Here is a 144,179-nt window from a genome sequence, read left to right on the forward strand (position 1 = left end):
ACCCTACCTTGAAACTTTCCAACTTACCCCAAAATAATCTTTATTGTCAATCTATGGCATTGGGGGTGGGAGGAGGAAGGGAGAAAAGCACTTTAAATAAGGTATTTCCTCTCATAGAAGAGGTAAATGTTCATTCTTAGGACTCCTTACAGTTTAAGGCAGAATTGAATTATTTGCAGATATTTATTGCAAGTAAGTTTTGGCTACCACCAAGCTGGAAACTAAGGAGAATGAACATGTAGCTTATGCAAACTAATTTTGTCAACTTGGGCCAATGGAAGTGTAAAGAATTAATTATTATTTGAGCTATGATTATACTAGCATAGCAAGGTCCAAATTTAGCTATAATGTCTCCAGTAATATTAAACATGTGCTCAGTAGGAAAGATAAACTCTCCCATGCCATTGTTCAAAAGATTTTTTACTGTATTTGTGAGGAGGAAACCAGTAATACTATGAATAAGTATTGAGCAGGCTAATAGTTTAAATCTGGACAATATGCTGTCCCAAAATATGCCAATTAGAATATACAAGGCGGGGAGCCAAATATTCTATCATGGTACAATTTATTTTTATTTAAAAAAAAAAATTTTTTTTTTACAGGGCAATGAGGGTTAAGTGACTTGCCCAGGGTCACATAGCTAGTAAGTGAGGCTGGATTTACACTTAGGTCCTCCTGAATTCAAGGCCAGCGATTAATTCACTGCACTACCTAGCTGCCCCCATGGTGCAGTTTAAAATGGACCTGCTTTTCTCTGACCAGCAAGATAAATGCTAAGGTTTTTTTTTTGTTTTTTTTTTTTTAGTGAGGCAATTGGGGTTAAGTGACTTGCCCAGGGTCACACAGCTAGTAACTGTTAAGTGTCTGAGGTCAGATTTGAACTCAGGTACTCCTGACTCCAGGGCCAGTGCTCTATCCACTGCGCCACCTAGCTGCCCCAGTGCTAAGGTTTTTTAAGAGCAAGGGAGATGGGCAGCTAGGGCTGAAATAGGAACTTAAAGGATAACCTACATCTCAGGATTTGGCCCACCTAAATGATACAGACATACATATAGATGAATGACCACTCAAAGACAACAATAACTAAAACATAAACAAAAACAAAAACTGAACACAAAGAAAGAACAGGCTCTGGATAAGAATGACTGTAGAAAGCCACATGGGTAGCAGAAGACCTCTGAGACCTTATAATCAGGAGTTAGCTGCAGGTCTCAGCAATCTAGGGATAAGTGATGCTGGGCCTATCAGAGCCTGCTTGTGTTTCTTATATTGTGTTTTTTGATCATTAAACTGCAGTAGCTGTGGATCTGGGATTGGTTGGTTGGTTGCTGTTCTTCCTTTTCAAAGAGGACCAAAATGACATCACTATGTTGGAGTCAAGCATACAGTGTGTCCGACTGTGACTTATCAGACCAATAAGAACTCAGAAGGCTCTACCACGGGTTGGGCAAATAGTCCATATGAACATTTGGAGTGAAGATATTTCTAAATCTGTGCATCTCATGTTCCTTTTGAGCTACAACAATTCTGCTTCACTCATAAAGAACAGCTCTTTCTTTAATGTAGGCATGCTTTGTCAGTATCTCTCATGTCATGCAATAAATTCCAAATGTTTCAAAAAGACCTTGAGAGTGTCTGGGATAGAGACCATAGAAAGCATTCCTTCCACAGGGAAGGCTTGGGAAAAGGCAAAAAGAAGCTAGCCAGAGATCTCAATCTCCTTATTTCCAGTGCAGGGGTCCCAGTCACCTAACCGAGTGCTGTGGCCAACAACCTACTGAAGGGAGCAGAGGTATACTGCCAGAGTCACTGAAAGAAGTCTTGGGGGTAACAGAATACATACTCACTAGTCATATTTGAATTGTTTACTTGGAACAAGGTGTCCAGAAAGGTTGGATGGATGCAAGTCCTAACAAGTTCCATGGCCTGTAGTAATTCTATTACTCACAGCTTAGTAGTGAGATGAGTTAGGCCACTTTAGAAGAAAAACCCAAGGGAGGAAGGCTGGTATAAAGAAATTGATTCCTTAACCATTTTTGGTAATAATTCACACTTAGTATTTTAAGTTTTACAAAGTGCTTTCCATACATTCTCATTTGATCCTGAGGCAGCTATGTGGATAGTGTGTAGAGTTGGGGTCAGGAAAAAACAGTTCAAATCCTGCCTCATATATTTATTGTGTGACTCTGGGTAAATAACAACCTCCTTTAGTCTATTTCTTTAGCCATAAAATAGGGATAATAACAGCACCTACCTCCTGGGATTCTTGTGAAGATCAACTGAGATAATAAATGCAATGATGTGCTTTGATGATGATGACTATAATCATCATCATCCTCACAACCCTATGGGGTATGTGATACATTCTAGCAGGTACAGAATCATTCAAGCCAGGCAATTTTAGGTATGGTCCATATGGCTTCTCATAGGAGGGAATATTTGGGCTACAGCAGCTTGGACTGCTCACTTCTGCCTCTGTTGGAAACCAGGCTGATGCAAACATCTCTGAACAAGGAAATTAACCTTTCTTGGCAGCTGGAGACCTGAATCAACTTAGCTTGGGAAAGAAGAGCCAACCAACAACTTCCTGGTTCTAAAGATGGTAGTTCATTGGACCATGCTTATGAGGGTGGGGAAATTCTTGATGGATGTGTTTTTTTTCAATTTAAGCCCTTGACCTGAATTGGGAGGACTCAAAAATAGAAGATGTAAGAGCTGGCAATTCATCCCTCTTGGCAGGACCCTGAAACTACAAAGCAGGCAAAAGGATGAAGTGGAGTGACAGCTGGAACAGAGTCCTTTTAGAGAAGGGCATGAAGAAAGATCTGTTGGAAGGTACAGGGAATGCTAGAAATGAGAGCATTAATAGAGACCAGGTCTTAACTTGGATAGAACTGTTGATACCAGGAATGATAGCTAACAAGGAGGCATAGGAATGAACTGAGAACTAATTTTGGATGTTGGGGTGAGTATGGATAGAAGTAGCAGGAGAAAGGGATTTATACCAAAACATGGGTTTTGGGTGACAGGCATTAGAGAAGTAAGAGTTTATAGAGGAGAGGTTGAACTGGAGGGATTTTCTTTTTTGGGGGGGTGGGGGGCAATGAGGGTTAAGTGACTTGCCCAAGGTCACACAGCTAGTAAGTTGTCAAGTGTCTGAAGTCAGATTTGAACTCAGGTCCTCCTAAATCCAGGGCCAGTGTCTTATCCACTGCACCACCTAGCTGCCCCCAAAGATTTTTTTTTTGTGTGTGAGGCAATTGGGGTTAAGTGACTTGCCCAGGGTCACACAGCTAGTAAGTGTTAAGTGTCCGAGGCCGGATTTGAACTCAGGTACTCCTGACTCCAGGGCCGGTGCTTTATCCACTGCGCCACCTAGCTACCCCAAAGATTTTTTTAAAACAGGTTATTATTTGGGTTTTTTGTGAAGCAATGAGGGTTAAGTGACTTTGGGATTTTCTTTTCTTTTCTTTTTTTCGGGGGTGGGGAAGGGCAATGAGGGGTAAATGACTTGCCCAGGATCACACAGCTAGTTAAGTGTCAAGTGTATGAGGCTGGATTTGAACTCAGGTCCTCCTGAATCTAAGGCCAGTGCTTTATCCACTGCACCATCTAGCTGCCCCAGGGATTTTCTAATATAGTGGTGTGAGAATAATGGATTGGAAGAATTTTTTTATAATAAATCAGCACTAGGTTCTAATTAGAATGTTAGTAGGATGTAATGTACAGGACTGACATCTCTCAAGTGACTTCTGGAAAAAACCATAGAAGTCATCAAGGGTTTCCCAAGTGCCTTTGGAAAGCAGCTATTGTGTTTAGATCATGTTTTCTTTAACTCAGAAATAAGAAGTCATGAGTGAGAAAAGGCAAGTCTCTGGGCTAGTTGTTTCAGACATATAGAACATCTGCAAGAGTTGAGAAGAACCAGGGCTGTAAAGTGTTCCAATAGATATAACTGTGTATTAATAATGGAAAGGCAGCAATAGTGTTTAAAGGGGGAGGAAATTGCCCATAAAGGTGAGAGTTTTATTATTATTATTATCATTATCATTATTATATTAATTTTTTTGTGGGGCAATGAGGGTTAAGTGACTTGCCCAGGGTCACATAGCCAGTAAGTGTCAAGTGTCTGAGGCTAGTTTTGAACTCAGGTCCTCCTGAATCCAGAGCCAGTGGATTTATCCACTGTGCCACCTAGCTGCCCCAAGGCGAGAGGTGTTTTTTTTTAAATACAAGTATTTTATTATTTTCCAGTTACATGTAGAGATAGTTTTCAAAATTCGTTTATATAAGATTTCCAATTTCCAATTTTTCTCCCTCCCTCCCCTCCCTCGCCCCCTCCCCTAGACAGCAGGTAATTTGATATATATATATATATATATATATGTATATATATATATATATATATATACACACACACATATATACACATATAATAACATTAAACATATTTCTGCATTAGTCATGTTATAAGAGAAGAATCAGAGCAAAAAGGAAAAACCTCAAAAAAGAAAAACAACAGCACCAAAACCAAAAGAAATAGTATGGTCCAATCAGCATCCATATTCCACAGTTCCTTTTTTTTTTCCTGGATTTAGAGAGCCTTTTCCATCATGACTCCTTTGGAACTTTCTTGTACCGTTGCATTGGTGAGAAGAATCTAGTCTATCACAGTTGACATAATGTTAATGATACTATGTATAATGTTCTTCTGGTTCTACTCATCTCACTCATCATCAGTTCATGCAAGTCCTTCTAAGTTTCTCTGAACTCCTCCTGCTCATCATTTCTTACAGCAGAATAGAATTCCATTACATTCATATACCACAACTTGTTCAGCTATTCCCCAATTGATGGGCAACCCCTCAATTTCCAATTCCTTGCCACGACAAAAAGAACAGCTATAAATATTTTTTTACATGTGGGTCCTTTTTCTTTTTTTATGATCTCTTTGGGAAAAAGACCCAAAAGCAGTATTGCTGGGTCAAAGGGTATGCACAGCTTTATAGCCTTTTGGGCATAATTCCAAATTGCTTTCCAGAATGGTTGGATCAGTTCACAGCTCCACCAACAATGCATTAGTGTTCCAATTTTCCCACAGCTTCTCCACCATTTATTATTTTCCTTTTTTGTCATATTAGCCAATCTGATAGGTGTCAGGTGGTACCTCAGAGTTGTTTTAATTTCTATCTCTCTAATCAATAGTGATTTAGAGCATTTTTTTCACATGGGAATAGATAGCTTTGATTTATTCATCAGAAAACTGTAAGGTGAGAGTTTTAAGGGAAATAGTGGGAACACTCAGGTCACATTTAAAGCCAAATCAACCTCTAGAGAATAGATTAGATGACCAGGTACAACAAAATACCCTAGAAACACTTCTCAAAATAGTCAGGCAAAAAAAAAATAGATACAAGAAAATAAATGATTATCAAATGTCATCATACTAAATTTAAATATGTCTTCTAAGCATTCATTCAAAATCAACTAGGATGTTCAAGCAACCTTTTTATTTTTGGTGAAGGGCAAGGGAATATGACTGTGTAATTATAAAAGAATTTGAGGAAACTTGTAAAGTTAAACAATGTAAAAACAGTATAATTGAGAATAAAATGAAAGAACTTCTAAAAGAAGTTTTGAAAGAAACGACACATCTTGCCAGTTACCTGGGTTAAATTAACAGCTGTATTTGGGTGCTGAATTTGATTCTTATTCTACCTAGCAGCCATGGCCAAAAAGGGACATTTGTCAGATTACAGAGCTTTCAGTCGCTGACAAAACAAATCATTTGTCTACATAGAAAACCTTTTTTCAGGGAACTAAACTCACAGGAGAATTTATGCAGGTCCTTGTTAAAGAGACTTTGGGAACCAGTGGACAATGGCTTCAAATGTAATCTTGTAAAATTCAGTGTTCAAGTAAGTATTACTTGTGTCAACCTGCTATAAAGATCAAAGACATACTATGAAACTATAATTTTGTGAAGATACTTCTTAGGGAAAAGGGGAAGAATCAGGTAATAATATTCAACATCATTATAGTGCTTTATAGTTCACAAATCACTTTCTTCACAACTTTTTGAAATAAGTAATACAAATAGGAATATCCTCATTTTCAAGATATGGTAATTGAGGGTGAGCAACTAGGTGGTACAGTGGATAAAGCAGCAGGGCCTAGAAGCAGGAAGACCTGAATTCAAATTTGGCCTCAGTAACTTACTAGCTGTATGACCCTGGACAAGTCACTTAACTCTGCCCCAGTTTCCTCATCTGTAAAATGAGCTGGAGAAGGAAATGACCAACCTTTCCAGTATCTTTGCCAAGAAAACCCCAAATGGAGTCAAGAAGAGTTGGACATGACTGAAATGACTGAACAATAACCAAGATATCTCACAGCCTCAATTCCCTTACTACACACCAAATCCTCAGTCCTCAGCAACTCTAATCAAACTACTCTCTCCTAAGGTCAATAAGGACCCAATTTCCAGATCCAATAACTTCTTCACATGGTCATAATCCTTGACCATTCTGTAGTATAAACATTGTTAATCATTCCCTTCTGGGTTCTGTCTCTTCCCTAGGCTTTTGAAAAACTCTGCACATGGTCTTCTTTCTCCTACCTCTCAAAAAACTCCTGTCTCCATTAATGGCTCATTTTTTTTAAGCTCTTTATTTTTTTATTTTTTTAATCATAAAAGTATTTTATTATTTTCCAGTCACATGTAAAGATAGTTTTCAACATTTGTTTTTAAGATTTTTAGTTCCAAATTTTTCTTCCTCCCTCCTTTCCCTCCTTTCCCTCCCCACTCCCTGCTCAGAACCTCAACTTCTCAATTCCCAGCTAGCTCCTGTTTTTTATGCAAGTCCTATAGAGTGTGACCAAATCCCTCAACCAATCTGAAAAAAAAAATACCTTTAATCGACTCCTGGAGGTATCTAGGGTTTGTTCACACCTAGTTCAAAATCTGATTCAATTGAAATGAGTTCTTGCTTGATTAAAGTTATCAAGGTAAATTAGGTGGTAGTGGTGGTGGTGGTGGTGGTGGTGGTGGTGGTGTGTATGTGATTGAATCAACCCTCCCTCTTCCCTTATGTCTGTAAAAGGGTAAGGTTGAACTAGGTAATCTCCAGATCTCATTCAGTTCTTAGAATCTATGATTTTTACATTAGGAGACCAAACAATTGTTTCTAATGGTACTGTCTTTACCTTAATGTCTTTTATCTTTTATTTATTTATCTATTTAAGTAATAAAAATTTTTATTTATAGTTTTGGGTTTCAATTTTTATCCCTCCTTCCTTCCCTCCGCTTCCCACTCCCCAACATGGCAAGCAATCAGATATATGTTATACATGTACGATTATGTAAAATGTTACCATATTAGTCATTTCTTAATAACTTTTAAATTGCTAGAATAAAAGCATAGAATCATAGGATTGATCAACCAATCAGTAAGCTTATATTAAGCACCTTCTATGTGCCATGTATTGTGCTAAACATTGGAATTACAAAAAAAAGGGGAGGGGGACAAAAGACAGTCCCTGTCCTCAAGGAGCTCATAATCTAAGGAGGGAGACAATGTGCAAACAAATATATACAAAGCAAACTATATACAGGAAAAATAGGAAATAATTAGCAGTGTCAGAAGAGAGAGTGTATTCAAGAGATGTTGCAAAAGTGAAATCAACAGGCCTTGGCAAAAATTTGGATATGGGGAGGGAGGATGGGGGTTGAGAAAATAGTGAGGAATCCAGGATGACTTCTAGGTTGAGCCTGAAGGACTGGGAGGATGGTGTCGCCCTCTATTGTAAGAAGGTAAGTATTGAATGGGTTGTTGCCTCAGACAAACTGAGACCTGGGAAAGACCTTACCTTAAAAAGGGCAAGGTCTCACCTAGACCATTGCTAGTCATCTTGACTTATGTCTTGCCCTTGGACTCCAATGACTCTGGAGGAGAGAGCAAAGGTGATGCTTTTGCATAGCTCTGCCTCACTTAAATCTAATTCACTTGCAAGTTAAAACATCATCCTCCTGATGTCACTTGTCCTCTTCAAGAATGAAGGATGAAAAAAGAAAAAGAATGAAGGATGAACAACAACAATAAGGACGGTTGGTTTAGGGGAAGAGATAAATTCTGTTTTGGACAAATTGAACTTAAGATACACCATTCAGTTTGAGTTGTCTGAAATGCAGTTGGAGATGTAGGAGGTCAGGAGAGAGATTGGGGAATGATAGGGAGAATGAGAAAATAATGGGTTTTGGACTCTTTTTACTAATACTTGGTATGCTTTAATAAATGCTTAATGCCCCCAAACTAGTGCTAAAGCTTCTAATTTACAAGCATATATTATATATTAGAAACCCCAGCTAATTTTCCCCAAACTTGGGACAGAAATAAGGCGACCACATTTAGTTTTACTCGTCACAGGAGATATGAAAATCATCAGCATAGAGATGTGTTGAAAGGAACCACAAGAGTCTTTTTAGTCCACTAATACTTGAACAAAAGGGAATATGCTCTAAGTCATCCCTGACAGGTGGTCACCGAGCCTACACTCCAAGATTTCTAGTGATTAAGAACTCACTAACACCTCCCACTTTTGAACAACTTTCCTATAAAAACATTTTTCCTTATACCAAACTGAAACCTGCTTCTCCAACTAACTCCTATACATTGCTTCTCATTCAGCTTTCTTGGGCCAAGCCAAATACCTCTTCATCCATTTTTCACATGAAAGTACTTCACACTCATAAAGACAATGATCATCCTCTCCTCCCCAAACCCTGTGTCTTCTCTTTCTTCAAGTAAAACATGCTCTGTATCTCTTGGAATTGCCCTCAGTAACTTAGCAACACACAAATCAACTTCATTACTTTATATTCGTATCTTTTGAATAAAAAATAGTATTCCCTTATGGACCATGCTGGAGAAAGAAATGGTGAAACACCTCAGTATCCTTGCCAAGAAAACCCCGAATGGGGTCAGGAAGAGTCAGACATGACTGAAATGACTGAACAACAACGGACCACCAATACTATTTCTAAGATTTGCCTTTAAATAACTTGGACTACTTCCAAATAGCATATCTGCTCTGAAGGGACAAATTTTATTCAAATCATTAGGAACATTCCAAAGAATGTATTGTAGTCTTTGAAGGGACTTGCGAAGAAATTGTTCCAAAAATGTGGTGACTTGCATCATTGGAATAATTGTATAACTTTTCAAGGCAATGATTCTCATTTGTATACATTCAAGGAAGTTCTGATGTGCCTGTTAAAAAGCAGTCTCATCTTACCAGTATATCTTACATAATGAACTCAATTTAAAGGGCATAGTTCTCTATTTCTTGGCTCCTGAGTGAGTTCTGAGTGTAAATATGAGACACATAAACTCACCTTTTATAACTGAATTTTATCATCATACAAGAAATCCCTTGACACCAGAAGAGATGCAGTTAGGTCTATGAGACGGCTCTCTTCTGTTTAAAATCTAAATGCATCCAATGAGTTAAGGATAAGCATTGAATTTAGACAATTACCTTCTTTCAAACCCCCTCTTGATTTTAAGCCAACCCTGCTGGTACTGTGCTTTATTGGGCTAGTTCTTCATAAATGTCTTTTCCTGAGTGTGAAAGGAAAAGTCTACGAGAGAACAAAATAACAGGAGGGGAGTGTTAGGAAAGGGGAAATGGGAATAGAGGAGTCTTTTGTCCACAGCTGACCTGTTACTAGATAACATCAACAGATGATATTTACAAAGTAAAACCATTTTAATTGCATGTAGCTCAGAGACCTAAATTATATTAGTAGAATTGATGAAATTGAGCTAAAGTTTTCAAGTTTATATTATGTAAATTAGGAATTGTTAAATACCAGTCACTTTCTCAATTTAACAGGAATCACACCTTGAAACACTGTCTTGAGGTATGTCATTGAGTGACGTATTCAGCTAGTAAAATATAGACTATATTGTTGTTATAGCGTCCTGTTATATGACAACAATAATTATTTTTATATTTACTGGTGTCTTTAACAAAAAAGCTGCATTTTATTTCAATGAATAATTCAAATTGAGTATAAAATTCAGTCATGCCTGTCATAGGGACTTAGTTGAAGGTTTTATGTTTTTAAAGAGATGTGACAAGATCATGATGTGCATTATTAACACCCACTCTTATCTTTTGGGTGATGAAAAGACTAGAAGAGTTTTCAACACTATTCTAGGTCTCAAACGTAAACATTTTCAAAGGCCCAAAACCTTTAATAATAAAAGTTTTGGTTGTGTATGGTACAATTGCCTGTTTACCTAAATAATTCAAGGAGACCACTGAGTCAAGCAGACACAGATTTATTTCATTCTCACGAGAATGGGTGACCCCCATGCAAGGAATGAGGAACACACCGATGAGTTCAGGAGTTGAGTTTTTATAGAAGTTTGAGGGGGCAGTCCCCTCGTGCACTAGGTGGGCTCACAATCTAACATCCAATCCTGTCCCACCTGATACCCATGTTAAGCTCCTGATCAGGGTATGGAGGCATGCTCAACTAGGTCTGAGAGCTGGGGCAAGGGGAGGGGTGGTACCAGTGTGGGGTTGCACTAACAGGAGACAGCAAGGAGGAGGGGGGTGTTCAGTAAGGCAAACTGTGTTTCTCAGGGAGATTGCTACAACACCCTGTTTGGCCAAAGAACAAGGTGGGGGGAGAATGGAGTAAGGACAGAGTGGTCTAACAATAACAGGGACTGGGGGCTAGGTACTTTCCAGACCCCAGTCTCAGAGTCTAAACTGACTCAAGTCCACTATATCCCACTCAGTTACCAAATGGCTGTTCTAACTTATTAACCTTAGAGCAGAATGTCAGCATTCCTAACAAAGAATAGCAAAGAATACACTTAAAAGTATCTTCTATCTTGATGTTTTTAGTATGTCACCATGCTTATAGATAAGACTTTATCTTTCTTTAGAATTGTAATATCTAACAGAACGAGCAATATTTAAAGAAAAATATTTGATTTTGACCTTAGGCTTTAATTTTAAAAATTATCAGCTTCTACCAGCATACAGACAAAATCCCTATTAAATGTCTAAAGGTTACAATGTATGAATTTTGCTGAGAGAATATAAAAAGTAAACTCTGAAGAAATCAAAATGCATAATGACAATATTTCAGAACTTTCCCCTCTTCTCTCTTATGGACTATATATTTCCCTATCTCAGTAAGATGTCAAAAAGGAATTCTCTGCCCAATATTCTAGCTCCTTCTTCAGGTACACTTCCCCGTGCCTTATTATGTTTTTAAATTGCGTATTGTTCTTCTGTGAAGTTAATGAGTGCAATGAGTTTCATAAATATCTCTTTAACCTTAGTATAGAGGTATCCTGGAGGCATCTCTAACTAGCTTGAAAGCAGATTGCTAAATATTTTCACTTACCACTCAAAAAAACAGCAATAGCCATATGTCAGGAATTGAATTATTTTACCAGTTGTCTAGACTTAAGAAATCATTAATGTTGCAGATTAAACTTAAATTTAAAAGTTTGTGTATACATTCCCCACCGCCACCCCAACCCCTCACCCCTCACCACCCTATTAAATAACAGCAAACTGGTACTAAATTCACTTTCTATAAACATTGCTTGAACTCAGTAGGAGTACAGTAGAAGACTCAAGAAATGAAGTCATGACCAGACCAAAATCCTGGTGACTGTAGACTGATAATAAAAACTAGAATTCATATAGTGCTTTTAAGATTTACAAAGTGCTTTAAATCTATTATCTCTTTGAGCCTCACAATCCCCCTGCCTCAGTAGTATATCTCTTTGTGAGTCATGTAGGTAATAAATGACACTCTTAGTATATAAGGGAGATTGATGTTTTATTTTTCCCCCTAAGAACCATTATTCTCAGGGATCCTATGACGCATATGAAGATAACCAAATTCAGTTTTCTTCAGTCATATTGAATTTAGTCATTGACACCTTCAAAGAATGAGTGAAGGAGTGACTGAGAAAGCATTGTTGAGTGCTTCCATTTGTAAAACACTTTTCTAAGTGCTGGGGATACAAATAGAAAAGCATAACAGAACCTTCTCTCAGGGAGTTCACTTTCTATGGGGGTGGGAGAGGCAACACATACAGGAAGTTATTGCTTTATGTAAGATGTCAGAATTCCATAGTCCATAGAATACAGTGGCAAAGGAAGTAATGAATCTTCTTTAATGCCATTTCAATTAATAAAATTGTATCGAATTTCCAATGTTTAATCACTTGACAGTGTTATGAGTCTGGGGTACCTCAGAAGTTTTCTGGGGAAATCAATGAACCTTCTCCTTGAAACTAAACCAAAGGACAGACACACCTAAAGAGATGAGCAGCACAGGATCTGGACAGAGTTAACTCTAGGACCACCTCCCTTCACTCCAGTCTCCCCTACCCCTTGAGAAGATAATCCTATCAGGCGTGGCTGCTGCCGAAGTGGCAGGAGGGGACAGACCAACAGCCCCTCACCAGACTGCTTCCAACCCACCACCCAATAAGGGAACTTTCCAGTCAGATGATCACCCCATTGGACCACCATCCATCCTCTATAAAACTATCTGCCTGTCTCCTGCTCAAGGAGAAGGGTATCTCAGAGAGCCACACCTCTGTGCTATGCCTTCTCTCTTGCTTCCTTTCCCTAGCGCCGAAATAAAATATTTTATTCTAATTGGATTTGTGTGCAAGAGGGTGTAATTCTTTAAAGAGGAATTCCGAAGAACCCCTACCCCAAACCCTCATCAATTTCCCCCATAAAAGCAGCAATAAGGACTTTAGAATCAATGGCCTGCCGGTAGGATTGCCTGCCTCAAGTCTCTCCGCACTTCTTTGACTCAGTAAGCTTTTTAAAAAATGAGCAAATTTGTCTTAGCAAATATGCAACTATTAAGATGAGAGATGTAAGAAAATAACATCTCTATAACACTGGAAGCCATTAGGAGGTAGGAGGTGGGTAGACTCAGAAACTGAAGGGGTTACAAAGAACTTTATAATGACAGGTAGTAGTACACAGAATATCATATTAATACATAGATATCTGACCTTTAAGTAGTTTATAGCAAGGACATGGGCATTAGAGCCTATGCTAATTTGAGGGTGACACACTCAATAATGTCATTTCTTTAAATCTGAAAGATTACATAGTAATTGTGCATTTATCAAATTGCTAAATTTTGAGTTATTGCATGTAAATATACACATTTACACAAATGCACAAATAATTTGTAGCCTATTAACACAGTGAGAGCTCTTTGTACTCTGTTTCTAGGTAAGCCAGTTATATTAAGCTAGTTAAGTCAGTTATATTAAAAAAGTCATTAAGTTGTCAACAAAAGACTCAAGCATATGTGCTATCTACCCATTTGCTGCTTAGCTGGTATTAGTTGATCATGGATAAATTGTTTAAATTCTATTCAACTTAAAAAATATAATAGTAGAGACCATTCTCTTGGTTCTGATTAGCTACACTAAATCAATTCAAAACACTTCTATGAGAATCACAAGACACCTGTTACTAAATTATGCATACTCCTTGATCTAGCAGTACCATTACTAGGTTTATAGCTCAAAGAGATCAAAGAAACAGGAACCGGTCCATTATGTACACAGTATTTATAGCAGCTTTTTGTCGTGGCAAAGAACTGGAAACAAAAGGGTTGCCCATCAATTGGGAAATGACTAAACAAATGACAGTATATAAATGTAATGGAATACTGTTTTGCCATAAAGATAGCTTTAAAGATACTTGGGTAGATTTGTAGGAACTGATGCAGAGTGAAAATGAACAGAACCAGGAAAACAATTTCTACTATAACAATACTGCAAAATACTGACACAGGCCCTATGTTAAGAACTAGGGATACAAATACAGATGAAAAGAAAGATCATACCTACCCTCCTCAATGGAGTAAGATAATATACAAAAACTGAAAACTGGGGAGCAGGGGCTTGGAGAAGTCCTGGTGGGACATAAGGAGCTGACTGTTCTGGGACCCCTCCTTAAATGGAGGATTTCGACCACATGGCTACATCTTATAATCAGAAAGAAATGATGAAATGTGTACTAAGGCTGGTTGCCTTCAAAGACTCAATAACTAACTCTGATCAACCTAATAACCAAACATGTTTCTAGAAGACTGATGATGAAATATGTTACCCACATCCTAATTGAGGTATAAGACAGTGCAAAACAAGACATTTCTTGGACAAAGTAAATGTAGGAATTTGCTTTGACTGTGTATTGCTATAAAGATTTTGATTTGCTTTTTTTTCCTGGGGGGAGAGGGGGTTGATTAGCTGGGTGTGGCCAGAGGAAACCAACCAGAATGACAAAAGGCCTTGAATCCATACGGGGTGCATTAAAATTGTAGTTAATTAGTTGAAAGAGGATATTGTTATGGAAGAGTGATTAAACAGGTTTTGTTCAGTTCAGGAGATGCAAAGAGGCAAACAGAGGACATTAGGAAAAACTCAACTCCAATTAGGGCTGTCCAAAAGTGGGACAGGCAACCTTAAGGAGGTAGGCTGCCTCTCTTTGGAAGTCTTCAAGGAGAGGCTAGACGGCTAGTTGTTGGATATGTTACAATGGGATTGGTTTCATGTATGGGTTGGACTAGATGACTCCTGAGGTCTTAAACAACTCCAAAATTCTGTCTTTCTATAAATTAGAACTCCCATAGAAACACAATCTTTTTGGTCACATTGTTGATTTTAGTCTTGATGGATGGTTTTCCTAAGAATTAAATAATATGTATCCGAGTTTCAAAAATACCCAAAATATATAATGGAATGAGACTGTTTAGTTTGTGAAAGCAGATTTATTGGATGTTTCCTTTAGCATGCTTTGTGCATTTACTATTTCACTATTTGAGCAACAGTGAATAATGTGCATGTAATAAATAATAAGTTAGAACAAAACTAGCCAGTGGTTCTTAAGTATCTTTTTTACTTTCATGCTAATAGTAAATGTTTATTACTTTAAATTACAGCCCTGGGGTTTGAGACTACCAAATTGGCATTTTGATTAGTTCTTGTTTTCCTTTCAAACTACCCCAGAAAGCAGCAGGAGGTAATAAAGGGGAGAAAGAGCTACTTAATCCAGTTCTAGCACATACTTTAGAACTTAGAACAGGCTAGGAAGCTAACTGTAGAGAATTATATATGTAAAGATAACTCACATTTGTATATCAAGCTAAGGTTTAAAAAGCAATTTCCTCACAATAATTTCGTGAGGTATATAGTGCAAGTATTAGCTCCATTTTACAGAAAAGGAAACTGAGGCTCAGAGAGATTTATAACTTTTTCAAGATCCCAGAGCTACTGGATGTCAGAGTCTATATTCAAAGTTAGGCCCCTTTAGAGTCCAACAGCGGTGTTTTTCTACTACATTGCACTCCTACTAAGCATTCTATAAGGTAGACCAGTACTAAGTTGTATAATTAGCTACAAATCCTTATCTCTTCAGTGTCTTGTACTCCCTCTGGTCATGGTGATGAAACTGATAATGATTTGAGAATGTTATTATAATGGCATTCCTTTTGGAAAGACTTCTACATGGGAAATTATGGATTTCATGGAAAGTCATGGTTGGTTAAGTGTCAGCCAATGGAGTTTCCAAATTGAGGTGGTATTTTTTAATATGTTTCCGAAGGAGCTGCTTATCAGGAGAGGAGTAGCAGCAAAAACTACAGCCAAACGTCTCCCCTGTATGGTGTCGCCGTATATGAAGGTCCAGGCTCTTCTTCTGGATGCTGTAATAAAAAGAAAATGGATGTCTTTACTGTGAAATTTTCTTAAAATGGAGGCATGGGAATTTGTTTTCTGAAACTAGTGGCTTTTGAAAGTCTTTAGAAAAAAAAAATCTAAGGATTAAAACTTCAGCATTTTGTAATCTGAACCAGAATGTTATATGTATAATTCATGACTGAGAAACTTTCCCAAAGTCAATTACTGTTTCAGTCACACAATCTAAAGTGGTATGTTATAATTTAGCTTGATTCTACAGGGCAGAACTTTATCTAATTCCATGTCCTATGAAAGACATAAAAATTCAGTAATTTAGTAAATGATCAATTACTGTGTAATTTCTGGATTTGAAGAAATAAGACTACTACTCTCCAAGTAATGCACATAACCCTGCTAATAAACAAACTGTCTAAATAGCAAATTAATAAATTTTAATTTTTTTATACCTTTCAAACAAATATGCTAAGTAGTTTAGTTAACAGATGGTAAATTATATGAAGGCCAAATATCATATAAAATTTTAGATTTCATAAATGTATTAAAACTTCAAAAGTCTTGCATATCCCACCAAAGAACCAAGGTCATTTAACACATCCTAAATGCTAAATTCACATCCAGGGCCATCTCCAATTGTCCTGATCTATATCTTGCCACTGGACCCAAATGGCTCTGGAGGAGAGTGAGGTTGATGACATTGCACAGTCCTTCCTCACTTAAATCCAATTCAGTACAAGTCATGACATCACCCCTATATCATGGTCTTCTTTGAGAATGAAGGATAAACAACAACTTTATCCTGGAAAGGACATATAGTATTTAGTTCTAAAACTTAAGTATACTTAGAAGGCTAATTTGTGATTTTGTTGTTCTGCTCTGCTTCCCAGGTTACCTGAATTAAATTTTCAGCAAACACTTGAATAATGACTCACGAATCAGTGTTCTCTGATTTTCACTATTAAAAGCCTGACATAAAATAGCTACTAAACTTTTCTGAAAAATGAGACTTCATCAGTATAATCATGATCAAGGAGTCTGTATTTTCTGTACAAGCATAAAATGTTGCATCTACCACATATTAGACAAAGTTTCTAGTTGATAAGGAAAAAAAAAGGTATACTACTAATAATTTAACAAATTTAAATATCGATTTCCACTAACAATTTAATTTTTAAATATTTCAAAACACTTCAGATTGCTTTAGAGGTACCCTGAGGAAGACAATACATTACCAAACAAAAGACCATGGACCACATAGGTAATATAGTAGAGAAAAAATAATACCCATGTGACAATTATTAGGAAACCACAACCACTCTGCGTATGTTTCAATATATGTAAAAATCAGGAATTGGACCAGGTGATATCAAGGGCCACAGTCCTTGAATGATAATTCATTAAACTGCTACTCATAAAACTGATAACATTTTTGTTCTTTGCCCCTTGAATAATGGTCACCCTGCTTTTTCAGAGCAGAGACTGTCTTCTCTTTATGTCTTCCTAGTGCTTAGCATAGTGCTTTGTACTTAGTAAATATGTCATATTTTCATTCATATCACCTGAAAATAGTGATATTTTTTCTTTTTTTATTTATCCTTTCAGTTTCTTTTTGTCTTATTGTTAAAGTAAAAATGTTTAAGAACTACCAAGGTTTACCAGGAAATCTGGATGGGAATTAGTGTGATAGGGCAGTGTTTACAAAATCAGAAGTGATAACAAAACAACAAAAAAACAACAACCAAGGTCTGACAAGTTCAGGTTCAACTGCTATTGCTCATGGGCATCATTAACTGGAGTTACCTTGGGGTTATACATAATATGAAACATCAGGCTGACTGGAAATTTGGGTACTTTATGTTTGTTTTTTGGGTTTTTTTGTGAGGCAATTGGGATTAAGTGACTTGCCCAGGGTCATGCAGCTGGTAAGTGTTAAGTGTCTGAGGCCGGATTTGAACTCAGGTCCTCCTGAATCCAGGGCTGGTGCTCTATCCACTGCGCCACCGAGCTGCCCCATGGTCTATATTTTTTAATAGGAATTAGTCTATAGTTTTGGTTTTTTTCTCTGTTTTACTTGTTCCTAGATTGGGTATTAGGACCATATTTGTTTCATAGGATTATGGTAGGATATCTTCTTTCCCTATTTTTGCAAATAATTATGTAATAATGAAATTATTCTTTGAATGATTTATAAATAATTTGGTTAAATAATTTTATCTTTGAGTTCTTTTGTGGATTATTTGATTTATTTTTCTGGGATTAAGTTATGTCCCATTTGTTCTGTTAATTTAGACATTTTGCATTTTTGTAAATAATTACCTATTTTATTTATCAGTTTTGCTGTCATATAGCTGGGCAAAGCCATTTATTAGGTTTTTTTTTTTTTTTAGTGAGGCAAATGGGGTTAAGTGACTTGCCCAGGGTCACACAGCTAGTAAGTGTTAAGTGTCTGAGGCCGGATTTGAACTCAGGTCCTCCTGACTCCAGGGCCGGTGCTCTATCCACTGCGCCACCTAGCTGCCCCCATTTATTAGGTTTTGGAGAAAAACCAGTACAGTTTTGCTTATCAATTCTAGGAGTTTTTATTTTCAATTTTATCTCTTTGAATTTTAGAATTGTGTGTGTATTCAACTTGAGCTTTTTTGATTTGTTGCTTTTCTATTTTTTTTAGTTACACACTAAATTTACTGATCTGTTCACATTTTTGCTGATGAAAGTGCTTAGAGATATAAATTTTTCCCTCAGGAATACTTAGGCTGCATCCAAATGTTTTGCTATGTTGTCACACTGTTGTTTTCCTTGAGGAAATTATCTATTTTTTTTTATCATTTGTTTTTTGAGTCACAAATTCTTTAGGATTAATTAGTCTCCATTTAACTTGAATTCTTTCTTCATATGTCCTTTATTGATTATACTTTTTATATTTTATTTTGGTCAGTAATTGATGTTTAGTATTTATTTTTCTGCAATTATGAGGTTTTTTTTTAATGCCACAAGCAGTACATGATCTATTTTTATAAAGTACATATTAGAAATATTAATATTCCTTTCTAGTCTCATTTTGCTATCAACCATGATCTGCCATATCTAGCTTTTCTAAAATTCTATTCATGACATTTGTTTTTTGACTGCCTGTTTCTCCTTGTAATTTAATTAGCTTTTCTTTAAAGTATTTAGATGTTATGCCATTTATTGCATATATATTAAGTACTGCCATTTCATTTTCTGTGGTGCCTTTAATCTAATATAGTTTCCCTATTCATCTCTTTTATACATTTCTATTTTTCCTGTTGCCTTGTCTAAGATCAGCTTTTCTGAATTTCCCTCATATATAATAATTCTTCTCTGGTCCATTATTTTAATTCTGCGTGACTCCTTTTGTTTTAAAATTTTCTTGTAAATTTATTGTTTGATATTACCTTCTATTATGGTCAGCTAACCTCATCTGTTTTATGGGTTAGTATATCCACTTTATATTCATGGTTATGACTATTAATTGCATGTTTTACTCCATTAATATCCTTGTATTTTTTTTCTCTTTCAAATTAGGAATAAAATTCCAAATACTGTCAGATAACTAATCATTACAGATCTTAAATCTTGCACAAAAGGACAGAAATTTTGATTCATAAATTATCTAATGCTATGCATTGGCTTTTATCAGATATTAAATTAAATAATACTATATTAAATATATACATGATTTTTCTGCCTAATTTATCAATTTACATATATATGTACACACACATATGTACAGAAAACTATCTGAACTGTGAAAAATAGAATTGGTAGAAATATCATTACAAGAAATAGTCAGATGCACAAAACATAAAAAAAAATTATCTTTCCCTATACATGGAACAAAAGTCCTAAAATATTTATTTTCCATAATCATCCCATCTTACAGCAGGTAGCACAGTACAGTCAACCTTAAACATTTCACTTTATTATAGGAGAATCATAACCCTTTAGTTACTCATTTCAGTATTTCTAGAGGATACAGCCTTAGGGCAAGCAATGAGAATGATGTCTGCAGCTGTGAAAACAACAGAAAGGGTATTGTCTTAAAACAAAGAGAATTTTTTAGTAACATAAACTGTCATGCACAGCACACTAATAATTTTGCTACTGGCATAAATATATGTATATGACAGGCCCTTTTTTCTTTTCTTGCCACAAACAGAGCCTTGAGTCCTACTTTACTTATTTTTTTCTTTGAAAAATGGGAAATTTGTAAACTTACCTACTATATGAACAAAGCTGGCATTTGTAGGGTCTTTCCCGTGTGTGGGTCCTAAAATGTCTGCGCAGGGAACTGGCATCAATTGAGGCATAAGAGCAAATTTCACACTTAAAAGGTTTTTCACCTATTGAGATATGTAAAGCCACAAATGGAGAGGTCAATTGTATACAACAGGTCAGCTCTTTAACATGGAAATAATATACTGTATTCTAGGATTTTAGAGAATCAGAACTGGAAGACTGTTTTAAGAGGTTTTTAGTTCTTAATGTTCATTGTTGAAGAAGAATTCTAAAAGGAAAAATAAGGAAGGGAGGAAGGAAGGAAGGGAAAAAAGATACTGAAGGAAAGAGGGAGGGAGGGATTCCTAAGTAGACATTATCTCTTGGGGGCAAATACTATCAATGCTATTAGAAACTCAGATGTCTGGAATAAGTCAGTTCCATGAATAAATGTAAAATGATCTAGTATAATCATTTGGAAATTAATAGTTTACCTGGAAATTAAGTTGGTGATACTTCTTATCACCATAAATCTAAAGAAACAAGAGGGGTTTTTGTTTTCTTTTGTTTTTTAAGGGAAGGGAGATCTGCATGTATTTAAAGACATGGAAGAAAGGTTCTAGGACAAAGAAAGATTCAAGGTAAGGAGGGATGAGAAATGAGAAGAGGTGATCTAAAAGTAGGAAGGAATGCAATCTAGAGCAAAGGTGAAGTCAAGGAGGATTGTTTTGAATCACTTTAAATGAGTATTAGTCATCAATAAGACTTTGAACCTTTAAAATCGTAAAATAAAATATATTAAAGACCCACATGTACAAAAATATTTATAGCAGCTCTTTTTGTGGTGATAAAGAATTGGAAACTGAAGGGATGCCATCAATGGAAAATGGCTGAACAAGTCGTGGTATATGATTGTGATGGAATACTATTGTACTATAAAGAAATGATGAGCAGATGGTTTCAGAAAAACCTGGTGAGACTTATATGACACAAAGTAAAGTGAGGAGAAGCAGGAGATCATTATATATAGTAATAGCAATATTGTAATGATGATCAACTGTGAAAGACTTAGCTACTCTGATTAATATAAAGATCCAAGGATCTTTAGAAGGACTCATGATGAAAAATGCTACCCATCTGAGTGCAAATTGAAGTATGATTTTCTCACTTTATTTTTTATTTTGCTCTTTTTGTGACATGGCTAATAAAGAAATATGTGTTGCATGGTTTCACATGTATAATTGATATACTGCTTGCCTTCACAGTGGATGGAGGAATGACTAGAGAAATAGAATTGGAAACTTAATTTTTAAAAAAAAGAATGGTATAGGAGGGCAGCTAGGTGGCGCAATGGATAAAGCACTGTCCCTGGATTCAGGAAGACCTGAGTTCAGATTCGGCCTCAGATACTAGCTGTGTGACCCTGGACAAGTCACTTAATCCTCACTGCCCTGTAATAATAATAATAATAATAATAATTGGTATAAATTTAAAATAAATTAAAAAGGATAAATAGGACAACAAATAGATAAAAGTTGGAAAAGATCTATAAAGATTTCTATAACAAATTAATTGCACCATAAAAAAATGGCAGAGCCACCACATTTGGACTCTAACATCATTGTCCTGGATATGCTCATATAGAAAATAAATATGGAGTTAGGAAAAAAAAAAAAAAGATGGGAAAAGTCACTGGATTAAGGGTTGCCCATCAATTAGGGAATGGCTGAACAAGTTGTGGTATATGAATGTAATGGAATACTATTGTGCTGTAAGAAACAATGAGCAGGTGGATTTCAGAGAAACCTGGAAGGACTTGCATGAACTGATGATGAGTGAGATGAGCAGGACCAGGAGAACATTGTACACAGTATCAACAACATTATGTGTGGATTAACTGTGATAGACTTGATTCTTCTCAGAAATACAATGGTCCAAGATAGTTCCAAAGGATTCACGATGGAAAATGTTCTCCAAATCCAGAAAAAAAAAAAAAAGAACTGTGGAATCTAGATGCAGATTGAACCCTACTATTTCTTTTGTTTTTGGTGCTGTTTTTTCTTTTTTGAGATTTTTCCTTTTTGCTCTGATTCTTCTCTCATAACATGACTAATGCAGAAATATGTTTAATGTGATTGTACATATACAACCTATATCAGATTACTTGCTGTCTTGGGGAGGGGAGAGAGAGGGAGAAAAATTTGAAATTAGAAATCTTATAAAAAACAAATGTTGAAAACTATCTCTAAATGTAACTGGAAAATAATAAAATATTTATATGGGGAAAAAAATAGGAGCCTAAAATGAGACATTTGGCTTAACCCCAAGGGGTGGGTGATCAACTACTCGAGGTAAAAGAAAGGTTAAATCATCTTCCCAACTTTCTGTATCCAACACATCTACACTACCCCATTCTCCTTCCTCTCACAATTGGCCTTCTATAGCTGCACTAGTCATGGGGTATTCAGAGCAGGAATGATTTAACCTAACCTGACCTAAGTATGGTAAAGCACAGGCAAATTCCTGCCACCACATATCTCAGTATAATGTCTCTTGCACCATGAAAGCCATGGGAGCTCTGTTTATCTCTATGATCTATATATACAACACTAATTTCTCTCCAAATCCACCCTTCTTTAAACATTTCCTATTATTGTCAAGGACACTACAATTTTCCAGTCACCAAGGTTCTCAACCTTGGTGTTATCTTTAATGATTCACTTTTTCTTTGTAAGGAAATTGTGATTTGGGGTTTTTATAACCCTATCTTTGCTTCATTATGATCAGACTAAAAAAATGTAAGCTTGAAAAGCCTAAGAGAGGATGGGTGTGTATTTTGGGAGATAACTGAACAGACAAGAGGAACACTAACCACAGGGAACATTTATTGAAACTAAGTAACTATGCCTCCTCTTTTAGCCTTCCCCACACCCATGTGGGTCTGGCTAGATTATGATGAGAACAGCCCATGTGGTTGTGCTGAGCCAATTGTAAACTCAGCATGGCTAAGAACCGCCCCTCCCCTTCCTGTGACAGAGTCTTTTAGATACAGTTAAATTCAGTTGGGGGAATTAGAAAAAGTTAAAAGGCAGTTAGAGAGGGTTCTGAGGGAAACGGGGAAGGAAGGCAGACATTTAGAGGAGCTGCTGGTGTTTGACCTTCAGACAAAACAGAAGAGACCACACAGCTAATTCTCCTTAAAGCTATAGATTTTAGGTGTGGTGAGTTTTGTGTTTTCTTTGAGACAAAGCTATCTCTTTGGAGCTAGCTGGGCTAGAGGCAGGTTCGGGTGCCTGGGACCTTTTTACCCCAGAGATTTATACATTGTTTCTAGTTCTATTAATCTCACTTGTGTGATTCAGATAGTGTTTTAAACTTGTTCCCATTAATAAACCCGTTTTGTTTTTGAAAGAGGCTATTTCTTTTCTTACCCAATATTAAGGCATGCCACCCAATTAACTCTTTCCATACTAAATTTCTTTCTTTCTTTTTTTTTTTTTAGTGAGGCAATTGGGGTTAAGTGACTTGCCCAAGGTCACACAGCTAGTAAGTGTTAAGTGTCTGAGGTCAGATTTGAACTCAGGTACTCCTGACTCCAGGGCCGGTGCTCTATCCACTGCGCCACCTAGCTGCCCTTTCCATACTAAATTTGGCCCTTACAACTTACACATCAAATCAGTTATAAAATCTTGTCATTTCTACCTTCAAAACATCTTCTTCATCTGACCTCTTCAGTCTATTAACAGCCCCATACTCACTTGAGTCTTCATTACCTCTCATTGCACTACTGCAATAGTCAACAATCACCAAGAACATGAACTATTAGGGAAAGAAGACTCTCTTTGACAAGAATTTATGTAAACTGGAAAGTAGTCTGGCAGAAATTAGGTTTAGACTCTCATCTCATGTAACAAACTCCATGTCCAATCCATCCTCCATAAAGCCTGCACCAAAGTGATTTTCCTAAAGCTCCTTTTGACTGTCACTTCCCTACTAAAACTCCAGTGCTTTCCTATTGACCCTAGAATCAAATATTATTTCATTTTTATCTCATCAAAATTCTTATTAGATGTTTTTAATGTATATAATTACTGGCACAGTGGGCAGCTAGGTGGCACAGTAGATAAAGCACTGGCCTTGGATTCAGGAGGACCTGAGTTCAAATCCGGCCTCAGACACTTATCACTTATTAGCTGTGTGACCCTGGGCAAGTCACTTAACCCCAACTGCCCTGTAAAACCAAAACAAAACAAAAAACAAAAACAACAAAAAAATTAATTACTGGCACAGTAACCTGACATAAAGTAATCAGGGCTAAGAAAATACCATACTCAGGGACTATGACAATATAAGTGGAAAGAACAACCAATACAAAATAGGCAAAAGTGAATGCTGCAAAATTACAAAGAAGCATAGCTCTAAAGAAGAGATGAGAGAACTCCACTCCAGTCCTTTACAGAGATGGGAGGCTCCTGAGTATAGAATATTGCATACATTTTCGGACTTTTTCAATTTACTGATCAAGTTTTGTTCATCCTTTTTCTTTTATTATTTTTCTTGAAAAATATCTTATATAAAATGGTTATCTGGGAGCTAATGGATGAAATTCTGATGAGGTTAAAAAATAAAAGATATAAATAAAATGTATTTTAACAAATAAAAAAGGACATTTACCTACTATTCTCTAATAATATATTTTTATTAACTTAAAAAGTATGTTGGCCAGGCCTTTTTCAAATATCTTATTGGTTCTCTGTTTAAGTTTACAAATGTTGCCTGAAGCTGCTAATTAGTGTTACATGTATTGGGAAAACTATTCCATGAGGGGAACTAAATTCAGAGATTGTTATAGGAATACTTGCTCAAATTAGGCATAGGTCAGTCATTAATAGAAGACAACCCCTTCATGACTTGATATCACCCAACATCTTGGTGCTTAACTTCACAATTTTATTTTTATTTTTTTTTTCTGTTTAGAATTTTATTTTCCAAAATATATGTAAAAACAAATTTTGACCTCAATTTTTTAAAACTTTGTGTCCCAACTTCTCTTCCTCCCTCCCCACCTCCCCCATCCCCAAGAACTCAAGGAATTCAATATAAGTTATACATGAGCAATCATGGAAAACATTCCCACATTAGCTAGGTTGTGAGAGAAAACAGTTAAAAAACTAAACTTCAGATTAAGGATTTGTCAAAGAAAAAAATTTGTGTTTCAATCAGTTTTCAGATACCATCAGTTCTTTCTCTGTAGATGGGCTGCAATCTTCATTAGTCCTTCAGGGTTATATTGGATCATTGCCTTGCTGAAAATAACCATGTGCTTCCTAGCAAAAGCACATGGTTATTTTACACTATTGCTGTTATTCTGTATACAGTATATTTCACTCTGCTTCAGTTCATGTAGGTCTTTCCAGGCTTTTCTGATAGCATCCTGTTCATAACTTTTATACAGTACCTTAAACTTGCCAAAGAATTTTCTTCACAATAGCCCAGCAAAGTAGGTACCATACATTTTGCCATTATAGTCAATCATCATAACTATTTTCCTCCATCCTATTCCCTTCCCATGATATTTACTCTATTTTCTATCTTCTTTTACCCTATTCCTCCTCAAAAGTGTTTTACTTCTGACTGTCCCCTCCCCCGCTCTGCCCTTCCTTCTTTCACCCTTTTCTCCTTATCCTCACAATTTTATTTTAAAAGATTAAAATAAAAATAGCCAGTGCCTGCAATGTCCAAAAATTCCATATGAAGCTAGATTAAACAGACAATTTGTGGCAATCCAAGAACTCTGCCACTTTTTTTCATCAGGAAGAAGGAAATGGGTGTAACCATGGAAATGTAGTTTCCATAAACATAAATCTCAAACAATCCCCCAAACCTAGCAACACCAATGAAACAGAATCCTAGCTCTTTTAACAGAAAACTCAGCATTCCATGAAACAAAGCAAATGAAAAGAAACCTTTCCTGAAATGAAAAGTTCTTCAAAATATACAACCTCATACTTTTTTTTTAAACTGAGACAGATGCCTTTTATTTGGGGAAATGAGCTATTTCCCCAAATGTCAGTAACTATAAAAAAGGTACTTGTTTTTTAAAAAGGCAGACTATAACACATAACCTAAATTTTGTTACTTTCTTGTCCCTTAGTTATACTATGATACTTCAGCTCTGGGGTGGATTTAACTATTACTGTTCTCTTTGCTGACATAGGAAAAATGTGTGGAAGAGTTAGTAACATATCTTGATCTGAACCTACTTAGATACACCTGGAATGCAGGCAAATTCATGTAAGTTGGTACTTTCTTGTGCTAAGATGGCTGGCTGTCATGTCAGAACTTGCTTTTTCCTTTCAACAAAACCACTAAGATGAGGAAGAGAACAAGATGCTCTTTTTAAGGACCATAGCAAAACTAATCCCTACCTCACCCCCTAAACTCCACCTTGTACCTCTAAAACAGAACACACTGAGAATGGAGCTTAAAGAGTATTTCTCTGCCAGGGACCAAGAAGTGGAAAAGAATTCACAATAGGAAGTGAATATGTAACTTAACCCATTCACTTTTTGAGTCACTGTGGACTTTCCAGAAAGCTACAGTTTTTTTAAAAGCCTAGAATATACCATCATATTTATAGGTAAATGTTTTGAAAGGTACTGTGGTATATCAGAAAGAGCACTGAAAAAGAAAGGTCAGAAAAAGAGTTAGAAGACTATATTAATATGATATATTATTGCTAGTGGAAAGGAAGAAGGGACTATCTGTAATGGCTATCAAGAGCTACTAGCACTAAAATTCTATGACTCCAATTATCTACAACATAAAATCTAATTGGAAAATATATAGAAATAACCCAGTAAAAAGAAAATCTATGACTACATATTTCCAGAGAAATAAACTTACTGGCTAAGTAACTGAAGGTTCTCTAAAGACAAGAATGATGAATGAAAGAAAAAAAAATTATTACGTACTTATTGTGAAAAATGCAGAGGATACTAAGAAACGAGCAAGATGTTATCACCTTATATGTGTATAAAGCTTATAAGTTTTTAGACTTTCACATCCATTATTTCTGACCATAAGAACTATGGTTAGCCCACCTCATTTTAATTTTAGAGAGCAGAGGAGGGCCAACCTTTCTCATTGTAGAAGGAAATAATTTGCATCTACTAGAAAGGGAGAAAGGGTTTGAGCCAGAGTTGGCCCATAGGATCTATGCTAAAACTACAGATATTTCAGGTTTAGGCAGAAAAATTTTAAAACAACCCCCCCCCCAATTCTTCAAAGCTAAGTTGCAGGAGGAGCATGGTAAAACAGAAAGAGGACCAGACTATTAGCTAAGAGACTTAATTCTACTTTTATGCAACTCTCTTAACCATTCTAGACAACAACAAAATAATCACAACTTAATACTTCAAAATTATAATGACTGACCAAGCTTGGCCTCAAAAAAGAGATATGAGAAGGTACCTCCCCCTACTTCTTTGCAGAAGTGAGGACTGGAGGTGTGGAACACTGCATATAACTTTTTCAAAATGTTGGTTAGTTTTGCTGGACTTTTTTCCTCTTTTTTTATTCTTTAGGGGATGGCTCTCTAGAAGGGGGAAGGAAAAGGGATACAATGGAAATTGTAGATGATATAAAACCAAAATATTATCAATAAATTTTATTTTTAAAAACAACACAATCTCTCTGGACCTCAGGTCCTTCATTTATAAAATGAGTGGTTTGTAGTAGAGCCACCAACATCCCTTCTGGCACTAAAACAATACTAATTTCCCTGTGCAAGTAGAGTTAAGAGATAAAAAGAGGAAAGGAGACACTGGCCCCCACAAATAAGCCTTTGGGGATTTATAGGTCCATATGAAAAGGGAACAGAAAGGCCCCTGATCCTAGAGTCTGAAGCAGAACCCAGCATCAGAACTTGGAAGCTAAAGCACTTAAGGAACTCTACTTGGGCTCTCATGTAAAGCAAAGGCAAGGTTTAGATAGCTGTCAGAGACAAGGGGATAAAGGAAAAGTAGAAAAGAACCTTTCAAAGTACCTTAGTTGCTCCCCTCTGCAAAATCATAAACTCTATCATGGCATTGCATTAAAGACAGAGAACCAAATAAATAAATAAGTTGTGGTGGTTTTTTTAAAAGGAGGCCTGTTCTAAGAACTGTAAGATAGCACAAGAGCACCACCTACTGTAAAAGGACTGGTTCTAAACATAAAACCACAACTCAGGATTTAAAGGACTACTGTTGTTGAAAGGCAGCTCAAGCAGGCAGATGAAAACTACTGGCTTACCAGTATGGATCCGTGTATGTTGCATCAGTGAAGCTTTCAGTCTTGTTTTATAGTCACAGTGCTGGCAATGGAAGGGCTTAACTCCAGCGTGTATACCCATATGTCTCTGCAAGGCCAATTTGGAGGAACATTTCCTATTCAAAAGGGAGCAAGGATTGTCAAAATTTAGTCAAATACCCACACACACACACACACACACACACACACACACACACAATTTATTCAAATAAGGTCTTAGTTCTTCCTCCGTAAAATGGAGGAATCAGGCTGAGTGAACTCGAAGGTATCTTCTAGTTCTAAACCTGTTTCTACACTTTAGTAAGGAATGTGAATCTAAAGATATGACTGCTATTTTTTTAATCACCTGGGAAAAGTTTAAAATATCACTGCAGATGTTACTTTTTTGGTCTAAATGTCTACCAGGAGGATTCTTTAATTAGAGCACCACAGAAAGTAACTAGTAGGTGGCAGAGTGGATTGAGCACTGGGCTTGAAGACAGGTAGACCGAACTTCAAATACTACCTCAGAGATTTCCTAGTTGTGTGGCCCTTAGCAAGTCTGTGCCTCAGTTTCCTCATTTATAAAATTAGAGGGTTGGACTTGATGGCCAGTAAGTTCCCTTTTGGCTCCGGGTCTATGATCTTCTGATCCCATGTCCTCTACAGATTTTTAGTTTTCACAAATGAGTGAGCACTATCAGAAATGCCTATTTATCATGGAATCTTGTTTAAAATATTCACTCAGAACAGAACCTGTTATAGAAAACAACTTATTGACAAGCAAAGCACATTCAGTTCAACAAGCACTTATTAGGCACCTACTATGTTTTATGTAGCATAGCATGGTGGATAGTGTCAGATTTGGAGTCAGGAAGACCTGGGTTCAAGTTTAACTTTGACACATACAGCTATGTGACCATGGGCAAGTCACTTAACTTGTGTTAACACTTAAAGTGTCCCAGCAACCTCTCAAAGACTAGAAATTCTTTATTTTTATTTTATTTTTATGTTCCTGATCTTTAACAATGAAGAAGTTCCTCCATCAAATAATCATTAGAACAAAATTATAGTTATGACCCCCCAATTTTTTTGCCCTCAGGCGCTTACATTTAAATAAAGTGGTGACAATCAAAAGACTGTATGGACAACACCGTATGATTGATTAGTTTTAACTTTCAAATGTATTAATGTTTATAAGAGGAGAGCAGAGAAATTATAACAACAGTAACAAACTTTTGTTGTTCAGTAGTGCCCACTTCCTGTGGGCCACAGCACACCAATGCTGTCCATGAGGTTTTCTTAAGCAAACATCCTGCAGTGGTTTGCCATTTCCTTCTCTAGTGTATTAAGGCAAACAGAGGTTAAGTGACTTGCCCAGGGTCACACAGCTAGTATGTGTCTGAAGTCAGATTTCTTCCTGACTCCAGGCTGGTGCTATTTTCACTGAGCCACCTATTAAACTTGAAACTGGACAAGCTCAAAACCTTCCAGAATTTTTATGAAATTCCACAGAACATAATTCTAGTGCTCACAAACTAGAAAAAGAGAGGTACCCCCAAAATTCTAACTTAGCAAATTGACAAAATTTAAAAGAAAAAAAACAACTAAAAGTATTCAGCCTTATATACTGCAATTTCAATGCAATTATTATGACAATGTAATATCTTTAAATAGTGGCTTTCATATGACAATCTCAAGAGCTAAATTAGATGTCCTTTAAGGTCCCTTTCTGCGTTATGTCTATGATCCTAACTATATATATTCAGCATTTGACTTGATAAATACAACTAGCATGTGACTAGTCCCAGCTTCCTGTCTTCTTCTGTTGTCTCCCTTCCTTTTTAAGTCAACTTCTGTTGTACATGGGACAGCTAGTTGGTGCAGTGGATAGAACGTCAGGCCTGAAGTCAGGAAAACCTGAGTTCAAATCCAACCTTCCACAAGTACAAGCTATGTCACCCCGGGCAAGTCATAACCCAGCTTGCCTCAGTTTCCTCATTTGTAAAATGAGCTGGAGAAGGAAATGGCAAACCACTCCAGTATCTCTGCCAAGAAAATCCCAAATGGGGTCAGGAAGAGTCAGACACTACTGAAATGAATGAACACCAATCTGTTGTAAATAATATATATTATAATATTTGTATTATACATATTATAATACAAATCATCTTATAACTAGAAATAAGCAGGGAAGGACTAGAGAGTATTGGTGTTATAAGATTGCTATTATATATGCTAAGTGAAGTTCTTAGGTGCCTCCCATAAGATGCATTTCCTCTCAACATCAGAAGTATAGATAATATCCACAGCTTTTACAAGAAAATCTTGCCAAATTAACCTTTACAGCATCTCTCTCATGAGTCTATTCCTCTCTCCTCACGTAGTTACTATCCTAATTCATATATGTGTTGTTTCTCCCTAATTAAATATAAGTTCCTTAAGAGAAGGGGCTAGTTTTTTCTTTGTATTCCTACTATGTGGCACATTGCTTGGCACATAAATAGGTTTATCTAAAAAATACTTGTTGAACTGAGTTGAATTGGTTATCAGAAATGATTTCAACTTTTGACATTTAAAAAAAGCTCCTTCTGAAAAATTCTTACAATGAAGTTTTCTACAAGAAAATTTGCATATTCTCATAAAAGTAGAAGCCTTTTAACTTCCATTTTAAATTTTTTCTCAATCTTAATAGTATTTCCCCCAGTTACATGTAAAGATAGTTTTCAACATACATTTTTATAAGATTGAGTTCCACATTTTTCTCCCTTCCTCCTTTCCCTCCTCCCACCTCAAGACAGCATGCAATCTGATATAGGTTATATATGTACAATCACATTAAACATATTTCCACATTAGTCATGTTGTGAAAGAAGAATCAGAAAAAAAGGGGAAAAACCTCAAGAAAGAAAAAAAAAGTAAAAATAGTATGGTTCAATTTGCATTCGGATTCCACAGTTCTTTTTCTGGATATTAACTTCCACTTAAAAAACAAACCATATTTGTACTTTTAAGTAACTATAAAATAAGCTGGGTTCAAATCTGTCAAATTCTGCCATTTCTTACCTATGTGACTAACTACCCTGAGTCTTCTACATCTATAAAATGAGGGAGTTTGACTTGACTTCTGAGGTCCCTTCCAACTATAGGTTTATGGTACTATGACTTAAAGACTCACTACATAAAAAGGAATGGAAAGTGTTTACAAGACTTGCAGCTAGCAAAAAGAAATAGATCCAAGAACTAGAGAAGAAACTCTTGCCATTAACCCCCATTAACTCTAGAATCCAATACCAAAATCATAAATGGAACTAGAGAGGCACTGTGAATGACTACAATGTTTAAAACTCAGTCCCTCCACTGAAAAATGAGAGAGCCCAACTATAAATAACAGAACCTCCTAGGATTACAAACAGATAAAAGGAAAATAACGAAAAACAAAGAAACAGAAAATATATGAACTACCAAAATACTGTATAATAGCTTTGAGTACCTCATCTAAGCAAGAACACAAAGTTATAGCAGGTGAGTCTCATTTAATTGAGGAGAAAGGAGCTAATCGTTGGTACTATCTACTCTATAATCAAAATATAATTTTGAATAGCTAAGTTGTTCTAATACCAAATGTATCACTATTTATTACAGCCATTTACATTAGCTACTGCACTACCACAAAATATTGGTGATGCAGCAGAAAAACTTTTAGAGCTACAAAATAGGAAACTGCTGCAAACATGAATTTTTTTTAATCTGTGGAGAACCTTGCTACCAGGAGTCACTGGAGTATTTGCTGAGTGAATGATACTTTCAAAGTATGGGTTCTTTGTTTAAATCATGAACTCATGTTGCTTTGGAACTCTGCTTCAAAGATGAACATCCCTGTTCTTCTTTAAGGTGGCATGTATGTATGTACACACACACACATACACATGTGCACAAAAGGAACTCTAGTTTCCTAGAACTATAAGATGATGTATTCTGGCCCTCTGAAATTTTCTTCTACTCAAAAAGAATGGTTGGTTATCCAAAACCAAAAAGGGTAAGGAGACACAGCTCCTCCACGAGTAAGAAATTAAAGTGCTACTTGGGGAAAGTAAAGTACCAGGTGAAAAACTCGATATTTTCTTTGCAAATGTGCTCCTTACTTCCTGAAACCTACTATCTTCTAGTTACAGAAATAAGGTATCCAAATAGCCATGATAAAAATGATAATAAAGGCCATCTTAATCAAATCACTTATTGAAAAAAAAAGATGAAAAGAATAGGCTTCTAGAACACCTACTCTAGGGAGAAAAAAAGGGTCTCATTGAGAAAACCAATTTAACCTCTTGCCATAATTTGGCATTTATAGATGATAACTTTTTTTTTTTTTGGTGAGACAATTGGGGTTAAGTGACCTGCCCAGGGTCACACAGCTAGTAAGTGTCAAGTGTCTGAGGCCGGATTTGAACTCAAGTCCTCCTGAATCCAGGGCCGGTGCTCTATCCACTGTGCCACCTAGCTGCCCTGTCGATAATGACTTCTTAACCCATCACTTCAGAAAATTATGCATAGGTAACAGTACAAGTGCCATTAAAACCTGAGCACAGAAAAAATTAAATGGTGAAAATTGTTAATATTGGCTGCATATTTTCCTTTATACAAAATAAGACTGATACTATAAAAATAAGGAGAAATTATAGTCATAAAACCTTTACAAACAAAGATATAGCATAGCCAGCATGGAAGTGTTATGTAATACAAAAGACTATTGGAGGGGCAGCTAGGTGGTGCAGTGGATAGAGCACCAGCCCTGAAGTCAGGAGGACCTGAGTTCAAATCCGGCCTCAGACACTTGACACTTACTAGCTGTGTGACCCTAGGCAAGTCACTTAACCCCAATTGCCTCACCAAAAAAAAAAAAAAAGACTATTGGACTGAGAGCTGGCATAGTATGTAACTGAGTCCTGGGTTTGTCAGCAAAGACCAGTGTTCCTAGGATCACAGAACTTGATTTAGGTGTATCTTTACAGGTCATCTAGTCCAGCCCCTTCCTTTTACAGAAGAGAAAACTGAGGCAGGAAAGGTTAAGTAACTTGCCCAAGGCATAAAATAAATAGCAGAACTATGTCTTGAACTCATACCCAATATTCCCCACCCCCAGCTCTGCTACTGCCAAGCTACAAAAGCCTACACAAGACATAGGACTTCTCTAAGGCTGTGTTCTTACATATAAAATGGGATTGTTGTGAGGTACGAATGAAAATGTATGTAAAGACTCATCATAACTATTCATTGTTATACAAATAGCTTGTATAAATTGTGTGTAATTTATACAATAGGATCATAGATTCCTGTGAGAATTCTTACTCTTCTGCAATAACGGCAGGTGGCAGTTACAGAAAAAGAAGCTTAAAATTACAGTTTTTAAATTGTCTAGAGACATTAACTTAATTGTTGGTCCTCTAAATGAAAAATTAAAACAAAGTTGCAGCCAAATGGAAGGATATCTTTCAAGTTTCCCTTAGAGAAAGAAAGAGAGGTGCTGACAGAATTAACTATTTTGTACATCGGAATATAAGAAATATTTCACGAGACACTTGGTCATTTAGTATTGTAGTGTTCCTTCTGTAATGCATTTGCAAAATTTCACCACGAAAATAATCATATCTAATGCTTCAATATTTTTTGCAGAGAATACAAAAATAGAAATTCTACAAAGAATTCAATTAGGATCTTCTGACCTTCCCCAAATTAAAATCAACATATACTATGATATTTAGTCACTGCAAATGGTATGAGCACAGGTGGTTCAGAAGAAATGAGAGAGGCCAAAGGCTTCCAGACTACAATGAAATCATACACCCATATATTATGAATATGAGGATAAAATCAGAAGGCACTGAACATGGCAAGTGCTAAACAATAGAACAAAACACTAAATTGATTATATTTTAACATATGAAATTACTGGTTAAGATACAGCAGTCTTTCCCAAAAAGTTGTGTACTGTTAGACCACTAACTTCTTAATTCTAACAAGATTAATACTCAGTTTTAAGGACACTGAATGATGGCTTCTGAAAGAAAGCTGAAAGATAGGAGGATACCCAGTGCTTGGGAAAAAACAATGTGCCTTCAGAGAATTAGGACAACTTTGAAAGCTACGGGTTTATCTTATATACTTAAACAGAAAAGCAAGCTGTACATAACAAAGACCTTCAGTTTCATGTAAAATCCTCTTTTTCTCTTTCACTAGGTTTCTACTATGTGAGATGTACAAATTTCCTCACTCCATATGTTCACATTGGTCTGATGAGGCACAGTCAGACACACTGTGCCTTGACCCCAACCTAGTGATATCACTTTGGTTCTCTTTGAGGAGGAAAGACAACAGCTATATATAGGCAAATGCTCATTCAATGTGGTGTTTAAGTTCAGAGAGAATAAAATTATTTTTAAAACCCTGGACCTTATTTTTATCCAACCCCTTCAAGGCAACCAAAAAAATATAAATACTGAGGCATATGTCCTTCCCATCTCTTTATGACAATAATCTCAAATCTGCATGATATTAATATACAAATATAATGATATCACTATTAGTGAAGTTTTAAGAAGAGAACAGGAAGGCTTTCAAGAATATTAACATGAGCCTTGAGCATAACAGGTACTTAATAAATGTTTGATGACTAGAATGCCATCTCTACACGCTATTATATATATTTCTAGGGCCTTTTGTCTTTTGGGGCTTTGGAGATAGGAAAGAAAAGGAAGAAGTATTTTCATATTACTATTTTAATTAATTTTTTTGTTTGAATTGACTTTCCTTTTTTTGTTTTAACTGAAACTATCAATATATTAGTGTAGGGAATTTTCAGTGATGAAATTCCTTCTAACATTTCAGGCTGGCATCTTCTCCACAACATGTCTCTTTCTTTTTTAATTTATTATTTATTCTTAGCATGCTTTAAAAAATAAAATTGAGCTCCAAATTCTTTTCCTCCCTCCAGTCCCTCCCCCATTCATTGAGAAAGCAAGCAATATGATAACAATTGTACGTGTGAAATCCTGCAAAACATTTCTATGTGAATCATGTGCAACATGTAGTCTTTAAGAATTGCCTGGAATACTGCACAAAAAGATTGTGACTGTCATGAAAATTTAGAGAGGAAGTTCCAGCAAAAGTCACACAGAGCAACTCTAGAATGTGTGAAAATGGTTTACTGATATCAAAGCCAAGCATTACATGGGAGAGAAAGACAGATGGACAATAATTCAACCAAGGATAGTCATATGCTATCTATCTTTCCTCCAACCTTCCATGGGGCAGCAGGCAGAGTGGTGGCTCCAATGAAGAGTGATATGTGCACTTGCTGGGGACCCAGGTTTACATTGGAGTTTCAAACAAAAGGCTTATTACTATGGCAGCTATCACACTGCCAGTGGGGCAATGGGGTCATGAAACATGGACCACAACAAAAGACTAGGTCCCTAAAGATTAAATAGGAAGACCAGGACGAGGAAGGCAAAATTATAATTGTGCCGTATCAATAATTTGTGGGAGTCTCAGCACATAGTTCTAACTACAACTGAATATGGTTAAGCCTTGAGCATACCAGTAATGTGTAAGAGAAGCTGGGTCTAGGAGAATGGGCCTATAGACTCCTCTGGCTTTTAAGTTATTTCCAGAGGATCAAACATTCAGTATGTATCAGAGATGGGACCTCAACCCAGATCAGTTATCTATTCTTTGCATAAAGTAACTTTGTTTCTGTCTGTTTGAAGGCAACTTTATAGGGAATATGATTTTCCCATCTCATACAAAAACTTAAATTTCAATCAATGAGCATCTATCAAGTGCCTGAATGGCAAAGTTGGGATTCAAACCTAGGTCCTTTGACTCCAAAACCAGTGTTCTTTCTATTATCAATTCAACAAGCTTTAAGTGTCTACTGTATACCAAGCAGCATAGTACGCACTGGGAAAACAAAGCAAGTAAAAATAGTTCCTGCTCCTAGGGAACCCAGTTTAATGGGTGAGACAGTATACAAAGTAACTATGGTACAAATAAGATTCATAGAAGGAATTAACGTAAAAATATAAAAATACATGGAGTCAGGGGCAGCTAGGTGGTGCAATGAATAGAGCACTGGCCCTGGATTCAGGAGCACGCAAATTCAAATCCAGCCTCAGACACTTGACATTTACTAGCTGTGTGACCCTAGGCAAGTCACTTAACCCCAATTGCCTCACCAAAAAAACCAAAAAACATGGAGTCTAATATTACAGGATCTTGAACTATATTATAAAGTATTAATCATTTAAATAATCGGTACTAGAAGTAGATCCAGGAATTAGATTAGATTAGACAAGCATGATGTAGAAGCAAATTAACAAAATTGCTCAATGTTTCATAATTACAAGAACTACTGAGGAAAGCACTCCATTTCACAAGAATGACAAGCAAAACAGCAGAAAATAGATCTTTCTATATTTCTATCACAACCATCTAAATCATGACTACCGCTATTCAAACCATAATGTCTTGTTTGTGGGTGCCATAATCTTTCCTATAATGGTATTTTTACTTTTTAGGATTTTTATAACTGCAAGTACACTCTTCCTTTCCTCAATGGCATGTAAATGAACTGACAAGAAAAAGGAGTAAATTTTGTACAGTAAAACTACACAATAAGAAGGAAAGAAATGAAGTTTTCTTTTACTGAGAGAAGCAGGAGGAACAGGAGGAGTAAAAGGAGGTGGAGGAAGAAGAGAACTCTCATAAAGATTTAGTATCTAATATAAACTCTGCACTCACATATACACATACATATGTGTGTGTGTATGACTACAAACAAATAGTTCTCAAAAGAATTGAAAAGTCTAAGAACCACATGAAAAAATGCTTGAAATCACTAATAATGACAGAAATACAAATCAAAATAACCCTGAGATTTTATCATGTACCTTGCAAAGTGGCAAAAATATACAAAAAATGGCAATAGTCAATGTTAGAGGGGTTTGTGGAATGACAGGCAAATGCGCTGTTGGTGGAACTATAAAATGGTAAAATGGAAAGCAATTTGGAATTATTCAAATAAAGTGACAAAAAGGTTCATACCCTATGGACCAGAGACTATTACTGGGTTTATACCTCAAGGAAGCCTTAGATAAGAAATTCCATAAACTCCAAAACATTTATAACAGAACTTGTTGCAATATCAAAGAAATGGAAACAAAGTAGGTACCCATCAATTGGGGAATGGCTAAACAAACTGTGGTACATGACTGTAGCAGTACTAGAATATTAATGTGCTTTGTGAAAAATGATGACTGTGATGACAACAGATAAACAGAACATACAGAAGAACTACAACATTGTAAATGGGAGAACAGTTACAAACCAAATTAAAAAAAAGTAAATGTAACAAAATTATAAAGATCAAGTAAAACTGTAATAAAGAGATATATGAGGACTCCTCCAACCCACCCCTTCGTGGAGGCAGAAGATTTATAGATGTTAAACATTGCACGTATTTTCATATTTTTTCGATGTATTGATTAGTTGTGCTGATTTTTTTTCTCCCTAAAAGGTACTATTTGTCATATGGGATGGCTTTTTGGATGAGGGGAGAAAACAGGGACAGGGATACCAGGAATGGCTATGATGATGTAAGAAACAAAAAATAACAATTAAGAACTTATTTTTTAAAAGTCAGGGGTAGATAAAATTAAAGTGTAAAAAAAAGAAAGAAAGGGGCAGCTAGATGGTGCAGTGGTTAAAGTGCTGGCCCTGGATTCAGGAGTACCTGAGTTCAAATCCAGCCTCAGACACTTGACACTTACTAGCTGTGTGACCCTGGGCAAGTCACTTAACCTCCATTGCCCCGCAAAAAAAAAAAGAAAGAAAGAAAGAAAAGAAAAACAAGTTAAGAACCTTTTCTGTGGTCTATTTTCCTCCTTTTAGAGATAATGAAACTGAGGTCTTGGGGAGATTAAGTGACTTACTTAAGGTCACACAGGAATCAAGTAACAGATGCATAACAGAGATACAATTTGAACCTAGCTCCAATGGACTCCAATTCTAGCACTCTTTTTGTTATATCATGCCTTCAACCTATGATGTGATCAATTTTATAACTATCATAATATATTATCAGACTGTTCTCCAAAAAGACTGTCAATTTATATTTCTACTAACAATGTAAGAGTTCCTATTTACCCTCAGACCCACCAATACTGAATTTTATAATTTCAAAATATTTTTGCCAGTTTTATGGGAATGCCTCAGCTTTAATTTGCATTTTCCCTCCCTCTACCCTCTCAGCTGAGAGCTTTGCTTCAGATTTTATGGCTTTTTTTTTTTTTGGTGGGGCGATGAGGGTTAAGTGACTTGCCCAGGGTCACACAGCTAGTAAGTGTCAAGTGCCTGAGGCTGGATTTGAACTCAGGTACTGCTGAATCCAGGGCCAGTACTTTATCCACTTCACCACTTAGCTGCCCCTTTTACGGAAAAAATTAAGGCCATTCACTGAGAAGCCTTCTCCCCTCCTCTTCCTCTTATTTTCCTCAGGTGAATTCTGCTACTCTCACCTTCATTCATGTCCCACCTGAAAAGGTGGCTTTACTCCTTGCTATATCTAAACAAGTGACCCCATTCTCTCCCATCTCCTCTGGCAAATTGATCCCTCTGTTATCCTCACTCTTTCACTTCTCTTACATTTCTCCCTATCTACTGGCTGCTTCCCTATGCCCATGTCTCCCTCATTCTCAAAAAACCTTCATTTGATTCTTCCATCTCCATTAACTATTGTTGCATATCTCTTCTGCCATATGTGGTTAAACTTGAGAATGCTATCTACAATACATGCCTCCACTTCCTCTCTTTCTCTTTTAATTCCCTATAACCTGGCTTCTGAGCACATCATTCAACTAAAACTACCCTCTCCAAAGTTCTTTTGACTGCCAAATCCAATGGTCTCTTCTCAAATCACATCCCTTGACCTCTCTGTAGCCTTTGACACTGTTAATCACAGTCCTCCCTTTCATATTTTTAGGACTTCAGTCTACTTTACTGTCTCTTCATACAGGTCATGCCCATAGGGTTCTGTCCTGAGCCTTTTCTCTTTCTATACTACTTCACTTGGTGACCTCATTAGTTTTCAAGTATGTAATTATCTATCATCTCTATGCTAATGATTCTCCAATCTAAATAAACTTCCCTCTTACTATCAAGGGCACCACCACCTTCCCTTATGACACTACATTTTCCTTCCCTATGCTTTTGCACTGATTGTCAGCCACACCGATGATGCTCTTCCTTCTCAACCTGAGCCTCTTAGCTTCCCTAGCTTCCTTCAAGATTCTGCCCAAAGCCCCACTGCCTGTTGCAGGCCTTTCCTAATACTGTCTGTCTACCCCGAGTCTGCACTAATGTTTTCCCTTTGTGATTATGTCCTCTCTAACTCTGTATATATCCTGTATATTCATGGTTGCTTGCATGCAGTCTTCCTCATTGAACTGTGAGCTCCTGAAGGGCAAGGACAATGTTTTTGCCTTACTTTGAATCCTCAATACTTAGCATAGTGCTTGGCACATAAGTGCTTATTAAATGTTTTAAGATTCAATGAAGTAAATAGGAATGAGAAAACCTGACACAAAATAGCATTTAACAGAGGTTTTAAAAATTGAAATGAAATGTATTCCCTTGCAGCCCAAAAGCTTAAAATTTGTTGAGAAATTAATACCCACTTAAAACAAATACACAATAACTTATGAACAAGTGTAAAATAACAGCAAAAATTACAATTTGATCCAAAAAATAGATTGGTAGTAAGGACACGATTACAGTTTAAGTAAAATTAACATGCATGAAGGCCCAAAAGACTGAATTGACGAATTAAGACACAGAATGGAAAGTAGATTGCCAGCTATTGAAGAATTATGCTGGATAAGAGAACAACATTAGATCTGAGAGGCAGATTAGGGAGTCAATTTTGTTATCTGAAACTACAATACAAAAAAGAAACACAGAGGCACAATAACATGCTTTATATGACTTGTTTTGAATTTAAGATTATATATGAGAAAAAAAGTAGACATACTACAGTAGATTCTTTTTATGTGGGTTTTGTTTTTGGTGGGGCAATGAGAGTTAAGTGACTTGCCCAGGATCACACAGCTAGTAAGTGTCAAGTGTCTGAGGCTGGATTTGAACTCAGGTCCTCCTGAATCCAGGGCTGGTGCTTTATCCACTGCGCCACCTAGCTGCCCCAAGGGATAACTTTTTAGGTTTCCATTTATACTTGTACTGTTGGTCAAATGCAATAGGGTATAAAAAGATTGGCTATATGACTGCCTATAAGACTTTTTTTTTTTAATTTTTTAATTTTTATTTTTTTAGTGAGGCAATTGGGGTTAAGTGACTTGCCCAGGGTCACAAAGCTAGTAAGTGTTAAGTGTCTGAGGCTGGATTTGAATTTGCGTGCTCCTGACTTCAAGGCTGGTGCTCTATCCACTGTGCCACCTAGCTGCCCAAGACTTTTATAATAGTATAATAAGGGATTAGACTAGGCTGGCTACTGTAGAAATGAAGGTCAAATCTCAGACATTACTGGGGAAATGTAGAAGATAAAGGTAAGAAAGGAGTATAAAGATGTCAAAGCTATAAGCCTAGAAAACTAAGACAAAGTAATCATTGACAGCAATGGAAAAGCTGGGAAGGGGTATCTATTTGGGAAAGACAAGAACCATAACTACATTTTTTCTAACACACTAAGTGGATATTTGATTATCACACCCTTTTCTTCTATTTTTCCAAACTAAGTCAAACAATGAAAACTCTATCAACACATACTTCAGACAATAGGCATAATTAATGAATTATATGGTCACTGCTTGAGCTAATCTGCATATTAGAAAGGTGTTTACTAAATCCCAGAAGTTAATGCTAAAAAAATACTTTCTATCTTAGTGGTAAAAATATCTAAAGGAATAATCATTCTACTCTAGACAGGAAAGTTGTATAACAATTGTCAAATATCAAGCGAACACATGAAAGAATAAGCAGCATATGTTATATTCAACAGGTAATGAGTATAACATGAAAGCCTGAGTTTTTAAAAGGTTCATAACGACTATTTAGAATGTCAAAAATGTCAATCCTGGGTGAGAGGCTAGTTCAACCAAGGCAATTCAGTCTTGGCTAAGAACTGAATCCAGATGCATTCTCACAAATTATTTCATAAAATGAGTAAACAACAAAGGAGCCTTTACAACTTAGAAAATGTGGAACGGGGAAGGGATACTAATCAAGTAATACTTGATTTATTCAGTACTTTTAAGTCTGTCAAGTGGGAAAGAGTCTTCTCTTTGTCCACAAAACTGCTATTCAAAGTACATAAAATCCCAGAATCCCATGAAACATCATCTCACTACAAATCTGGAAATAAAGCTTAACACAGATACAAAGTAGCTAATGTAGCATTAAATGAGCAATGATTAAATTCAGAATTAGACAAAAAAAAAAGTCAAGAAAGAAATGCCTTAATGCTGGTGACAGTTACCATATCTAACCATAATCATCTAACTTTAACAAGTCATACCTGTTGCAAATTTTGCAGGTAAATTCATCAGCATTTTTCCTGGTTCTGGCTGTGGCTTCTGTGCCTGAATAAATGAGGCTAACCTCTGCTTTCTTTCTTTTTTTCCTCTCTTTTATATTCAGTTTCTGATGTACATGTTTATGATGCCTGCTCAATTGACGTCTGTATTTGAATGTCTGGTCACATAATGAACAAAGAAAGGCCCTGGCTTTCTTGTGTTTGGACATATGCATCTTCAAATCTGTTCTATACAAACGGGAAGGAAAAAACCAATAATCAAAATAGAAGAATTCATGGCTAAAATAAATTTCAACAAGAAGTGCAGTTCCAGTTACACTAAAAACTGCTTAAAAAAAACAAAACAAAACACAAAAACCCATAATCTTTATGCTTTGGATACAAGAAAACAGGCCCATTAACTAGTACCTCACCCAAGCTCAAAGGAGATTAATTTAATATCTGACATATTTATGATAAATGAAATTCAATAAAAAATTCTCCATGACTGCCTTAAGCAGTCAAAATCGAATGCCAAAATAAAGACACTACACTAAACTACACAATGCTTTTAATTCAAGAGTTTCAGAGCAATTTACAATTTTTTTATGGATATTAAAACCAAAGTCTAAAGTAGTTTAATAATGATTAACAAAATCATTGATTTAAAACTAGAAGAGATCTCGTCCAACATGCTATGTTCTAAAGATATACAATCACGTTCCTTATCATTTTAAAAATCATATTTTGTTCTTGACTGTGGAATTAAGAATAGCAACTCAATCTGAAGAGTTAATCATGTTTAGATAACTATCTGCTAGGTCTTTTATTACCTAGTGAAGATGCTTCTAAAAAGCAGATCAGCAATGAAATATCATGCCCATTTGCATTTCTACTAAAATTATACAATGAGCAGCAATTTCAGGTTAACCAAAGATGTAGGGAGTAGCATTAGTCCTGTGATGTTTTCCTTTCACTGGAAACAAAGCTACACAAAGAATGGGCTATATAATGTTGTTAGACTCCTAGCTACAGAGGAACAACATCCTTGGTCTGCTGGACAATTAAATAACATCATACTGTACTAAATTGTGCAATACTACTACAACTTCTTGAAATGAAGGGACTAGAAAATAGGCAGGATAATAAATTTGAAGGATCACTTTTAAGGTTCAAAAATTACTTTTAACAGCTCAACCTGAAAAACTGGAAATTCAAAATTCTTGATATTAATAGGTCCTTTAAATAACACAATATTAGCACTCCTAAAGTGTGGAGTGTGTCAAATGATTAGAAGGAAAAAGAAAAAAATTAGGGTAATAAAATGGCTTTAATCTCTGGAAAAACCCTGAAATGAAAGTCCAGAGTAATGCCCTGAGAAATGGATGAGATGGTAGCTTTTGAAAATTAAATGATTAAATGAGTATATGAATCATTTAAATGGTTTTCAGGGTTTCCCAAAGATCAGAGAATTTTTCTGCAGAAGTTAAATTACCATCATGGAAAAGAAAAGACGCTGTGATACCATACATGATATCAAATATAATCTACAGTATCTGAAAGACAACCATAGTAACTATACCAAACATGTCTTAGGTTTTACCAAAAATAAGGCGACTTATACTAAATTCTTTATATTATCATGGGATTCAGTATAGTCAATCTACCTACAAAATACTAACCAAGAGGCAAATTACTAACTTGACTAAAAAAAAAAAAACCTCTAGTTTTTGTGTTTTATCCTAAATTCAATCTGTTTGCTTTAAAAACAACAACAAAAACTTCTTTCCCCAGGATACTACCATCTCCTTCTGTTATTTCCCCACCTGCTCTTAAGCCTTGAAATTTCAAACAAATTAGTTTTGTAAGAGTTGTGATAAAGGATACCTACATTCTGCAGAACTTTTTTTCACATTCAGTACATGGATGTGGGTTGGCATTATAGTCATGGGTACTATTCAGATGTTTGTGGACCTTAGGCCAATCGCTATCTGTTTTAAAGATTTAAAAAACAAAAACAAACAGAAATATATGTATTTAGAGGAACTATTAAATTGCAATTTTTGGCATGTTTTAATATTAGCAGCTACCAGAAAATTCTTTAATTGTGACTAGATGCAGTACATGAACTGCAAGTGTAATTTTTAAATTACATTATAGATTATCTCCACTCAAGTTCTCCTTGGATGCAACATAATGCCATAAAGTGGACTCTAAATTCTCAAAGCCTGTGCCAATGGGAGGCAAGTCCTAGGAGTTTCTAACCAACAGAAAAATCTTCAAATATGGTACTGATAATTGTTTTGTATGTCTTATTTAAAGACCAGTCTGGCTGAGTTCAGAGAGATCACCAGGAAACTGGTCACCAGATGAAGTTTTTGGTAATAGAACTGATGAAAACTGCCTGAGACATGAAGGGGTTGTAATCTGCAAAGACAGAAAGGAAATCAAATCACCAATCTTTTCTGATGTATCTACACATCACTAGGTACCAAACTGTCTAGTGATATCAAAAATAAAGTGTAGTTCAAACAACAAAGCATCAAAAATGCAGCTCTAAATGTTGGCAAAGCATTTTCCCTTAAGTCTCCGTAATCTTTCTTGAGCAATTACTCTTTCACATCAGCCTCGCTCTTCTATTTTGTTATTCTGCTTACCTTTAATCCATGCTTCTCTTTTAGGAGAGTAGTTCACTTCATTGAGAAATGATCACTAACATATACAAAAGAACAGTGGTTTGTTCTCAGTGTCTTCTGGGTGGTTTGTGGCTAATCTCTTATGCTATTAAAGTGCCAATGTCTATATTTTTATTCCTGGCAAATTTACTGATAGGAACTTTTTAACAAATTACAAACTCTCAAATGTTCATTCCAAAGTTACATTCTCATTCATTCCAGTGAAATCAAAGAGGCATAGCTCTAGAACTGGAAAGGAACTCAAAAGCCAGCAAATTCTTTTGTGGTAAGAGATAGGTTAAAGTAGTCAACAGAGGTTTACTTTTCCCCCTCCCCCAACAAGAACTACTATAGTAAAAGGAAAAAGGCTAACTTGGAAGAAACAGCAACAAAGAAGGAACACTACTAGAAAGTGTAAATGCACTTTCTCCAAACAAGAGGGGGATGTTTGATTTAAACATGTCCATGGGCTCTGATAGTCCCTGAATGTAGTTAGCATAGCAATCACTGCATGTAAATAGACTGTTTACAGTATCTACTTACCATATAAACTCACTACTATGGAATTTATATTTTTATGGAGTTTGATTGCCTTAAAAAACAAAAAGGAAACTTGAAAGTATTTTTACAATTAAAATGAGAATTTTACTGTACTTCTTAAAGAAAAAGTCAGAATTAACTACTCAATAATACTTGTCTATGGCAAGATCTAAAAATGTAAAGAAAGAAAAGTGAAGCAAACTGAACAGTGGCAGTGGAATCACTGTATAAAAAGTACAAACATCAGTTTATAGGTGGAGGTGGAATCACTTTAACCAAACCCTTACTCTCAGAGACAAATTTACTGCAAACTAAATAAGAATATCATTAAAATGGCAAAATTTGATTTTAAAAATCAAAGCTTGGCTAAAAGGTATATAAGAATCCTTTAGATTTTAATGCCATTTTTTTTTCAAGTGACATCAGGTTGAATCAGAAACACGGATATGAAAAGAGTAAAATTAAAGCCATTTAAGTTGCAGAAGTTACAGATTAACAGGAGAAAATGTAAACTGCACCAAAAAGTCATCTTCTAAATACACATTTCCATGGGAATTTATTTATATGAAATTGCTCTGTAATCACCACAAGCTATGAGAAGCTGATAGTAAAATCAGGTATGTTAGGAAACTATGGGTGCATCACTGTTGCTGTCTAACACAGAAACCCCCAGAGGTTAATGATGAGCATAAGGGCTGAAGGCAACTCTTCAGAACTCACCAATAAAATCACAGTGAGGGCACTTAAACAAACCTTCACGATGGCAGGCCAAGGAGTTTTCTGCAGGCTCTGTCTTGCCTTCTGGGTGCTGAAGAGTGCTGCGTCTCCCCTGGTGACTCTCCTTGTGCACTTTCCAGGCACTTTGGGTCATAAAAACCTTCTCACATGTTAGGCAACGGTAGCTCCTCTTTAGCCGCTTATGAGATTTTAAGTGTTTCTCCATTAAATTCCACTCAGTCACACTGAAATTACAGTAAAGACACTGGAATCCTTGATTTCCATTATGGCATTTGTCATGTATTTCAAGGGCATCTTTGGACATGAACTGCTGGTCACAAGAGGCACATAGATGTCTTTCATCACCACTCTTTAGGGAGTAAATATCTTTCAATGGTTGAGATGAGTTACTTTTGTCAGTGTCTCTTTTATGACTTCTACCCATTTCCTGTTTTGTGTCTAATTTGGGTACCTTTTGTTCCATGCCTAGAGATTTCATACTAGAAATGCGGCACAAACCAAGGGACATTAGATGTTCAGACTGGGCTTCCTCGTCTTCCTTGCTTTTTTTAGATTCAGAAAGGTCTGGTGAATAGGACAGTGCATTAGATACCATAGAACAGGGTTCTTCCAGATGAAATTGTCCAGATTCTTCTTCAAATAGTGTGTTTACATCACACGTGTTGGGTGTGTGGGTAGTGTCATTGTGATTATCTAGGCTTATTTCACAGCATTCAGGACTCATGTTATGAAGCATTCTGTACATGGGCAACAGGAAAGACATTTTCTCCAGATTCTCTTCGTTCTCTTTGTTTTCTTGACTTATTTCATCTCCAATACTGTAGGAATCATTTTCATCTGGATCTGTACTCATTTCTTGGCATTCAGAACGGGGATGGTATCCATCCTGTTCATGAATATTAAATACATGTGTCTTGATTTTGTTTTTTATGCTGCTGGTGAACTGGCAAAGCTTACACCTGTATACCTCTACAAGAAACATTTCTACCAGACTTGCAATTTTGGATTCAAAGCCCTCCACAGAAGAGGAAGCTAGCTTGGATGTGGTGATTTCCTCAGGTAAATGCACAGTCACAGGTGGTATGTACTGATATTTACATTTAAATTCATTCATTTTCCAAAAGTACAGCTTAGGAGGACCTACAAATAAGAAGAGAATAGTTAAAAAGTGATACACAATTTTGCAAATAGTTAGTCTAATAGGGATATTTAGGTAGACAGTGATTCAGTCTAGGTCTCTAAAAGTGTGGAGCATGATAACATAATGAAGTCTTCTACTGCTGCTGTTAAATGTGGGCTACAATAGACAGTAAGGCATAGTGCAACCTATTATCTGGAAGACTGGAAGAAGTGAAATGTTCTACTTAATCACATTTTCCAAATAGATCAATTTCCGGAGCAGAAAAGCCTTATTTATCAATATGGAGATATTATCTTTTAATCTTTATTTTTTTAAGTAATTTAAAACCCCCTTGAAAAGAAGTTGCATAAAATGTGAAATTCAATTCAAGCAAATGTTTTTAATAATTTTATGCATTTTTAAATTTTTACACCATTTTCATTTCTAAATATATCTTTTCTCTCTTCCTGGCCCAGACAACCATCCCTAGTAACAAAGAAAAAAGAAAAGTAATTCAGCCAAATTAACTAAGCATGCCAGTACATTCAGAGTCCCTCAAGTCTGCATACAAAGAAAGTGCATTTTCTTTTCCCTTCTTCACAGTCAAACTTCAGCACTTTAATTAAAAAGTATCCATTTTCTTTCTTCTTGTTCTTTCTATTTACATTGTTATCTCAACAGAACATTTATTAAGTTCTTACCATGTGTAAATTTCCAGATACAAAGACAAAATTCAAACAATCTATTTCTCTAGGAATTTAGAGTCAACTGGTTAGAAACAATGTATACACAAATAAATACAAAGTCATTTCAAAAGGAAGAGAGTAAAAATACACTGGGGGGTAGGGGTGGGCAGAAATGTGCAAATCATGAAAGGTCTTCTATAAAGGTAGCCCCAGAACTGTGCTCTGTAAGATGTAGGTACTTTAAGAAGTAGAGGTGGAAAGAGATTATTTTCCAGATGTTAAGCAAAGCCACAGACAGGAGATGGTGCAATGTTATGTATAGGGAACAACTAGGAGATATGTTTGACTAGAACAGGGAGTGTATGAAGATGGAGTAATACCAAATAAGACTGGAAAGGTTTGTGGCAGCCAGATCATTTAGGGCTTTAAATGCCCAGCTTAGAGAGTTTATTTTTTACCTTTGAAGCAACAGGGAACCATGAAAAGTTTTTGACATGGTTTAGTGTGTGTTTTAGAAATAATTTTTTTGTTGTGTGTTTTAAAAACATTTTTTAAACTTTATTTCTCTTGTTGTATATTATGTGTTTTCTTTTGCAACATCGCTAATATGGAAATGTTTTGCAAAACTTTACATGTATAACCAATATTATACTGCCTGCTTTCTCAAGAGGTAAGGAGGGAGAGAATTTGGAACTCAAAATGTCTAAAAGGAAATGTTAAAAAAAAAATTATGGAGGCAGCTAGGTGGTGCAGTGGATAAAGCACGGGCCCTGGATTCAGGAGGACCAGTTCAAATTCGGCCTCAGACACTTGATACTTACTAGCTGTGTGACCCTGGGCAAGTCATTTAACCCTCACTGCCCTGAAAAATAATAGTGAAGAAGAAGAAGAAGAAGAAGAAGAAGAAGAAGAAGAAGAAGAAGAAGAAGAAGAAGAAGTAGTAGTAGTAGTAGTGATTGGGAAATATTTAATAAAATTACGATTAAAAATAGCAATTTAGCATCTATGTGGAAGATGGAACAGAGAAGTGAAACAGTGGAGACAATTAGAATAATTAAGAAATATTTCAATTGGTCAAAGAGGGGTATGAACTAAGGTAGAGGGTTTTTGAGTGGAAAGAAAGGGTAAGAGGCAGGACCAACAAGATTTGGCAACTGATTGGATGTTTGGGCTGAGGAAGAGGAAGAGTCAAGAAAGATATCAATATTGTAAACCTGGATAATATATTCATCCACCTTGGATATTTTAAGGCATCTGGGACAGAGATCAAGCATCCTTTCCAGGATGAATTAACCTACTCAACTTGGAATTTCCTCTGAGGCTTCTTTGGCTGGTATGTGCAAACTTGCCTCAAGTCCATCTAGCTAGCCCCAGACCATGTTTCCTATCCATACATCCTGGACATGTTGCTATCTGCTCTGCTGCAACACATGTTGCCCCCATATCCTGCTTTCCATCTCTTACTCTGGGAACAATAATCAGGTCAAAACTACTGACTGCTTCTGGAAAGGGCACAACAATGAACTGACCTATGGCTTCATTCTCCATTTCAGTGACACCCCAGACAAAACTCCCTCCCTCATATGAATGTAAATGCCTAGAAGAAAAAGAGTTTCTCACTTTTTGTCTTTGAATCCCCAGCATCCAGCAAGTAGGTGTTTTAATAAGATCTTTTTCACTCATTTATTCAAAAGGAGGGTGATCTCCAATAGAGATTGGAAATTTTTGAGAAAGGATGAGTTAAGGGAAGAAATCTCTTAGGGCCTCTGTTTCTTTATCTGGAAAACAAAGGGGTTGGAGTAGATTACCTTTAAAATCCATTCTAGCTCTAAAACTATGATTCTATGTTGCTTCTGAGATACCTAAAAGAAAGACATCCAGGTGGAAATGCCCAACAGGCAGCTGATAATAAGAATACTGGTGAGATTGACATAAATTGGAAGTCATTTGGACAGAGGAAAAGAACAGAACATAATAACTGATTCTATCTTCAGCCTATGGTCCATGACTGGTGAGTCCCTTATAAGAACCTCCATGTCTTGAGGAGCTCCACCATGCTGCTCACTTCTCTTCCTGCTCATTATCTGGTCTGTTCCATTTCCACACCACATGCTTCCTCACCCACCCCCAGGCTTTCTAGCTCCTCCTTATGTTTTGTCCTCCCCTATTAAAATGTAAACTTCTTGTTTTTATGTCCTTACCAAGGTGCCTGGAACACAGTAACCATTTAAATGTGTTTTAACTATCTACCTACCTATGGAAGCTGATGAGACCAATGACAGAGAAGAACGCAGAAACCCATGGGACTCCACACTTAGTGGTGGGTGAGATGAAGATGTTAGTCCAAGCAAAGAGGACTGAAAAGAAATGATCAGAACCAAGAAAGAGCAGTTTTCACAGAAACCAAGAGAGAAGAAAATGTCCAGGCAGAGGGATTGGTCACTGTTGCCAAAAGCTACAAAGGGCATGGACAAAGTATGAAAAAACACAGGATCTGAGGTATAGCTTGGCTCTATGTTATTTGTTTTATGAGAAAAAGAAGAGGAAGGGGGAAAAAGGGAATTCACTAGGGATGGACATAAAAAAAGAGGTCTGAAACATACAAACAGAAAATTTAATGGAGAAAGACACTAAACCCATCAGAGTTAAGGACAGAGAGAGGAATGTTTAGGGAAGATCTAGTCAGGGAGGAAACAGTCACAAAACAAACTGCAGAAAGTTGACTATAAAGTGGTGGTCAAAAGGAAAGAAAGTATGAGAATCAATAAACAAGTACTAGACTAGGTAGAAAAATGAGAGGAGAAATTTAAATTATAGATTACTAGTATGGTTCATATTCCTTTCTTTCATTTCCTTCTTTGTTGTAAAGAGAAGAATGGGAAGTAACAAGGAAGTAAAACATAAATGTATATGACAGAGTTAAGCACAATCATGAATCACAAACTCATTGAAAAGACCCTCATGTTGGGAAAGATTAAAGGCAAAAGGAAAAGAGGATATCCAAGGATGAGATGGATGGAGCATGAGATAGTGTCACGGAAACAACAAACATGAACTTGAACAGACTTCAAAAGATAGAGGAAAACAGAAGGACCTGGTGTGCTATGACTGAAACAACAACAAAAGAATGGATTAAAAAGTAGAATTTTTAAATGTCACACAAGATGTGAAGCACAAAAGGTTCACAAAAAGTTTAAAAGAGGCTGAAGTAGAATGTTTATTAGGCTTTCAAGAGATTTTTTAAAAGTTAAGGGTGGGGGGGCAGCTAGGTGGCACAGTGGATAAAGCACCGGCCCTGGATTCAGGAGGACCTGAGTTCAAATCCGACCTCAGACACTTGACACTCACTAGCTGTGACCCTGGGGCAAGTCACTTAACCCCCATTGTCCTGAAAAAAAAAAGTTAAGGGTAACAATCAGATAAGGCAACAATAAAAAAAAGATAAGCAGGCAAACTATATTATGTTTAAAGGCACCACAGATAATAAAATATCAATATTTGACAATATACACTGAATGGTTTAGCATCTATGTCTTTAAAAGAAAAGTCAAATGACTCATAGTAAAACAGCAAAATAGTAATATTTAGGGACATCAACAAGTCCTCTTCCAAGCCTAAACAAATCTAAAAAAGGATAAACAAGAAATAAATCAAGAACCTAAATAGAACTTAAAAAAAAAAAGTTAGATGTCCTAGATCTCTGGTGATGCAGTGGATGGGAATAGAAAGGAATATATGCTTCTTAAACAAACTGGGAAGACTTATATAAATTGATGCAGGGTGAACTGAGCAGAACCATTTATACAGGAATAACAACATTGTAAAGACAAAATTTTGAAAGACTTAACTTTGACCAATGTGGTGATGGATTAGGATTCCATAAGACTGATGAAGAATGCTACTCACTTATTTACAGAGTATGAGAGATTCGAGATTTAGAATGTTACATATTTTCAGAAATAGCTAATATAGGAATCTTGTTTGATTACAAAGTTTCTTTTTTCTTTTTTCCTAGTTAGGGAGTGGCAGGGAGTAGAGAGGGAGAGAGTAGCTAAAGATAAGTTGGTTCAAAAGAAAAAAAGAAGTATAGGACATTAAAACATGGTCTTTGAAAATGCAAAGATGCCAGAAGGAATCTGAACAGGATAGTTTTGAAAGTAGTACATTAAATTCATTATACTTTAAAAGCCAGTTATACATCAGATTCATAGTTTCATATAGTTCCCCATTCTCCTAAGTATATGAAAGTACTCATGGTTGATATTTGTTAAGTTCAGAACTTTTTTAAATGGGGGAACTATATACCAATATCACTAGTGAATATTAATATAAAAATACTGAATAAAGCAAAGCATTTAGCAAAACCACCACACCAACATATTAAAAAGATTATATACACTAAGAACAGGTTGGATTCATACCAGGGATACAGATAATTCTATTGATATTAGGGAAATTATAAACATGACACCATATTAATAACACAAAATAATGGAAAATAACATTAATACGTTCCAATACATTAAAAATTACAACACTACCAAAATTAGTTTATTCAGTGCCAACCAACCAAAGGATTACTCTATAGAACAAGACTAAGTGGAATAATGCAAAGTGGTAGGAAGAGGGTCTAATAGTACCAGAGTTCCAAACATACTACAAAACAACAATCATAAAATTTTTATTTACCAGTAGTTAAAAACAGAAAAGGCTGATCAGTGGTACAGACAAGATACACAAGGATCCAGAGGCAAACAACATAACAAGAGAGTTCAATAAAAAACAAGGACACCAACTACAAGGATAAAGGACTCACACTATATGACCTAAACTGCTGGAGAAATCAGGAAAATGGTGTACAAGAAATTCAGCTTAGACTATATATATATATATATATATCTTATCAGAAGCCTTAATAATCTTCAAATGAATAAGAACATAGATATAAAAAGGTCTTATCGGGGCAGCTAGGTGGCGCAGTGGATAGAGCACCGGCCCTGGAGTCAGGAGTACCTGAGTTCAAATCTGACCTCAGACACTTAATACTTAACTAGCTGTGTGACCCTGGGCAAGTCACTTAACCCCAATTGCCTCCCTAAAAAAAAAAAAAAAAAAAGGTCTTATCATAAATTAGAAGTGAAGATATCTTTTGCAGCTATGGATTAGGGGTAGAGTTCTTGAAAAAACAAGAAACACACAGCTGTTATTAAAAAATCCTCCTACAATTTGTTAAAATAAGAGCCATTTCCTAATTGACAGATGATCAAGGGGCAGTTAGGTGGTACAGTGGATAAAGCACCAGCCCTGGATTCAGGAGGACCTAAGTTCAAATCTGGCCTCAGACATTTGACACTTACTAGTTGTTTGACCCTGAGCAAGTCACTTAACCCTCATTGCCCTGCAAGAAAGAAAGAAAGAAAGAAAGAAGATAGATGATCAAAAGATATTAAGTTTTGAGATGAAATAATCAAAGCTACCTATAGCCACATGGAAAAAAATGCTCTAACTCATTACTGATTGGAGAAATGCAGGTCAAAACAATTCTGGGGCACTACCTCACACCTACTGGATAATAGGACAGCAGACAAAAATGACAAATCTTTTAAGGGATATGGGGAAAATGAGACATTAATGCACTTTTGGTGAAGTTGTAAACTGATTCAAATTCAAACATTCTGTAGTTCAATTTGGAACTATAGTCAAAGGGCTATAAAACCATGCATACTCTTTTACCTAGTAATACTACTACTAGGTCAGTATCCAAAAAGAGATAAACAAAAAGTTGAATTCGAAATGGAGGGGATACCCATCAATTGAGGAATGGCTGAATAAATTATGATATGTGATTTGACAGAACACTATTGTGCTATAAGAAATTATGAGCAGGATGCTACTAGAAAAACCTGGAAAGACTTACATGAGGCTGTATGCAAAGTGAAATGTACTGTATACAAAGTACAACAATATTATAAAGATGATCAGCTGTGAATGAACAACTATTTTTAGGCAATACAATGATCCAAAACAACTCTGAAGAACTTATGAGAAACGTAATCCATCTCCAGAGACAGAACTGATGTTGTATGAATACAGAATGAAGCATAATTTTTTTAGTTCCTTTTTCTTATGGTTTTTTTTTTGGTCTGTTTTCTTTCACAACCTGACAAATGTGGAAATGTTTTGTATGACTACACATATATAACTTACATTGAATTGCTTGCGTTCTTAAGTGAGGGTGGAGAGGGAGGGAAGAAGAAAATCTGGAACAAAAAGTGGTTGTTTTTTAAAAAATTTTTTGAACACAAAGTTTTAAAAACTGATTAAAATTTGTTTTTACATGTAATTTGGGGAAAAAAGTAAAATTAAAAAAAAACCACTTTCTAACAACATCAAGGGAAACCACTTTAAAAGGCAGTAATAAAGGGAAAATAGCACTTATAGGCTTCAAACTATATTACAAAGCAGTAATCATAAAAAATATTTGGTAGCCAAAATATATAATCAAAAGCCATTTTCTAATAGATTAAAGTGCTCAAAGGATATGAATAGTTTGATGGAGGAGGCTAGAAAGGGTTAACAGGATAACCTATCAATAGTAGCTATTGGGGGCAGCTAGGTGGTACAGTGGATAGAGCACTGGCCCTGGAGTCAGGAGGACCTGAGTTCAAATCTGGCCTCATAAACTTAACACTTACTAGCTGTGTGACCCTGGGCAAATCCTTAACCTCAATTGCCTCAACCCCCACCCCCACCCCCAAATAGTAGCTATCAATAGTACCTAAAAGGGGTTAACAGAAAAACCTAACACCTGAGATCTAATATAGATCTGAGCTCCAAGAGGGGCTATAACTTATAGACCCCAGCTCCAAAAGGAATTAATGGATAACTTAAGACTTGAGGCCTTTATTAATACAAGTCAGGGGCCTAGGCTCTTGTTACCTACATCAATCACCACTCATAACAAGAGCATAAAGAGGCAGGTCATAGAGACCTTTAACTATAACAAAGACAATAGAGACGAGGCTATAGAAATTCCTAATTGATAAATGAAAATATTCAGGAACTAGGCATGCGGAATGAAAAGGATAACATTGGCGCAGAAAAGGCCAAATTTGTCAACAGATTCACCTTATGAAACCTGTAAACCCCCAAAATAGCTCCTCCGACAGAAAAAAGGTACCACGCTCTCAAGGGGTTGGCTTAAGCCGCCAGGAAATCCAAACTAGGATAAGCCCTCCTCTGTACCGCCCCTAAGAAGTGGAGCATTATTATAATGAGACTGATACTCAATTTATCCAGAAGCTATATAGATACTGTCTTGGTTGAGATTTTCTCTATTCGAGAGATACTTCGACCATAAGTGCCGCTCCCTGTGGTCCACTCACAGTAATTGCAATGAAACTATGGGAAACTGAGTAATTGAGTCTTGTAATTCTTTGGGATGACTTTCGATCAATCTGATCTCACATCAAGTTCACAAAAGAACTGCAAATAATTTTAATCATATAAAAGAATGCTCTAGATTATTAGTAAATGAAATCCTAAATAATATGTGAATCAAAGAACAAATCATAAAAAAATTATGTAAAATAAAATGATGAGACAACACACCAAATTTCTGAGATACCCCTAAAGCATCCTAAGAAGAAAATTATCTTCCCAAAAACATGTTAACAAAATAGAAGGAGCAAACTGAACATATATTTTTAAAAACTAAGAGACCCAGCAAATATACAAACCTAAAAAAAAGGGGGGGGGAAGATGGGGAGCAGGATTTGAAATTGGAGGAGAAAGATAATTGGAAAACCAAAAGACTATAGAACTGATAAAAACTAAAGCGGTTCTTTGAAAAGAACTAACAAAAATAGTAAACCTTGAGTAGACCCGATTAAAATGAAGGGGGGCAAAAAAGCAAATCAACAAAATAAAATTTAAAAAGTAAAACTATAACAAAACCAGAATAAATTAAAAGAATGACCAGAAACTACTAGCCAGGAATGCTGGCACACAGGCGGGTAATCCCTGTTACGGGGATGCTGAGCTAGTTATTTCTTGAGCTTTGCAGTTCAAAATTGCAGTAGGACCACGCTGATCCAATGTTTTCAGCACTAATATGGTGAGCTCCTCTGGACTGAGAAGCCTGCAGGCTGCCTGCCAATCAGGGTGAAATGGCCCTGGGCAGAAATAGGCAGGTCAAAACTCCAAAAATGTTTTATTTTTTATTTTATTTTATAACATACAAGTATTTTATTTATTATTTTCCAGTTACATGCAGGAGATGGGTCTTCACAATTTGTTTTTATAAGATTTCTAGTTCCAAATTTCAAAACTCCAAAATTGCTAGTAGTGGGTCTATCATCAAAATACTTTAAATATATTCGAGTACAAATCTACCAAAAGCATACTCAAAGACTTGGTTTTACTTGACTGATGATAATACTTAATAACTGATTCAATCACAAAGTACTCCTTAAAGAAATAGGGATTTAAATAGAGGGATATTCAGTGCTCATTTGCAGGCTATGATAATATATTAAAATGACAAGGGCTACTAAAGGAAATTGATAGATTTAAATTCATGCCAAACTACCAAAGGGGATAGTTTTTACAGAGCTAGGGAAAAAAAATTAAGCAAAATTCATAAAATATTAAAAGAAAAGGGGGGGCAGCTAGATGGCGCAGTGGTTAAAGCACTGGCCCTGAATTCAGGAGTACCTGGTTCAAATCCAACCTCAGACACTTGACACTTAACTAGCTGGTGTGACCCTGGGCAAGTCACTTAACCCCCATATGGCCTGGAAAACAAAAACAAAAACAAACAAAAAAAAAAAGGGGGGAAAAGTAGGAAGAGGAAGTAGCATTTCTATTTCTCTCACTAATTTATAACAAAACAGCAATCAAACAAAACTACTTCATGTAGTTTTTTTAAAAAACAGAAAAGAAAATCAATGAACATATTATACAATGCAAGAATCATTAATAATGGAACTTAGTACTCGTGTTCAATAAACCCCAAAATAGAAATTACTTAGGAAGTATTCCTATATGATGAAGAGCTGGGAAAAATCTGAAAGAAGTCGGTAGAAATTAGGCTTAGACAAATATTTTACAACATATTCAAAACAATAATTACAACAATAATTCAAAATGGCTATTTAACCTGAATAATTAAAAATCATTCTATTAAAAACAAAACTTAGAAGAGGTAATTTGCAGATATGCTAGAAAAGGCTAGGTGGTACAAATCCATGTTAGACACTTACTAGCTGTGTAATGACCCTGGGCAAGTTTCCTTAACCTCTTTCTACCTCAGTTCCTCTTCTATAAAGGTCGATAATAACAGCATTGCGTCCCTAGGTTGTGGAAATGATAAAATAAGATCTCTACTTTTCAAAGCTATAAGCACTTTATAATATTATCTGGATACATTCCTAACCAAATAAGAAATATAGACAATTAGAAAAAATAAATAATTTTGATTACATGAAACTGACAAGTTTCTGCACCAACAAAATTATATCAGAGGGGCTAGGAGAGAGAAAATAGGCACACTAGAGCATTGTTAGTAAGTCTGTACTTACTATTTTGGAAATTTTGGAAAGCAATTTGGAATTACTCAAATAAAATGACTAAAATTTTCATGCCCTTTCCCACATCCCGCAAGGTCATCAATAATAAGAAAGTCCCTATATACACTAAAATATTTTAAATAGTACTTTTTGTAGTAGCAAAGAATGGTTAACAAAGTAGATACCTGTCAATTGGGAAATGGTCAAGCAAAGTGTAATACATAAATGAAAAGGAATATTACTATGCAAGAAGAAATGAGAAATATGATTAATATAGAGAAGTATGAAAAGTAAAAAGTTGGCAAATTACAAAGGCTAAAACATGGCCCCAAGGAAGGAAACTAAGAAGACACACCCACTCCAATTCCTTTCCAGAAGTAGGAGGTCCAAGGGTGTGGAGTAAAACATATAGCTCCAGATTTTTTTGATGTATTCCTCAATTTACTACTTTTTTTTCTTTTTTTTCCTTAATTTTTTAATATCCAAGATATATAGACAACCAACAAATGTATCAACCCGAAACCATTCTCTAATAAGTAAGCCATCGAAGGATTACAAAGTCTTCAGGAAGGATTTGGCAAATTTCAACAATATGAAAGAATATTCAAAATCACCATAGTAAGAGAAATGAAAATCAAAGCAAGCTGGGTTTTACCTTATACACAATAAATTGATAATGATTAACAAAATGAGATATTTAACATTAGTGGAGTTGTGGAAAGACAGGTGCATTAATTTATTGCTGACAGGGCTATGAATCAATGAAACTCTTCTGACAAACAATTTAGAATTATGAAACTAAAGTAGCAAAAATTCCCACAACCCAGAGATTCCAATGCTAGGCATATAGTCCCCCAAAATGACAGTGACAAAAAGGGTCTATGTATAGCAAAAATAAAGCAGCACTCCTTATAGTAGCAAATTGGAAACAAACTGATTAACATTCATTAAGGAGTGGTTCTACAAATTAGCAAGTTTTATCAGCAAGCAATATTTTCAGTTCATAAATAAGTATTCAAAAATCATATGGAAGAATGGATTTAAACTTGCTGAACGTAAAGATTGAACTTCAAGTCACTGTAGGTTTAATAATTGCTTACTCTATTAGTTTAGATGCTAGCTCTGCATGTGCTGAGCATATTCTGATTTTATTAAAATAAAAGGAACTGCAAAAAAAAGTAATGGAGTGTTACTCTGCTGTAAGAAATGAAAAATATGAAAACTGAAAATCAAGGAAAGATTTATGTGAACTGATGCAAAATGAAGAAAGCAGAGCCTAGTAAAATAGTAAAATTTTTATAGTAAAAAATATACCTGATGACAATATAAAAAAAACATGAACCACAAAAACAATTAAGAATGAATGTTGGGGGGGGCAGCTAGGTGGCGCAGTGGATAAAGCACCGGCCCTGGAGTCAGGAGTACCCAAGTTCAAATCCGGCGGCCTCAGACACTTAACACTTACTAGCTGGGTGACCCTGGGCAAGTCACTTAACCCCAATTGCCTTACTTAAAAATAATGAATGTTGGTGTTCAAAATATTTATAGCTGCTCTTTTTGTGGTGGCAAGGAATTGGAAATTGAGGGGTTGCACATCAGTTGGGGAATGGCTGAACAAGTTGTGGTATATGAATGTAATGGGAATTCTATTGTGCTGTAAAAAACGGTAAGGCAGGAGTTCAGAGAAACCTGGAAGGACTTGCATGAACTGATGATGAGTGAGATGAGCAGGACCAGAAGAACATTATACACACACACAGTATCATCAACATTATGTGTTGATCAACTGTGATAGACTGGATTCTTTTCACCAATACAATGGTACAGAGAAAGTTCCAGGGGACTCATGATGGAAAAGCTCTTCCAAATCCAGAAAAAAAAAAAGAACTGTGGAATATGGATGCTGATTGAACTATACTATTTTTTTGTTTTTGGTGCTGTTGTTTTCTATTTTGAGGTTTTTCCTTATTGCTCTGATTCTTCTCTTATAGCATGACTGATGCAGAAATATGTTTAATGTTGTTATGTAATGTATGTGAATATATGTGTGTGTGTATATGTATGTATATATATATATATATATGTAAAATCTCTATCAGATTCCTGCTGTATAGGGAGGGAGGGAGAAAAATTTGAAATTGGAAATCTTATATAAACAAATGCTGAAAACTATCTCTACATTGTAAGTGCAAAATAATAAAATATTTTTATTTAAAAAAAAAAATGAATGTTGGGTGGGGCAGCTAGGTGGCACAGTCGATAAAGCACCGGCCCTGGAGTCAGGAGGACCTGAGTTCAAACCTGGCCTCGGACACTTGACACTTACTAGCTGTGTGACCCTGGGCAAGTCACTTAACCCTGATTGCCCTGCTCCCCCCACCCCAAAAGAAAAAAATATGAAAGATACCTCTCTATGCTTCTTTGAAGAGGCAGGGAGGTCCACAGGTATGATGTATTGATTAGTTTTCTGCATTTCTTCTCTTTTCTTCCCCCTTAAATTCTTTGTTATAAGGGATGGTTCTTTGGACATGCATTATTGGGTGGGATACAGTATACAGGGAAAACCCAGGGATGCCAAGAAAAAAAAATTGGGGGGGGGGGGCAGAGCAATGAAGGTTAAGTGACTTGCCCAGGGTCACACGGCTAGTAAGTGTTAAGTGTCTGAGGCCGGATTTGAACTCCGGGACTCCTGAATCCAGGGTTGGTGCTTTATCCACTGCGCCACCTAGCTGCCCTAAGAATAATTATTTTAAAAATTTTTAGTTAAAATAAAAAACCTTAAACATTAAAACATAGCCACTAAAATCTTACTGGCACTAGTCTAATTTACAAACCCCTTTTTCTTTAGAATAAAACACAGTCCAAAAAGTCCCTAATTAATACAAATACCATACCAAATGATTAGAATCTAGCAAAATAGCAGGTATGAGGGAAAAGACCAGTAATCCCGGCGACAAGGACAAGTCCTGAGGCTGATGGATGGTTTAAACTGAGGAGTTTTGAGCTCTAGTACTGCTAAAATCAATCAGTATCCACATTAAGTCCTGTACCAATATGAGCATTTGGGGAAGGGGGGGGGGTGGGTGTAGTCACAAGGTGCCTAGGAGGGGCAAACCAGCCCAGTGAGAAACAAAGGTCAAAGCTTCCATATTGGATCAGGAGTGGGATCAGGCCCCCTGAATATCCGTAGAATTTCTTGCCTGAGGGAGATAGGGAAACCCAGTAGCAAATAAGAAAAAGTCTAGTTGAAGGATTTTAGCCTCAGGTATTCTATGATCTTTAACCAGGTTTGTCAGGCACTTTATGTAGATGAGTTTTTTCCCCCCTTTAATGAAAAGTCTGGAGAAAGTTAAAAACCCTAGGAGCAAAAAAGAGGTGGTGTTTTCGAAACTACTAATGATTGAAGCAAGTGCTTCAAAAGTGGGGGAGGGAAGCAGATTTGGGAAGAAAACAGCTAGTGGTTAAGAACATAGTATCTAAGAATGCAATTTAGATTTGTAGCCAAAAGCTTATGACATAGGAATGACAAGTTTTTGCCTAAAAAGAGCTGGTCAGACTATTTGCCTGGAGTCCTCGAAATTAAATCAAAAGGCCTTTAATAAACTGAAAAGGAAAATAAAGGAAAAAAATTACCCATATATCTCAATCAAGCAAGATACCATGAAGAACAGCATAGTGCAGGAAGAATGGTAAGTAGAAACTGCCATAATTTTACAGAAAAATAAATTCCAAGAAAGCATTGGGCAACAAAAATCCATTGGCCTCAAACGTATGCAAATAGGTATTATTAAAGTGAAGATACAAATTTGACATGATGGGTAACACTGATGATCAGTGTATGGGTCTCATGACTAAAATATGGTTTTGGGAAAGCTCTACCTTATCCAATAGCAACTGGACAGGAAAAAGGGAAGGGAAAGGCATAGATAAACTATCTAAGGTAGATGTGTAAAGCATAGTGAAAGTTACTTAGATGATATTCAAAATTAGGCCAGAAGCAGAACTGACTGTTAGTTAATTGTACACTACATATCACTAGATGAGAAAAGAGGAAAAGAGGAAGAGTTTGGGAAACAGATCACAAGCCTGATATGGAAGCAAGATAATGGTAATAATTGGGGGCAGGAGGGATAATTAGCCAGAGTTCTAGAGTTCTCTACCAAAAGGAGAGTAGCTAAATAATTTGCCTTTATGATAATTTTATTCCTATTTTGAAGGCAAAGTGATGCATTAGATAGTATGAAAGATGTGGTGGCAGCTAGGTGAGGCAACTGGATAGAGCACCAGTGCTGGCACTGGCAGGGCAACTTGAGTTTCAAATTCTACTCAGATACTTACTAGCAGTGTGACTTTGGGTAGGGCACTTAACCCTGTTTGCCTCAGTTCCTCATGTGTAAAATAAGCTGGAGAAAGATATGGCAAATGGACCCCAGTATCTCTGCCAAGTAACCCACAAATTGGTCACAGAGAGTCAGACACAACTGAATGACTGAACAAGAACATGGAAGAACTCTGCTAGTCATTTTAACCTCTTTCATTCATTCAGCCTTTCCTTTTCTGTAAACTGAAGGGCCTGGCTTAGCAAGAAATGGTCAGTAGGGTCATAGTTTCAGAATTGGAAAAGACCTTAGACCTTAGAAATCCTAGATACTTCTAAGGTCTTTTCCACCTCTAAAACTATGACCCTACTGACCCATTTCTTACCAAGAGGAACTGGTTTCTGAGGTATAAATGACAGGAACTGTTGGAAGTGCCAACTCCATTGTAGAATTTGTCATAAAGTAGATGAAAGCCAGTAATACCAGGAACTAAGACTATAGATTTGGGATATGATTCCCATAACCTAAAATTCTATATATGTTATCAACCAAAAAGACATTTGAAGGCTCCTAAAAATAAAATTCTGAAAGCATGAAGGGAAAAAGTCCTAGAAAGAGGAAAATGTCCAACTAGACCAACATAGAAGTAAAAGAAACATCTACAATTTTTTTTAAACACCTGGATATCAGAAACAAGAACAGATAATGGAAAATGTATAATAAAAATGTGCATGGTCCAGGAGCAGTATTAGGAGAACTTAAATTCAAGATGAATTGAAGGAGTTCCATTCATTCAATAAATATTTATTAAGTACCTACTATGTGCCAGCACTGTGCTAAAAACTGATAGAATAAAAAGAAACAGTCCCTGCCCTCAAGAGTTTACAGTCTGACAGAAGAACAACAGCACTCTCCCATCCTCATTTTTCAGATGAAGAAAGAAGACCAAAGGGAAGAAACAACCCACCAAATATCACACAGGAGCAGAATTAGAGCTCCTATTTTTTATACCAAAGTAAGCTGAGTGAGTAAAGTGATGAGGACACCACTTGTTCCAGGGAGCTTGAAAACCAAGCAAGAGCTGCAGATGTAAAGTGGAATAAGCCTGAAATTCCAAACCGTGCCTCTGTATAAGGGAAACCTTTGGAAGCGAGCCCTTCAATCAGAGAGTCTCAAGAGGAGGCAGAAGAGTCCTATTCTTTGTAGAGGGCAGGAATTAGGACTTGCTACTCTGCAGGGTTCCTGCTACACAGAACAAGATGCCCCTTCCAAGATAAGTCACATCACCTCTAAACTCATCACCACAAAGCTAATGAACCTTCCCAACAACTCCCTCATTTTCTGCTCTAGATTAATATCCATTTTTTTGGTTGGTGGCCATGGTAAATGGAAAACCACTGAGGAACTTTAAGTTCTTAGGGCAAAAGGGAGGGCTAGATTCGAATTTTAGAAATAGCTCTAATTCTGCTTCCTGTGTGATCTTGGGCCGATTATTTCCTCCCTTTGGTCTTCTTTCTTCATCTGAAAAAATGAGGATAGGAGAGTGCTGTTGTCGTCTAAAGTGCTCTTCAGCTGAAAAATCCTAAAACCTTCGGTGTACCATACTTATCTTTATCCCCATCTTTATGTAGCGAACAGCTAAATGATGTTATTTTAAGGAAGTAAAAAATGTTTCCCAATTTCTACCTGGAATCTATTTAACGACAAAGTAACGCAATAATAAACCAAGATGAAGACATAAAATTCCCCAGAAATCAAATCTTACTCCTTTGAAATGAACTCACTTAGCCTGGATGAGGAATCCGAGAATTTCTTCGAGATTAAGAAACTGAGGCCCAGGGAGATGACCCAACTCGTCTCATTCAATGTAACACGATTTAACCCCGCAACTGTCACGGGTTAGGCTCGGTACTAAACCGGCGTAAGAGGACCAAAAAAGAGCCTTCGCCGACCCTCAGGAGGCTTGCGTTCGTGCACCGGTTCACACAGCCAGGGAAGTAAGTGACAAAGCCAGAACTCCACGTCTCTAGAGCCCTGGCTTAGGAGCTTGGAGGAGGGGGAGCAGCGCCCCTTAAACAATCAGATCCAACCAAACAACGTTGCGTGCTTCCCGGAGCGCTGAGTAGCCGCCAGCGGAGGCCGCTCCACCCAGTCCACTGCCGGCCGATCTGCGTCACTCGCTCCGGGCCCCAAGCTCCCCACCTGTAGGCGCCGGAGCCCAAGCCAACTCACCTAGCAGATCGCCGGGCCGGCGCGGCGGCGGCATCCACCGGCCGTTACCGGTAACACCCGCCGTGGGTCCGCGCGGGGTGCGCCGCGAGGGGTCCCACAAGGGCCAGCTGGGGACCGCGACTGCGGGCGGGAAGTCTTTTCCGTCGGCCTCGGCTGGAGCGCCGAGCCTGGCCGTTTCTGGAGGACCCGAGGCGGAACAAGCCCTGGAGCCGCGCGGCTCCCCTTTTCAGGCTAGCCTGCCTGCCGCTTCCCCTTCCGCTCATCCACCTGTTCCTTCCTTCCGCGCGGCCTCTCCGGCCCGCCCCCACGTGCGCGGTTAGGCCGGCGCCTCCAGGCTGCTGCGACAGCGGCGGACTCCACTCTCCCTTACGAGCTGGTGGCTCTTCTAACCCCGCCCCGCCGCCAGGAAAGCTCGGACGCCCCGCCTTCCTCTCCCGCCCCTTCCCTCCACCACGCCTCCTAACGTATCTCTCCCGCCGCGCCCCCTCTTCTTCCCCCCGCCCCCCACTGCAGGACTTCCGGACCCTCGAGGGAGGAGCCTTGGGGGAGCTGCCGGGTGCGCTTCACTTAGTTCGGCTGCTTAACGTCCGCTCCCTTCTTCGGGTTAGGTCTTCGAGGGGAGTGTGGAACAAGGTGGCCTTCCAACCGCAGCGCCTGGGCGGGGCGCGGGCGGGGGTGCGGGGTATGGCGAGAGCCTAGCTTGGAAGTGGAGAATTAAAGGAACAGTTTTGTTGGATCAGAAGCGAGTCCTAGTCTTACTGTGCCACAATTTACGTTTGAAAGAAACTACCTGCTCTAACCCCGCGAAGTCTTCTCCAGGTCTATAGCTCAAAGACATGGTAGCTTTCCTGGCTAAAGTCCTGCCTCTTTCAGGAAGCCTTTTCGGGGCCACCTTAACCTTAGTACCTTTACTCTGAAATTTGTCCAGTCTAAATCTTGTGTGTACATAGTTGTTTGCATGTTGTCTTCCTTATCAAACTTTGAGTTCCTTGTAAGCTAGGACTGTTAAGTACCTGTTAATTGCTTGACTCAAATAAAGAGGAAATACACTCATCTATTCACTATTTTTCCCTCTAGCCCTCCTCGGCCCCCCCCCCCAACTTCCCTATTACTGTAGTGGACAACACCATCCTCCCAGTCGTTCACGCTCACAACCTAGAAGTTATCGTGAATTCCTCATTATCTCTCACCACCACCCCTATCCAATGTTTCCAAAACCTGTAGATTTCACTTTTACGTCATTTCTTCAATACGCCTCCTCTCCCCTTTGACAAGACTGGTGCAGGCTCTAATCACTTCATATGGAACTACTGCAATAGCTTGCTGTTGGGTATTGCCTCTCAAGCCCCCATCCACTCCAATCCATTCTCCATTTAGCTACTAAAGTGATTTTCCAAAAGCTCTGGTCTGATCATATCACCTCCCCACCCTCCCCCCAACTCAATAAACTCCATTCAGGGGCAGCTAGGGTCACAGTGGATAGAGCACCGGCCCTGGAGTCAGGAGGACCTGAGTTCAAATCCAGCCTCAGACACTTGACATTTACTAGCTGTGTGACCCTGGTCAAGTCACTCAACCCCAGCTGCCTCACCAAAACAAATCAATAAACTCCATTCGACTTCCTATGCCTCCAAGGATCACATGCAAAATCCAGTTTGGTGTTCAAAGCCCTTTGTAACTTAGTCCCCTCCAACCTTTCCAGCCTTATTTCTTACTCCCCAACCAGTACTCTTCCATTCCGTGACACTGGCCTCACTTGATCTCATCATTTCTGGCATTTTCTCAAGGCTGTCCTCCATGCTTGGAATGTTCTCCCCTCCTCCACTCCAACTACTGACTTCTTTAGTTTCCTTTAGGTTCCAACTAACATCTCTTTTACTGGAAGCCTTCCCCTACCCCTCTTAATTCTAGCGCTTTCTCTTTGTTAATTCCATTTTTTCCTCTTATATAGCTTACTTTGTATATATTTGTTTACATGTTGTCTCCCTCATTAGATTGTATGCTACTTGAGAACAGGGGCTGCTTTTGCCTCTTTCTGTATCCCCAATGCTTAGTTAATTCAGTGCCTGGAACCTAGTAGACACTAAAGTGTATTAACAATGTTAATTGACTATTATTGGTTATATGTGAAAATATAGCTGTTTGTTTTATAGTAGGAAAAAAAATCAAACTAAGGAGGTACCCATCAATTGAGGTAATAGTTAAACAAATTATGGTATATGAATGTAATAGAATATGTTTGGACCATAAGATCTGACAAAAGGATCAAGTCAGACAAACCTGGAAAGACTCGTATGTAACTTACTCATGACTTACTTGTGAAAAAAGCAGAACCAGAACAATTTATACTAAAACAATGTAAAGAAAAATAACTTTGAAAGACAGAAAGGCTGAATAAATGATGAGCCCATATATTCAGAAGACTGACAATGATGGTGAGATAGTTAGGATACAGCATAAGATATGGCAGCTAGGTGGCCCAATGGATAGAACACTGGCCCTGAAGTTTGGAGGACCTGAGTTTAAATCTCACCTCAGACATTTACTAGATATGTGACCCTGGGCAAGTCACTTAACCCCAATTGCCTTAAAACATCTCCAGTTATCCTGATGTATATATTGCCACTGGACCCAGATGACTCTGGAGGAGAGAGTGAGATTGGTCAACTTCCACAGCCCTCCCTCACTTAAATCCAATTCACTGCAAGTCATAAGTATCACCTGATCTCTTTGAGAACAAATGGCAATCAACAATGGAATAAGGACATACAGGGCAGGTCAAAGTCATGATGTTTTTAATAAGTTTTTCAAAATTTTTTTTTTATTTTTCGCCATTTACAGTATTTGATTGTTCACACATAATATAAATTCATTTCCTATATATACTGTATATGATGCTATGGTATTTTAAATTAAAAACAAAAAATAAAGGAATTGGTAAATATTGAAACCCCTTTGTGACTTTTGCCCCCTCTCCCCCCCCCCCCCCGTAAGTTATCAGACTGTCAATATTGGACTTTGTTTTGTTTGATTGAATATTTAGTAGAAAGTGTTTTTCTTTTTTTTTCCCCAATGGAAAATATAATTGAATGGGGTAGAAGACGGTAATAACATTTATTGTTCAGTCATGGCTCTTTGTGAGCCCATTTGGGTTTTCTTGGCAAAGATACTGAAATGGTTGGCTATTTCTTCTCCACTTCATTTTACACATGAGGAAACTGAGGCAAACAGGTTAAGTGATTTGCCAAAGTCAAACAGCTAATAAATGTCTGAGACTGCATTTGAATTCAGATCCTCTTGTTTCCTGCCCTATGAATAGCATAATAATAATTTTTAAAAAAGAAAAGGAAGTGAAAAGTTCAGTGAAGCATTTTTTAAAATTCCTGAATAGTCAGACAAGTAGGATGCCTCCTACACACACACACACACACACACACACACACACACACACACATATAACATTTTCAGCTTTCCTGATTTATCCTCCTTGAGGGTAGCAGGGACTATCTATTTGCATGTTAAGCACTAAATAAATGCTTATTACTTGGGATGTTGAATTATTATATATATTTAAAAGAAAGCAAGAAGAAATACTGTTTCATGTCAATCCTCTAATGTTACATAGTATATATGAAAATACTCATTTGTTAATTTCAAAGTAAAAAGATCACATAAAAAAGACTGAATTGGAATATAGTCATACACATGGATTCAAACACTCAACTTCACTAGTACAAGAAAATGGGAGGAGGGGAGGAAACATGCCTAGATAGAATTAATAGATTACAGTATCAAATATGAGACAATAGTGTGACATAGTAGCCAAGAGTGCAACCAAAGAGGTGCCAGAAGAGAAGGGAAGCATTGCCTAGGACTTTTCTGAATAATGATTAGGGAGAAGCAGTCACCTATTGAAGGGGGTAGAAGGGCAGGGATGCCAAGTGGAAACTCCTCCTTAGTATCTCAGATAACACAGCCAGACCTATGCCTTTGAAATATTATTTTGGCAGCTGAGTGGATTAGAGAATGGAGAGAGTAGAATCAAGGAGATCAATTAGAACATTATTCCATAGTCTAAGCAAGAAGAGAAGTAGAGTGGTGGCATGTGAGTGGAAAGAAAGGAACAGATACAAGAGATGTTGTGTAGGTAAAAACAAAAAGACTTGGCAACTGATTGGATGTCAGGAAGATGAAAAGGGTGGTGATTTAGGAGGAAGGCTTCTTAAACTTTTTCCACTTGCAACCCCTTTTTGCCTGAGAAATTTTTATGTGACCCTGGGTATATAGGTATATAAAAGTAGGTATACATAACCTTTTACTGTTGTCAAATTTTTCATGACCCCCACATTCAGTTAAGTGATCCTATATGGGACCATGACCAACAGTTTTAGAAGTGTTTATTTAGAGAATGATGGTGACTTCAATAGAAATAGTTGTGTAAAAAGGGCAGGTTTAGAGGGGAAAATCATAAATCCAATTTTAAACAAAGAATTTGAAGTGGTAAGTTTAAATTGTTGTTTTCTCCTTCATTTCTGAAGAGGACCAATCACCATCAGAGTGATATCTTGACTTGCACATGAATTGGATTTAAGTTACAAAGTTGCCAGCCTCACTCTCTCTTCCTGAGTCATCTAGTAGCAAGACAAAAGTCTGGACAACCAGCTATAGCAATGGGAAACAGTGGATGACCTTGGCATCTTCCCTGTCTGACCAAACTCTAAGCATTCCCCAGCATCTGCTTCAATTGCCTTGATGGCCATTACCCATTTCCCATCTCTGGGGAAAGTCTTCTTGTGCGTTGGGGTAGCCATCCCCCTAACTCACTTACAGATTTGAGGCCTGTCAGTTACCTTCAACCTGGTTTAGCCCATTGACCAAGATGGTTTACCAGGGTGTGACTGCTTCATATGCTACAACTTCCTGGAACCACAGGTGAGAATTGGGTGAATCAAGTGGACACCAAAGATGGATAAGCAGCCCCCAAAAAGGGCTTAGGAATCCTTCACACCGGAGGTGCTAGAGCTCCTGAATATTTCATCCAGTAGATATATCTTGGTATATAATTAAAGCTATCTAACCACATGAAGTCATGGTTTCTCTCCAGGCTGCTCTTTTCCACAGTTCTTTATCAAGATTTTTTCTACTTTCTCTACCAGGTTCCCTTATTTCCTACCTTCTACCCTTTTCAGTTCCTTTTTATTATTTACTTCCCCCATTAAAATGTAAGCAAGAACTACCTTTCTTGAATGACTATCTAACAGATAGTTGGTGATGGGGGACTTGAATTCTGGGGATTTATGAGGTCTGAATATATAGATTTGGGAGTATCAAACATGGCACTTGAATACATAGTATCAGAGATCAGGAATCGCCCAGGACAGAGTCTAGAAGATAACCATACTAATAGCAGAGAAGTTGGCAGTAACACTGCAAGAAGACTGCAAAAGAAGACTCTAAAAGGAAGTTGGAAAACCAAGAAAGATCAGTGTCATGGAAATCAAGAGGGCTATAAGATTAAGACCCAAGAAATACCAAACTAGGTCCTATCAGTGACCTATTCAACAGTTTATTCTTTATCTGCCAGAGATGCCATGGAATTTTGTAGAAGAGCAAAACAAAAAGAATCAGAGATGAACTCTACATAGCTCTACTTTACCTTTATTTCTTTTTGTACCTATAAGGTCTCCTAAAGATTTCGTGTGTGTGTGTGTGTGGTGTGAGTGTGTGTGTGTGTGTTTTAAAGGCTTGCATGACTCTAAGATAAGACTTTCCATTGTCAATATTCTAAATTTTTCCTGTGTTCAAGTTTTAGGAGTTGCTTCCCCATCTCTCACCCCAATCTTTTATTCTGGGATTTGGTGGAAAAAGTCGTTTTTCCTATTCAGACCTTTCAAGATTTCATAGGCATCTATTTATTGGAGAATTAATAGTATACAATTCACTACTAAAGGAAATTTTTGTCCCTGCCTCCCAATGATAAATTGTGGATGAACCAACGTGAAAAGATTTTTATTTTCTTTGTAAGCTTAGAGAGGCTGTTACATAGTTGACAAACCTAAGCTTAATTTTCACCAGTGAAACTTACTAGCTGTTTGGCTCTGGAAGCATCTGTTATTTTCTGATACTTGAGAAACTGCCTCACAAGTTTTAAATTTGGGGCACAAAAAGGTTGAGCTGTTCGAAGTAAGCACATAGCACACCTATGAAATCACAGGTCCCGGGTATGTTCCTGGAATTGGGGCATTCTGAATTTCTGGTGCAAATCTATCTTTTTATTCTTTTTATCTTATCTCTATCATTTTATTTAAACGTGTAAATTAAATTCTTGGTTTGGAGTCAGTAAATTGGAGATGAGCGGGGAGAGACAGAGAAAAGATGCACACAGTACGCCCTCGCTGGACACTTATTTGTAAAAGCAAAGGCCATTGAGAACCTTTAGAGAGTCAGCTCTTAAAACTATTATTAATTACTCCCCCAAAATAAGACCTACTAGGAATATTAACCTCCTTGGGAGGATAAAAGATCGTACCAAGGTAGCCCTGAGCCCGCCGGAAGTGCGTGTGGACGTCCTTACGCTCCACCCTCCGGATGAAAGGTTTCACATCCGGATTGCTAGTGAGGACTCATTCCTCCTTTCGTTCTTCTCCGGCGGAGCGCATGCGCGACGATTCCCTTCCAACTACCACCTTCCCCTGTCCCGGCAGCCGCCGCCGCTGCCGCCAAGGAGTCGGGAAGTTCAAAATGGCCGCCGTGGAGTCTCAGCCGCCGCGGGAAGCGCCTGAGTAAGTGATAATTCTTGGTAGCGTAATGGCGGGAAGGCCAAGGCCCGGGAGGAGAACCAGAGGACGGATATGGGTGAACTGCATGGGGGGGAGGGGAAGTTGAGGCCTAAGAGCGAGAACCAAACTTTGCCTCTCTCTTTCTCTTATGCCGTGGGGAGTGGAGGACGCAGTGGCAGCGATGGGAGGACGGCGGTGAGTTGGCGGGCCGCTCGCGAGCCTCGCTCTGCACCCCTTTTGCTCCGGCTGTGGCTGTTAGAGCCCGAGGCGGCTGCGGCCTGACGCGCGTCGTTGCCCCGGGAGGCGCAGGCGCAAGCGGCCTCTACAGGTCCGGTGCGCGTGGCCGGCGCCTGCGTCGCCCCTCCCAGGAGCCCCTCCGGAAGCGGGCTGGGGAGCTGGGTGCCGTGGCCTCGCGCTGAGAGAGGGTTCCAGGAGCGGACGTGTGCCTCTTTGCATGTGTACTCTGGCCCTGCTTTTGTCACCCTATGTCCGTGTTAATGCGATTTAGGGTCGGGGAGGGGAGGGCGGCACTTTTGGATCGCTCAGTTTAAAACTTAAATACAGACTATTTTTTGGCAGATGGCGGCGGGGAGGAAGACCACCCAATTCCTTGTGCCACCTAATACGTTTCCCAGCATTTGTTAGCATTCTGATCACCAACAGTTAAACTTAAGGTTGCAAAAGATAATTATTCCCTACCGTTTCAAGGCCTTGAAGTTTGGTTCAGATTGTACCCTTTATAAGGTTGGGAGGAGGAAGCAGTTAATCCCAGTGAAAATGAGGGTTATTAGCAGAAGTTTAAAAAGCTAATGTACTTAGTAACTTAAATATATGAGAGAAAGGTTCCAAAACCAGTATTGCTATATTTTGCAAATATGTTTTGCAAAACTAAAAAGAGTTTGTGCTTCACGCCTTTCAAAAGCTGCAAATCAGATGTTTAACTTCCTTTGGGTAAAAAAGTATGTGGGTATCATTGATGTTTGTAAGTTGGAGACAAAAGTTTTTCCAGCTCGGAGGACTGAAACTGGCTCTAAAAAACTTTTTAGCTTTGCCAACTATAAAATTTAAAAGTTTATCATTAGCAGTCTTTAAAACTGCCTCTAATCTAATACAGGAAATCAGATTTCCAAATTAATGCCAAACCTATATATCTGGTGGCACAACTGGAACTAGGAGAATGCTTTGGTCCGGGAGAAGTTTATCTATTATTAACCTGTCCAAAAGCTTGGAATCACACTAATTAAGGAAAAATATACTGAAAATGTTTTGTGACTACTGTGAGATAGATATCGGATTGTTTTTGAGGGTTGATTTCTGTTTGAATCATTCAGCAGTTACTTGAATACCAGTCAACAAGCATTTTTTAATTGCTTAACTCTGAAGAATACAAAGAAAGTTCAATGAAGTTCCTGCTCTCAAGGAACTTTATTTTGTGTGTGTTTTGTTTTGTTTTTTGGGAGGCAATCGGGGTTAAGTGACTTGCCCAGGGTCACACAGCTAGTAAGTGTTAAGTGTCTGAAGCCAGACTTGAACTCAGGGCCTCCTGAATCCAGGGCCGGTGCTCTATCCACTGCGCCACCTAGCTGCCCCCCCCCCCAAGGAACTTTTATTCTGGAGTTTTATGTATTTACCATATGTACATACCTAGGTACATACAAGTTATATAGAGAATCGATGGAAGGCTTTTGAGCACCATCTTGAGGGAATCTAAGGAAATTTAGAGACAGAAGTGAAAAAGGAGAATATTCCATGCTCGGGGAACATCTAGTGCAAAGGAACAAAGGTGTAATGTGGGAATGTATTATAGAGAGTAATAGCGGCAATATAAAGATAAATACATTTTGTCCCTGCCCTCTAGGACCTTAATATAAAATAAAGGTTTGGCAAAAAGCCTACGCCCTACTTTGAGTCCCTTAAACTTTTCAAGGGAAAAATTTTACCTGGTGAACCAGATAGTCAAAGGATTTAATTTAGTCTTAGTATTTTAATTTAGTCTTAGTATTAAGTAGCAATAGTTTAACATGTAATAAATTCTGAGGATTACACATGTGTCAGCAGGACTTGAACAAGGTCTTCTGACTCAAACTTTCTATCCTCTTAATTCTTAAGAGAGAATGACTCCTCAAAATAGAGTCCAAAGGAAATTATTCTTAGGTTTACAAGAAGCTATGGAAAAATTGACAGTATTTAATACCACTTTTCCTACCCCCCACTTTGATGGTCCTTCAGGTTTCCTATGGACTTTTCATACATTCCATTGTCTTGAGGTATCACATCTTAGCATCTACTAATTTTCCCACTGCCTGATTATATTCTTCGCTTAATCCTCCATTTTGAAAATGATGTCCTAAGTACTGCATTTTAACATTCATTGTGGGGTTTTATTATTGAGTAGTTAAAAAAACTGTTCAATCAACTACAGTTTTAAATTTCAACAAATTAGCTTGTTTAAATTTAGTAAAACGTTTATTAAATATTTGTGTCCAGAGAGTGCTTTATTAAACATAGAGGTACATATAGTGATCAAGGCCCCTGCCCTCTTGAACTTAAAGAATAATAGGGTGGGGCAGCTAGGTGGCACAGTGGATAGAGCACCGGGCCCTGGAGTCAGGAGGACCTGAGTTTGGATCCGGCCTAAGACACTTATCACTAGCTGTGTGACCCTAGGCAAGTCACTTAACCCAATTGCCTCACCAAAAAAAAAAAAAAAAAGAATAATAGGGTGATAAGGCACACAAAAATAAGTAGGATATTTAATTAGTTCATAAAAGATCAAAATAATAGGTGCTAGAAGAGATGGCAGCAAAGGTTGAGTAAAAGGTCTGCATAGAAAAGTAATCATTGGTGGGGAAGGGAGTTCAAGGAAAACCCTCCTGAAGAGATGACATCTGAGTTGGGCTTTAAAACAGGAATTCTTAACCTGGGGATCCATTATCTTGTTTTTGTTTGAAAAGTATTTTGATAATTGGAGTTCAATTTAATTAGTTGCCTTAATAATCCTTTGTATTTTATACATTTAAAAACATTCTGAGAAGCAGAATATGACATAAAAATTGTTTAAAAGCTTTGCTTTAGATAGTTTGGGGTTGAAGTTCAGGTAGAGAGGACAAAGAGGGTATTCTAGGGATAGGAAACACAGTAAGGCATGAAAACTAGAAACTATTGGACATACAGGATAATAATCCTGTATGTAGATTGTAGAATATGAAGGGTTTGAGTAATTTGAGATAACTCTAAAAACTAGGTGGCCCCAGATTGTGGGTTGAATGACAAGCTAAAAGGAAGTGAACCTTAGTCATTAATCAGTGGGAGTCAAGGAAAGATTTGCGAGACAGAGACAGACAGACAGACTGACTGACTGACTGACTGACTGACTGACTGACTGACTGACTGACTGACGGACGAAGCTTTCTTCCAAAGACCTCAGTCTTTCAGTGACAGAAGTGAAGTCATCTGCTGAAATGGGACCTGGGGACATTGTAGATTTTTTTTTTTTTTGCAGGGCAATGGGGGTTAAGTGACTTGCCCAGGGTCACACAGCTAGTAAGTGTCAAGTGTTTGGAGGCCGGATTTGAACTCAGGTACTCCTGAATCCAGGGCCGGTGCTTTATCTACTGCGCCACCTAGCCGCCCCCCGACATTGTAAATTTGAAGAGAGAAGAGTCCAAAGAGGATGAAATAGGTGTCCCTAAGAGTAGAATAGGATTTCTAAGCATCATAGAGGGCAAAAATAAAGTGAGTTGTCAACTTTACTAGTTATTAAACAAAAGGACTTTACAGAAAAGGGGTCATTTGATTGGATGTGGACGTTCTAAGAACGTGGCTACTTTGGTGGGGGGGGGGAGCAGTGAGGGTTAAGTGATTTGTCCAGGGTCATATAGGTAGTAAGTGTCAAGTGTCTGAGGCCGGATTTGAACTCAGGTCCTCCTGAATCCAGGGCCAGTGCTTTATCCACAGAGCCACCTAATTGCCCCCATACATGGCCTCTTCTACTTTTAACCTTATTTTCAAGGGTTTTCACATTTTGTTCTTTGTGCTCATGACTTGGGCTTTCGTGACTAGACTAAACAAATGGTCTTATAATGAAAATACAAATCATAAACAATGTTTTCTGAGAGAGAAAATGAAATCTGTATAAAATAAGATTCAGAATTAAAACAATACACATGACTTAATATGTTTGTTTAAAAAAAAAAACTTTCTACTGAAGGCCCTGCTCTGCAGTGTCATGATATTCAGGTAACAGCTTCCCTCACCACCTGACCTCCCCACACTCCTCAAGGCTATTTTGCTGTTAACAGCACAAGCTTGGTTGGTTCCACTAAGCCGAAGATGTTTCAAGTATGGTGCTAGCAACAGATTGTTTGTCATTATAGGAACAGTCTAACCCCTGGTGCTACCAGCTCCTGATTTTTCACCTTACAAACACCATCTCCATAGTGTTGTTACCATTACTTGTTTCAGTGCATTACCTGTTATTTGTTTCTATGCATGGAGTGTCTGCATAGATAACACAGCTATAGAGTTATCTAGAACAAATTTAATTGTATTACTATTTTAAATACATAAACTTTATAGAATGTTAGCGTGGAAGGGAACTTAAAGAGGTCATTCTAGCCCATTTTCGAAGTGATGAATCTTGATAACATTCCTAAAAAATGTTTATCTAGCCTCTGCTTGAATACCTATCTTGATGACATTGTGGGAGGTAGTGTATTTTCATTTTTTTAAAATATCCAGTTAGAAAGTTGTTAAGCTGACTAGAAAGTTCTTCCTTAGATTAAGATGAAATCTGCTTCACTTCTGCCTGTTTGTGTTAGTTCTGCCCTCTTAGTTGGTACAAAAGTTTGTTCTCTCTTCCACATGACAGCTCTTGAAATTTTTTGTCGGTGTCCCTATTAAAATGGGGCACCCAGAACTGAACGCAACACTTGTCTGACCAGTACAGGAAACAGTGAATTATTATCACCCATATATGGACACTGTACTTTAGTTAACATGGCCTAAAATTGCATTAAATTGCTTCCAGGACTTTTGGGGGTGAAAATTTTTTTTTAACCTGCATAGGATTTTTTTAATCAGAAAACCATTCAACTTATTAGTTAGTGCCCAAAGTAAATAAAATAGTCCTTGCCCTTATGGTACTTGTGGTATAAGAAAGGCTTCAAAAACAGATTACATAATTATATACCTTGCTATACTTTTAATCCCTATTAAATTTCATCTGTTTGGCCTTAACCTTATAGCACTATCTTCTTGAAACTTGATTTATTGAATATTTAGCTGCCCCACTACCTTTGTGTTCATGGCAGATATGAAAATCATACCTTTGTTGATAAAGCATCAAACCTCATGTCACTAGAGACATCCTTCTAGAATTGATATCAGTCCATTAAGCTATAATCTGGTTATGGTGGTTCAACAAGCTGTTTAATTAAATGTATTATAACTCCAGTCCACATATCTTCATTTTGTTTATAAGGATGCCTGAGATTTTTCTGAATGCCTTATTGAAATCAAGGTATATTTGCTGCATAGCATTTTTCTGACCTACTAGTTTAGTAATCCTATCCCAAAAATTTCATGGTTTGTTTGCAATATTATGTATGGGCTTGGTGAAATCTGTCCTCCCCTGGATTACTGTTCATGACTTTAATAAACTGTTAAGAATTAACAGAATCAGTGGTTTATATTTTTACTCATTTTGAAAATTAAGGTAACATTTGCTTATCTCCTTTGTTCTTTAAGATTTTTCTTCTTCCTGCCGATTAGTTAAGAGTTTATTTCAATAGTAGAATAATGTTTCCCAGCTACCCTCCTTATATTTATCAAGGACTATAAATCTCTCCCTGGAGCATGAAGACCTGTCCCATGAAGAGAGCCTGTTCTGTCTTCTGTGGCAAGATAGAAGGCAGAGTGACAATTGAAGGAAAAATAAGGGTGCTCTCCTGTTCCCAGTAAGAGCTGATAGTAACATAAACCTACATAAGGTTGGAAAGAGACTTAGTCACAAGAAAGGGTTCCTATAACCAGGGTACTGACTAGGAATATTTTCATTTATAGCAACCTCCCCCCCCCCCAAAAAAAAAACACAAACGAAACAGCACAACACAGAGACAGAAAATGAGAGAGCATGGATTTGAATCAAAGTCCTCTGAATCCAAGTCTAGCTTTTTAAACAATAGTCACATTATATTGCCTTATACCTCACTCTGGTGAATCCTATTTTTCTTTGTGATCCAGAGAGTCCTCCCAAGATTCAGTGTCAGTCATCCCCCCTCCCCCCACCCATTGTTTAGATTACTCCAGAAAGGAAACAATTAGGAGCTACAATCTGCTTCCTTTCAAACTACATCATCTGAATAGCAAAGGGGTGGGAGGATGGGTGGCAAGATATCAATTCCATATTATCAGTTTTTTTCCTTTCTATCTGGCAACTAAGACTTACATTACCCAGGCCAAAGAGGCAAAACCCATATTAGCCTTTGCTGTGAACCAGCCATGTGCTTCTATAGGAAATCTTGATAGTTACTGCTGCCCTGGGTGCTGTTTTCTTTAAAAGTTCATTCTCAAGTCTCTAATCTGTAAGACAGCCATTAAAAGCTGGGATGGGAGTGGCTGGGGTGAGGGGAGGTAGCAGGCATCCTTCACACAAGGATATCTGCTTCACCCTTTCTATCAGAAGAGAGAGGTGATAGTTCTTTGTGATTTTTTAAGGAGACTGATTTATGATCATAATTGCAATACTCCCTACACATAATATAATTCATTTGTACCTAGATTTTTATATGCAGCAGCTAGGTGGCAAGGTGAATAAAACACTGGGTTTGGAGTCAGGAAAGCCTGAGTTCAGATTTTGGCCTTGGATACTTCTAGCTATCTAATCTCTAGGAAGGTAATCTCTCTCTGTCTGGGTTTCTTCAACTGTAAAATGGAGATAATAATTAGCACCTATCTCTTAGGTTTGTTGTGGGGATCAAATGAGATAATATTTGTAAAGTACTTGGTATATTTTAAAGTGCTATGTAAATGCTAGCTATTCTGATGTTCTGAGAAGAATGTTAAATCAATCATACCTTTATATGATGGTATCTCAATGCTTTTCAGATGTCCTATCTAGACATTATTTTTAAAATGAGTCATTTTGTGTAGTTCTATCATGTGATTTTTAAGCTTTTTATTTCATATTTTTCTAGGATGGAAGATGCAGATCATTCTGAAAAGAGCATAAATGAAGAAAATGGAGAAGTATCAGAGGAAGACCAATCTCAAAATAAGCACAGTCGACACAAAAAAAGAAGCACAAACATAGAAACAAACACAAGAAACATAAACATTCTTCAGAAGATGACAAGGACAAAAAACATAAGCATAAGCATAAACATAAGAAACATAAACGAAAAGAGGTTATTGATGCCTCTGACAAAGAAGGTGCATCTCCAGCAAAAAGAACTAAAATTGATGACTTAGCTTTGCTGGAAGACTTGGAGAAACAAAGAGCTTTGATTAAAGCTGAACTTGATAATGAGTTGATGGAAGGAAAAGTTCAATCTGGGATGGGGCTAATATTACAGGGGTATGAGTCAGGCTCTGAAGAAGAGGGAGAAATACATGAGAAGGCGAGAAATGGGAATAGATCCACTGCCAGGTCATCAAACACTAAGGGGAAACTTGAACTTGTAGACAATAAAAATAGTTCAAAGAAACGAAGCAAAAGCAGATCAAAAGAACGGACTAGACATAGATCTGATAAAAAGAAAGCAAGGGAAGTGTTGAAGGAGTTAAAGAAAAAACAACCAGAAGTAAGTCTAAAGAAAGAAAAAAGTCCAAAAGTCCATCTAAAAGAAGCAAATCTCAAGATCAAGCAAGAAAATCAAAATCTCCAGCACTTAAAAGGCGATCTCAGGAGAAAATTGGAAAGGCCAAATCCCCTACTGAGGATAAGATTAAATTAGAAGATAAAAGTAAATCAAAAGATAGAAAGAAATCCCCAATTATAAATGAAAGCAAAAGTCGTGATCGTGGGAAAAATCGAAATCTCCAATAGAACTAAGAAGCAAATCCAAAGACAGAAGGTCACGATCAAAGATAGAAAATCCAAACGATCTGAGGCTGAGAAAGAAAGAAGCCAATTAAATCTCCCTCTAAAGATGCTTCTTCTGGTAAGAAAATAGGTCCCCAAGTCGAAGACCAGGTCGTAGTCCTAAAGGAAAAAGTTTATCTCCAAAACAGCGTGATAAATCAAGGACGAAGTAGGTCTCCACTACTTAATGATCGGAGATCCAAGCAAAGTAAATCACCATCTCGGACTCTGTCTCCTGGTAGAAGAGCAAGAGTCGATCAGTAGAAAGAAAACGAAGAGAACCAGAAAGGAGAAGGCTTTCTTCTCCAAGGTAATTTCATTAAAATTTTTAAGCTCAATAAATTTACTGGTGTTTAAAATTTGCCCTGTCTCAAAAAATTAGTAAGCAATTTTAATTAATACTTTAAATTGTATTTTAAAGAACTAAGTGTAAAACTATTAAATTCATGTGTAAATTAAATTCATTTTTTAACAGGAATGAAACTGCTCACTGTGAGACTGCCTGTTGACTAGCTTTAGAATTTGAAAAATTCTTGATTTAGGCCTGTGTTCAATTTAGTAAGTCACTTTGTTTATCAAAATGTTCATTTGATTTTGGAAACCAGTGTAAGTCCAGTTATTAAAAGATTAATGAATTATGGGGAAAAACCTTTGTAGTCTAGAGAAACTTGTCTTTATTGTACTTTATATAAAGATATTTAAATAAGTTACATTCTAACTTGAAAATAGGCCTTTCTATTTGCAGCGTGGGAAAGTGTATAAATTATTGGTTAGCCTTAGGTCCTTAGGATTATAAAATCATAGATTTGTAGCTGGAAAACACCTTAGAGGTCATCTAATCCTACCCTCTTGGATGAATAAGGAAGCTTAGGCCAAGAGAGGTTGTGACTTGCCTGGGGTCACACAATAGTAGTAAATGGCATAGTCCAAATTTGAACCCAGATTCTCAGACTCAAAAATGAGCGAAGCTTTTCACTGTGCCATTTTACCTCCAGAAATCTTGAGGATTACTGTATTTGGACCCAGATCTTATTTTCCACATCTGTAAAAAGATGGTTTGGTCTAGCTGGCCTCTGAGAATCCCTTCTAATTTTTTTTCTAATTTTAATAAATGATCATATAATCCATTATTTGTAGAGTAAATACAATTTTTTTTTTGTTGTAATCTTAACATTTACAGTCCCTATCCTAGATTTAAATTCTTTCCAGTTGTAACCTCTTTGACATGATATTGCATAGGATAGGACTTTAAAAGAAAAATACATTTAGATATTTCTAAAGGAGAAAATTATTAGATTAAGACGTTAGTGAAAGAATATTTTTATATTATTTCTGAAAGTTTTCTTCTGCTTAGTGGTGTTTTTGTTTTTGTTTTTTTGTGGGGGGGGCAGTGAGGGTTAATGACTTGCCCAGGACACCACAGCTAGTGTCACTAGTGTCACCTGTCTGAGGCCCACAAGGCCAGTGCTTTATCCACTGCGCCACCTAGCTGCCCCCTAGTGTTCTTTAAAAGAAGATTTTTTTTAGGTCAGTACATCAAAGGATCTGTCAGTGCAGGCCACTTATGACTTAGTAAAACTTCTGGAGATTACTATAGAGAGACAGAAAGGCTTAGAGGATAGAATGCTGGAATTAAGAAAATCTATGTTCACATTCCACCTGTCTTAGCACAGGCAAGGAATTTAACTTCTCTTGACCTTAGTTCCTCATCTGTTAAATGAGGGGTTTGAACTTCTAAGGTCCCTTGCAGCTATCATCTTATGACTGAGGAAGGCTGTGATTTGCTCGTGTCAGGGCAGCTAGTAAATAACAACCAAATTCTGAACCCAGGTATTCTTGATTGCAAGTTCAGCATTCTACTATACCATGCTGCCCCCTGAGGAGGCTCAGTGGTGCAAAAGAATACTAAATCTGGAAGGGACCTGTGTTTCCCTGCTGGCTTTGCCTCTTTCTGTGTGAGTGATCTTGGGTAAATCACTTCATCTGTCCAGGTTCTTTAAGGGCCCCTCTAGTACCTAATCTGTGATCCTAATTTATGTTATAAGTTGTTAAATTACGAGTATTATAAGGTATAAACTTTGTGACATATTTGATTTTACAATTATGTTAAAAGTATCCATCCATACTAAAAGCAGACACTTGATCATTTCCATCTGAGGATAATTTAGATATTTGGGATCATTTGGGATCTTCTTAACTGACTGAACATTTCCTTTGAATTGGGGTTAGGGTGAAAGTCCTTGACAAGTTTATCAAGGTCATGAAAACAGTACTGTATTTGTACTTTGGGCTGTGAAATTTTAACAGGGTTTTGTTTACTTTAAAGGCATTTCTGTTACAGAACTGGAATTTTATTCTACAAGTTGTCTCTTTTTTCTGTATTCTCATTCTTTTGACAGTATATGATAGGGGGCAGCTGGGGGCACAATGGATAAAACACCAGCCCTGGATTCAGGAGGACCTGAGTTCAAATGCTGCCTTAGACACTTGACAGCTGTGTGACTGACCCTGGGCAAGTCACTTAACCCTCATTGCCCCACACACCATCAAATACTTTTTAAAAAAATTTCACTTTTTCTCAACAAACATTTTATTTTTCCAGTTACATATAAGGGTAGTTTTCAAACATTCATTTTCATAAGATTAGAGTTCCAAATTTTTCTCCCTCCCTCCCTTTCCTCCCCCTTCCATAAGACCGCAAGCTGGTTATATATGTACAATCCACAAGTGCTCTTTTTATTAGTTCTTTCTATGGGGGGTAGATAGTAAGCTTCCTCATTAGTCCCTTGGGATTGTCTTGGATCATTGCATTGCTGAGAGTAGTTAAGTCACTCACAATTGCTCATTGAACAATACTGCTGTCACTATGCACAATGTCCTCCCAGCTCTGCTCACTTCACTGTACATCAGTTCATGAGTTTTTCCAGGTTTTTCTGGGATCATCCTGTTGGTCAATTCCTATAGCACAAGACCATTCCACCACAATCATATACCTCAGCTTCTTCAATTGATGGATATTCCCTTATTCTCAATTCTTAGCCACCACAAAGAGTTGCTATAAATATTTTTTGTGCACTTTCCCCCCTTTTCATTTTTTCGTGATTACTATTGTTGTGTTTCCCTTCTATCCTATTCCCTTCCCCGTTGATATTTATTCTATTATCCATCTTCTTTCATCCTCTCCTCTTCAAAAGGGATTTGCTTCTGTCTATCCCCTCCCCCTATATGCTCTTCCTTCTTTTGCCCTTCTCTCTTTATCCCCTTTCCCTCCTATTTTCCTGCAGGGTTAGAGAGATTACTCCATCCAATTGAATTTGTATGTTATTACGTATCTTGTTCTTAATTCTGAAAGCAGAAATTTGAAAAGTTTTTTCTATTCCTTTTAAAATTAAGTTGCATTTTCCCACATATATGTCCCTTACTTGACAAATACTACATGACAATATTAAAATGACTATGTGCTTCAACTCTTCCCCTATTACCATCATAAAGAAGAATGGCAAAATGGACTGTTTCCAAAGTACAGAAAGTGAAGGAAGGACCTAGTAGGACTCAACTGAGAGAACTCTCTAACCTTTCTCCCCATCATCTTTTCACGAGGGAATGGAGTACCCCCAGAAGTATAGAAGAGTTGAGGGTAGAAACCCCTCTCTCTCTTGTCTCACTTCTAGAGGGGTCTGAATGTTTTCTTTTTTGATAATTTACTCTCAGAAGAAAAAATTCACCCTTTCTCTGCTATCAACTTATTTTTGTAAACTAGAGTGACAGTCTTTAGTGTTTTGGTCTTGGGTACCATATTATTTACCTGGTTGAAAATCACATGTAATATTTGAAGGTTTTAGGTAGGTGCTACCTTTTTCTTGGAAAATATTTTTTTCCACTATAGTTTTAGGCCAGCCCACTAATTAGAAACTATCTTTGATTTCTGTTTTGTTTGCATATCTAATTACCATTGTAAGGGCTAAAATTCTAGCAATACTGTCTAAAATCTAATGAGTGGTTGCCAATAAATTATAAGCTTTATCAAGAGTACTTAAGTGTTTAAGTATTTATTACAGAGTATTAGGATCAGAGAGAAAGGTAAAAATCTATTTCTAAGAGACCCTATCATCTGACCCACCATGGTGAGGTCAGGAACCAAAAAGAGACAGAACCCCTCCATCAGTGTCCGCTTCCTACTTCGTGTCCTCCTCCCAGAAATGGGAGGCTCCTCAAATTGATTGGCTGGTAGCCTTGATAGACAGTACCCATGAGCAAAGGTCACTTCCTGACGCTAAGGACCTTGACCACATGGCTTGCCCCTCAGAGGCCTTCTCCTCATGGGGAGCTTTTCTACAGTGTCTCCAGCAGGTGGTGTCATTCCAATCCTTACACCATGACAGCTAGGCCTGCTGAATAGGTAAATATCCATCTTTAAAATGGTCATAGGTTTAGAGCTTGAAGGCACCTTAGAGGCAGGCCATTGAGTCCAACCTCATTATTTTACATGTGAGGAAACTAAGTCACTACACATGTAAGTGACTTACCCAGGGTGGAACTAATTGTCTAAGGCAAGGTTTGGATCCAGGTTTTCCTGTCCAGCACCTGATAGGTTTGTAGTATTTTACGGTGATTTTAGTCAGATATTGGGGGCTCTTGTGAGAAACTTGTTCTACTAATACAGAACAGCACTTTTTTGCAATTTAAGAATCATACTAGTGACTTGCCTGGGAGCTTTGAGAAGTTAAGTGACTTGACCAGAGTCAAGTGTCAGAGGCTGAATTCAAACTCAGATCTAACTGACTCAAGTTAGTTCTCTATTCTAATTAAGTAATTGAATTTTATTTTAAACATTAAAAAAAAAATCCTGATTTTTTTTTTTTCTTTTCTTTTCTTTTTTTTTTTTTTTTAAGTGAGGCAATTGGGGTTAAGTGACTTGCCAGGGTCACACAGCTAGTAAGTGTTAAGTGTCTGAGGCCGAATTTGAACTCAGGTACTCCTGACTCCAGGGTCAGTGCTCTATCCACTGCGCCATCTAGCTGCCCCCAAAAATCCTGATTTTTAACACATAGGTAGTACAGGTAAAATACTATTATTTGGGTGACTCCTTAAAGCTTTTACCTATTGTGTGTCACTTTAATGTAAAAAGCATACATGATAAATGATTTTGCTTTGGGTTCTATATGAATTAAAACATCAAAACATTTTAATTTTTAATTACTCACGTTAATTGAGCTGCTAATTGAATACTGTATGGGAAATATCCCATTTTAATGAAGGATAATTTATAAGTAAAACAATGCCATAAATACTGTCAGTCTTTAAATTGTAATTAGATTGTATGTATTAATGTGTTTCAAAAGTTCCTGAAAGCAGCCTGTTCTTTTAATTTTGCTATAATTCGTTGCACTTTTCTCTCATTAACACCTCTTTCCCCATCCAGTAAATCGTGTACATGCTGTCTTCACAGGTACCACCTATGTCAGACTTAACACTTCTTACCTAGACTATTGAAGTAGTCTTCCAATGGTTCTTCCTCTCTTTAGTTTCTCTGCTTTCCAATCTGGCCTCCATTTGATTATCAGCTATTTCTAAAGGATGTCTGTTTCTTCTTCTTAAGAACTTTCCTTTACTTCCTGTTGCTTCTAGGGTAAAACAAACTTCTCAGTTGGACATTTAAAGTCATCTGCCTTCTAGCTTTTTAGCATACCTCTTTTGGCTTTATTTCTCAGGCATGCTATGTTCCAACCAAACTTGCTTACATTCTGGTCTCAGAATTCGACATCCCATCTCCCTCTTTTGTACTGGCCTTTGAACAGACTGGCGCCTATACCTGAAATATATTTTATCCTCACTTTCTACCCCTTTAGAATGCCCAACCTGTATATACTTAGTTTTTGCATGTTACATATCTGTTCTGAGGAAAATAAAAGTAATCTTCTTGCATTTAGTACATGCTTAATAAAATGCTTTTTGGGTTGGTAAACATTTTCCTGGAGATGATTTTTATATCATTGCATATTATTTTTCATTCTTTTTTTTTTTTAAGTGAGGCAATTGGGGTTAAGTGACTTGTCCAGGGTCACACAGCTAGTAAGTGTAAAGTGTCTGAGGCTGGATTTAAACTTAGGTCCTCCTGACTCCAGGGCCAGTGCTCTATCCACTGTACCACCTAGCTGCCCCTGTATATTATTTTTATGAAGTTGCCTGTTTACCTTGGTATAATTCTAAATTAAAGACATTGCAATTGCAAATTTTCCAGGTATAATATAGTACATGTATCATATCGCCTTTTTTTTCTTTTCTTTTCTTTTGGTGAGGCAATTGGGGTTAAGTGACTTGCCTAGGGTCACACAGCTAGTAAGTATAAAGTGTCTGAGGCTGGATTTGAACTCAGGTCCTCCTGAATCCAGGGCCAGTGCTCTATCCACTGTGCCACCTAGCTGCTCCTCATATTGACTCTTCTTTTTCTTTTCTTTTTTTTTTTTTTTTGCAGGCAATGAGGGTTAAGTGACTTGCCCAGGGTCACACAGTTAGTGTCAAGTGTCTGAGGCCGGATTTGAACTCAGGTCCTCCTGAATCCAGGGCTGGTGCTTTATCCACTGCGCCACCTAGCTGCCCCTCATATTGACTCTTAATAGATGATCTTAAATGTAATGCAGTTCAGTTTATTAAGCAAGTATCTAATATGTGCAGGAGATACAAAGACAAATATGAAACAGTTTCCTTCAAGGTGCATATATTTTATGAAGGAGGTTTTTAAATGTTCAAAAGTAAGCAATACAAAGTATGTACAAAATAATTTCAAGAAGAGAGTACTAACAATCAGGGAGGGATTCGAAGAAAGGCTTCAGGTAGGAAGTGACATCAAAATTTTTCCTGTGATTCTCCTGAGATGAAATGAGAAAGGAACCTCTTCCAGACCACAGGAGATCATTTATGCAATGTCACGGATACAGGAGGTGGGATCTTGTGTATAGGGAATAGGTTAGCAGGTTTATCTGACTATAATGGAGAGTTCAGAAAGGGGAAAAATAGAAAATAGGATTAGAAAAATAGGAGCCAAATTGAGGGAAGGCTTAATGCTAGTTTGAGTTTGTGTTTGTTCCTAGAGAGAATAGGGAGCTTGAACTGGGAAGCAACATGGTTAGACATGTTCCTTAGAAACATCAGTTTGACAGCTATGTGGAGGATGGATTGGAAATGGAGATTGGAATGAAGGGGGATGTATTATAGACTATTGCAATAGTATAGCTGACAGATAATAAGTACTTGAAACTAGGGAAGAGGCTCTGTGCTTCTTTCTAGAGTAGGGGTTGGATGTCAGACTTGTTGCTTGGTAACTGATTAGATAATGGAGGTTGAGAAACAGTCAAGGATTAGAACGTTATAAATCTGGATAATTAGGATGCTGGAAGTGCCATCAATTATAAAAGGAAAAGTTTGGAGTAAGTAATGTGGAAATAGAATAAATTCCATTGCATTTATATGCCATAGGTTTTTTTCATCCATTCTTTAATCAGTGCACACATTTTGTTTTAGTTCTTTGCTACCAAAAAGCCTTGCTATGACTATTTTTATACATACACACTCCTTTGTTGTTGTTTTTAACTGTGTGTGTCCATCTATATATCATCTCCCTTATTAACATCTAAATTTCTCATGTGAGATTTAAAATTGGATATTAGATCATAAATCTCCCCTCTTTAACCTTTCCCTTAATTTATCTCCCAGACTAGTAAATGGAAGAAGCTTCTGGTTTTCTAGTTAGAGCTTTTATTGTGTGGTAGTTACCAGGTGATCTTGATTAGAGGGATAGGGAAGTAGAAATACAAAACAAATCGTCTTAAGTCTAAGCTTAGTCTATATTCCGTATAAAACTCACCAAAAGCCCAAGGCCACCTTTGGGGAGAGAGAGAGACTGAGTCAAGCATGTGCTGCTAACCGCGAGCCGGGCCGAGTCGAACTCCAGTCAGCGGCTGTCTGTGCAGCGCAGTCAGGAGACCAGCAGAGCAGGAAAAAGATCCCACTTCTGTTCTCTCCTTGCCTTTTAAGCTTGCACCCCGGAAGTCGAGTGCTCAGCAGGCGGACTGGCGTGCGTAACTCATGCCGTTGGTCTCCTCCCCGAAAGGGTGGTCCTTAAAAAAACTGGCATCTCTCCATTATCGCTAACCGACTGTTAAAACTTTTTACCACACTCAAGAACACAAATTGTAAGTCTGTCCAAGTTCATGTTTATTGTTCCCATGACACTATCCGTCTCATCCTCTGCCATCCCCTTTTCCTTTTCCCTTCGTTTCCCCACAACATCAGGGTCTTTTCCAATGAGTCCTGTTTTCTCATTATGTGGCCAAAGTATTTGGCTTCAGTATTTGACCTTCCAGTGAATTAATTCCAGCCTGAATTAATTTCTTTAAGTATTGATTGATTTAATCTCTTTGTTAGCTAAGGGACTCTCAAAAGTCTTCTCTACCACAATTCAAAAGTGTTTGTCTTGTGGCAGTTAGTTATAGTCCAGTTCTCACAGCCATACATTTCTACTGGAAAAACTATAGCTTTGACTAAATGGACCTTTGTCAATAAGGTGATGTCTGTGCTTTTTAGTATCCTGTCCAGATTTGCCATAGGTTTCCTCCCAAGGGTCAAGCGTCTTAATTGTGTGGTGAAAGTCACTGTCTGCAGTGGTCTTTGAGCACAAGAACATAAAATGTGATACTGTTTCCTGCTCTGAGCCTGATCTGATAGTGTTTCCATTTCTTCCTCTATTTGTCAGGAATTGATGGGATCAGCTGTGTTTGACTCTTTGTGACTCCATTTGGGATTTTCTTAGTAACGATACTAGAATGGCTTGCTATTTAAAACTTCCTCTAGCTCATTTTATAGATGAGGAAACTGAGGCAGACAGGGTCAAGTGACCTGTCCAGGGTAATAGCTAGTACATGTTTGAGGCCAGATTTGAACTGAGGAAGAGGAGTCTTTCTGACTCCAGGTCCTGAATTCTGAACTCTATCCACTGCACTGCCAAGCTACCCTTGATACGGTGCCGGGAAGAATAAAAGCATTTCTGTGTCTTGTGGAGGGCGACAAGATAACATAGCATAAATTGAGATTAGATAGCATAAATTTTCTGTGAATATATTGGTCCTGGTTGTATTACTTTGTTTTGGGGAGGTGAGGTTTTGCAGGGCAGTTGGGGTTAAGTGACTTGCCTAGGGTCACACAGCTAGTAAGTGTCAAATGTCTGAGGCTGGATTTGAACTCAAGTCCTCCTGAATCCTGGGCCAGTGCTCTATCCACTGCACCACCTAGTTGCCCCAAGACCAATTCTCTTTAAAGATAAGTTTTTAAAAACTGTAAACGTGTATTTGATCGTGTGAAATGCTGTTCTTTTCTCCTATGAAGTTATGAGTAAAAACATTACTCTTTCATAACTGTCTTCTGAAGCTTGACTTTTTAGTTTTAAGTAAATTATATCTTAGTTACTCCTTTGCTATTATTTACAGCTTTAACTAGTTCACCATAACTTGCTTTGTAAAATGCAAGAATAAATATTTGTAATCTATACTCAGCAGGGTTTTCAAATATTGATTTCATTGAGAATCTTCCACCTTTTCCTGCTACCCCATTCCTTTATGACCCCCTGTTTAGTAAACTCCTGTTTAGTAAAAGTGGATTATCACTTTCACCTTGAGGATCAAAAATAAAATCCTTTTTGACATTCAGGGCTTTCCAGCCTGGCAGCCTTCTACCTCTCTGGTCATCTCATACTTTTTTCCACTCCAGGTGTACTGTGTGATTCAGTGACACTGGCCCTCCTTGCTGTTGCTCCTAAACACAATTTCACTGGCTACTTCCCATGCCTGAAATATCATCCCTTCTCACCTCTGCCTCCTGGCTTTCTTGGCTTCAAATCCCATCTTTTCTGGATTGCCTTTCTGGATCCCTGTTAAGTGTAGTGCCTTCCCTCTGTCATCTCCAATTTTTTGAGGGGGTGGCGGTGGGGACATGCTATCTCTTTCATTATACTGTGAGCTCCTTGAAGGTAAGGTAGGAGCTTTTTACCTTGCTTTGTATCTCCAGCTCTTGCACAATGCCTGACATAGAGTAGGCACTTAATTATTGACTGACTTTTAGTATTTTGAAGTAACTGCAACAGAGCTAGAGTGTCGGGGTAGCACAGGAGTAGAGCGCCCCACCTGCCTAAGCTTTTGAGCTTAGATAGGGACTCCACCAAGTAAGGATGAGTCCCACTTAAAGTATTGTATGGTAGGCGGTATTCTAAATCTTTTCTTTATTTAAAAAAAAAAAGTTTTATGGATGGGGGCTAGTATTAATCTCATTGTATAAACAGAAGTATTTGCTAAGTGACTGGGAATCTTTTTGAAACTTTTCCTTTTATTTTCCTTTAAAAAGATAATGTGTATAATTGATGTCATTATATTTATTTACATCAGTCATTTCTGTTTCGGTTAAATGATCCCTTTATGTCAAGAAAAACAGTTTAAAACAAAAACATCTTAAACAGTAACTACATTTGATGATGTATCTTCTTTTTTGCCTTAGTAGTCCCATCTTTACTAAAAGGGCAAGGTATGTTTCATTACCTGTTCTGTGGGAATTTGACTTTTTTGTGAAGTTTTCATTTATGTTCATTTATATTCTCCTTTCTGTTTATTATTTCATTCTGCATCATTTTATACAAAGCTTTCTTTGAATTCTTCATACTCATCATTTCTTTCTGAACAATAATATTCTATGTCATTTATATACCATAGTTTTTTAGTCATTCCTTAAGCAATGCACACCCAATTTGTTCTATGATTATTTTGGTATATATAGGCCTATTTTTTTATACTTCATTCTATATGTTGTAAACTGTTGTGTATATATTCTATTGGTTCTGTTTATTTTGTTCTCCAATTGTCTTTACCAATTTTCTCATGCTTCCTTGATTCTTAATATTTATTGTTTCTTATAGCACAATAATATTTCATTCCATCAATGTGTTCCACATTTTGTTTAGCCATTGCTCCCAGTCAGTAGATACTTACTTTTGCTACAACAAAAAAGTGCTGTTGTGAATATGTTGGTATATATAGGACCTTTCTGTCTTTGGCCTCTTTGATATGGGTTACAGTTTCCATTTCTTTTGTTTTTGTTTTTCCTTTTTGGTTTTTTCCATTTCTTTTTTTGTTTGTTTGTTTTGGGTTTTTTTTGTAAGGCAATTGGGGTTAAGTGACTTGCCCAGGGTCACACAGCTAGTAAGTGTTAAGTGTCTGAGGCCAGATTTGAACTCAGGTACTCCTGAATCCAGGGCTGGTGCTCTGTCCACTGCGCCACCTAGCTGCCCCTCCATTTCTTTTGAAAACAGATCATATCCTTTAGCCAATTAATTATTAGGGAATGGTTCTTGGTGCTTTTTGCTTTAGGGTTTGAATGTTACTGTTTGGTGCAAAGAATTTTTTATTCTGCAGTTTCTCTTCTAATTTTAACTTCCTTGATCTTATTTATGCAAAAGCTTTTTGAAATTTTACAGTTGTCGTCTTTTCCATAGTTTGTTAAGACTTCTCTACTTTGGGACAGCTAGGTGGTGCAGTGGATAAAGCACTGGCCCCTGGATTCAGGAGTACCTGAGTTTAAATCCGGCCTCAGACACTTGACACTTACTAGCTGTGTGACCCTGGGCAAGTCACTTAACCCCCATTGCCTCGCCAAAAAAAAAAAAAAAAAAGAAGACTTTTCTACTTTGCCGTAGTTTTGTAAGGTGCCTAATCTTGTTTTTTTTCTAAATTTTAGGTTGTGTTCTTTTACATTCATATTGAATAACCATTTTGATTATACTGTGTTAATGGTGTAATATATTGGGCTATACCTAATTTCTGCCAAATTGTGATCTAATTTTTTCTGTCAGTTATTGTCAGAATGGGAATAGTTCCCTCAATAATTCATGTTCTTGGGTACAAGTTTTAGGTTACTGTTACTTTTTCTGCTTTTTTTTTTTTTTTTACTTGTTTCCTGTGAGATTCTAGATCTTATTTGTTCATTGTCAAGTTCTCAGAAATATCCCTTTGGTATATGAATACACTAAAGGCTATAAAACAATTTAGATAACCAGTTCATTTTTACTACAGCATGGCCCAACTCTTATCAGTCAATCTCTCTTAAGTCTTCCTGTTGTAACAATTGGAATGATGCCACCTTCTGGAGACTTACTGTAGAAGAGTTCCACCCATGAAGTGAAGGTCTTTGAGGGCAAGACCAAGAGTCTTTTCTTTGGCGTCAGGAAGTGACGTTGGCTAGTGGGAGGAAGAAGGAAGAGACTGGCGCTCTGTCTCGCTCTTTCTTTTGGACTCTGGTGGAGAGCGGAGCTAGAAATGTGCTCTCCCTTTAATAGATAGATGAATGTAGGCCTTTCTCTCTCTCTTTACCAAATTCTTATTCTCCTTAATAAATGCTTAAAGGTCTAACTCTTGCTAAAGCTTATAATTTATTGGTGACCACTCATTAGATATTTTAGACAGACTAGCTAGAATTTTAGCCCTTAACACTGTATTTGTAGAAAATGTTTTGAGGGGTTTTTTTGGTCATTTTATTTTATATAAATTTTGTATGTTTCTTGGAAGGTTTTCATGTTTTATAGTTTTTATTTTAATTGAATTTTTCTTATTCCTAGGTTTTATTAGTACTGTACAGAAATGCTGGTGATTTTTACAGATCTGTTTTTCAGCTACCTTAAGTTTTTTTATTTTAATTATTTTATGTATTATATTTAAATTTAATTTCTTTGCTGATTTTCTAAGTATATTATCATGTATTTTGCAAATAAAGGGTATTTACGTCTTTTTGTTGTTGCTTATGCTTTTAATTTTGTTCTCCTGTTGCCATAGGAACTGTGTCAAATAATGGTGGGAGAAGGTCCTTTGCTTTATTCCTGCTTGTACTGGACAGTCTCCAGTGTTTCTTTGTTCTAAACAGTGGTGCCAGCCCTTGGTTTAAAATATATTCCTTTTATCATATTAAATAAGGGCTCTTCCCTACCTCTGTATTTTAGCACTTTAAATATCAGTGAATACTATTTATTTATCTTATGTTGAATGATTGATTAATCCCTGGTATGAATCCATCTTAGTTATAGTGAATTATTTTCGGTTTTCTTTTTATTTTCTGAATTATAGTTGTAATCTTCTGAGAATTTTGTTTAAAATCTAGTAGATTTGCACAGATTCTTTTACTTATTTATTTTTTTGCTGGACGGTGGGGGGTTAAGTGACTTGCCCAGGGTCACACAGCTAGTAAATGTCACGTATCTGAGGCCGGATTTGAACTCAGGTCCTCCTGACTCCAGGGCCAGTGCTTTATCCACTGTGCCACCTAGCTGCCCCCATAGATTCTTGAAAGTTCTATTAGTAGTATACATGTGCTTATTACTAGTAATTGGTACCAAAACCCAGAAAACAATTAAATCATGACTTTGAATAATAAAGCAATTCACAAGCATATATTAGGCATCTACTATGTGCCAGGTCCAATGCTAGACTCTGAGGATGCCAAAGATACAAAATAATTATAAACAAAAAGGAGGAGAGAATCTGGTTCTTTCTTGGGAATTGCTTTTTTGTGTGTGTGTGTTTTTTCCCCCCTTCAATCCAGTTTATCAAGTTAGCCAACATATATAAAGTAACCTTCTAAGTAAATTAAAAAATGTTTGTTCAGCTGTGAAGCTCAGGCAGAGAGGCAGTTGGGCTTCTGTAAGTGGATCATAACGTGTGTGTGTGTGTGTGTGTGTGTGTGTGTGTGTGTATAAATACCATATATGGAAACAAGGCTCTTTTTCAATATTCCTTCCCTTTATATCATTAGGCTTGTGTGGGGGGTGTTAATGCTTGAACCTTTTTTCTTGGTCTTTTTCCAGTATTTTGGATAACAGAAAGAGTTTATTTTCCTGTCACCTTTTCTTTTTTTTTTTGTCCTTTCAAGAACACGTCCTAGAGATGATATTCTTAGCAGACGTGAGAGATCAAAAGATGTCAGTCCTATTAGCAGATGGTCTCCAACTAGAAGAAGATCAAGTAGGTCTCCTATCCGTAGGAGATCTCGTTCACCACTCAGGCGAAGCAGAACTCCAAGGAGGAGAAGCAGGTCTCCGAGAAGAAGGTAAAAATTCAGTTCAGAATAAATTCTTTCTCTCTCTTGAAATGCATGCTAAACTATATATTAAAGGAATGAGTACATTTTTACTTGATATAATTTTTGTGGAATGTTTATTATTGAAGGATTGTAAGTTACTCTTTCATACCATTCTTTTCATGAGTATTTTTTGTTTTGTATTAATTTAATTTTAAAATTCTGTCAGAATATCTAGGTGTGATAGTACCAGTCGGTAATTCCAGCTATTATTAGGTAGTCTGAGGATGATAGATGTCTTGAGCTTGGGAATACTGAGCTTGCAGTGGCTATGCAGATTGGGGTGTGTGTACTTAGTTTGGTATCAATATAGACAACTATACTGCACAGTGGATAGAATGCTACAGTTTGGGGTAAAGAGAACCTCAGTCCAAATTTGGCCTCATAAACTTACTTAGCTGTGTGAGAAATAATTATTAATAATGGATTTTCCAGGGCAGCTAAGTGGTGCAGTGGATAAAGCACTGGCCCTGGATTCAGGAGGACCTGAATTCAAATCTATCCTCAGACACTTGACACTTACTAGCTGTGTGACCATGTTCAAGTCACTTAACCTCTCATTGCCCTGCAAAAAAAAAAAAAGGAAGGAAAAAATGGATTTCTTGGGTATTTTCTCACAACTGTGTGACCTGGGCAAGTCACTTAACCTCCCCTGAAGCAGTTTTGTTCTTCTGCAAATGGGGGATAATAACAGCACCTACCTCCCAGTATTGTTGTAAGGATAAAACAAGATTTTTGTAAAGTACTTTGTAAATTTTGACTATTAATATGGTGAGCTCCCAGGAAGCAGGGAGCCACCATGTTGTTTGGGGAGGGTCAAAGCCCCTGTGCCCATCATTAATGGGATCAGACTCATGAATAGTTTCTGAACTTTGCCGGGACAAGATAGAGTAGCCTAGTCTTGAAAAATTAAATAGAATTAATCAGTTGTGCAGTAAAACTTGATTAAAAACTTTAAACAAGCAGTTTTTCCCTCTCCACTATATTTTAGGTGTTTATTTCAGAAATGAAAATGAGTAAGGCATGTTATTTAGTCAGTCGTTCTGTATGCTCTGCCTAAGTCTTAGTTTCCTTGTCTATCAGAGGGGGCTAAATAGCTGTGCTGGCAATGCTGAGATTCAAATGAGATTATATATATATATATATATATATATATATATATATATATATATATATATATGGAGAGAGGGACAGAGAGAACCTTATGAACTTTTTTTTAAAAAATCGTGAAAGTATTTTATTATTTTGCAGTTACATGTAAAGATAGTTTTCAACATTTGTTTTCACAATGAGATTTTTAGTTCCAAATTTTTCACCCTCCCTCCCTTCCCTCTTCCCCCCAAGACAGAAAGCAGTCTGATATAGGTTATATATGTACAATCACATTAAACATATTTCTGCATTAGTCATGTTGCGAGAGAAGAATCAGAACACAAGGGAAAAAGCTCAAAAAAGAAAAAAAAAACAATTACCAAAAAGTAGAAACAGTATATTTCAATCTGCATTCAGAATCCACAGTTCTTTTTTCTGGATGTGGAGAACATTTTCCATCATGAGTTCTTTGTAAAGTCTTGGATCATTGCACTGCTGAGAAGAGCCAAGTTTATCACAGTTGATCATCCCACAGTGTTGCTGTTACTGTGTACAACATTCTCCTGGTTCTGCTCACTTCACTTCAGCATTACTCCTGTGAGATTTAAAATTGGATATTAGATCATAAATCTACCCTACTTAACCTTTCCCTTAATTTATCTCCCAGACTAGTAAATGGAAGAAGCTTCTGGTTTTCTAGATAGACCATTTATTGTATGGTAGTCACAAGGTGATGTTGATTAGAAGGATAGGAAAGTAGAAACACAATACAAATCGTCTTAAGTCTAAGCTTAGTCTATATTCCGTATAAAACTCACCAAAAGAGAAGGCCACCTTTGGAGAGAGAGAGACCGTCAGTGCAGCGCAGTCAGGAGACCAGCAGAGCAGGAAAAAAGCTCCACTTCCGTTCTCTCCTTGCCTTTTAAGCTCACACCCCGGAAGTCAAGTGCTCAGCAGGCAATCTGGCGTGCGTCGCAGGCGGACTGGTGTGCGTAGCTCATGCTGTTGGTCTCCTCCCCAAAAGGGTGGTCCTAAAAAAAAACTGGCGTCTCTCCATTATCTAACCGACTGTTAAAACTTTTTACCACACTCCACTTAAGTCTTTCCAGGTTTTTTTTGAAATCAGCTCACTCATCGTTTCTTACAGCACAATAGTATTCCATTACATTCATATAACACTTGTTCAGCCATTCCCCAATTGATGGGCGTTCCCTCGATTTCCAGTTGCCACCACAAAGAGAGCTGCTATAAATATTTTTGTACATGTGGGTCCTTTTCCCTTTTTTATGATCTCTTTGGGATACAGACCTCTAGTGGTGGTATTACTGGGTCAAAGGGTATTCACAGTTTAAAGAGTCAATGATGAATTCATCAGTATTTAAATAGCTACACACTGTTATACAGTTTAGGTGTAATAGAAGAATGTTGGACTCCATCCCAGAAAGAGCTTACTGTCAAGTTTATACACACTTGAAATAACTAGACAACAGAATCACAAAGTGCCACATTGTATTTATTTTCAAAGGAATAAATTGCTTTTATTTTCTTTAATTTTTTTTTTCTCAACAGAGATAGAGGTAGGCGGAGTCGATCTCGACTTCGACGGCGGTCTCGATCACGGGGTGGTCGTAGGCGCAGAAGCAGAAGCAAAGTAAAAGAAGATAAATTTAAAGGAAGCCTTTCTGAAGGAATGAAAGTTGAACAGGAATCATCGTCTGATGATAAGTAAGGATGGAACTCTACTGGAACCATCTTTTTTTAATCAGAGTTTAAAGGAAATACTACATGGTACACAGATTTCTTAGCAGTCATTTTTGCTAGATGCACATCTGTCATGACCAAGTTCTATGGAGTTTTGGGGGGGCTTTGGGGGCTCAACTTCAAAATTAGCCTTTTAAACATTAAAATAAGCATAGCCCTTTTTAAAAAAATATATTTTCCCCTGTTAATGTCAGTGTGATGGTGAGGGTTTTTTGCCTTTAGTTAAATTTTGTTTTTGTTTTTTTCTTAGTCTACAACCCCCCCCTCCCCCCCCCAAAAAAAAACCAAACCAATTTCTCTTCACCTACCTCCCCCTACACTGCACCCCACCCCCTATTTTGAAGAAAAACAAAACCTTGTAAAATACATTGTGGAGCAAAATTCCTATATTGATCTTGTCCCAAAAATATACATCTCCTTTTGCAGCCTGAGTCCTCTGTCAGGGGGTAGGTAGCATTCTTCATCATCAGTCCTCTGCAGTCTGGAGGTTGGTCATTGCATCAATTAGAATTCTTAAGTCTTTCCTTGTTTGTCTTTTTTAAAAGTATTGTTATTGTATAAGTTGTTCTCTTGGTTCTACTCATCTAGCTTTATATTGATTCATACAAATCTTCCCTGGTTTATGTGGAAAATGTTTTTTTGTGGCACAATTGTATTTTAGTACATTCATATACCATTATTTGTTCAGCTAGTTCCCAATTGAAGGTCATACATTTAGTTCTTGTTTTTTGCTACTGCTACAAATGTATATATGCATTTATGTGTTCTTAGTGGCATCAGTGGATCAAAAGGTATGCACAGTTGAGTGACTTTTGGGGCATAGTTCTGAATTTCTTTCTAGAATGGCTTCCCAAATTTGTCAGTGTGCTGTAATCATGTGCTGTGATAAATTTGGTGGGGAGGGGCAGGAAGGAAAATGACAAATGTTGGAGGACCTATGGAAAACAGGCACTTTAATGCAGTGTTGTTCCAGCCATTTAAACCAACATTTTTGCCATGAAACTTTTCAAATGAGCAAAATAATCTGAGCTGTAGATTAAAATGTTATGCTCTAAGAACCATTTCCTAAAATGTTTATAAGGTTATAGACTTTAGAGCTGGAAGATCATTTAGTCCTGACTTTTACAGGTGAATGAAATGAGACCCAGAGAAGTAAAATCGTTCCCCTAGGTCTCCCAGGTAGTAATTTGCAGAACAAGAATTTGAACCTAGGGCTGACTTTAACTCCATTGTTTTTCCAACATATGCCTATCTGCGTATTTAACTGAGAATATATATGAAGCTGGCAATAAGGAATCATAGTTTTTGTGTAGAGTAGGAGAGGAAGAAAACTCTAGACCTTGAGCTTTCCTAAATATCTATGGACTATTCATTTTAGGACACTGAAACAGAAAAGTAGATCAGGATTCAAAGATGGAAGTCTAAGGGTTCCTTTTTACTTCTAAAGAAGATTTAAAAAGATATCTGCTCCCTTTCCTTTGGGCCTCATCCTAGGGCCTGGGGCCATTCCAATCCAAAGGGCACAGAAGTCTTACAAGAAACAGGAACTTTTTCAGCTCTCTTAATTATGTAATTACCTCATTTTGGTGATAAGAAAAAGCAAACTATTTGTCTTGAGTTTCCTCTTCTGTACTCTACATCTCAATTCCTGTATCATCCCCATGCCATTCATCCTTTGCCTCCTCTGAAAAAGAGTTGGTCTTCTATTTCCATAATCTCTCTTAGGATCTTCCACTCTTTCTAGTCAGATCTTTCACCCTATTCTAAGCCCTCACTGCCTTTCTTGAACTATTACAATAGTTTCCTGAGTGGCCTACTTGTTTTTGGTCTCTCTTCATTAGTCTATCATTCACAAGTCTTAAGACTGTGTCACTCTTGCTCAGAAATGTTCTGTGGCTTCCTCTTACCTGTAGGGCAAAATTTAAACTCCTTATCCTTGGCCTTTAAAGCCTTCCACAATCTGTCTCCAGCTAATCTTTGCAGATTTTTTTCACTTTATACCAAAACTGTACTGGTACACTTGCATATGTTTTCCTCTCCCATCTGTGCAAAGCTAGGGCTTTTGCCCTGGCTCTTTCCCATGTACTCATTTTCTAACCCCCATTTCTTAGAATATTCAGTTTGTTTCAAAGCTCAGTTAGGATGTCACCTTGGGAAAATTTCTCCACATTATGGTATATTTACTTATTTATGTATCTCTTCTTTATCTATCCCACTATCCCCGCTGAAGAAATATAATGCTTTCTTAGTTTTTCCAAGATTTGCTAGGGCCACCCTTTAACACAAAATTATAAAATTTATTCTTATAGCCTAGAAGACTTTGATGTTGAAGAAGAAGATGAAGAAGCCCTAATAGAACAAAGAAGAATCCAAAGGCAGGCAATTGTTCAGGTATGTGCTTATAGATAAAATGATAAGTGTGTGTGCATGCATAATAAACATTTTTAAAGTGCCTGTTTTCACTACCCTAAGAAACTGAAAATCTTTGACAAAGCACTAATCTAGTAGCAGCATATAAGGGCAGGGCTTCAAGTAGAGAAATGAACATTTTAAAATATGTTATAGAGTTAGAATGTTTTTATTATATCCTTCCATAGTGTTGGAATTTTTTTCTTTCAGATTTATATAATTCTAATCTTGGGCCATCTACTCCCCAATGAGTTACATAAAGAGCTGATTCTCCACAGTAAATCACATAAACTGAAGTTATTCCAATTTTATTCTCACAGAATAAAATATGCTAGTTACTCAAAACTGGTGATTTAAATGAAATGTCTGCCTGCTACAGTGAGAGAGATATGAAAGGTTTTGCAGTTTAGTTACATTTGAAAGAAAGAGTTTAGAAAAGTTTAAGTAGTCTTAAAACTTTTGCTGTCTCAAAGTAGAATATAAAAGAACTCTTAGGATTTTGGTTCAAATATAGGCCACACTCAATCTAGCATGTACAAATGCTGAGTATGGTCAGAGGTAGGGAAGAAAACTAACAATAAGATTGGTAGAGGTGTTCGTAACAATTAATAAAACTTATTTGAATTGAAAAAGGAAACTGAGCATTGGAAAGGGAAGAAAGAGTGATGGCACAGTGCATACAACCAGGAATCTAGTATGTGTCTGTATAGGGGTAGGAACTACAGTCATGCGAGACACTTAGTTTACTAGCATAATATCTGGTACGGTGTTTGTGATAACTGGCATAACTAATTTTCTAGGTTTGGAGTCATAAGAAAGAAAGCTTTAATATGTTCAATAGCAAGCATACATTTAACTGAAAATAATATATTGAATTCCTATTGAGAAGTATAAATACCTTGCTGAGGATAGCAATATGTCTATGCCATCTGAGCCAAGCAGTCCTCAGAGTAGCACACGAACACGTTCACCCTCCCCTGATGACATTTTAGAACGGGTTGCTGCTGATGTTAAAGAATATGAAAGGGAAAACGTTGATACATTTGAGGCTAATGTAAAAGCCAAAACACAATCTTATGACAGTTGAACAAAATAATGGTAAGTGAATAAAGTGGTATTTTTTTAATCATACAATTGAATTACTAATGCTATAATTTAACCATGAGAAGAGGCTCATTATGGTCTTATGGGTGTGTAAAAATGTGTTGACATTTCTTGCTCAGTAAAATGTTACACTAGATTACTACTATGAATGTTTTTTTAAAGAATGTTGATAGCCTTTTTTTAATGTTCACCTTCATTTCACCCTCAGCTATCTAATGTGAACCCTTCCTTATAACAAAGATTTTAAAAGAGAGAAAAAGAAGTTAATCAGAATTCAGCAATACATCAGCCAAGTCTGACAGTATGTGTTCCATACACATAGGTCCCTCACCTCTGCAAACAAAGTGAGGTGTATTTTTCTCATTCCTTCTTGGTCAGACTTGATCATTATCACCACACAGTATCTGATTTCATATGTTCTTTCTATTTTACATTGTTGTTTTCAAACCCGCTCCCCCAACACACAAACACACACACACACACAACACACACACACACACACACACCACACATACACTCTTTCTGGTTTTATTTCATATTGCATCATATTTATCTTAAGCATAGGAATAATCATGTCATTTTTTTTTTTTATTCCTTTCCCCAGTCATGGGCTGTTTCCTTTGTTTTCCCTATGTTTGCTCCCACAAAAACTACTGCTATGGATATTTTGGTATATATGGGACTTTCTTTTTGTCTTAGACCTCCTTAGGGCATATATCTAGCAGTGGAATCTCTGGGTCAAAGGGTATGAACATTTTAGTCACTTCTTATTTAATGTAATTTTAAGAAAAGAAACTTGTTCCATTTAAAATGTTGCTTATTTAATATCTGGCATAATTACTATTTTAAACAAGAAAATGATGAAAGCAGAGAACTTTCAAGGGAAATTGGTAGGGGAAACCTGGATTGAACATAATGTGCCCTCCATACATTAGAATTTTGTGAAGATATAATCTATAAAACACTTTAATAAAGATTATATACCTTCATCAGTATTTAAAGGATTTCAGAACTGCTATATAGTGGAAGTCCTTTATTAGAATACATTTTTGTATTGCCTTAGGACAAATACTATTGAATTGTCTGTGTTTTCTTTTTATTATCTGTTCATGATAGTCAAAATGATTGATATGAATTTCTATTAAGGTTCAACACAGAAGAAGCTATTGGCTCCTGACATGTTCACAGAATCAGATGATATGTTTGCTGCATATTTTGATGTAGGTAATTTTAGAATTAATTTGTTTTCTAGCTTATGTAGATAGTATACTGTTGGATATTTATTGATATATGACTGCAAAGATAAAGTTGTGGTAGTTTGATCACTCAGTGAAAATTGTGTAATAGTAATAATAATATTAAAAAGCACAAGTTTGGTATCTGAAAATGTAGTGTAGTAAGGATTTATAAAGCAATGTGGTCAACATTTGCTTGTATCTTTATTTAAAAGTGTTTTTCCTTTAATAAATACTTGAATGAAGAACATGACAATCTAAAGAAAGAGTAAAATGTTAAACTATATTAAAAAACTAGGAACTGTAAGGTAAGAGTACTTTATAAAAGTGTCTGGTGGCAAGGAAAGATAAGTATGAAAAACACCAGGGTTTTGGAACCAGCATGGAAAAGGCATAAGATGTCCCAATTTATTCAGGGACCCCAGACTGTAAATAGCTGAAATAATTTGACACTAACATTTTTTTTCAAAGTGGTATCTACATATTATAAAAGTAGGTTGAATAAAGGTTAGGTAGTACAGGCAACAAATGTCCCCATCTATTATTAACTTAGCTGGCTGTTGCTGGGTGACTTTGGATGAAGAATAAAAACTTGTCTTCATTTTCTTTTTCTGTAAAGCAGATATAATCAGTGTGGTTCATAACACATGTGAAAGGGAATTGTTGGAACAAAGGGTAATGATATAATGCTACAACTTACAAAGTACTTTGTATTAATTTCATTAAATTTTCACAATTTCTCTTTGATGAAGTATAAGCATTAGTTCTGTTTAAAGATGTGGAAATTGAAGCACTTTGAGGTAAAATTACTTTCTTTCCCATGATCACAGGTTTTGAACACCCTGGACTTGAGGTGCCAAAATACACTTAATCCTCATTGCCCTACAAAAACAAAAACAACAAAAAAAATCAAAAGGGGAAATATCCTTCATGTTCTTTATTTACATTAACTGGCACTATTTTATCTAGCATGGTGCCTGGCACATAAATCATAAATATTGATTGATTTTTTTTTCTCTATTCCTTTATTTGAAGAGTCTTAATAAATAAAATAGTGTAGAGAGGCTAATTGTTTTTTCCCCCCATCTTTTTGGGGGGTGGTGCAATGAGGGTTAAGTGACTTGCCCAGGGTCACACAGCTAGTAAGTGTCAAGTGTTTGAGGCTGGATTTGCACTCAGGTCCTTCTGAATCCAGGGCTGGTGCTTTATCTACTGTGCCACCTAGCTGCCTGAGAGGCTAATTAGATAGCTGAGGTCACTTTTAGTTTTACCATACCTGCTTGTCATTTATGTCTTGACAAGAAATCTATCAATGACACAATACAGTTATCTGTATAGTCCCCTTTACTGACAGAATATGTTAATTGTTTATGAAGATATTTAAATTTCCCTGTAGTGTAATTAGTACTATTGTAGTAGGGGAGACTTTTCCTGTAAATTTCCACGGTATTAGTCCACAGCCCAGACTTAGCACAAATGCCAAGTTAATTTTAGCATTGCTTTTTGGGATGTGTGTGTGTGTGTGAGAGAGAGAGATTATACATTTAAATTTTCCCCTCAATGATGCCTACTACTAGTCATACCTGTCCATCCTTTGCAACTCTTGTCCATGTCCTGTAGAAAGTTAACTATGGGGGCAGCTAGGTGGTGCAGTGGATAGAGCACCAGCCCTGGATTCAGGAGTACCTGAGTTCAAATCCAGCCTCAGACACTTAACACTTACTAGCTGTGTGACCCTGGGCAAGTCACTTAACCCCAATTGCCTCACAAAAAAAAAAAAAAAAGAAAGTTAACTATGGAAAGGGCCAACCAGTAGCCTAGAGGCCATCATATCTTTCTCCTGACATCACGAGGATGGCATTTAAGCACTTGGGCTAGCCACTTTTACCTTTCCATGTGACCAACCCATCCATTTTCTTTATTATACATTTCCTAAATGACATTCTTTGCTCCTGTTCTTCTTTGTATTTCTTCATTAATTATATGTTACAGCCTGCTTTCACACCCATCATACTCCTCTGTCCTCTGGATGGTAATCATTTTATTTTATTATTTTATTTTTTTGGTGAGGCAATTGGAGTTAAGTGACTTGCCCAGGGTCACACAGCTAGTAAGTGTTAAGTGTCTGAGGCTGGATTTGAACTCAGGTACTCCTGACTCCAGGGCCGGTGCTTTATCCACTGCGCCACCTAGCCGCCCTGGTAATCATTTTTAATGTTTTGGATGCTATTGTCTTTTATTCCTCACTGTAATACAGAAACTCTGGTAGAATGTTGGTGAGAAAGATGGACCCCCCACTTCCATGGGAAGCGTGGGGGCCAGGAACTTTGCACTTTCCTTCAAACAAATAAGTATAGTTATTAGCATTACTTGTTTTTCTTTTTCTTTTTTTTTTTTAAGTGAGGCAATTGGGGTTAGGTGACTTGCCGAGGGTCACACAGCTAGTAAGTGTTAAGTGTCTGAGGCCGGATTTGAACTTGGGTCCTCCTGACTCCAGGGCCGGTGCTCTATCCACTGCGTCACCCAGCTGCCCCCCTATTAGCATTACTTTTAAAACTCACAACGCAAAAAATCAAAGTCCATCTTATTTCTGGGCTTTCTTAATGAAAATGCTAAAATGGTATTATTTGGGAAGACTGTGATGACTCCTTTACTTATTCAGAAATGAGTCAGACAGTTCATTGTTGTCTCTTCTTTCAGAGTGCTCGTCTTAGGGCTGCTGGCATTGGAAAAGATTTCAAAGAGAATCCCAATCTCAGGGATAATTGGACTGATGCAGAAGGCTATTATCGTAAGTGCATATTTCTTACTTTAAAGTTATCTGTAAGGTTTTTGTCACTTTTGAAAGTATGTGTGTTGTTTTATGCTAAAAGCATTTTCTTAGAGTCTGTGAAAACCATACCACAGTGCCATCCTTAAAAAAGTGTGGCATATCCAGCTGCCCAAACCCAAACTATTCAGTTAAGCTGCCCAGAGATGTGTTCACAAATTGAAGTGAATTTAAACACTTAATATGAAATTTAAAATATATCCAAAGTTATTTTCAGCCATGAGATTTACCTCCAGAAGGAAAGGGTACGTCCACATGCTCGTCTTGATTTGAAACCAAGAAATACATGTACGGAGCTTGGATGCCAGTCATGCAGTGTTTGCCATGCAAGAGTACTACCCTTGGAACCACTTCAGTGAGCACATTTCTTCACTATTCAGTATTCAGAATCATCAGATAGAACATTTAAATGGAATGGGTTGAAGTGGGCATGCAACATTTAACCTTATTTATGAGGGTGTGGCCAGTGGCAGCAGAGTTTTGGTTCTTATTGCATAGCAGAGATCTGACATAATTTTTAAGTGGCAGCTCTGTGTTTCCTTCTGGTTTATACAAAATGCTATGTTTTATTTGCTTATGAGTCTTCTATTATGATCAATTCTGCTTTAAAATTTTGTCTTTTAGGTGTTAATATAGGTGAAGTCCTTGATAAACGTTACAATGTGTATGGCTACACTGGTCAAGGTGTCTTCAGTAATGTTGTGAGAGCCAGAGATATGGCAAGAGCAAATCAGGAAGTGGCAGTGAAAATCATCAGGAACAATGAGCTTATGTAAGTTATTTTATAAATTTAAATTATGACACGTGATAATAAAAATACTCATGATTGAAACTGCTTATCCTTTCATTTAGTCTGTCTTAGTTTCTTATTCATATTCCACTAAATTTATAGGATTTGGCTGTATAGTTAATGAAGCCCACTTTGCTTTTCTGGCTCAAAGAATTAGTTCATTTTATTTATTAAGAACTTGCTGTGGGTGCAGCTAGGTAATGCAGTAGATAGAGCACTGGCCCTGGAGTCAGGAGGACCTGAGTTCAAATCTGGCCTCAGACACTTGACACTCAACAGCTGTGTGACCCTGAGCAAGTCACTTAACCTCAATTTCCTCACACCCCCCCCCCATTTTCTTTTAATTAAAAAAAATATATAGAACTTGCTGTGTGCATGGCACTTTGGAGTGTGCAAGATGTATTAGACATAGTTTCCAATTTAAAAGCTTAGTCTGGAAAAAAGCTCAGCTGGAGCAGGAAAAAAATACACAAATTATGATAATATAATGTAAGAAAATATCATATCCTGAATGAAGAAACACCTACCTTGATTACAGAATGACTACTTCTAGGTTTTGTCTGGTTTTTGCCTATTTTGTTATTCCTAAGAATCAGTAGTCTTGAGAAAAGGTGTTGACTGAAACTAAGATTTTTTTTTTAGTCATTAAAGTTTAATATGGTTAAGTTTGGAGTATTCATTGTATTTTTAAAATATCTAACTTTTCCACCAATACTGCAAATTATTGAATTAGTTGCACTCTTTTAATATATTACTTGCTAATAACAAGCTGAACTATTGACAGTACAAATAACATTTCAAAGAAAATAAGACAATAGTGAAAGGAAAGAAAACTGATAGCAGGAAAGGAAACATGAGGTAAAGGAAACATAGTAATTCATTATAATAGAAAGTAGTCAAAACTAATTTCTTACCTTACTATTTTGAGTGGACATTTTAGGTGAACTTTTTCTAAGGATAAAATTGTTATTGTGTATAAAAATGTAATATGTATAAAAATAGCAAAGTATTAGGTGAATAATGAATATTCATTGGCATTAAGAAGTTTGTATTCAGGACAGGTCAGAGCTGAGTAGGCCTCTTATAACTATAAGGGTGATCATAATTGTTATGGAAGAACTCTGATTTTAAAAAGATGACAGAAATACATTTCTCCTGTCTAATAAGTTCTTTTGGTTCCTTTTCATCTTCTAATCCAACTTCTAAAAAAAATTTAAAAGTAAATAATCTGGTTTTCCTTGCAAGTTTGATACCCTTAGTAATTTCTTCAAATACATAAAAATAACATTTGAAAGACAGGACAATTTTTGTTCACTAAATATGTTCCACTAAAACATGTTATTTTTACTTATATTTTGTTTTTAGGCAAAAAACAGGTTTAAAAGAACTGGAATTTTTGAAAAAGCTTAATGATGCTGATCCTGATGACAAATTTCATTGTCTACGTCTCTTTCGACACTTTTACCACAAACAACACCTCTGCCTTGTATTTGAGCCTCTAAGGTAAAATGTCAAAATGTGTAAATTAAATAGAAATTCATATGTTTGTCATCATCTTTTATCAGACAGGACTTTTTGTTTTGTTTTTTAGTATACTAAACACAGTAGTGAAATTTCCTTTCTTGATCTAAGCAGCTTACATTTATGATCAACTTTTACTTTTCCTTAAATGAGAGCCCACAGTCTTGTTAGGTGATCCTTTCAAACCTAATTATTTAGCTAATGCCTAGAAAATATTTAAACCAGAAAGAATAAGAGCTAGGAATAGGATAGGAATATGTTTTCTTGTGAATCAGGTCTTTAAAATGTGATTTTGTTATTCTGAAGATCACACACTTTTTTTAAGGATGTGTGATTTAACTGATAGGGGTACTTCCATTTTCTCTGCTTGTTAGTAGATGATCTTTATATAGGATTTCACTACTTAAGTTTTAGCTTAAAACTTTACTAAGTCTTTTAGAATGCCCTATATTTTTGTTGGTCATGTTCAGGAGAGGTGAAATTCAAAGCAGATGTCACTTGGCCCTAGTCACACACAATGCACAGTAATTTTCTTCCTGGTCTATTGCTGTCTCCATTCCACTGTCACCTTTTTTAAAAAAGAAACATTTCAACAAAATGGGTGTTAATTCCCATTATTGCACTCATAAAGTAACCTCCATGTACTGTAGAGCATATGACAATATAACCTTCTCTTGACTATTGCCATCACCTACTACTTGCTCACTCCTCAAACCCTGGGTTTCTGCTCTGCCTTGTCTCTCTATTTCTTGAGTAAAGCCTTTTTTAAGCCTTAGAGCTGCAGAAAGGGAGCCAGTATTCACCTTTCATATTGACTGCTCTTTCTCCTGGATGCTGCATGTCTAAGACCCCTGAATTACTCTCATTTTACCCCGAATGGTTTGCCTACTTTCCCCACCTTGTCATTGTCCTTTGCTGGTTTGTTCTCCTCTTGCCTCCCCAAGTGGTTCTTTACCAAGCCATTGCTCTCTAAACCCTTCCTTTACAGGCTCTTCTGTTAAAATTTTAGTTTTCACTCTGTGCATGTGCCTGCCAGAGATGTTTAAATAGAACCCTAATCTTTCTTCATTAGCTTCAGTCTGTATCACCCACTAATTTCTGCCTATCTCCACCTAGATGTCAGACCAAATCCAGCTCATCTTCTAAACCTAGAGTCACTCCTACTTTTGTTGACACTACCACCTTCTCAGTTGCTTTAAGCTTGGAATTCTCCTCTCATCCTTCCCTCTCCGGTGTTGTCAGTTAAAAAATGCTTGTTGGTCCTGCACAATTTGCTCACATAACTTTATTTGCTTAGCCCTGCCTTGTGGAGGGCTATTGTATAGGAGCAATCCAGTGAGTGTGCCTAACTTCTCTCTCCTACAATCTATCCTTCTCACAAGCTGCTAACGTGATTTGTCTCTTGCCCAGGTCTGACCATGCTACTCTCCTGTTGAAAACCTTTCAGCAGCCATTACTTATAAGATGCAGTCAGTCAGACTTGAGTCCCCTTTTCTAGCTTTATTTCTGTGTTCTGGCCAAAATGTACCTCCATCTCGATCTCCCCTCTTATGCTTTAGTATATTTATGCAGGCAATCTTCTGTACCTGAAATGATTTTTTTTTAACCTTTGTGATGTTGGACAGTACTTTTGACTAGAAAAGGACTTGGTAAGCATTTTATGTGAGAGGAAGCCAACACATATGTTTCAGAATGGACAAAAGCTAAAATTTGTATAACAGATGGTTCAGTTATCCCCAAAAGAATTGGGCTAATCACTCAATTCTTCTGAGATGGAATGGAATTCATTGAATGGAAGCATTTTCTTTTTAACCCAGTATTGCCATTGTGATTTTGAAAATATTTATTTTTAATTTTATATTTACATCACACATTTTATAAACTGCTTTTTCTCCCCTTTTGTTGTAAAAAGTATGAATTTACGAGAGGTTTTGAAAAAGTATGGAAAGGATGTTGGTCTCCATATTAAGGCTGTAAGATCCTATAGTCAGCAGTTGTTCTTGGCATTGAAACTTCTTAAAAGGTGCAACATCCTACATGCTGATATCAAGCCAGACAATATCTTGGTAAGTGAAATAACTAATATCTTTCAATAAAAATAGATTTACTGTTTTCCTAATACAGCTTATTCTTAGACATATACTTCTATATTGTAATGAGCAAAATATAGACTATGCTTCTAAAAATCCCTTTTTGAAAGAAAAATATAAATAGTGAAAATTAATACTGATTATAAGCTGCAGTTGGGTTTTATGCAAATTCTATTTTCTGACCAATGCAAATATTCTCAAAAAGTACATCTTTATTATGTGAAAGAATAAGAATAAAATCTTGCTCAGTAAGAATGAATTTTCCAGAGAAATAGAAATTCAGAATTGAGTTTTAGATTATAATAAAGAGATATTCCATCCTATTTGAATAATGAAATAAAAGAACTTGACATTGTTCCTTCCCCCTTTTCCCAATGTTTACGAATTTAAAGTAGTACTTATTATGCCTCATTTTGGCATAGAGGTGATCATGAGTTTAGAAAATCTTTGCTTGTGTAATACATCCACCTAGCAGGTTTGGAAAAGCAGGTGGAAAAGCTTCATTACAGATCCAGAGGGCTCTGTCTTATGAGAATCATCATAGCTAAATGCAAAGAGGCTCATCACTAAAAATAGCCATGATGGCCTTCTGCAGAGGTATGAAGAGGGACTATGAGTGGAAGGGAGTAATCATAATGATATAATGAAGTATCTGCAATTAACCACATACCTCAAGCATTTATAACAATAGCTACCATTTAAATAGTGCTTACTATGTGTCAGGCACTGTGCTGAATGCTATAGAAAATTCTTGTTTAATTTTCAGAACCACCTTAAGGAAGTAGGTTATTCTCTCCATTTTACAGTTCAGAAAATTGAGGCAAATGGTAGATAGATGACTGGCCCAGAGTCACATCTTCTAGTAAATGTCTGAAGATGGGTTTGAACTCAGATCTTCTTGAATCCAGGTTCAGTGTTCTATCCATTGTACCACCTAACTACCTCTACTTAGGCTGTATTATAAATTTTGTCTAAATCTGGCTTCCCAAATTATATTTTGTGAAATTTTTTTAAGGTAATAGATGATTAATGACATAATTAATAGGTAGAACAGATAGCCTCAAAATCCTTATCCATGAGCCCAGTTCCACACTACAGTTGTCCTGTTACTTAATTTAATTCAAAATAACATAATGAGCAAAGGGAACCTAGAAAGTTATGATTTCTTGTTATATTCGCAAGTTAGTGTTTCCCAGGAGTATTCCTTAGTAGCACCACTCTTGCTGTTTAAAAAAAAAAACAACAAAACATTAAACAATGAATTTGAAAGGGATCAGTTCCTTTGGACCTGTGAGTAAGCCATTTCATTTATTTAGGCTTTAGTTACATTTTCTGTAAAATGAGTGGTTTGGACTGCATAACCCTTTGCAACTAACTCTACTAAATCTATTAGCCTGTAAAAGATTTGTTTCGTTGTTTTTTTTTCCCCATTAATTTCAGTATCACTATTGATTTAGTAGCCTTACATTACTGTTTGCCCTACAGATTTATTTCTCATAGAATTCTGTTCCTCAAGGGACTGGGGTAGTATCTTACTAATTTCTAATTTTGTGGGCACAAGTCATACAATTTGAAGAGGTCCTCCCTGCTTTGTTTAAAAGTTTGCCATTGTGTCCTCAGTGCAAATTCAGTGTCCTACACCTTTGTCTTTAAATATGTACCTTACTATACCATTCCATTTCCTTGATCCCTAAGGGAAGCACTGTTTTAAAGCTTATTGTGTTGTGACCAGTTTTGATTGTGATAAATTAAGCTGGTGGGTACCTTAATATTTATTTAGAATTGAAATCAAAAGACATTGCTCATATCTTACTTAGGTTAGAGTAATAAAATAAACTTAATATGTAATTATGATTCCATACAAATATCATTAACTATCAGTTTAATAGAGGAAAAGCTTCTTCCTTAAATATTAAAATACTTGGGAAAATATATAGTTGGAGACTTAATGTTTCTTTTTTTCCTACAAAATCTTTTTACTGTGTTGTATATCTTAACAATAAAAACTAAAATAAAGTGCTGCAGCACTAGGCGTTTTTCAGATTAAAGAGATTTGCTTAGTCAACTTTGGTTCTATTTTACAGAATGTTCTTTGTGATTGTTTTGGTAGACCAGCATGAGTCCTACCTTTCAAGCTTTCATATGGGGGGTAATGCCAAATATGGACTTCATTTGGGGTGGTCCCTTTTGTTTATTTTCCCCTCATTATTCCCAAGAAAGAAATTGGGCCTTAGAGAATGAGGATTATAATAAGGCAGTGAGTTCAGCAAAAAAGTGTCATTTTGCAGAATGTGTAATATATATAAAAAGGGAAGTTATGGCCTATACTTTGACTTTAATAGTACCAAATGCCATGTGGTGTATTATGTGATGTATACATCATACACATTTATTTCAAGAAGTCTTAGTGAATCCAATTCACTGACAGATCGATTTGATGATTACCTTTTAGAAATTTATTTTAGGCCTCTGACATTGCCATATTATAATATATCCTAATAGTTAAATAAAATTGATGCTTAAAAATACCCTTTGGCTTTCAGTGTCTTCCAGTTTCAGAAGGGTTATTTATACTTTGCCAGTAATCAAATTGATAAGTCTTTTAAGTGAATTGACTCTGGCATCATTTCTTGAACAACTTATATGCTGGTGAATAATTGGACGTTATATTTATATGTCTTTGGGGTGGGGAAGGTAGCCTGAGTTCAAGTCCCAACTCAGAATTTGTGTGTGTCTTTTTTAAAGGGGGGAAGGGACTCTGGAATGTGAATTATCTTCACTTGTTAATCCTGATCATGCTTCTGACTCATGAGTGGCAGCAGTCATGGGAGCAACTTCCAGCCTTTCTCAGCAGATGTCACTGTTACTGTGTATGTTGAAATATTTGAAAAGGGAAGAAAACAAATGACTAATATAAAATTCATATTTATATTTTAAATGTTTGCTGTTTTCTTGACTAATATGTGGGGGGAGGATCTTTTTCAAATTTATTCCATCTTTTCCCAAGGGATTTCTATAAATTTTAATATTCCAGCACCTTTGGATGAAGAAAATACATTTTGACATGGTGTAATGATTCTGCCTTTGCTTTCATTGAAGTTACATCAGTAACTAATTTCTTATCCATTTAATGTATAGCAACTACTAATTCAGGGGAAATTTTAAAGACATTAGCCTCTGGGTTTCTTCTTTCTTGTATTTTACAGTATTTAGAAAAGTGGAATTAAATAACTGCCCAGCATATCATCACTGAAAAAACCTCTTACTAAAATGTAATCAATTGATAAATGTTTCTTTTTAGATTATTCTATAGCAGCAAATATAAACTTAGTTTAAAACGAAGTTCTGTGAATGTGTCAGTCTAACTTCCCAGTGCTCATGTGTCTTGTTTTGTTGTAGTTATCCATGGATTTAGCAACATTTCTTGATAATGTTTTGCAGGTTAATGAATCAAAAACTATTCTAAAGCTTTGTGATTTTGGATCAGCTTCACATGTTGCGGATAATGACATTACACCCTATCTCGTCAGTAGATTTTATCGTGCTCCTGAAATTAGTAAGTTTCTCCAAATGTCCTTTTGCTCTGGGGCCATCACATGCTGTGGAAACAGCATATTTAATTTCTAAGTACTGTTTTCCATCGTACTTCAGCAGCTGCTCGAGCTCATTCATGAGGAAGGGAACCGTAGCAAGTTCAACCTCCTCAGTTGGAATGATGGTAGTTGTGACAGGAGTCTTGATCATGTCGGGCAAGAGTAGCAAAACAATTGTGGAAAATCCTCGACTTTAGAAGACTGCTCTTGATTATTCAAGGTCTGATTATCAAATTTGTGGATTATCTGGGACCTTTGCTTTTTCTCCTCCCTCCTGTTGGCCTGTATTCTGACTTTACTGTTCATTAGCACCTCTGCCAGAGGTGGGAATGGAAAAGGAGGTGAAAACATTTTTTTCTGGGTTTTAGTTTTAGTTTTTTGTTTTTTGTTTTTTTTTTTCCCTTAGGTTCTCTGTTTAAAAGATTTGGTGGGAGAAAAGTTCAATCAAATTATTAAAATGAGTTTTGGGAGTTATGTGTCTTATTTTCCCAGGCTAACCTCAACCCCTCATTAATATAAATGATTGAGTTATATTTCATTATAATAATTATTATTATATAACCATCATCTCATTGATTTTTAAATTTAATTTTATTGAAATTTCTTTCTGTTTCAGTTATAGGAAAAAGCTATGACTATGGTATAGATATGTGGTCTGTAGGCTGCACACTATATGAACTTTATACTGGAAAAATATTATTTCCTGGTAAAACCAATAATCATATGTTGAAACTTGCTATGGACCTCAAAGGAAAAATGCCAAATAAGGTAAGAAGTTAGCAGCTATATTCTTTCTTCTTCCCTATCTCCCTAAATGGTTTTTAGTAATAATAACTTTAGCTCGTGTATGGAGAAACACCTATGGTAGCAGAATTTAGATTGGACAAGTTGAGACTAAATCATATTTCTTTTCTGCTGCTCCCTTTCCCCTTCTCCTTTTTCCTTTGTTATCTTTAAGAATTTTAGTCTAAAGGAGAATGAGCAACAATGAGATGGCTATTAATGCTAGAATAGCTGAAAAAAAGAACTGGCAAAGCATGTGATAGGCTGGGATCATATATGTAGTAAGAAGTGAAAGGACTTCAATCCAGGGTTGGAATGATTTGGACACTAGGGAGAAAGGGTAGCAACAATTGTATTCGGACCTGGGTGTGGTTACTGCTAATGGTAAAACACTGATGTTTCCTGTTTGTTTCTCCCTTTCCCTTTAAACTGTCACTTGGTGATTTGTATTAATAATACAGTGAGACTATATCTAAAAAGGGTGGCTAAAATAAGGAATTTGTGGATGTATCTAGAAAGAACATAATGAATTTATTTAAGAGATGATTATTTAGTTTTGAAAGATAACACCAAAAAATTTTTGGTTACGAAGGAATGGGCAGAAAGTTGCTGAGAGGTAGATTTTACCTTGATAGAAGGAAAAACTTTCAAAACTGGAATTGGCTGACACGGGAGGTAATGATTTGCTATCACTTGAGGTCTTCATGCAGCATCTGGATGAAAGCTACTTAATAGCAGGGAGTCTTATTCATATGTAGGTAGAACCTTAGGTTCTGTGAAAAGGGGTTACTATTGAATATGAAAATAACTTGATTCGGAAAGATTTTAAAATTACTATCCTTGTTTTTCTGTTATGGCAGGGATTGCTAGAAATAATTGGGCCTCTTAATGCTGCTTGTGTTTTTAATCCTGAAAGTAGCCTTAGTGGTGGTATTTGTTGCAATGGGACTTGGCATATGTCACGAGAGATGTTGGAGAATAATTTGGAAAGATTCAAAGCTATAATATAGGAAGATACTAAATCATATTTTCTTTAAACAATTGGATGATAACTAGAGAAGTAGGAACACAGACTTGATCTTGAAAAACTAAGAAAATATGCATCAAGTGTCCATTTAGTTTACGTATAGTGTTTTTAATTTTTCAGAAGTCATATTAAATATCTTAGGCTAGAGATTAGAATTTAGAACCTTAGAGATTATCTAGTCCAATCCCTACCCTTTTACGAATCAGTGAATAAGCTTAGAGGTTAAAGTAATGGCAATCAATGACATGTAAAAGGTTAAAGTAGTAGGTTTGTATGTAATGATAGTCCAAATGTAATTTTTCTTTCAGATGATAAGAAAAGGTGTGTTCAAAGATCAACACTTTGATCAAAATCTCAACTTCATGTACATAGAAGTAGATAAAGTAACAGAAAGGGTAAGTATTTTAAGTGCACTATGCTAAGCAGTAATTCCTAAACATTGTTACTTGTGACTAAAAGCAACTGAAAAATTCCATTTCTGCCACACACAATAGTTATATGTGGCCTTATTCCACACGAGGCATAATGTGCACACACAGACACCCTACACAATGCTTAAAACACTAGAGAGCTGTCTATGCTTTTCTAGAATAATTTTTTTTAACCACAGGCCATATATATTCAACCTTTCTTACATATCTAATATAATTGCTGACATTTATATAGTGCTTTAAGATTTACAGATATTTTACATAGTGTTTATTTGAATTTCACAATAGACAAATAGGAAATTGATAATTATGCATATTGTCCTCATTTTACAGATGAGAAAGTTGAGGCTCAGAGGGCTAGTGTCATAGGTGTACTCTAAAGTCGGTTTGAGGCAGAGTGCAGATTTTTATTAAATTGGCTATCCCCAGCATAACCACTTTTTGAAAGTGTAATTCAACAATAAGCAACATTTACTGTTTTTTTTACATCTTTCTGGTCAGTGGCTATCATAGAGTATTCCTTTGGTGTTCTAATATTTGAAATAATAATTGAATAAACATGCACTGAGTGATAGTAGAACCAGAAGCTTAGGGTTATATGTAAAGAATAGTAACTGCTCTCAAGAACCATACAAATCTAGTAGTTATAGAATAAACTTTTTAACATAATTTTTACTGTTGTACATGTAGAGTATTAACTTTACTCAATTGAACTTTCCAATTTAAGTGGTTTTAATTGTTCATACTTTTTAAAAGAGTAAGTAATGAGAATGGGTACGCTGAAGGGACAGTAGAGTGTGTTTTTTTATTTTGACTAGGAAATAGACTGCATTTCAGTACAGATTTTTTTTTTTTCAGTATTTTTCATGTAAATATACATTTAACTATTTTTAGGAGAAAGTTACTGTTATGAGCACCATTAATCCTACCAAGGACCTCTTGGCTGATTTGATTGGGTGCCAGCGACTTCCTGAAGACCAACGCAAAAAAGTACACCAGCTAAAGGACTTGTTGGACCAGATCTTAATGTTGGACCCAGCTAAACGAATTAGCATCAACCAGGCTTTACAGCATGCCTTCATCCAGGAAAAAATTTAAATGAGATGAAGAAGCTCAAAGGGTTTGAGTAATTAAAATACAAAGACTGAAGAAATTTCACAGCAGTTTATTAATGTATATAAACTTATAAATATTTTCCCTGCAAATTGAGGAAGCATGATATATTTGAATTAACACCAAGGCTGATATTTCTTTTAGAAATGTTAGAGTAAATCTGTTTGTGTCTTATGTGAACATTTTCACTGTAGAACTGTTTTAATTGCTGAGACTGCACACAAGTACAGTGCTAATGTAAATGGTTGCAGTTCACATCAAAAAGAAAAAAAATCTGTTATAAAGTGAACAGTAATACTGGGTGGATGATTGGTTTTTTAGCAGACTTGGCTTCATTTTTGTCTTTAAAAAAAAAAAAAAAAGGCCAGCATAAATGCTGTTTATATTCACGTTTTCCTAGGTGTGTGTGTGCAGGCCACAGCAGCATGCCCTTGGTGTAGTCAGTGCCGAAAGGGGTCTGTTCCTTCTTGAGCCTGCCTGCAGGGATGGTCTCCTCTTTTAAAGCAGGTTGTGTACAACTTTCAGTACACTGAAGGTAAGCTAAACCATCAACATCACTGGTGTTTTAAGATGTTATTTTACTGGAACAACTGGCAAATGAGGGACAGTAGCTTTGTGGCAGAATTCCCTGCATGTTCAATAACTGATCTTGTTTTATTTTTTGGCATTGCAACTGTGGCATAGTTACAACTTCTGTTCTGTTCATCACATTTAAAATTTGGAGAGTGCGCGCTTGATGGGTAAAGCGCCTTCAGTGTACTGTTTCTTATTACTTTAATTTTTTTAAATCAACTTGCTATAGACTTTGTATACATTTTGTTAAATACAGTTCCCAATGACATAGTACCAATACTTAAAGTTTTCATTTACTAATTATAAATGTTGGGGTCTAATTCTGAAAGTCCTCATTTAAAAGTTAGATAGACAACATAATGAAATTTTTAACTATTTGTATGTCATTTTGAAAGTGTACTGCTTTATGGTAAAAGTGTTTCATTTGTTCATTGTTTTCATTATTTGTGATCATGTTGTCTTTCAATACAGGCATAAACCTTCCACTCTTGAACAAAGCAGCTGCTTTTTAAAAGCGGTAATTGCTTCTTTACCTTTTATTTCTTTTGTAAATGAAGCTTTTCTTTAAGAAATGTGACTTTAAAGTGTTGTCTATTACATAAAACAGTTGACACTCACTTATTGTAAAGTGAAGATTGTTCTGCTGCATGTAAAGTGGACCATGCAGATTTCTGTATGTTTTCAGTATGCATCATTAGATAATAAAGTCTTTTGTGAACAAGGCATTTGTAGCCATTTTTAAAAGTTTTTGTCTTCACTGCTGGTAAGTCAGATAATCCGTAAAAGTTGAAAGCAACCTTCCATTTTTCTATAAATAAATCCTTTATTTAAAGGGATTAGTAAAGATGTGAATCTTGCCAAGTTCATGTGAGGCAAATAATTAGAATCCTAATTTATTTTCATAAAATCCTACCAATACTGTGAGCTTTCATTGTAGTGCATTTTTTCCTGTAGGTTATGGGGTTTAATTCAGGATATAACTAATGCTTCTGCTGTTTTCTCACTTTTCCTTTTGATGGTGCTGAAAGAGAAAAAAAGAAAGCGGGGCACAGGCCATTCAACGCCTTCTCCAGGGGGCCTGATTTGCTGAGACACCAACTTCACCTTCTTAACAAGGTTATTTCTGACAGCATGTGTAGATAAACATTAGCAAAAAGTTAAAAGAAACTCATTTAAATCAGTTTGGTTTTTCAATACCAAGAAACAAGAACTTAGTGTAAATATCAGTAGTATTTTTTAAATGGTAGGGAAATAACAAGTATAATTTCTTGTGAATTTGTTGAACAATAAAAATTACTTGTTTACCTGACAAGTATGAAAAATCAACTTTTTTAGAGTTTAAAATAATTTTTAAAATAGTAAATGGGTTTTTTTTGTTCACCTAGGAACATAATTACAACAAACATGCACATTTGGTGCATTCAAGGATGGAAAATCAGAACAGCAGGCATTCTGCTGGTGGGTTGTGCCCCATTAAAGACATGAAACTACAACAGGCAGGTGATAGGTGATATAGCTATTTGAACCTACAACCTGTCTCTTCATAATATAGTCCTTAAAACCAATATCAATTTTTATATTATGTCTTTTTAAGACAACCAAAAATGCAGCTTTTATATCATGGACTACTAGTTGTAGTTCTTCCAGTGTCCTTTTACATAGGTGATAACATGCTGCACGTTTGAATCTTCTCATAGTAAGTCCCTACAGATATAATTTGATGCTTCTGCTGATTTCATAGCACCATTTTACATCATTATTTAGTAATGAAATGTGATAACATCCACTAGAAACACTTCACCTTTTACCTTCAAAGCATAACTATTCTTTAAAAACATAAAGTTGCTTGTTTACTTGTTCTTTGTGTTGTAGGTGCAGCTCAAGGAAGATGATGACAACCAGAAGACATGAGCTAAGGTTTCTGTCCTATAAAAGATACAAAAAATACTCTCCATTTAGTTTTGTCTAATTTTTTAGTTTTCAGCATTCCGATTTAGGTTTCATGTTTTTGTATTCTTGATGATTCCTAGAATAGTACTACTATTGTGACGTTCATCTGTAAGGTGTTCTTGTTTGATGGTTGTGCTTTTTCTTTGTTTGGAATGAAGGAAGAGCATAAAACGGAGCAGAATTGTGACCCCTAAGGTCCAGCTCTAAATCTATGATCCTGTCATTTTGAATTTTTTCATTTAAAGTCATTTTACATTTTTTACTTTTAAAAGACAAGCAGTAATGAAATTATTTGTGTAAATTACATATTTTAAAATAATAACTTAAGAATTATTGGGGGGGAGAGAAAATCAGTTACCAGAATCTACCTTCAACTAGTCATCTACAGTCTTAATTTTTTTTTTTTTTTTTGTCGAGGCAATGGGGGTTAAGTGACTTGCCCAGGGTCACACAGCTAGTAAGTGTCAAGTGTCTGAGGCTGGATTTGAACTCAGGAGCTTCTGAATTCAAGGCCAGTGCTTTATCTACTGTGCCACCTAGCTGCCCCCCAGTCTTAATTTTTATTGAGTAATTAGGCTAGAAGCAAGGGAGATTAGCAGATAAGGAGACAACTTTACCTCCTAGTAATACTTTTACTCTTTTAGTTTTAATAAAGTATTCCACTAATGGTCTTAAAATTTTCACACAGGATTTTCAAGGGTTATTTTTTCTGTTCCTTCACAACTAAATTCTAAGTAATATATAGTAGGTGTGAAGAGCTCGGAGACAATGGACATCTTAAGCTTTTTTTATTTCCCTCAGGTCCTGAATTAGTGTTGGCAGAGAGATTTAAATTAATAAAAAAATTGATGCCTCCATTTATGAAGTTCCTTAACTTATATCTTCAGCTGTGGCCATGCTGACTTCCCAATACCCTAATGACCCATTTTTCATACAAATTTTAAAATCCCAGATTTTAGAAAATGAGTTCCTTACAATTAAGTAGAATTCAGGTTCTTGATGATTATAGTAAATGGTCTTTGAACCTGGGGCAGTTTTATAGTACTGACAAATTAACCTGTTGAAATGTCATGTAGAAGACATAAAATTTGTTCTGTTTCATTCCAACATTTGCTTCACCCATACTCTGCTTTACCTGTACTTTATTTTCAGAGTACTTGATCAGAAGCACTGTGGCTGTGTAGGATGACAATGAAATTTCTGTCAAAAAAAAAAATCCTTTGCATTATACAAATTTAGCACAAGAAACATACTGTCCTTTTCATTGTTGATGAAGAGGTATAGCTACTTCCTTTTTGAGGCATATCATATGTGTACAGTACATTATACCAAGTGCTTAACCACACTCTCCACCTGCCAAAGTCATGATTTTTAAATTTTTACTTCTCCTGGATGGAATGTACTATTTTATTGGAATGAATAGTCACCAAGTTCATTTGTGTTTACTGTGTCATAATGTATTCTTAAGTTGATTTATAAGTACTCTGAAGTCATTTTTTTAGGTAAAATAGCATGCTGGCCCTTTCTTAATTTCTCTTTTCCCTCCGTGTATAGGGTAAGTGACTATTCTACAGAAGAACCTTTTGCATTTAAATGATCAAGATATGGGAGCCTGTTCTCTGCAATGTTGAAGATGCATCCTAACTATTTCATGACATGTTGAACTGGAATAAGCATTAAGGAGCACATTTTCTTGGCTTAGTTATTGGTCACTTAATGAAATGTGCCTCTTTTACTCTATAGTCTCTTTTTTCTTTCATTTGAGTTTGGTAATCTGTATACCTTCATTTTAGAAGGATGATCTTCAGAAAAACATTTCCTAACTACTAAGTGGCAAGACATTGTTTTAAGTATTTGTTGTATGTTTTTTCCTTTTGATACACTATTAAAATACTTTGTTTCCCACAGTAGCAAAAACACATTCTGTAACCTTAAAATTATTAATTAATAAAATGTTTAGGTGTTCAAATTATTGCTGTTCAGCTTTTACTATCCCAAAATAGCTTGCAAAGCTATACCAATTTTTTTTTCACGTTAGAATTTTTTAGCGCTGAGGAAAATAGAGTATAAATCTCAAATACAAAAGTGATGTACATTTCTTCCACTAAAGGACACTCATTTGGCAAGAGAAAGAAGATTGATTTCTGCATGCTTTTGCTTTTTACTTTTGCTAACTTTGATCTTGGGGTTGATGAACTTGTTCTTTTCCTGATTTGTCTTAAACACTAGGAGTGCCAGGGAAAATGGTAATAACTGTTTCTTTAGAAATTAGAAATAGGTAGTTTACTGCCATGCTTGCTCAAAAAGCCCATTATATGAACGTTTAGCAATTAGAAAAGGAACTTAATCCACAGTTTATTTCCTACCTTTCCCCCCAAAACTAGAAGGAATGTTTCCCATAAAAGTTTTTGAGAATTTTATATACCTTCTCAACCAAATTTAGAATTCACCACCTTTTAATTTAGATTTGTTCTGTTTTTCAAATAAATATTTTAATGCAGCGAGTTACTATAATTTTTATTACAGTTACATAAAATTGCCCATGTTAGTACTGTACTATATCACTTGCCATAAATATTTTGAGGCATTTAATCATGTATATTTCATAGTCTATAAGTTTTTGTTTTTGTTTGCGGGGCAGTGGGGGTTAAGTGACTTGCCCAAGGTCACACAGCTAGTAAGTGTCAAGTGTCTGAGGCCGGATTTGAACTCAGGAACTCCTGAATCCAGGGATGGTGCTTTATCCACTGCGCCACCTAGCTGCTCCCCATAGTCTATAAGTTTTAAAGTTAAGATCCTAAGAAGTCTGCTTTGGAAGGATAGATTTCATATCTCTAGTTTTGTTTGCATGCCACTGAAATGAATGGAAATAAAGCAACTGCTTACATACAATAAGATATAAGACAAGTAGTGTAAAATATCAGATGGGAATGGGGACAGATAAAATATTTTATTAAGTTTTATTAAGGACACTTTAATGAAGAATCACCAATTGGAGCATCCCAAGGCTCTTTATATTTAGTCTTGCTTTGAAAGTGATTATCCAGTCTTTATTTTCTAGATTTTGATTCACATATTGGTTTGTCTTGGCTTTATAGCTAATCAGGTGAGAGCGCACAATGTAAAAGCATTTAAATATATTGTTTTTGCATTGGAAGGAATCAACTTTCAAGCAAAGATAATTTCACTTTTTTTGGTCATTTAGCAAAATTTTATATTTGTAAGGAAGTTTCAACAAGAAAGCATAACTGAACTTTTTAAAATTTGAGGGACATGAAATGTAAGCTCTTTGGAACCGAACACTACAAATTTGAGATTTCTGCTTATATCAATCAGTTTGAATTGTGTAACATGGTAAGAGCTTCTGAATCCAACTCTAAATAAATATGCTTCTCCCTTAATATGCTGTTTGTTTTTGTTTTTGTTTGTTTTGCGGGGCAGTGGGGGTTAAGTGACTTGCACAGGGTCACATAGCTAGTAAGTGTCAAGTGTCTGAGGCCGGATTTGAACTCAGGTACTCCTAAATCCAGGGCCAGTGCTTTATCCACTGCACCACCTAGCCGCCCCCTGTTTGTTTTTAAGGGATGGGGTTGATGATGAATCAAATGGGTTTACACTACTGCTCTTAGGTTTCAATATCCCTTTAATCACTCTTCCATTGTTGACTTATAATTATGCAGAGTGCAGTAAGAAGGATGTCTAGGGAAGGGAGCTGCGTGTAAAATCACTTCAGAATTTTAATCAATTAGACTGATCCACCTAAGCAACCATTTGAAGTTTCCTTTCCATAGAGATCTCTTAAGAGTCCTGAAGTACAGGACAACAGGCATCTATTTATATAGGAGATATCAATTAGACATTAAGTGCTTATTTGTGTTCAGTACTGGGGATACAAGGATGAGATAAGTCAGTCCTGCTCTCTGAGGAGTTTATATTCTGAAAAGGAATTAACATCCATACTACAAATAATTCGGGGGGAGTGTCTGGGAAGACTTTTCAGTTGGGCCTTGGTAGAAAACTTAACAGAATTCAATGGGCAGATTGGGGACAACATGAATCTAAACTATTATTTAGGAAAGCTACGTCTTTCAGAGGAATGAGAATGTTAGAAAATGGGGATATGACTTGCCCAACTAGTGCTGTACTTAAAGTCGGGAAGACATAAGTTATATTCTGTCCTCAAACACTAACTTTGTGACTCCTGGCAAGTCACAACCTCAGCCTGCCTCATCTGTAAAGATGATAACACCTCCCTCCCAGGGTGATTCTAAGTATAAAATATTTGTAAAATGTTAAAAGGCCATATAAATATGAGTCCATTCCCATTGCTATTACCATAGGAGTTCTATTCCTTTTACGTGGGCCTGTTTGTTTCTCCCCAGGCAACCTAGTGAACCCTGCTCCTGGAGACTGCCATTATAATGCCTAACTTGGTGTGGACACCCAATCAGCTGACTGGATTAAGCCCTACAGAATCTCAGAGCTCAAGAGATCTGCCCAGCCTTAGTCTCCCTGGTAGCAGGGATTATAGACATATGCCACCATGCCCTTGCTCTTCACATGTAAATAAATGAAAGGTAGCATGAGGTAGTGCAACCCAGAAGAGTTGAGCTCCTAGTCCTAACTGATATCAGCTGTGATAGCAGTTCTGTGTCCTCAGCCTGCCCCAGCCAACTAAGACTTACGTGAGTTGCTAATGTGCTATGAATGAGGGATTCCACATGGGGAGTTCACACCCATGAAATTATAGGTCAAGATAAGACCTAAAATTCTACTCCAAAGTCTAGTTCCATGACAGTAACCCTGGTATCTTGAAGGCCAAAGGCAAGCTTCAACAGGTCCTAACCTAGCTGGAAAGGCTAAATGGACTTAGGTGGACTGACAATGCCTACACCTTGGGGTTTAGAAAGGCTCATCATCACTGCTGGCCAGAGCAATTTAATAAATGGCCCAATAAGGTACAGACAGGTTATGGTGTGCACTGTTGGGGGAGGGAGGGAACACAACACCATTAAAATCACTAAAGTATCAACATATCACAGTTATGTTTTAGAAAAATAGGTTATGAAAATCATAACTGCCTCTACAGTGCAAATCATTCATACCTTTCTTTGACTTTTGGAAATGTTATACAAATATATGTTTTGTTAGGAAGCTTTCCCCCCTCTCCCCATGTATGAAATATAGAATTTCCCATGTTTGCAGTCTTACATTAGGAATTCTGCTTCAAGAAAATTTCAGAAACATTTTAATTACAGAATCTCAGTGGAGTTGTCCCTTGTATTACACTGCTTACAAGTATCTATACTTAGCATAGTCCAGACAAGGTCTAGTTTCTCAAATTAAAATTGCTTAAGGCAATTTTGGAAGTCAATTGCTAAGTTGTAAGTTATTTTAGTAATTTTTTAAAGTTGGTATGATATTCCAAATGAGGGAGATATAAAAACTACCATCACTTCTTAATAGGATAAGGACTTTTCTTGTCACTGCTGCTGGAGCAAAGCATTTTAAGACTGGACGAGACCTTTAAGGCCATCCAGTCCAACCTCCATATAAATATGGCAAGAAGTCCTGCTATATCATTCCTAGTGCATCAAGGATGTCCATTCAATCTCATATTACATAGTTTTTTTGATAGTGATACTGTTGAAGGCATCCCCTTTAGAAGCACTGTTGTATAATTCTGAATGCTATTCGAACAACCTAGCACAAATTTGCTCCCTCTTCTATGTGATAGTACTTCCAAGTATTGAAAAAGTTGAAATCTAACTGCTGAGGTTTAACGTGTAAATTCATATATGATCTGGCAGATATAAAAGTTTTATGTGCAGCAAGATAAATGAGAAGAACATCAGAAATAACAACCAGGCTGTTTGGGGGTAGGAGGAACAAATTCAATTCAATATTGCTTGAGCACCAGCTATATACTAGACATTGCCAAGTGCTGTGGGAGATAAAAAGTTAAACAAGACATGATCAAGTATATTATCTAGGAAAAGTAGGATGGGGTGGTCAGAACAAGGATGAAGGGAGTATAGAAATGAAGACAACTGGATGACTAACCTAAGTGAGGTTTGCCTTGGTGGAGAAGAAGAAAGCAGAGAAACTGAAGGAATATAAATGTCCCTTATGTAATAATTGAGACATTAGATCCAGTGTCCATAACAAAACGAACCAACTGCTTTTTGCACTGAAAGGAAAGAGGAAAAGGGATGCTATGCTATAGTTGGCCTTTCTGCAGTTGTTTGGTTTTGTTTTTTGTTTTGTCTTTGACATGCAGCAGTCACTTTTCAACTCCCCTCACTTTTTTTTAAATGATTACAACCACTTGAACTCTTTACCTGTCCATCAAAACCAAAGCATATAGGACACAAAAGATGTCCAAAAGCCTGGATGAATGCATGATGACTTACCTACTATTATAGAGGGTACAAAGCTGCAGAGAAGGGAGGACTGGTTGCTCTATTTAATTTGTTGAAGTGGAATTTGACTTAATCACATTTCCCTCTACACTTGACATTTTCAAGCCTTTAGGGTTGGTGTTTGAAGCAGGTAGTGGCTGCATATACTGTTTCACTTGTGTAGGAAAATGGCCAGTGTCACATTGTTATTTCATGCTTCAATTTTCTCTACAGAGGCAGCTGGGAATCCTGTCTTTCAAAATTAATGCGACGCTTAGGCAAATCACTCAACCTTTATGTGCTTCAGTCAACTCTACAGAACTTATCTACAAAGTTACTGACCAGCCCTAGTGGAGGAATGAAAGTGGATGGTTTCCTACAATGTCTAAGTCAGTTTCTTGTTCCTAATGTCTCTATGAAACAAGTGGACCTAAATTTCAGATCTTTTTGAGTCATCATCTAACATCCTTTTTTCTAAAGCACATGGCAAAACACAGGGAAATAGTTTTCAAAGGGCCTAAGAAGTAGGTGCGATATTAGTTTACCTTTAAGTGCCAGAACCACCTGAACTCCATTAATGCATGGGCAAAAGACAGATAGGGGAAAAGGGAGGATAAAAAGGAGTGAAAAAAAGAAGTTATAAAAGAAAGAAGATGCAGTCAAGGGGAAAGAGTAGAGTACCACCAAAAAACTGCAATTATAACATCAGTATATATTGCATATGATCTTTTTCAATTATAGAGCGAATGAGTATTCCAATGAAATTAATAACTACAGAATTAAATTTAATTATTCAATTTATTGATGTTTGATGAAATTACACTGGAAAAGTCACAACAAAAGGACAGTCTTTAGAGTTTGGTTTACTTGGTGAAAATGTTTCTCAATGAAACACAAAAGATTTATCAAATCTGTCATCATAAAAACTCCCATATTTATGAGAAGTACAAAGTAGTAATTTTCATAAGTACTTCATATCACTTTAAGTAATCTTTGGTGGTTTTTTGTTTTGTTTTGAAATACCTGTAACTGGGAGTAATAAGTTGGATTTCAACTGTTTGGTGGCTAGGATTGTTCCCAATGAGAATTAAGACAGGAAAAAAAGGGGGTTATTTTTGGTCAATGTGTGAGCACTTCTCACATTTGGCCGTAAATGAAGGAGATAAACAATGCCTCTTTTGAACATGCAACGGTCTATTTATAGCTATATTTTTCCGATAAAGTTTCTTTTTGCTTCTTGATGGTTTGCTTTCTTGTGCCTCGGGCAAACAAAGAGAGAGGGATGATACAGGTATTGGAGACTTTGGCTGCAGACATCTTGTTGAAACCATTTTAACCAATGGATGAGTTGTTTGAGCAATAGAATGGCTCGAAGTAGGTCTGGATGAAACTTCTTGGCATGGACTTAAAGAGGAGCCTTTGGGAATTTTAAAGTCATCATAAGTAGCAATGATTTGTTTTGTGGTAGAAGAGCTTCTGATAGATGGTGGTCTGGAATTCCATTTATATTTACCAGCATTGTTCCAATTGCATTTTGAAGTATTCTGCTCTAGTTTGCAAGAATTAGAGTTGTTTTTTCTTTTTTCTCTACTTTTATCTACATAAGCTGTCTGAAGGGGCAGAGATTCAGGATACTTTGATGGCTTCTGTTTGAATGAGCCTTTGGATGAACTGGGCCGTTCAGTAATGACTTGAGTAGAACAGTTGATGGGTATCTTTGGCTTCTCCTTTTGTATAGTCAGATGTTGTATTCTTTCCATCTCCAATAAACGACTTATCAACTGCTCAATGGAGCTTTCTATTGGATCTAATGCCACTTTCCAATTCTCAGATTTTGAGAAGGCCAGTTTGTGCAAGTCTAGAGTATTAAAAGGTGGAGGGAGAAAATCAGGATATGAAAACACTTCATTTTGCTGTTCCAAAAAGATTCTTCAAAGTCTTCTATTACTTCTGGCTTTAAATTGAGGTCCATTTTTTTAAAGTAAGTGAGTAATGTGTCATTAACTTTTTCATTTCTGATAAGTCACTTTCATCAGTCAGATTTTCTTCTATGCAGCTGTTCCCATATTTTGTATTCCAGTTGGAAGCAGATGACGGGTCCCCATTATTGCTTTCGATAGCTGGGTACGAGTTACTTTGAGGCTCTCTTTTATCTTTACAAAAGTCTCCATCTGCATAAGGCCAGCAGAGACTTAATGGCAGCTGTGGCTGCAGTCCAGGGTAAGAACCAGCTTGTTTGTCAACTGAAGCACCTGTTAGTGAGTGGTTCAGAGTGAAGAGTCTTAGAGGATTATTATTTATATTAAAGCCAGTTTCCATTGAAGATTTTTGGAAATCCCTTTAAAAAAATTAATTAATGTTAGATTTATTTACTAGATGTATAATGTTATAGAAATGAACATCGTAATATAGATAAGTAAACAAATTTAAAGGTTGACAAATAACCATTCTGAATGTTGTACAGACACAGAACTATAGAGAAATGTTAACTTTCAGAATCCTTGACAATTATCTGTGAATTAAATGACCAAGTATTCTGGTTGATCTTGCCAACCAAGTAGTATTACAGTCATATTTTTATTTAAAGGCCAGGATTCTATTATTTTGTGTAAATATGCACGGTAAAATTATTATTTTCAATTATAATTAAACCCAATATTCAAAGCATGATAATTATTTTTAAATGAATGAATTTAAGTATGCCCTAGATTAGGACAAATTAGAGATACCAAAAGTCTATATACCCCAGAAGCACCATAACCAGACATAGTATCCTATTGGTAATGTTTGCACATAACAATAATAGCTCACATTTTTATAGTGCTCCAAGATGAACAAATCTCATGAGGTAGGGGATATAACTCTTATTATCCCCATTTTCCAAATGAGGACACTGAGCCTCAGAAAAGTGGCTTGCCCAGCTTCACATAGCTAGTAAGTGTCATGGTTGGAACTAAAATCCCAGGCCTTCTGATTCTAAAACTAGTGTCTTTTTCACAACACCAAAGCTGCCTTTGTAAATTGCTATATAAAATGTCAGCTATGATTTATTAGAAGGGGGAATATCACATTTCATATCTAATACAAATTCCTGTCTGATTATAAAGGCCCCTCTAGAAATTTCCCTCTGCCCCCAAACTCCCTGATTTCACCAACTTAATTTTTGTTGTTCACTGTCGCCCAGTGTCCATTATAGTCATTCACATTTGCTGGCGGCCCTAGAATCACAGAATGTGAAGAGCTTGGAAGGTACAGTAGAGGTCATTCAATGTCCTCTCTAATAACTAAAAGACTCTCTCATATAATCACCTTGACAAGGGATCAGCTAACTCGGGCTTACGGGTTTCCTCCCAAAGCAGCCCATTCCCCTTTTAGATTGTTCTGGGTGTAAGGATGATTTTCCATATACTGGAATCCTGCCCCTCTAACTTCTACCTGATTCTTGTTCAGCATTCCAGGGCCACATGGCACGAGTCTAATTCTACTACATGTCTTTCTAATCCCTGAATCTTTCCACTAGGCTTAACATTCACGTTTCTTTCAAATGATATCCAATATGACGTGGTTTTGAATCTATCCTCATCCTGGTTACTTTTCTTTAAAGGCCATGGGAGAGTCCAGCCAAATTCTGATAGCCACAAACTCCTCCAGATGCTTTCACCCTCTCAGGAACATGGCAGAGCTTTGCATCTGGTCCTCTGTCACAGCAGAATGCACAATGCCCTCTTTTTACCCATCGAATACCCATCCTTCAAAATCTGGCTCAATGAGTCTTTTAGAAGGAATTTCCTAACTAATCTGGTCTTATTTCGTTGTTGTTTTTTTTTTAGTGAGGCAATTGGGGTTAAGTGACTTGCCCAGGGTCACATAGCTAGTGAGTGTTTCTGGTCTTATTTCAATCCCTCTTGTGTGCTGCATATGCTCAGCATTAAAGTACACTTTATCACATATACCTCACCATACCAAAATAGAATATGATGCTTTTAAAGTATTTTAAAGACCTTCCTCTATACATGCACTTCTATGTATGCACATAAACACATATACACACCCCTTCCCTATGTACTTAATTCCCACTTCAGTTTTACCATCTAAATCATAGAAGTCAGAGCTGGAAAGCACTTTAGTAAGCCAAAGCAGCATGGAATAAAGGAAACAGTGCTGGACTTGGAATCATAATGGGTTCATTCAAGTCCTAACTCTGACATTTATTAGCTACGTGATCATGAGACAGTCACTTAACTTCTCCAACCTCAATGTGAAATGATAATTCCTATACTATCTATTCCACAGAGTTCCTATGAGTAAAGTGTTTTGCAAACCATAAACCATAAACAAGTGTGAATTGTCATTATTTAGTCCAATCTGACATATGAGGAAAGGAAGACATGGGTGACCTGCCCAAAGTTATATTTAGCATGTTGTTCCTATTAATTTTTTAATGAATTAATTGTTAATGGGGAAGCTAGATGGTACAGTGGATAGAGCATGGCCCTGAAGTTCAGAGGACCTGAGTTCAAATTTGACCTCAGACACTGTCACTTACCCCCAATTTCCTTAACATCCAGGGCCATCTCTAGTCATTCTGATCTATATCTTGCCATTGGGTCCAGATGGTTCTGGAAGAGAGAGGTTGGTGACTTTGCACAGTGTTCCCTCACTTAAATCTAATTCAGTGCAAGTCATGATATCACCTGATGTCATGGTCTTCTTTGAGAAAGGACAAACAACAGCATGTTAATCTCAGAGCCAAAACTACAATCTAGATCAGGGATTTTTAAAAACACTACACTACATTTATGGATGCATCTACTTTACTAATCCCAGGGAAAATATAAGAGTAGGGTTCATAAAACATTAAGAAGAGAGGAACTAAAGTAATGTATTATATAATCACAATTAAGAAAAAATAGGGCATTCACTACTAGGTCTATATCCCAAAGAGATCATAATAAAGGGAAAAGGACTCACATGTACAAAAATATTTATAGCAGCTCTTTTTGTGGTGGCAAAGAATTGAAAATCGAGGGAATGCCCATCAATTTGGGAATGGCTGAACAAATTGTGGTATATGAATGTAATGGAATATTATTGTGCTGTAAGAAATGATGAGTAGGCAGATTTCAGAAAAACCTGGAAAGACTCACTTGAACTGATGCTGAGTGAAATGAGCAGAACCAGGAGAACATTGTACACAATAACAGCAACAATGTGCAATGATACCTGTGATAGATTTAGCTTTTCTCAGCAATACGATAATGCAAGACAATTCCAAAAGACTCATGATGGAAAATGCTATCCACGTTAAAAAAACAAAAAACTACAGAGTCTAAATGCAGATCAAAGTATATGATTTTCACTTTTTTGGATATTTTCTTGTTTTTTTTTCCTTTTGTTCTGATTCTTCTTTCACAACATAATTAATGTGGAAATATGTTTAATACAATTGTACATATATAACCTATATCAGATTGCTTGCTGTCTTGGGGAGGGAAGGAGAAAAATTTAGAACTCAAAATTTTATAACAATGAATATTAAAAACTTTACATGTAATTGGAAAAAATACTGTTAAGGAAAAATATGGTACTGCATTAAAAAATTCTTGGTAAAAATGGCATTATATCACTACTGCCATCTAAAAGTAGAGGCTTTGGAAGAAAGGCAGATGCAGAAAGTGAAAAGCTTCTTGAGAAAACTGGGTCTGAAAATAGGATATAAAGTTCTGGAACATCACTTAAAATACTTAAAATGGGTCAACAAACACTGATTATATTTTTTTTCCCTTTATTTGAATAGCTTTAAACTGAAAAAGCAGTGGGGAATTAGAAAACAGCAATTATAATACTAGAATAAGAATAGTAGTAGACAGGCCTAATATTCAAAAGAGTCCAAGAACAGATTTGGCAGTGAAACCTATAACCTCAGCTATTTATAAATGAATGTAAAAAATATGGGTAATTAGCAGGATGAACTAGAAACCCTGATGGAGACAAATTCAAACATACATATGCTATTCTTAAGATTGAGTGGGATTAGACTTATTACTGTAATATGACTATGGAAGATAATAAATTCTTCGGTAGCCATATATCCAAACCTTAGCACAATGCCTTGTACACTGTGGGCACTAATGAATTGAATATCTAATTCAAAGGGAATAAAACAAAAGGAACAATAAAGTAGCACTATATATTGAGAAAACATAAGTGAGGAAATCCAGGAACTAGAAAAAAGAGGGAAAAAATGAAGAAAACATATAAGGTGGAGAAGATCAATAGAGAAACAGAAATAATACTATTATGGGAGTACATCACAGACTCCTTCAAGAGGGAAATAGACAAGGAATTCAGGAAACACCACAAACCTGGTGCTGAGCTGACATATCTTAGTGATGGAAAACTTTAACGTATATCTGCTAGAGCATTCGGTTTAGAAATAGCAGACGCTTAACAGGAATTTAATTCTTCAAAATGTAGAGAAAGGAATAAGAGGAGTTACATTGCTGAATCTGATAAGGAAGAACTGATTACTGATGTCAAAATTATAGTAACTTTCAAAATAAGCTGACCACTCCATCTTAGAAATAGTGATGGAGGAAAGGAAAGCTAGACAGAGTCTGACATGCATTGGAGATTTCTGGAAGATCAAATTTGAAACAGTTCAGAGAAAAGATAATCCATAGTCTAACATTACATCAGTCCAAGGATGAGAAATTCAAGAATTAAATGTTTATGAAACAAATGATTCTAAGGGAGAAAAGGGACAGCTGTCTAAAGAGACAAATGTGCATAGATAAAAAATTCAGTCAAATTATATATATATATATATATATATGTGTGTGTGTGTATATATATATAATATATTATATATTATATATATATATATTTTTTTTTTTTGGTGAGGCACATGGGGTTAAGAGACTTGCCAAGGGTACCACAGCTAGTAAGTGCCAAATGTCTGAGGCCGGATTTGAACTCAGGTACTCCTGACTCCAGGACCGGTGCTCTATCCACTGTGCCACCTAGCTGCCCCCAGTCAAATTATATTTTTAAAAAGACACATAGAAGATGGTAGCAGGGGTAGGTAAAGGAATTTGAATACAAAAGTATGGAGTACTAAATCCCAGAATAAAATGAGGCTGTTGAGGAAGACTAAGACCAAGAAAAGGGTCTTAAAAGCTATGTTGGATACTAGAGGAAGATAAAGAAAAGCCAGGACTGCAAATGAGTGCGTGGGTCAATGACTGACAGTGGTGAGAAAAGACTATTATTTTCACTACCAAAGAAAAAGAGTAAAAATGGTTAACAGGAATTTGAAAACCCAAGATAAGTGAGATGCCCTTCATTCTTTTTTTTATTTTTTAAGTTACCACCCAACTTTTATTTCCAAACTGGCTCCCAAACCCATCACAAGTTTGGGAGCATGAGGTGAAAGAAGGGGGAGGAAAAAAAAAAAGACCTGAATATTATTTTTCAGATGCCCCAAAACCTAGATATGGGCAAGGGGGTGGAGGGGCATGCCAAAAAGGTCAAGGGTTGGGAAAAAGGCCTGACCATTATATCTCAATAGTGGACAATGGCAGTCACCAGGATGAGAAAAGGGCAGGAAGGAGAAAGCAAGAGGCATCCTGAGGCCCCAGTGAATTCCTCTAATGCTGTTCCTGGCTCAGATGCCCCCATTAGGCAGGGGCATTCCTGGGATGCAGGGCTCACCCTTAGGAAAGGTGAACATATAGAGGGCAGGGGGCACAGGTGGCGGGGTACTGCATAGTTCTGAGGTACAGCAGCAGTTGGCAGGACCAGGGCAGTGCCTGGGGCCAGCTCATAAGGCAGTGCTTCACTGTCTTTCCCATGGGGCAGAAGAAGCTGCTTACCCTTCTGCCTTGGATTACAGAACCAGATTCAAACCACCTCCTGAGGGTTGTTAGTGTTCTCCACAGCCTGCAGCCACCTCTGAAGCAGTGGTTTCAATTTGCACATATACTTTTTTAAAAAAATTTTTTGGTGAGGCAATTGGGGTTAAGTGACTTGGCCAGAGTCACACAGCTAGTCAAGTGTCTGAGGCCAGAACTCAGGTCCTCCTGACTCCAGGGCCGGTGCTCTATCCACTGCACCACCTAGCTGCCCCAATTTGCACATATTCTTAAAGCTCAACTGCAAAGCTTCAAACCAGCAGATGGTTGTCTGGCTTAACATCTTCCCATACAGTATGCCCAAGGCCATGCCCACATCTGCCTGAGTGAAACCCAGGGAAATGCACTTGTGTTTCAGTTCTTTGGCAAACAGCTCCAGTTCCTCAGAGGTTGGGGTGTCCTCTCCACTATTGCTAGACAGGATGCCCTTCTCACTGGCTGCCCTGCTTGAACCACTGGTGCTGCTGCTGCTGCTGCTGCTACTTCTGCCCAGCCTGGACTGGGGCTGCTGGAGAGGGGCTAGGTAAAAGGGCCAGGAGGTAAAGGGGCCTGGGACCTGGAAGGGTCCCAAGAGCCTGGAGAGGATTGCCCTTCATTCTTTTTTTTTTTTTTTCTGGGGCAATGAGGGTTAAGTGACTTGCCCAGGGCTACATAGCTAGTAAGTGTCAAGTGTCTGAGACCAGATTTGAACTCAGGTTCTCCTGAATCCAGGGCCAGTGCTTTATCCACTGTACCACCTAGCTGCCCCAGCCCTTCATTCTTGAAGAGGATCATGACATCATGGGATGTCATGACTTGCACTGAATTGGATTTAAATGAGGCAGGGCTGTGCAAGGTCACCAACCTCACTCTATCCTCCAGAGTCATCTGGGTCCAGTGGAAAGATATACATCAGGATGACCGGAGATGACCCTGGATATTTAAGGCAATTGGGGTTAAGTGACTTGCCCAGGGTCACACAGCTAGTAGTTGTCTTAGGTCACATTTGAACTCAGGTCCTCCAAACTTCAGGGCCAGTGCTCTATCCACTGTGCCACCTAGCTACCTATTGAACTAATACATAATATTGAAAGACCTGGCAGATATGGTTTCTGAGTCACTGTCAGTAATCTTTTGTTTCCACTATGGTTTTATAATGCTTTATAGCATATCACAGACTTATGACCGGAAAGAATACCAAAGGCCATTTAGTCAAATCCCCTCATTTTATAGATAAGGAGCTAAGGCCCAGAGAGGTTAAGTGATTTGCTCATGGTCACATAGGGGAAGAAGCAGGATTTGATTCAAAATCCAGCATTTTTTATGCCACACCACAGAGCCCGCACTTTCTATCAGGGATCTTTGAAAGAATGTGAAAACTATATGTTGTGGAGGTAGGATACTAGTAGTACGGAATATTCAAAATACTGTCAGAAATCAAAATCTATGTTTTTAAAAGTCGCAACTCAGTATGACTAAAACAAACAAAAAATAAGAAGTCTTCATACAGCATTTATCATTTATCTGGTAACAATCACTGTCTTCTTTCTTAGCTTGAAAAATCATATAAGTCTTGCTTTTTAAATGTGTGAGCTGACCAACCTACAAGAGCCTGTTAAAATTCAATCTTGTTAAAATCCAGCACTTAGCAGAATGCCTGACACATAGTAAGCATTTAATAAATGCTTATTGATTGAACAATTGACTAAAACACAACAATGAAGTACTGTCCTTTCTTGTCAAACGTGACTCTATGATTTCCAGGAATAAGAACCATCCCCATGGCTCTTCAATGACTGAGCTGTTCCAGTCAAGTAGTGATACTGCATCTAAAATTTTAAATTGTGGGCCATCACCAAGAAGCATTTATATCTTGATTTATGAACAGCAACATATTGTAATGGAAAAATTACTGATGTATTGGCTGGTTTTACTGAACTGCTTTTAAGAAAATCATTATAAGGGATTGCTCATTGGGTAGAAGAGTAGAGAGGAATATACATAATGGTGATATAAAAACAAAAGATAACCCCATTTTGGAGCAAGACTGAACCATTACCTAAGACTACTGGCTTTAAGGTAACTATTGACTAAGATAATGATGCTGAAACAACTTTATACTATCCTGTGTACACTTTACAGAAATGATGCCGGTAAGGAAAGAAGACAAAGTGGCAGCTGAACTTTGTGAACTCTGTGAGCTGTCTGAAAGTGTTGGGCAATTAAAGATCCTTAAAGAAATACTATTAAGGAGTTTACTTGGAAACTAGTCATTGAACCCCTTAATAATGAACAAGAGCTGATGAACAAGTGAAAAGCTGAGAAAAATGTGGGCTGGGGATGACTTGAAAGCCTTGGGGACTCCACGATATCCATACTTTTTTTGGCAGCTAGTAACTCAGTGGCATAGCAGGCATCAGCTAAAGCTTGGTGCTGAATGTCAGCCTACCAGTATCGTTACAAGGAATTCAACATGGAAAGTTACAATATTTTCCAGGAGTGTATTCTTGACCACAGGGCACAGAAATAATGCAGTAGTAGCAGGGGGATGATATGAAGAAATAAAGGAGACTAATGAGAAGTCTCAGGGGACCTGACTGCATGCTGCTTAGTCCTCCAAAATGCACAGCTCTGAGGTCGTGGTGCTGGAATGCTTGCAAATGCTGGATAATCAATTAAACGACACAAGAATGGGTACTGAGTAACTATATCAAGTTTCTTGATTAGCATGAAAGAAAAGGGAGAAAAAGCCTTCAGCTCTGTTATGGTTGGAAAGGCTGTTCTAGGAGGTGATAATTACAGGGGCAGTGCTTACAGAACTGATGAACAACGTTAGATTGATTGAAAAGACCAGGAGGTTGGTATATGATGAATCCCTCTTAGTAATACTTATCAATGAATAACCAGTGAGTTATTTAGAGCTGATGTACTTGGTCAGGGGTATAGAGGCAAGGATGTAGACAAAAAATGGCATAAATGAAGAAAAAAGTGCTCCCATATGAGCCCAAGAAAATGGCTTCAAGTATAAGTTCCTGAGAACAAAATAGAGACTTCACTAATGGAACTCAGGCAAAGACTGCTGTAAGATGACGCCCTGAGGAAAACCACAACTCCTAGAGGGTTGGGGCCAGAGGTCAAGGTGAACCACTTTGGTAATAGTACCAACAGAACACAGCCAAAGAAGCTCAACTGCCTTCTGGTTTAACTGTGGATCACATGTGCAACATGGATACAACTGAAAGAGGAATCTGCAATTAGTTTATCAGTATCTGAATTCTACTGATCTAGCATTGGGAAGCAGACAAGGCCACAGAAGGAGACTACACTGGGTCCTGAACACTATGATCTTAGTCTTGGGGGACCATTTTCAGTCATCCTGATGTATATCCTGCCACTGGACGCAGATAGTTCCATAGGAGAGAATGAAGCTGGTGACTTTGCACAGCCATGCCTCACTTAAACCCAATTCATTACAAGTCATGACATCACTTCCCAATGTCATGGTCCTCTCTGAGAACGAAGAACAAACAACAACCTCAGTCTTAGAAACCTTTCCTAGTTTCTTCCCACTAGTCATAGAACCTGTACAGTAGTGCTGGTGAAAGACCTGTGATAAAATAATGGAATTTGGCGGACACCCAGGGGTCCCACCTGATTGATTTAATATTGTTTGAGAAACTAAGTAACTACTTGGGATGATTAGATATAGGCCACACCTGGCCTGCCCTGAGTGATGTATACTGCTAATGTCAGCAGGGGGACCAATCTCAGCCTTGCAGCTTGAAGGACCTCCCTTTTGGGGGAGGGAGAGAAAAGGTACAAAAGAGAACGCTGAGGTTGGGAGGTCCTTTTCCTGTTGGTGAGCTTCCAAGAGCTGACTGGAGAGGGGCTGCACAGCTGACTCCCATAGAGACTACCAAACCCAGGTGGTGAATTAAAGCGAGGCCAGCTCTTCAAATTAGCTGAGCTGGAAGCAAGTTTGGGGATTGAGTTAGTCTTTGCTAGAGCCAGGGAGCTTATCCATTTTTCTCTTCCCCTATTTCCTTGTCCCTGGCTTTATTAATTTCACCTTTGTTATATGTTTTATTCCCATTAATAAAACTTGATTTGTTTGTGGAAAAGAGGCTGTTAATCTCCTTTCTTATTAGCCTTGGAGAAATAACTAAAAAAGGCAGTTTGGAATAGCAGAAACTTTGGACCTAGAGGTCCCTCATTATTTTCTGAACCCCAGTATTATGGTGAGCCACCCAATTAACCCTCCCCATATTAAATTTGGCCCCTACAGACTGAAGATGTTGACTATCTAGTAGATTTTAAGTGTAAATTTTATTTTATGAAGGATACTTGAAGTATTTAATTCTACAGTCTATAGTGACTAGATCTCTGCAGACTGAGTGAAAAGTACTACTTATAGGGCCCAGTGAACTTAGGAATTCCTGGGTTCCAGTTAGGATGTGGATATCATGACTGTGTCCTAGACCCATAAAACACCCCAGGAGTCTCAGTGTTAAGTGGAACCAGCTCCAGTCTATTCCCAATCCTAGACAAGAATTTGAGGCAATGAATGAAGCTCAACATATGGCAGTGCATGGCTCTCATGCTAAAGCCTACAAGAAGATAGAGTATGGTACTGAACAAGATGATCAAAGAAATACCGAACCCTTCAGCCCCATTATGGATCCAGAAAAATTAAAATTTGGGAATTCTCCAGTGGTTAAAAAAAAAGGATAATCTAAGGGCAGCTAGGTGGTGCAGTAGAGCACTGGCCCTGGATTCAGGAGGACTTGAGTTCAAATCCCACCTCAGACACTTGACACTTACTAGCTGTGTGACCCTGGGCAAGTCACTTAACTCCAACTGCCTCACCAAAAAAAAAAATAAAAAAATAAAATTTTTAAAAAAGGATAATCTGAGGAAGAAATTCAGCATGAGAGCTGTTGTGTTTTCATCATATTCATGGAATATGGGATATGTCCCAATGTACCCAATGTACACAATCAACATCAATGACTCCTAACCTTTCCAAGAGTGGACTTGTAAGACCATTCTTCTGAAGCAATGCATCCAAAACTAGAAGGGAGGCAGAAAGCTGGGAAACAATTTTTATAGCCAGTGTTTCTGACAAAGGCCTCATTTCTAAAATATATCAGGAACTAAATCAAATTTACAAGAATCCAAGTCATTCCCCAATTGAGAAATGGTCAAAGGATATGAACAGGCAGTTTTCTAATGAAGAAATCAAAGCTATCTATTATCATATGAAAAAATGCTCTAAATCACTATTGAATAGAGAGATGCAAATTAAAACAACTCTGAGGTACCACCTGGCACCTATCAGATGGGCTAATATGACAAAAAAGGAAAATAAATGTTGGAGAAGCTGTGGAAAAATTGGAACACTAATGCATTGTTGGTGGAGCTGTGAACTGATCCAACTATTCTGGAGAGCAATTTGGAACTATACCAAAGGACTATAAAGCTGTGCATACCCTTTGACCCAGCAATATCACTATTAGGTCTTTTTCCCAAAGAGATCATAAAAAAGGGAAAAGGACCCACATGTACAAAAATATTTATAGTTGCTCTTTTTGTGGTAGCAAGGAATTGGAAATTGAGGGGATGCTCGTCAATTGGGGAATGGCTGAATAAGTTGTGGTATATGAACGTAATGGAACATTATTGTGCTGTAAGAAACAATGAGCAGGTGGATTTCAGAGAAACCTGGAAGGATTTACATGAGGTGATGCTGACTGAGATGAGCAGAACCAGGAGAACATTGTGCACAGTATCATCAACATTATGTGTTGATCAACTGTGATAGACTTGATTCTTCTCAGCAATACAATGGTACGAGATAGCTCCAAAGGACTCATCATGGAAAATGCTCTCCAAATCCAGAAAAAACAAACTATGGAATCTAGATGCAGATTGAACCATACTATCTCTATTTTTTTTGTTTTTCCTTTTTGCTCTGATTCTTCTTGCAACAGCATGACTAATGCAGAAATGTTTAATGTGATTGTACAAATATAACCTATATTGGATTGCTTGCTGTCTTGGGGAGGGGTGAGAGAGGAGAAGGAGGGAGAAAGATTTGAAACTAGAAATCTTATAAAAGCAAATGTTGCAAACTATCTCTACATGTAACTAGAAAATAATAATATACTTTTATGGAAGACTGTTCTTCTGAGATGAACCCACTAAAGTCAATGGCATCATCATGAAATCTTGCAATCACTGTCACCTATAGGTGGAAGTATTTACTTATTTATTTTTGGTGAGGCATTTGGGGTTAAGTGATTTGCCCAGGGTCACACAGCTAGTAAGTGTCTGAGGCGGGATTTGAACTCAGGTCCTCCTGAATCTAGGGCTGGTACCTTATCCACTGCGTCACCTAGCTGCCCCTGGACTACTTAACTTTGAATAAGAGAAAGGTGAATTTGAATGTCATGTCAATCTGAGATGCCCTGGACAACTGACAGGGAGTCAGCAGTCTTCAGTTTTGCACTGAGCAGATGGTATCTTAACGAAAGATGATCCCCATCTGAGATCACCCCCTAGTAGGTTTATACCAGTTTGAGAACATGCCCCAAGGGATTTCTGGGACCTGTTGCTTTTCAAAGGCTGATGAAAAAGTCATCAGGTAACTGAAGAAAGTAGTTTCAGTTGATTCATGAGGTCATAAGTCAGAGTGCAGGAAGTTGAAAAATGAATGAAAAGAAAGGAAGCAGGAGTAACAAATGTAAGATAACTATGACTATAAATTTATTTATTTATTTATTGTTGTGGTTTTTTTTTGGGGGGGTGAGGCAATTGGGGTTAAGTGACTTGCCCAGGGGCACACAGCTATTAAATGTCAAGTATCTGAGGCTGGAGTTGAACTCAGGTCCTCCTGATTCCAGGGCCGGTGCTCTATTCACTTCGCCACCTACCTGCCGCATTGACTATAAATTTAAAAAAGGAGACATATTGGACAACAGCTTGAAGGGAAAGTAGATTCAAGTAAAGACTATTTTTCAGGGAAGACTGGCAGGCTTGTAGGCAACAGGAAAGGATCTTTCCAAAGAGAGATTAAAGAGAGGAAATGGTATGATTGCCAAATATAATGGGAGGGGGGTAGAACAAAGACAGCAAGTACAGTAGACAGCTTTGTTGGGGAGAAAAGTCACCTCTTGCTCAGAGACTTGAGCAAAGGAAGAGAGAATAGGAGATAATGAAGGTTATTGAGAAGGAGAAGAAGAAAGAAGGAGCCTATAGTGGATGCCCTCTGTTTTCCCCTGGCCTACTGTGTCCAGGAACATTAGAGAAGGTGCATACAGTACTGGAAAGCATAGGCAGGGATTCAGTGTCTTCTCGAGGGAGCCAGGATTCCCCAAGGGCCTCAAAATGGAAGAAGCATAAGCAGAAAAGATCTAAGATAAAGGAAAGTTTGTTATCAACAGAACAATGTTTTCAGAGGACAAATTGGAAGGTGAAGACAGAGGCAGGTAGAGTCTTGGCAGGGTTGAGGTAGGTGGGGATGAAAGAATGGGGAATAGGAGAAGGCTGGTTCTGTCTTAGGTTAGGTATCCTGGGATTCTGCATGACACAGAATAGGAGAGGAAGAAGTAGGAGTTTTCTAACCATAGGATACAGGCTTCATACCTTTTGACTTGGCCTCCCACCCTCTAAATCCTGTGAATGGCAGAAGATAGTGCCATTACTCTTTCAAATATTAGGGGGAAAGATGATAGGGACCATCAGTGGATGGTGGGTCCTTCCTGTAGATGAGGTACTGGTAGCAAAAGGTCTGGTATAAAGGATCTTGGGCTGGATCCTGGAAGCAAAGACCAAAGACCAAGGCTCCGGCTCTGGAGGTTCTAGTTGAGATGAGTTGCTCTCATTTCTCTCCTAAGCTGCAGTCCACCAACTGTCAATTAACTGGACATTTTAAACTAGATAATCTAAAGGCATTCCAAACTTGACATGTCCAAACTGGAGCTCATTATCTTTCTCCTAAACTACTACTCTTCCATATTTCTGTAGGGGCATCAGTATCCTTTCAGTCACCCAGGTTTACAACTTCGGTGTCATTCTCAACTCAACTATCCTTCATACCCAAGGTATCCAATCAATAGTCACTTCTACCTTCACAACATCTCTCCAGTCTATTCCCCTTTCTTTACCTAGACAACTAGATCCTAGTTCACACCCTCATCATTCCTTAACTGGACTAATGTAATAATATACCTGCCATGTCTTTATCCTCCCCAATCTATCCTCCACACAGCTACCAAGGCTATTTTCCCAAAACGGTATGATTTCCCTGTTCTGTAAACTCCATTAGCAACTTGAGCGAGTAGATCAAATACAAGCTTCTGTTTGGCACTTAAAGCCCTTCATAACCTGGCTAACCTCTCCCTTTTAAGCGTTATTATATAAAACTCTACTTCATGCACTACTTCAGTAAAGACAAACTGGACTTCTTTCCATTTCTGTCACACAACACTTCATCTCCTATCTCTATTCCTTTGCACAGTCCATTCCCCATACCTGATATGGCCTCTTCTTGCCTCAACCTTTTAAAATCCTTAGTTTTCTTTAAAATTCAGCTCATGTGGAGCAGCTAGGTGGCACAGTGGATAAAGCACTGGCCCTGGATTCAGGAGGACTTGAGTTCAAGTCCAGCCTCAGACACTTGACACTTACTTAGCTGTGTGACCCTGGGCAAGTCACTTAACCCTCATTGCCTCACCAAAAACAAAACAAAACAAAAAAACCACAACACAACACAAAAACAAACAAATAAAACTCAGCTAATGCAGTACTGACATGAGGTCCTTCATGATCCCTGCAGCTGACAGGTGCCCTCTTCCCACCAATTATTTTGTATCAATTTTATATATACATATATGCATGCATACATAGATACATGTTTTACTCCATAGACAATAAGCCCCTTGAGAGCAGGGATCATTTTATTTTTTTGTCTTTGTTATCCCCATTGCTTTGCACAGTGCCTGACACACAGTAGGTGCTTGTTGATTATCTGAGGCTCAGGTCCCGAGTTTGGTCCTGGAAATGAAAGTATTATTAGTTTGCTGCACTGTTCCTGAACTAGGTCTAGTCCAGCAACAGTCTTTACCCTGTCCCAGCTTGGCAGTAATGTGTTGGGACACACACCCAAGCTGGCATGGACCGAGACATACAGAGGTATGCTGGTCAATATTTAACAACCTGCTCTTCCAAAAATAATGACATACTTTTAAGCTTAATTTGCATTAACAGTTTCTGCATTATACTCTTAAGTCTAGACAATTAATAAAGCAATAAATCAAGCCCAATTTATATAGTCTGCAGTTTCTGAGGTATAAATGTTCACACAGCACACTGAACAACTGGCTCAGGAGCCAGCTGAAGAAGACTCGAGCATCCTCCCTCCCTTCGCCCTGTTGCATTAAGCTGAGACAGGGTAGCAGTAGACTCCAGGGCAGCAGTTTGGTGGAAAGAGGCTAAAGGAATTGCTCTTTATATATGATACCACCCTGACTGCCCTAACGATGCTTCATTCTGGTGACAGTTGCTGGTCTATGTCTCAGATGGTTTCCACTGTATTTTGTTCTTTTTCAGAGTTTGTGCTTCCTGACACAAATCCCTCAACCAGGAATAAATCTCCCATGATTCTGATATAGTTCCCATGGCACTGTAGCCAAGAAAGAGTGCTAATGGGCAAATGTCCACATTGCACAGAAGAAGGAATAACTTTTCCTAACAACTGATGTTGATCAAAGTAGAAGAAGCTACCTTGAGAGACAGTTGGATTACACCCCTTCCTCTCTCCTCACCAGAGGTCTTCAAGCTGGATAACATGGGTAACATGGCATAATGGAAAACAATGCTAGACTCAAAAAAGACAAATTCAAATCGTGCCTCAGATACTTGTTGTCAAAGGTGATGTCATGACTTGTACTGAATTGGATTTAAGTAAAAGAGGGCTGTGCAAGGTCACATAGATCAGGACAAGTGGAGATGGACCCAGATGTTTAAAGCAATTGGGGTTAAGTGACTTGTCCAGGATCGTACAGCTAATAACTGTCCAGGGTGAGATTTGGTTTTGGTTTTGGTTTTGGTTTTGCAGGGCAATGAGGGTTAAGTGACTTGCCCAGTCACACAGCTAGTGTTAAGTATCTGAGATTGGATTTGAACTCAGGCCTTCCTGAATCCAGGGCCAGTGCTTTATCCACTGTGCCACCTAGCTGCCCTTCCAGGGTGAGATTTGAACTCAGATACTCCCAACTTCAGGACAGTGCTCTATCCACTGTACCACCTAACTGCCCACCTACTCAGATACTTGTAAACTATGTGACAAGACAGTCATCACTTAGTTTCTCACATCTCAAGTGTTTTCTCACCTGTAAAAATAATGTATACTGCCATATGAGATTGTCATTCAGATAACACTTTGCAAGTGTTAGAGAACTCTATAAATGAGATATTACATTTTTTGGGTTGGTAAAATCACATTATATGAGAAATCTCTTTTGATGAGATATATCAGTCTAGTCAGACAGAAAGGATGTAAAGTTCTAAAAGTAAAGAGATCCTTAGCCATGGAAGGAAATCATAGGGTCTTTTTTAAAAAAAAAGGGCAAGGATCTAGATGAAGTATGGTACCAAAACATTCCTAAGCTGCTTTGAAAGTAAAATCAACCTGCTGTGAAGCTAGATAACATCTCAACCTTTTCTTTGCCAAAATTTTTCACCTCCATTTATTGGGAAATTAATTCTGTGAGAGCATACCTCTATTTTGTAATGGAAGTCAATGTGAAGAAAGGATTTGCTTTACAACTAAGAATGCATCTTTTAAAAAAGATGAAAGACTACTGGAGAGCCTACTTTTACTTATTTTTCTAATGGTATAAACTTTTATTAATTCTTTCTGTAAATCAAATACTTGAATATCACTATTGGCACATAATGACAAGAATAATTACAAGTTGATTATCACAAGTTGATAAAGGCTCCCTTGTATGTCCTTCCAGAACTAAAACGTACTCTTGTGAACTGTTTGAATGATATTAAGAGCTCAATACTGATACTCAGTATTGTCTGATCTGCAAATAGACAATTCATAAACAAAATGTTAATTGGTAAAAACTTAAAATGCTGTAATGTAGGTAATTATAGAAATAATTTGCCATTAGAACAAAAGCAACAAATTATATTCACTTCCTTCCCCCATTACTATATATAAACACACATACTTGAAATCTGAAAAGGGCTAGTTCAAACTGAAGCCACATTGAAAATTTTACCTTATTTGTCCAGAATGAGAGACAAGGAAGTTATTATAACTAGCTGAGATAATTTAATCATGTTTCCAGTTATGCCAGTATGTGATTTAAAAAATATAGTCTGACAAACATTAGGAAGTTTAAAAGAAAAGTCAAAAGTTTATTTAAGAAATCCAAAACAAAACACACAGCTTCTACCAAACAGAAATGTTTTCAGGAATAATCAACCACCTACTTGATAACTGCTGTAATTTCATTTTTAAAGTAACACTGCTAGGGAATAATAATAAAATGAAAACAAAGATTCTGTACAACAGAATCTTGAGATTAATGTGGGGAATAAGTATGGTCATTTTGGCTTTTCTATTAACCAAGCTAGTTAGAAATAGTGATGTTACATGAACTCATTTACCAATATGCAGTAATACCATTTTCTTGCTGCTTATAAATCCAGCTTTCCCCAGCCTAACATATGTGCATAAGACTTGTCTGAAATTTTTGAAAATTTCATTTTTCTATTGAAAAAGGGGGAAAAAATTTTTTTTTGGATACTTAAATAAGTTACTATGTTGGTCTAATCTCAGAAAAACAAGTACTGAAGAGTCATTTTAAACATTCTATTAAGTTTACTTGCCTACTCCTATTAGGTGGGAGGGAGTGAAAGGAGAGGGAAGAATTCTTAAGTACTGACCCTTGCAATGAAATGTATCTTTCAATAATGTCACACACACCCCACTTCCCACCCAAGGTAATAAATTATACTTCTCTATTCCAAGAATAAAGTTCAAATTCTGGAACATTTCATTATAGGGCACTTTAAGCCTCTCTACATGAAAAGTCTTATCCATCAATAAGCTCCAATTGCCTTGGAAGTAGCCCTTCCTATCTCCTAACAGGATTTCTACTCCTAGGGCATGAGTGTTCCTGCTCGTGTATGCGAATGCGTGCGCGCACACACACACACACACACACACACACACACACACACACACACACTACACCAAGTGCCTTTTAATTGTCACCATAGATGACAAGTTCTGATGTGACAGCAACTGAGTGCTTACTGGTAGTTCCAACATCATCCATTGGCCACAAAGGAAGATAAATTATTTAGACAGCTGTTAACTAAGGAGATGTTACTTTTTCAAAACCTATGAAGGTTTCAAGATATAATTTTTCACCTAAAAATTATCTTAAAATGATAGTACATCTTCTCTGCATATACATATATATATATATACACATATACATATGTGTATATGTATGCTTATATGTATATAAAGGAAAGAACACAGATTGGTATCCACGATGAGGAAATCAATTCATGAGCTGTGTTGTTTAGTCTTCTATTTCTAGAAACAGAAATGTAAATAGTCCTTTCATTTAAGCATCATTTAAGCAGTACTTCTGCTTTGTTGGGGCTCCTAAGGGGTTTGATTTCACAGGTCTTTCACTGCATACTATAAAACACTTAGCCTTTGACAGAAGAAAGATAAACAAAACATCAGGTGCACACAATAA

General features: G+C 37.0%; 3 protein-coding genes across 6 annotated transcripts in view; 1 reads left to right on the plus strand and 2 right to left on the minus strand.

Annotated features, from left to right (window-relative positions):
- Nucleotides 1-10,999: 10,999 nt before the first annotated feature.
- LOC122736843 (oocyte zinc finger protein XlCOF6-like) lies at nucleotides 11,000-63,791 on the minus strand. Of its 4 annotated transcripts, none has more exons than XM_043979253.1 (7): nucleotides 63,318-63,791; nucleotides 45,855-46,979; nucleotides 43,778-43,877; nucleotides 41,890-42,135; nucleotides 28,308-28,441; nucleotides 20,014-20,137; nucleotides 11,000-15,781 (listed from the first exon to the last, which is right to left on the minus strand). In XM_043979253.1, the coding sequence occupies exons 2-7, from the start codon at nucleotides 46,951-46,953 to the stop codon at nucleotides 15,622-15,624; spliced, it is 1,863 nt and encodes a 620-aa protein (XP_043835188.1). In that variant the 5' UTR covers nucleotides 46,954-46,979; nucleotides 63,318-63,791; the 3' UTR covers nucleotides 11,000-15,621. The 4 variants fall into 4 exon arrangements, with proteins under 4 accessions (XP_043835188.1, XP_043835186.1, XP_043835187.1 ...); XM_043979251.1 differs by having other exon boundaries at nucleotides 45,822-46,979; XM_043979252.1 differs by lacking the exon at nucleotides 63,318-63,791 and adding an exon at nucleotides 49,266-49,404 and having other exon boundaries at nucleotides 45,822-46,979.
- Nucleotides 63,792-70,400: 6,609 nt separating this feature from the next.
- PRPF4B (pre-mRNA processing factor 4B) lies at nucleotides 70,401-119,061 on the plus strand. Its single transcript, XM_044005306.1, is given in 26 exon segments — nucleotides 70,401-70,547; nucleotides 77,741-77,832; nucleotides 77,835-78,302; nucleotides 78,305-78,568; nucleotides 78,571-78,630; nucleotides 78,633-78,662; nucleotides 78,665-78,706; nucleotides 78,709-78,791; nucleotides 78,793-78,871; nucleotides 78,874-78,937; nucleotides 92,584-92,760; nucleotides 95,452-95,607; nucleotides 97,953-98,034; nucleotides 98,939-99,115; nucleotides 99,117-99,150; nucleotides 100,303-100,376; nucleotides 103,092-103,182; nucleotides 103,846-103,993; nucleotides 105,377-105,514; nucleotides 107,445-107,598; nucleotides 111,064-111,178; nucleotides 111,832-111,983; nucleotides 113,334-113,420; nucleotides 114,351-116,258; nucleotides 117,015-117,059; nucleotides 118,647-119,061. Coding segments are annotated over 24 exon segments (3,096 nt in total). The 5' UTR covers nucleotides 70,401-70,422; the 3' UTR covers nucleotides 114,555-116,258; nucleotides 117,015-117,059; nucleotides 118,647-119,061.
- A 5,541-nt stretch (nucleotides 119,062-124,602) lies between these two features.
- The window catches only part of FAM217A (family with sequence similarity 217 member A), a 24,853-nt gene continuing 5,276 nt past the window's right edge, over nucleotides 124,603-144,179 (minus strand). The window contains 3 exon segments of the mRNA XM_043992754.1: nucleotides 124,603-125,420; nucleotides 125,423-125,509; nucleotides 125,512-125,831. Of these exon segments, the coding sequence (XP_043848689.1) occupies nucleotides 124,603-125,420; nucleotides 125,423-125,509; nucleotides 125,512-125,831 (1,225 nt within the window).

The sequence above is a fragment of the Dromiciops gliroides genome, chromosome 1 (assembly GCF_019393635.1).
Source record: "Dromiciops gliroides isolate mDroGli1 chromosome 1, mDroGli1.pri, whole genome shotgun sequence".
Taxonomy (NCBI): Eukaryota; Metazoa; Chordata; class Mammalia; order Microbiotheria; family Microbiotheriidae; genus Dromiciops; species Dromiciops gliroides.

Excerpts from the sequence above, each read along its gene's own strand:
- LOC122736843 (XM_043979251.1), bottom strand. The coding sequence starts at position 46,953 with ATGAATGAATTTAAATGTAAATATCAGTACATACCACCTGTGACTGTG. Across the intron at positions 43,878-45,821 it reads CCCTCACTGTGATTTTATTG|ATAGCGATTGGCCTAAGGTC; the intron begins GTGAGTTCTGAA and ends TCTTTAAAACAG. Across the intron at positions 20,138-28,307 it reads ACATACACGGATCCATACTG|GTGAAAAACCTTTTAAGTGT; the intron begins GTAAGCCAGTAG and ends ATATCTCAATAG.